Below are 131,402 nucleotides of genomic sequence, written 5' to 3' on the forward strand. Positions count from 1 at the left end.
TTTGATCCGAGTCCAGGAGGAGGGATCCCCGGCTCTATCCTGTTGTTAAGTTTGAATTTCAGTCCCCTAGGAGTATTCAGTTTGTGATTGGTAAGGAAGGGTTTTCAGAGGACTAAACTTTTGCTGCCTCTAAGCCGCCATCTTGACCAGAAGTCCCTCTTAAGTTAGGATGAGCAAATAGGTAAACACAGAATAGGATACATGTCAGATCTTTGGTAAAGGAAAGACTTTAAAACCAAGCAAGAGCTAAAAAAAATTACAAAATGTAAAATCAATAATTTTGATTACATCAAATTAAAAAGGTTTTGTACAAATAAAACTAATACATCCAAAATTAGAAGGAAAGCAACAAATTGGGAAATAATCTTCATTACAAAAACCTCTGACAAAGGCCTAATTACTCAAATTATGAAGAGCTAAATCAATTGTACAAAAAATCAAGCCATTCTCCAATTGATAAATGGGCAAGGGAAATGGATAGGCAGTTCTCAGATAAAGAAATCAAAACTATTAACAAGCACATGAAGAAGTGTTCTACATCTCTTATAATCAGAGAGATGCAAATCAAAAGAACTCTGAGGTATCACCTCACACCTAGCAGATTGGCTAAAATGACAGCAAAGGAGAGTAATGAATATTTGCAAAGTCGGGACATTAATTCATTGCTGGTAGAGTTGTGAATTGATCTAACCATTCTGGAGAGCAATTTGGAACTATGCCCAAAGGGCGATAAAAGACTGTCTACCCTTTGATCCAGCCATAGCACTGCTGGGTTTGTACCCCAAAGAGATAATAAGGAAAAAGACTTGTACAAAAATATTCATAACTGCACTCTTTGTGGTGGCAAAAAAATTGGAAAATGAGGGTATGCCCTTCGATTCAGGAATGACTGAACAAATTGTGGTATATGTTGGTGATGGAATACTATTGTGCTGAAAGGAATAATGAACTGGAGGAATTCCATGTGACCTGGAATGACCTCCAGGAATTGATGCAGAGTGAGAGGAGCAGAACCAGGAGAACATTGTACACAGAGACTGATTCACTGTGGTACAATCGAATGGAATGGACTTCTCCATTAGTGGCAGTGCAATGACCCTAAATAACTTGGAGGACTCTACGAGAAAAACCACTATCCACATCCAGAGGAGACACTGTGGTAGTAAAAACACAGAAGAAAAACAATTGCTTGAATACATGGATGGAATGGATATGGTTGAGGATGTAGACTCTAAGTGAACATCCTAGTGCAAACAACAACATGGAAATGGGTTCTAATCAAGGACACAAGTAATACCCAACAAAATTGAGCTTTGGCTGTAGGAAGGGTGGGTTGAGGGGAGGGAGGGAAGTAATGTGATTATTGTAACCAAGGAATAATAATTGACTAAATAAACTAATTCAAATGGAAAAAAATAAAAAACAAAAACAAAAACAACAAAAAAAGAATATTCATAGCTGTGCTAAAAGTGGGGTATTGGGAGGTGTCCATAGATTGGGAAATGGCTCAATAAATTGTGGTATATGTTGGTGATGGAATACTATTGTGCTGAAAGGAATAATGAACTGGAGGAATTCCATGTGACTTGGAATGACCTCCAGGAATTGATGCAGAGTGAGAGGAGCAGAACCAGGAGAACATTGTACACAGAGACAGATATATTATGGCATAATTGAATGTAATAAACTTCTCTACTAGCAGCAATGCAATGATCCAGGACAATCCAGAGGAACTTATGAGAAAGAACACTGTCCACATCCAGAGGCGGAACTGAGGGAAAAGAAACGCAGAAGAAAAACATATGATCTATCATGTAGTTTGATAGGGATATGTTTAGGGTTTTGATGTTAAAGAATCATTCTACTACAAATATGAATACCATGGAAATAGGTTTATAACAATGATACATGAATAACCCAGTAGAACTACTTGTCAACTCTGTGAGGGGGGAAGGAATGAGTGGTTAACCATGGAAAAATATTCTAAATTTTAAATAATTAAATTTTAAATATTATAAATTTAAAAAAATTTAATAAATAAATAAAATATACAAGATATACAATACAGCAATTACAAATTTAGGGAGAAATATTTTTAGAAAAGAAATTTAAGAATATTTCTGCTATCTATCTATGTATATATCTATCTCTATATATATGTACATATCTTTATTTCAACATGGATAGAGGTAAGAACCTGGAAATACTTTTACTTTTTAAATAGTTACCTTTCTTCAAAATGTCACTGAAAAAAACTGTAAAATAATTTTTATACTCATTTTACAGCATAAAATTTTCTTTTATTTGATTTTAACAGCTTCCTACTTTTGTCTTAGTCTCTTCCCCAGGAGACTTGGTATTTTGATTTTACTTCTGTTTTCAAGATTTCTTACTACTCTGTCCTTTGTTTTTAAGAAAATGTCACTGTGGGGGGTGGGTGGAGTTGTTTATATTAATATTTCACTAATTCATCATTTCCATGCTAATGATGATACCTAACTAAATCCTTGAAAATTCCTATAAGAAGCAGTTATTCTGCTGTTTTACCAAAATGTAAAATGAAAAATCTTGATGGGTATGACACGATGTTACCTGCACAAAAATTCCTGTATCTGCTATGCTAATATTTACAGATGTGTTAATGTAATAATGATCCATCTTCCTCTGCTCTCTATGAGGCACATTCTATCTATAGGGATGGAAATTAATGACAGAGTCTCTCTGTGCTGACTGATGTCAGAGCTGAGAAAGGTGTGAAGGGCATATAAAAGCAGAATTACTAGCTAGCAAAGGAATGGGGGGGATTACTCCAGAAGTGGATTCAAGCTTGGAATTATCTCATGTACCATTCTTGCCAGCAAAAAAAAAAAAGAGCTTTTCTGATTTCTTCAGTTCTTCATGCAGTAAAAGGTAAAGTGTTTCCTATTACTGATATAGTAAGTACTTGTTTGGGGGCAATGAAACAGACTGAGTGGTACTGGAAATTTTTGTAATTTTATTCATAGAGGCATAAAGGCAGAGAAACCATAATTCCAAATGCTTAAAGATATTTTGGAAAAACAAAAAAGGGAAATAAGAAAAAATTAATTCCATTTATGAAAAAAGAATATGAATTGAAGGAACATAGCAACTGGGATTGTAGTAATCCTTACCTACTAATAAAGTTTGATTCAATTTTTTTTTAATCTGCCTATTATTTGGGGAGTCAGAGCTGCAGAGGAATACTTAATTTCTGTTCTAAATTATTCTTTCCAGAAACTTAGGAAGAAGCAATGTACAACCTAAAGCTGCCAATTGTCTTTATTGTTCTCTCTGTTGCCTTAAGCTGTCTGGAGGCCACACCTATTGATAGGTTGGTAACTTTCTAGTACTTATTTTGTAAAGCTTGAGAAATAATCAATAATACTTTCATTGGATTCTAAATGATAAATCTCATCTAGGAACAATATCAAAAGCTGTTCAACTGTACTTTTTATTCTGTGTTCTTTAAAGACTGATGTCAGTGACTGGTGATATCTCGGATGGAAATTCTGAAAGACAAAAATGGATATTGCCAATTCTGTCAAGAAATAAACCTTTGGAACCTACTGGGACAGTGTCTGAACAAGAAGCAAAAAAAGTCAAAAGGTATTCTTTTAGTTTCTCTTATGTTATTGATTCAAAAAGTAAAGACTTGAGATGAAGAAATTGTGAACTGGGAAATAACCAAATATTACACATATTGTATGCCAGGTCTTTTACTTGTTATGTTCTGTTGATGAGACTGACAAAAATATTTAAATCTACTTCTGCAAAGCAAAATATGTAGACATGTACAAGGAACAAATTACATCTTAAGAAGTTAAATTTAAAAGACAAAGTTGAAAAAACAGTTGTTGGCACAAAATGAATTTTGTTGTGGGGGAGTTACTTTTTAATCAAAACTTAGTCTATATTATTGCTTTTAAAATAATCAAAACTCACATTAATACTACTTTAAAATATGAGCTAGATTTGTGATTTTCCTGATATAGGAACTCCCCAGGTAGTAAATACCTTCTACCAAACACAGATCAGACCCATCTCTACAATTTAGAATCTTAGAGTTGGATTCTAGATTTAAGGACTAATTGTAAATGACACATACTCCCATTATTTCATAGCATGACATATTTTTACAGATGTTATTACTTCAACAATATTTTCAAGATTGATACTAATGTTTAAATGATAGCTGCTAGTTATATTTTTTTCAAAGAGAACTTTTTATTTTTTTGAAAAATATAATTCTCCTTATAAATCTCTACTAGAGATATGAGAGCTTCAAGGTATCATAAAATAAATTTATGAATATTTATTTAGGTTTATATCAACTTTGTTTTTATACAATTTTACAGAATTGAACTTAACACACCTCAAAACAAGGAACAATCAAATTTACTTCTGTAATGAATTCAGTGATTTGAGAATAAATCACTAGCTATATGGAACTATATAACTTATGGAACTATAGAACTAGCACTTCTTTTTTTCTAACCTGTGTAAGCATTTCCACATCACTGATGTGCCATATCAGGAAAAAGTAACTGATGTATTCGGTTGTAATTCTGTAACTTACCTGGTTTACAGGGTTCTTTCAGAACTATGACGAGTTCTCAATTTTTTATTCCTACAGATAAAAATAACTATAAAACTAACATGAAGTTCCTCTTAAGTTGGCAACACAATGGCAGGATGACAGGAAAATTTAACAGTATTATCTAGTAGTTTAGTCTATATCTTGAATCATTTCTTTCACTAGATAGTAGACATTTACTGAATACATTTATGAAATATGTCTCTACATAAATTTATCTATTATATAGTTTTCACTTGAAGATGGGATGGTTGCCTAGTTCACTAAAATTCATTGTCCTCAACTAATCTGGATACTAGCTTTAGTATCTCTTGACTTTGAACTGTCACCTAATATTTAGGGTTTTTTAATCCTATAATTTTGTTTCTGAATAAAATACTTGAAACTATGCTTCTCTGGTTAAAGGAAGGATTTACTCACACTAACTTGTTTTTTTTAACTGTGCAATAATATATTAAAATCTAGACAAACAACACAAATACCATTTAACTTTTTGAAAACCCAATAGAAATTCATCAGCCTTCTTATGAAAGTCAACCATTTTCATTTTTATTAATTTTTCTATTTATTAAAATGCATAATTAAGGTCATTTGCATTGTTTGTCCATAAAGAAATAAACATAAACTGTATTGTTTTCAAGGCATGCAGGAACTCAAAAACTTGTACTGTTTCCCCAATCTATAGCTTACATTAGATTGGGAAGCAAAAGACTTGATTTCAAATCCCAACTCTTCTACTTCATAGTTTCACCTTGGTTGATTTTTTTTTTAAATAAAATGAGAATTTAGACTGGAGGATTCTTAAAGCTCTTCTAACCCTAATACTTTATGATTCATCTTGGGGGTGTTCCTGCTCAATTTTAATCTTCCAACAACAATTCAATTAAAACTTTGGGGGTGCCAAAGAACTTTATGGACCTTCTAGACACCATCTTTTAGCTTACTGACCTCAACATGTGAAATAATGTCTTAACTAGACTTACTCTTGGATACAAGTTGGATATAGAATACTAAACAGCAAAGAGAATGAATTCAACTTTTGAGATGAAATTTCAGAGTTCTTTATAATTAGATGGCAATAAATATTTCAAATTAAATATCCAACAGGATTTTGGGTTTTTTTTTCCAAGTCACTCATGACCTACAACATTATTTTATATGCCCCAGTGATAGTTCACAATTAGTGGGTGGCAGGTAGACAAAAAAAATCTAGCTGATTTATTTCTAGGTTATTAAAAATAGCAGTGAAATGAACTCTAGTAGGGCTTTTAGGCCATCTTCATGTTATGGCAGTGATTTATTTGTTCACCTTACTAAATCTGAAATGATATGCTCAGCTGAAATAAATGTCTTTACTGGCATAGCAGCTTTATTATCAAAGATTCAATGCTTACTAAACCAGATTGTTTCTTCCTAAGGTTAATCTTATCTTCTGTTAAATATGGTTTAAATGTTGATGAAAGTTGAAAATTAATAGGTTATATCCCTTCTTCCTAAATGTAATGTTAGCTCCTCTGGGGCAGGACTTATTTAATTTTTATCTTTGTATCCACAGCATCTAGCATGATACCCATCAAATAATAAGTACTTAATAAAGCTTGATAATTGATTATTTCTGAAGTTGATCCTGCTAATCAAAGTTAAATATTTTTAAAAGAATGTGTTTTTATCCATTTCCCCATTTGGCCAATTCTTGGATATTTTGCCAATAAAATAAATCCCTTTTCCTCCTCCAGACTTTGCCAACTTTATCTAAGGGAACATCTCCTTTGGAAGTTTTCTCACATGATTTAATCTATAGCTATCTAAGATACTTTGAAAATTGCCTGTATGGAATATTTATAACAAATTGCTCCTACTTCCAGTCCTCAAGACAAGATTTAAGCACGTTTCCACTAGAAGGGAAGGTCTTAGTGGCCTCAGAATTTAAAATATTTTCTGAGAGCTCAGTCCCCTGAAACAGTCTTTTAAGCTTATAAACTATACTACAGCTATATCTACACCAGGAAAGTGAAGTGGAGAATTATATTCATAATTTAATCAGCACTGGAAGGTGAATTAAGTAATTCCAGAATAGTCTGAATTATATGCTTTACATTAATCAAGGTGAATAGGTGAATGAATAAATGATAGTATTTATTAAGCATTTACTGTGTGCCAGGTACCATGCTAAGTACTAGAGATATAAATTTATATTCTAATGGAGAAAGACAACATACAGAGGGAAGTTATCAAACGGCTGAGCTACACACTGGGCATCATGGTTTGGAAATGATCTGGAAGTGAGGTAGAGGTCTGGTTTTGGCAAGATTCGTTGAAAGATCATAGATCAAAGCTCAACATTCTAGAAGTAATTATGCCTAAAATGCAGATGGAACTTCCCCTCCCACCAGAACTTTAGACTTTATCTCTTGGAGACTAGGCTCTGTTGGGTGAGCTTTGTCTTGATCTTGCCTAGAACCATGCCTATACATCACTTTAAAAAAAAAAAAAAAACCCTTACCTTCCATCTTGGAGTCAATACTCTGTATTGGCTCCAAGGCAGAAGAGTGGTAAGGGCTAGGCAATGGAGGTCAACCTATACATCACTTTCTGACCATTTTTAAACCCTGTCACCTGAACTTCAGCCATCATTATTGTTGAAGCCCCATAAAATCATCATTCTTCTGTGAGACGGTTAGATAAATAAAGAATGATGTAGGACAAGTTACTTTATTTTTAATAGTTTTATCAATGCCTTTCATTTTTATAACATGTCTATTTCCCGTTAAAACCATACCTACATATAACCTTAATTTGCCACTAAATGCAAAGTTGTAACCAAAACAAAACAAAACACATTTTTTAAAGTGTACTGCCAGAACAATTGGATCTGACATTCTGAATCTGTAGTCCCCATATGTCTCCTGAGAGGAGGAAGATATATTTCTTTATCAGTTCCCTAGAACCAGGATAGGCCAAGACACTGTACTTGAAAAAAAGCTTTCACATCCCATGGAAACATCCCAACTATCCCTACAAAAGAAGCGTGACTTATAGAAAAAAAATCAAATCTGCAAAACAGCTGTGCTTTCTATGACCAGTGGGAATTCCCAATGCCAACTGGTGAAGCTCCATATATCAGTGCAGATTGCCATCTCTCTGTGATTCAAGAGCTACACCTTAGAGAGGTGCCCGAGTTTCAAAGGGGTTAAGTGATTCACACACAATCTTATAGTTAGCTAGTAAATGTCTGAGTCAGAATTTGAACCCAGTTCTTCATGAATCCAATTCTAGCATTTGACAGAGAAAGGAATAAAGAGATAACTTACATGAAAATATCACTTCTAAAATAAAATCAACTTATTTGGTTAAAATTGCTCTTGCTGACTCCATGTACAAGTATAGAGTTTAATTCTCCATTTTATTCCAAAGATGGGGTGAAGTCAAAACATTTTCACATTTTTCTTATTAGTGAGTGGTGACTGACCTACAATCAAGTTTATGGGGCTTTTTTGAGGGGGAAGTGATTTTGTTTTACCCCTGTTTCTATTACAGTGACATTTTTAAAAGCATGTGAGAATTCCTAAAATACTACTTATGAGAGGTAAGGCAGAAGGAAACAAAAGTTCTTTTGCTAAGCAATTAATAATGGCTGGCATTGTCTGCCTAATCAATGATATTTTTCTATTACTTTTCCATGTTACTTGAGATGTTCTGCTGAATATTAATGTGACTGACATAAAAATATAACATTTAACCTAGTCCTATCATTAAAACTACTAAAAAGCATACTCTATAACATTTTTTTCAAAAGCCAAGATGGCAAAGATGATGTTAATGCTCATGTATTTAAGCTAACAGTAACATAACTCCTACATTACAAGTCAGAGTGCCTGAAAAAGTGGAATATTGATTCTTTGTGAGATTTTACGAGGATTTTGTATTTTTTTCTATTGTCCCATATCCAATGATCTCAAAGAAATTTATACAGTTCACTTCATATTCCATGTAGTACTTTAATTTGACATTTCATATTTATTTTATGAACTATTTTAAGCCATAAGATTAAAATGTTTTGGAGAATGTAAATCAAAGTCATTTTTTAAAATTTAGAAGTAATTCTTAATAACCATACAGAGAAAGTGTTAGGAAATGTGATCGCAATTTAATAAGTAACATGGAGAATACCAATGTCCATATTTTAGTAATGTCTTCACCAAGACAGTCTACCAGAAATACAAGAACATTACTGTGGCTACAAGATGCCATGCCACAAATTTTTTAAAAGTGTAAACTAAAATCATTTACAAATGGAAAATTTCTCAATTATTTGAGTAATTCTTTCATTTTCTGTCCACATGTATGATGCCCCCATAGTTAACCAGTTAGTAGCTGATCTTAAAACTAAACACAGAAACCCTGATTCTCTTGTTTAACCTTTAACTTTTGTTTTATGTTATTAGTCATCATCTGGAAAAAAGGAAATGCAACACAGCTACATGTGTAACACAGCGCTTGGCTGACTTTCTAATGCGATCCAGCAATAACATTGGAGCAGTTTTCTCCCCTACAAATGTGGGATCCAACACATATGGCAAGAGGGAAATAGCTGGGATATTAAGCAGAGAGCCTTTGAATCAGTTTCCACATTAGGGTGTCATATTGCTGTTGGAATTTTGATGAACTTTTCCTATTTCATGCATGAATGTTCTTAGTGATTTATGTACCACTGTTTTGCTTTCTTTTCTATGTGTTTGTCTACAATATGATTCTTATCTTTATAGTTTGTTTTTATACATGACCTAAAATGTAGCTGCTAATTTGCATTCAATATGAAGTTTCTTTAAGGAAATGAATTATATATATGCATATATGTGTAATTGCTGGTTGTTTTTAGTCAAAACACTTAAAGAAGACATATACCCATGTTAAGATCTTTTGGAAAACAAAAAATTGTAAAAAGTAGAGTTGTTTTGATTCTGAACAGGAATGAAACTAGCAATTGGAAGAACTAAGTCCTGGTACACTTTTGGAAGCAGTCTCTTTGTTCAGCTATCTGAAAAGAAGTAAGATGTTGGTTAAAAAGAAAATGAATAAAATTATCAAGCTGACTATCATTTTGTGTTGTTTTTTAAATCATGTCCTTGACTCAGTTAATTTTTTAAACTGAGTTCTTTGTTGGTGCTTGCTGGTTCTAAGTGGTAACTTTAAAATCCAAAAGCTGCCTGATTCCATGAGGGCTTTATTATAAATTAATATCACATTTGTTCCTCATTTGTTAAGTATTTGTGTCCCTTACTCTGTGTAAGAAGGCTTTCAGCCAACCTTTTTGACTTCTTCATGTAGGATACCATAATAATAGCTTGTGATTCTACTCATACCTTCCTCAGATAAAAAGGTCAGTGTCTTCTGGAAACCATGGGACATATGATGGCATCTTTTCTGTTTAACTGTTTAACTGGACTTTTCTTGTGGAAGTTAAATATGAAGCTCTCACTTATTGCATTGAAGGAAGAAGTCGGTGGTTTGTGACATAAAACTCAAATATCTGACTCTAAATCAAACTCTTCAAGGACCTATGACATGGCATGACTTGCTGGTTAGATATTCACTCATTTTTTCCAAATGAAAAGTATTCTTTAGGAACTGTACCATTTCTAGAGATGCCTACCTTATTCAAATCTTAAATGTCCATAGTGAAGTATGACTTAGATGACAAGTTTTCAGAGTTTGTGATAGTGGTTTCTCTTCTTTCTTCCTATATGATTGTGTACAAGTTGTATATAAGGTATATTTGTTGATTTTCTGTCTCATAAGAACTAAATTATAACAACTGAAATAAATACATTAGTGTAAACTTTAGTCATTGTCATGTTAAATTATTGAACATGATCTTTCTTGGTACTTAAAAAACTCACACTTGGACTTTTCATTCCCTCAAACTATACTCTACAATTTCTTTCTCTGTTTCACAATTAAAAGTGTTTGCTGTTGTTATTCAGTCATTTAAACATGCCCAACTCTTTGTGAGCCCCTTTGGGGTTTTCTTAGCAAAGATACTAGTGTGGTTTGCCATTTCCTTCCCTAGACCATTTTATAGATAAGGAAACAGATGAGGGAAACAAGGTTAAGTGACTTGCCCAGGGTCACATAGCGAGTGAGATCTTAGGCCAGATTTGAACTTAGAAAGACAAGTCTTCCTGACTAGACCCAACATTCTAACTACTGTGACACCTAGCTGTCCTACCAAAAATCTAGGGGTGGGAGGCATTGTTGATAATAATTACTATCCCAGGGCATAGCTGGGTGGCTCAGTGGATTGAGAGCTAGGCCCAGAGATAGGAGGTCCTAGATTCAAATCTGACCTCAAATACTTCCTAGCTGTGTGATGCTGGGCAAGTCACTTAACCCCCATTGCTTAGCCCTTACCATTCTTCTGCCTTGGAATCAATACACAATATTGATTCTAAGGTGGAAGGTATAGGTTTAAAAAAAGTCACCATTGCACCACCTAAACATGAGTTTCAGCCCAGTATTGAGCCCCCCATCTGGGAACAAAAATCCTCTGAGGTCATTGATTTCAACATGTTTTCAAGGCATACAAAGTCAATGGGTCTGAATACATTCCCAGTTTGGTCTGAGACCAGTGGATGATTTCATTGGTAAATTTACAGTGAAGCAGAAGAAATTACAGAGTGAGGGGAGGATTTACAAGGATTATTCTTGACATAAGTAACAGGAACTTAGAAGTCATGGAAAAGAAATAATAAGAGGTCTTTTTTAGACAAGACAGGTCACTTTGCCCACAGTGCTTCCTGAGACTTCTTACATGCAATGTTTCCATTATTATCAACTTTCAAAGTGTGGATTTATTAGAGGAACTTTGTGGTTTCAAGAATTTAATGCTGCTGAAAAATGGAAGACTGCCTTTAGCAACCAGCTATCAGAAAAAAAGAATTAAAGCCCATGAATTCTAACTTAAGCTAACCTCTATTCTTATTTATATTTATGTGTGTGTGCATTTATATATATATGCATATATATATATTTCTTCCTTTAATTTATCTGATACTAAAGGATTAGCTTACTAATAATCATAAATATTAAAGTTGATTCTATTCAGCTATTACATCTACTAAGATCTAAGACTCATCTCTTAGTAGAAAAATGAATCCAACAGTTACAGTTTCTTCTTAATAATTACATTTATCAATCAATGTTCCAAAGCAATAAAAAACTCATCATTACAGAAATGACTATCTTGAAGTAGAAGCACTGTAATATTTATTGGGAGAGATGGGGAGGATATGAAAAAATGGGGAATATAGGAGGTTAGTTTCTGGGTATGGAGGAGTTGAGGGTAGAGAGGGAATACTGCTCTGTGAGGCAAAGGAGAGAAATGCACCCTGCCAAGAGGAAGCAGCAGGGGTCCGATAAGGACTGTTTGTCCTTGAATGACTGAACTGATGTTCAGCTCCCTCTATGCACAGAAAAGATTGTCCACTTATCTGACTGCCAATTCAAATAATATAAAGTTTAATAACCAGTTGGGATTGGAGCTTTTTCCTCAGCTTCAGAGCTGAGGCCAGGCCTCATAGGCTGGTGGCAGGTTTCTCCCACTCCCATCTACTCTATATCAGTCCTCACTTTTTCTAATTCAGAATCTTAGCAGTAGACAGAAAGCAAACAAGAACAGGTCTAACCTTCAGAAGTGATTGGGCCTGAATCTTTGGGCTGAAGCAAGTAGAGGAACTCCACTCCAGACTGGGCTAAACAAGCTCCTTCTTCCTCCAACACCAGGAAGGAAGTAAAACCCGGCAGGAAGGAAGTGCTAGTCACATGACCCAACCGCCACTCCCAGTTGCCCTTTCCCCTACCAATTGTCAGTCTTGTTTCCTTTCTACAGCACATAGATAATAAGTAGGCTTTACTCCGTTTTCCCCCCCACTCAAGCTGGAGAAGAGTTACTGAAAGTAGATGTCAGCATGGAGGGAGCACAGGGAAGGAGCACATGTCTGTGCGGCTGAGGGGAGAGTTCATTGACAATGTTCCTTATCTGGCTGTGCTGACAAAATATTCCTTTATTTTATTTCCTAAATTGCATTTGTATTATTTCCTAAATTGTGCGATCCCAGAATTTAGCCTTCTAGCTAGAGAAAGAATATTTCTTATACAGCACCAGTTTTAAAGGCAGCCTCAAAGAAGAACCTCAAGTTGAAAAGTTTAGGTATCTTGACTTCCAGAGAGAAAAGGGAAGGTTCTGATTAATGTGTCTCTTGGAGAAAGATAGGAATCACTCACATGCTTCCCTCAATCTGAGAGCTAGTTGAAAGAACAAGAAACTAAAGCCACCATGTGGAGGAGCATAAAATTTGTACTTTCTTCTCCATTGGCATTGTGAATCATTTAAAGAATGGAAGGCAGAAAGGAAGGAAGTGGCATATTCAGAACCCTAAAATGTGTTTTTCCTTCCTGAGAAAGTCCAGAATAAATAGCAACAGTACAAATATGGAAGTGACTTTGAAAGATTTTGTGAAGGAATAAGAGTCACTCTAATGTCAGAGGGTTTCCCTGTTGCCAGCCCTAGATTGGGTTTCTCTTTCCCAGGAGTTTAGATGATGGGGAGGCACTGAGCTAGAATCGCTATAGGAATATGAAAGAAGAATGAGGGGCTGGTGGTGGAACAGGGAGGGGAGTAGAATTGTATTGATTGCATATGAGCTGCCATAAAGTCCATTCAGCAAGCATTTGTTAAGCTCCTACATGCTAGGCACTCACACTAGAGATATAAACAGAACCAAAAACAATTTTGATCTTCAAAGAACTCACAGTAAGATAGACCAGGAAAGGCTTCTGTAGATGGCAGGCTTTTAGTTGAGACTTCAAGAAAGCCAGGGGATCCTGGAATCAAGGATAAGGAAGACAAATATTCCAGGCATGAGGTACAACCAGTGAAAATGCCTAGAGTTTGTAGATGAAGTGCATTAGGAGAGTACCAGTAAAGAGGCCATAGTTAATGTGTCATAAGAATGCATGAAGGGGGTGTATGAAGACTGCATGGGAACTGGGAACTGGTCATTTACACTTGTGGACACTTGGATATGATCAAATTTATAGATTTTCCATAATAAAATCTGAGCAAGGACAGATGAGGCAAGATTTTTTGTTTTGGTCATATTTAGAAGATTAACATAGTTCCTTGAGTGCAGAGCATAGGGGAAGTGGAGATGGCAAGTCAGTCCATGGGTTACCTGCTTATGCAATGCATCTACTGTACATCCATCACCACCACCACCTGCCACAAATTAAATGAAAGTATCATAAGGAAATAGTAAGGCCTGCATCATTGTCACAATTGCTTCAGAAAGGATGCTTTTTCTTGGTCAACACCTTGTATAAATGATGCAACCACTTAACAATTCTTGGTATCATTAATGTATGATTTTACCTAGAAATAAGGCAAGTGAAAGGCCAAGCTTCTATGTGGGATTGAATCAATTTGTTATTATTTTATACTCTAATGACCAGTGTAACCTACTTAATTATGAATTAAGTTTTATTTTAAGGATGCCATCTTTTATGTAATTTTGCAAGAAGTCTTACCATAAAGGCTTATTCTAACCTCTCTCTAATATAAAGGTAGCTGCTTCTGAGGTAACTTTCAGGGTAATTACTGGAACCTGAACTGGGCAAGGCAATACCCTGAGCTAGTAGTTTTCTCTCAAGATTCCTGAATGTGACATTTTTATGCAAATTATGAGAAACTATAACATATGGACTTCTAACCTAGATGACAGCTCCCTATGTAGCATAAATCAAACTGTTTAAAAATTATGAATTTAAAAAGATTATCCATAATTTTAAGTATATGTACCCTGGACAAATAGCATTTCTCAAACCTTCCAGGCCAGATCACTAATAAGACTAGACTGATAACCTATGTCAAAAGCATATCTTTTTGTCTACATAAACAACAACAATTCAGCTTCAAACCATACTGTTACCAAAAAGCACTTGTGTAAAGCATATTCTTGGCAAAGAATACTGCTGCTAAAAATGCATTGCTATCCAACTTCCATGGTGCTGATGAAACATGAAAAGTTATCAAAGACCCAAGAGGAACACCAGAAGCATTAATTACTAAATGCCTTCTTAATCATCTAGGGACTCCTGAACTTGGATATATTCTTTGATAAGCCCCACTTAAATCACAAGTTGCACTTTTTATTCATTTTAGTGACATAATTCTAATACCATATAACCATCCATTTAGAAAACAATCACTGCTAAAGGTTTGGGATAGAACAGAAAAGGACAATCACCTCTCTAGTCTCTGAAGTTAACTCTTGAAATCAATAATTCAGCAATGATGGAATTTAATAATTAATTATCCCAGGAAATATCATCAGCCATTTTAGCAAACAATTAGAGGAGGAGGAGTATTGGTTGTCCAAACAATAACCAGTGGTACATAACAGCAATCAATAGAGTAGATAGAAATGCAAAGCTAGTAATTATATCATTGAGAGTAAATGGGATGAATTCACCCACAGGAAGAAAATGGATAGCAGAAAGGATAAAAAACCAGAACCTGACAGTATGTGGTTTACAAGAAATACATTGAAAATAAGAGACACACATAGAATGAAATTGAGGGGCTGGAGCAGAATATACAGTGCCTCAGTGAATGTAGAGAATGTAGAGAAGTCAGGGGTCTATGATTTATGATAGATTTGGGGCTAAAATGGATATAACAAGAAGGGATGACAATGTAACTATATTATGTTGGGAAAGTTACTATGGATAATTAGACCTATATGCAACCAACTATTAAAGCATCTAGGTTTTAAAAGGATAAATCAAATAAGATAAAGATGGAAATACAAAACAAAATAATAATAGCAAGTGACTTTAATTCCTCTCTCTCCAAACTATATAAATAGGACCAAAAAAATAAGAATGTCAAGAAGATAAATATAATTTTAGATACAGTAAATATGATAACTATCTGGATAGCCCACACACAACTGCATAAGGTTAGTAATAGATCTAAGTCTGAGCATATGCATACTCCAAATTTAATTTCCTGGTCTAAAGAACATAAATATTCTGCAAAAGTCTCACTTTAACATTCATTATACTATGAAGGTAATCTTGCATTTCTGATGGGTTATATCATTGGAACAAAAATTCTACTGGGTATGATCTAGGTGGAAAGACTTGGTTTTAAAAGAGTATGGTTCTAGCAACAGATTGTGTCTGCTGCCAAGGGACCAGTTTGGCAGATTAAGTTGATCAGATTAAATGCTGATAGAAACATGGAGAAACGGGTCTAATATTATATTGCTAGAGCAGCTTTGAATTGTTTCTTTTGTTTTTTAGAAAACAAGTTGGAAATGTACATTAAGAGTTGTAATGCTGTTTGTGCTCATTGATTTACCTAGGGATCCAATTTTCTACTATTGGGTCCTAAGGGCATTAATGAGAGGATAGAAAGCTGTGAATGTATGAAAATATTAATGGAAGCTCTAATTGTAATAGCAAAATAACTGGAACTAACATAAATGAAATACTGGAAGAAATGTCTGAATAGTTTGAGTTATTTTAATGTAATGAATTGTATTATATCATTAGAATCACCAAATGTTGGAAATATAAAAAAATAAGGGAAATAAACAAATGCATGAAAAAAAACAAGAAAGGAAAATAAGAATAATATATACTGAGACTACACTTTTTTAGATAGTCACAAAAATCAAGAAAAAAGTATCCAAGAAAACAATCTCAAGGGAACTCAAATGCAGAGGATGTTTAAATTAACACACACACACACACACACACACACACACACACACACACATATAATTTATACATTTTAAACAAAATGTAAACAAGGAGAGGATTTGGGGTTTTGCACATAATTTTTATGCATTTGTTTATTTAAATATTTTGTTAGTGATCAGATGGATATTAATATATATTTTTATAAATTAGAAACAATAAGTAATTACAGTTAGTGCCTTAGTAGCTTTCAAAATTTTTTACTTTACAACAGTAAAGTAGTTTCATGACTAGAAGAATCTAATGTAATATGTGTCATAGAATATTTCCAAAAACTCAAGTATTACCATACCTTTAAAAAATGATTCATAATATAAAAAAGTTTTCCAAGTGTCATTAATGACCCATGACACTATTACTGATGAACTGATTTTATGCTGTAATTCAACATAAACCTAAAGGGATATTATAAAGGTCTTCACATGTTTTGGTCTTGGGTATAATTTTCTATATCTTTCCACAGTAATCCATATACTTCTTTTGAAAAGATGATTTGGAATGTATGTTGAAGATAGATAGATAGATAAGATAGATAGATAGATAGATAGATAGATAGACAGACAGACAGATATAAATGAGATGACATATAGCCTATGTATCAAAATAAATATTGAAAGTTACAGTATCATTTCACATTTAAAAATTATAATGGTTCTTAGTTACTCCAAGATGTAATTCAGAGCCTATAACAATCTATTTTTTAAATTACCAGAAACTATCTTCTTTCATATCTATGAGAACAGTGTGGGAAAAGTCAATCTCTTGTCTCCGATTCTAATTTTCTACTTTCATCTGATTTTTAAATAAAGGTTTATCTGTTGACTGGCAACACATCATACTAGCAGTAAAAAGTAAATGGAAAATAAAATTCTCTGAACTCAAAGTTTACTGAAAGGTTTTGTGATTAGGGGGAATTCTGAGTGTAGGGATGCTACTCCTGTGACATGGACAAAAGAAGGATCAAAAACATTCCTTCTCCAGTACCACACAAAGGCATTAAGTGAAGTCTGTAAAATAGATTATTATCCATACTCTAGAAAGAGACAGACTTCTTGAGTAGTTTCCGTTTTCTATCCATGGTATTATGCTGGCACTGAGCACCTCACAGCATTTATCTTTTGAAAATGACTTGGCATTTACTGTAGTGATCTCTAAGTAGACAATGAATGATGCAATTATGCTGTCTAAAGTTATCATCTCATCAAAGAAGACATTTTACTTTGATTACCATTGTATGGAAGATTTAAAAATCTAAAGCTTGAAATGAAATTTTATTTTGCCATGTACCTAAAAAGTAATGCTTTATTTGCAATAAAGCACAATTTTCCATACCATATTGACAATTTTTATTCTGTTCACTCCACTAGTATTTCATTATATTAACATCTCATCAAAAAACCAAATTGTAGTGCCACTTTTTTGGGGGTCTCTGGTTGAAGTAATATATTGTAATTTCCCACATTATATCAATAAAGAAATAAAACTTACCCAAAATTAAATCTCCAAAAATAATAAAAAATATTTCAAGCTTTAAATACTTGAATTTAAGGTGTTATTACAATATAATTTAAATTTGGGGCAATAAAGAGAAAGAAAAATGATATATTTCATTACCTATAAACACAATTTAAATTACATTAAATGCTCATAGACATTTATTTAGATTATCTTTCTTAGTCATTTTAATTTCTTAAGATAATTTTCCATTAAAATAGCATTGGGAACAACATTTTAAAGATAAACAACTTTGAAAAACTGATGTTTGATCATTGCAAAGACCAATAGCAATTCCAAAGACTGATGCACATTGAGAGATAAGGTTTTTTTGACATAGACATTGTGGGGACTTATTTTACTTGACTATGCATATTTGATTCAAGACTTGTTTTGTTTCCTTTTGTTTTTTTTTTCCCAAGGGAGGAGTGAAAAAGAGATGTTTTCTTTAATTATTTTAATTGAAAAATTAAATATAAAAAAACCAAATGAAACAAAACTAGAGAAATCGGTATTATGAATATTATAAGGTTAATAGATCATTGACAGTCCAAGACATGGACTTATAAATTCAGCATGGAAATTAATAAAGTCTTGAGGCAGTTTCCTGAATAAGATGAATAAGTCAGTGTTTGGTGATTATCTAGTTAGGTGACTTTGAAAATAATTAGATTGATAGCAACCTGGTGGGAGGACTCTAGAAATATAACATAAAGTTAAATTCTAGTTGTTTTTTATTTCATGAAAAAACATATTTTTTCAAAGAATTGGGACATATAAGGGATATACTTATATTTTTCTTAATTGGGTTGCATATCTAGATGACACAGTGGATACTATAGGTCTAGAATCAGGAAGAACTGAGTTTAAATTCAGCTTTCAGATACTTACCAGTTTGTGACCCATGGTGAGTCACTTAAAATCTCTTTGCCCTGTTTCCCTGGAATTATTACTTAGCTTAAAAAACCCTAAATCATTATCATTAACATCAACCTCAACAAATATTTATCAAGAACCTACTATGTGCCAGTCACTGTGCTAAATGCTGGAGATGCTAAGAAGGACAGAAACAGAGGCTGCCCTCAAAGAGCTTGTATTTTAAATACATAATCTTAATTTGACAAACTATATTCTACCAGTCATGTTCAAAGTGATTAGATGGTTTTTACTACACAGCTGAAGGGTAGCTAGATGACACTGTGGATAGAATGCTAAACTTGGAGTCAGGAAGACTCATCTTTCTGAATTGAAATCTGGCCTCACTTACTAACTGTATAACCCTTGATGAGTCACTTAACCCTGTTTGCCTCCATTTCCTCACCTATAAAAATGAGCTGGAAAAGGGGATGTGAAAGCATTCCAATATCTTTGCCAAGAAAACCACTAATGGAGTCACAAAGGGTCAGACACAAAAGAAAAACAACTGGACTGAAAACTATATGGCCAAAGGTAATTTATTAATAGTGCATCACTGGAGTTCAAAGACCATAGTATGACATCAGTGTCTGGTGCTTTTCAGAGTAGAGAAGGCATGGATCAGCAATCCAATAAGTTTGTCTGAGGATCCCAAAATACATATTGATAATCAGGATAAGTATACTTGTTGACCTTAATTATATAAAATTTAAGACAGAAATGAACATGCATTTGGAAGTAAATTGAAAGCTAGGAATTTAGGGACTAACAAACATTGTTCCAATATGACTAAGTATTTGCTGGTAAGATTGTGATAAAATGCTGATTATAGTTCACATAACTGTAGAAGAATTCTGAGAAATCTCCCCCAAAATGTTAAAATTATAATGAATCACACTACAAAGTTTATTCATATAAGGAACTTATATTATCTTTTTGGCAACCTATAAAGATGATCTTTTCTGAGTGTTTCATGCTCTGCTCAATCAATGTGAGAGTAATTCTGGCAGGAGACAAGATAAGAAAGGTATAAAGGCACAATGTATGAAAGCATACAGTGTTCTCTAAGCAGCCCCAGGCCACCTTTGAATCACCAAGTTTTAGACCCCCAAGTAACTGCAATTTGTCTGTGCTATAAAAGGAAGTAATATGGACAGAAAAGCCTCTTTAACATAATATTCCTTCCATTGCTCATCAAGAAATTGCTGTGTAATGAGGTCCTGAGGAAAATTCCATGGTTCTCCAACAGTTTCTTGTTCCTGGTTGATCTGTGGCGTGAAATACGTCGTGGTTGTATAGAAGGCAACAATGGCAAGTTCTTTAAAAATTGCAGACAAAATCTTCACCTCTTTTTGGCTGTGTGGGAGGTGTCAATAGCATCGCTAGTGATTTCAAACCTGCTATTTCTCTATGATGACAGTGGAGAAATGCTTATGAGGTGAAAATAAATGAAGAGGAAAAGAAGATGATATTACAGTAATGAATCAGAGGCTTAAAAGTGGATATATTATTATTCTCCCTCCTTTGGCCATACTAGCACTACAACCTTCATGACTAAGCAGAGTAAAAGAAAATCCTCTTTCAGCCCAGTCTTTGTATTCTCAAAGGAAAGAGTGGCCTTCAGCTAGGTGATCTCAGTGGATTTGCCAACTTATTGTTCCAAGGCAAAACTCCCTTGGGAAGTATAGTCTTTTTTTTTGTAAAGATATTTTATTTTACCAATTACATGTAATAACAATTTTCTACACAAGTTTTGTGAAGTCATATGATCCAAATTGCCTCCTCCCTCCCTTCCTTCTCCCTTTCTGGAGATGCTAAGCAATTTGATTTGGGTTATACATGTATTATCATGAAAAACATATTTCCATATTGTTCTTATTGTAAGAGAATAATCATATAAAGCCAAAATCCCAAAATAAAAATCCAAATAAGTTAAAGTGAGAAATAATATGATTTGAACTTCATTCTAAGAAAATATTGTGAAGAATTATACACACACACACACACACACATATACCCATATATGTAAATATACAGATATGTGTGCTTATATTTCTAGAATTTCATCCAACTTCATTGCCAGTAATGGACATTTTATCATGATGCCTAAGTGCAGCAGGATTGCTTAGAGGCAACTAAATATCAGTAGTACAACGTATGGAATGCTGAACTTTGATGGAGTCAGGAAGACCTAATTGAATCATGTCTCAGACCCTATGCCTGGAATACTGCTATCCTTCATCATCACCACCTCCTGGGTTCCCTGGTTTTCTTCAAGTTCCATCTAAAATCTTACCTTCTACAGTAAGCCTTTTTGGATTCCTAATTCTAATGCCTTCCTTTTGCCAGTTAAAACCTCTCATGCATAGGTTGTTTGTACATAGTTTTCATTTTGTCTTCCCCATTAGATTGGAAGCTCCTTGAAAGTAAGAACTATCTTTTGTATTTCTTGCATCCCTAGCAATTAACATATGAAACATATTAAGAGATTAACAAATCTTTATTGATCAAATGAATGATTGATTAATACTAACTATGTGACTCTCAGAATCTATTTCTCATTGATAAAATGAGGGTAATAATAGCAACTATCCCATAAGGCTATGTGTTTATTAAATAAAATTTAAAGTGCTTTGGAAATCTTAAAAGTGTCATATAAATACCAGTTATCAGTAATATCCTGTTTGGAAATATACTTGGATATGTGGACAATTTCCTATTCTATCTACCCCAGGTTAAAGACACAAATCAGCACCTGAAAGTAAATTAGACTCTACTCTGAGCCTTAGAAGAGGTACCTAAATGTCTAAATTCACTGCAAGTTGTGAATTAAGAACCAAGAGAAATAGAACTTGTAGTTTGTTGAGAACCCATAGTCCTTAACTAAAGATTTTTTAAAGCTTAATATACTCATTTCATAGTTTGAGAAACTAAAGCTTTTTTTTTAAATCACCCAACTAAACAGCAAAACAGGGAAAGAGTTAGGTAAAAGTTAGGTGATCATTTAAATCCTTGAGTTTGTTATATGCATGACTGAGGAAATTACCTGGATATTTTAATGTAACCAAAAAACCACAAATTAATTAATAAATTTAAATTAAAAGAATTGGTCAAATAAGGCAAGAAGTTGTCTTCCATCTTAATGACTTGGTCTTTATAATTGCCTCATATTTCAGTCCCTTGGATTGTACTAAAGAGTACTAAAGATTGTACTAAAGAAAGCTTCACAACTGCTTTTTGGAATCTCTAGTTTTCTTCAAAGTTCATCATGTGAATCATCTCCTATATAAGACTTTTCCTTCTTTTTCTCCTGGAAAAAAAAGGCCTTTTTTCTTTAACTAACCAGGAAGAATTAAAAAATGCATTGGTTAGTCAAGATGAATTTTAATTCATTCTAATATGCCAGTCACCTACTAATTTGTTTGGGGATTTTTTTTTTTGCTATAATCCCTAAATCTTGATTATCCATTCACACAAGCACACACAGGTAAAAGATGTATACCAATATTATGTTACTCCAAGAATCCTAGGAACCAATTCAGAGGATTGGAGCCCAGAGGATTGGAATCACCCAAAGTTTCAGCAAGTTCCAGGAGTCACCACAAGAATCAACTTTAAAACTGAATAGTTGGGAAGGCAGCTAAGTGGCTCAGTAGACTGTGTGCCAAGCCCAGAGATGAGAGGTTCTCCATTCAAATGTGGCCTCAGAGATTTCTGAGTTGTGTGACCCTGGGCAAATTACTTATTCCCTCTTGTCTAGCTTTTACCACTCTTCTGCTTTGGAATCAGTACATAGTAATAATTCCAAGAAAGAAGGTAAAGATTAAAAAAACAAACTGCAGTCAGAGCAAGTCATGGTCCCACTCTCCTAAACTGAGCTCTCATTGCATAACACAGGGCAATTCAGCCATAACCACTCTTATTTTAGTTGGAACTTTATTCTTAAAATTTCCAGCACTGTTGTACAACAATAATCCTAATTCTACCTTCCTCAAAATGAGTAGGCCTTTCTGGTTAATCTTTAGGGGGAATGTCTATGCTACTCAGGGGGAAAAGTTGGAAGGGAATGATGAATGTCACAAAAACAAATTATAAATGGATTCGTCTTACCAAATACCTAATCTGCTCCAATATTCATTGTTCAGATACAAGGGCATTGTTACTATGCAAGCTCGATCTAGAATTACTAAATGGCATTCAAAACATAAGGCCCTGGAACAGAAACTGAAGGGGGTAAATTTATCTGTCACAAAGAAATACATGGTGGAAGAGGGGAGAACATCAATACACTGGAAGGGTAAAGAGGCTGGAGACAGGAAATACTCAACTTATATGTGCATTGAAATTGACCAAAAGAAGGAAGAACAATCTGATGCATTAGGGCAGAGAATTGATTTGCGCCCTTATAGGGAAGTAGAAGGGTAAAAAATGGACTGGTGGGGAGGGAAGCAGTACAAGGGAGGGAGAGGCTGGTGGGGTAGTTTAAAAGGATTGTAAAGAAAATAAGAGGAGAATAAGAAGGGAGGGGTAGAAAGGGAAGTAAAATAAGGGTGGGAATTAGGGGAACTGATTAAAAAACAAAACAATGGTGTAGAAGGAAATAGTGAAAGAAGAAAAGGCAGGACCAGGAGTAGAAACCAAAATGCTGGAAAATACACAACTAGTAATCATAACTCTGAATGTGAATGGAATGAACTCACCCATAAAAATGAAAGTGAATAGCAGAGTGGATTAGAATCCAAAACCCTATCATATACTTTCTACAAGAAACACATATGAGAAAGGTAGATAAGCATAAGGTGAAAGTAAGAGGATGGAGGCAAATCCATTGGGCATCAACTGATAAAAAGAAGGCAGGAGTTGCAATCATAATATCTGACAAAGCCAAAGTAAAAATAGATCTAGTCAAAAGAGATAGAGAATTTAATTACATCCTGATAAAAGGCAGTATAGACAGTGAGGAAATATCAGTACTCAACATGTATGCACCAAATGGCACAGCATCCAAATTTCTAATGGAGAAACTAGTGGAGCTCAAGGATGAAATAGATAGAAAAACTATATTAGTGGGAGACCTGGACCTTCCTGTATCAGAACTAGATAAATCAAACCTAAAAATAAATAAGAAAGAAGTAAGAGAAGTGAATGAAATCTTAGAAAAATTGCAGTTAGTAGGAATGTGGAGAAAAATAAATAGGGACAAAAAGGAATAAACCTTCTTTTCAGCAGCACATGGTACATTCACAAAAATTGACCAAGTATTAGGGCATAAAAACATTGCAAACAAGAGCAAAAGAGCAGAAATAATAAATGCAACCTTCTCAGATCACAATGCAATAAAAATAAAAATTAGTAAGGGTACATGGAGAGGCAAATTAAAATTAATTGGAAATTAAAAATACGATTCTCTAAAACCAGTTAGTTAAATAACAAATCATAGAAACAATTAATAATTTCATTGAAGAAAATGACAATGATGAGACATCCTTTCAAAACTTATGGGATGCAGCCAAAGCAGTACTCAGGGGGAAATTTATATCCTTGAGTTCATATATTAACAAACTAGAGAGGACAGAGGTCAATGAATTGGGCATGCAATTAAAAAACTAGAAAGTGAACAAATTAAAAATCCTCAGATGAAGACCAAATTAGAGATCCTAAAAATCAAAGGAGAAATTAATAAAATTGAAAGTCAAATAACTATTGATTTAATAAATAAGACTAGAAGCTGCTACTTTGAAAAAATAAATAAAATAGACAAAGTACTGGTCAATCTAATTTAAAAAAGGAAAGAAGAAAACCAAATTGACAGTAGTAGTAGTAGTAGTAGTAGTAGTAGTAGTAGTAGTAGTAGTAGTAGTAGTAGTAGTAGTAGTAGTAGTCTCTCGGTAACCGAGGATGATGATCGTCTTTGTGTGCTTTCATCTGTGAAGTAGATGAGTGTGCACAAAAACACTTGTGCATGAAGGAGATTTAAGTGGAAAAGTCGATGCACAAAGACAGTCCCACTCTCTTGGTGTTGGAAGCCTGGGTCCAGTGGCACGAAAAGTCATTACACCTGGAGACTTCCTCAGCTGCATTGGATGGCCGTGTTGTCTTTTGTGCTCCAACACGCCCTAAGCACTCCACAGTGCTTTGTTTCCTCACCCTCTAAGCCTTTGAACCTTCTTATTGGTTTCTTCCATCTGTTTGGCCGAAGCAGTCTTCACATGCTGGTGAGCAAAGCCTTAGTTCACCAGGGGTCTACGACCCGCTGGCTACCCTCACAAGATTTAACCAGCCTGTCATAGCCATTGCCCGGGGTGTGGCCGCTGCCACATGCTAGCAGCTACTAGGAGCTACAAGTGAGAGCTGGGTGTCAGGTGAGGGTCAGAGGCTGGAGAGCTGCCCTAGGAGGGCATGACAAGCCCTCCATACCAGAAATAATACTCCTCCCTGAGCACCCCATACACCCCAATTTCGATTACATCAAATTAAAAAGATTTTGTACAAACAAAACCAATACAATCAAAATTAAAAGGGAAGCAACCAATTGGGAAATAATCTTCATAACAAAAACTTCTGACAAAGATCTAATTACTCAAATTTATAAAGAGATAAACCAATTGTACAAAAAATCAAGCCATTCTCCAATTTATAAATGGGCAAGGGACATAAATAGGCAATTTTCAGTTAAAGAAATCAAAACTATTAATAAGCACATGAAAAAGTATTCTAAATCTCTTATAATCAGAGAGATGCAAATCAAAACAACTCTGAGGTATCACCTCACACCTAGCAGATTGGCTAAAATGACAGCAAAGGAAAGTAATGAATCCTGGAGTCAAAGTCAGGACATTAATGCATTGCTGGTGGAGTTGTGAATTAATCTAACCATTCTGGATGGCAATTTGGAACTATGCCCAAAGGGCGCTAAAAAACTGTCTGCCTTTTGATCCAGTCATACCACTGCTGGGTTTGTACCCCAAAGAGATAATAAGGAAAAAGATGTGTACAAGAATATTCATAACTGCGTTCTTTGTGGTGGCAAAAAAATTGGAAAATGAGGGGATGCCCTTCAATTGGGGAATGTCTGAACAAATTGTGGTATATGTTGGTGATGGAATAATATTATGTTCAAAGGAATAATAAAGTGGAGGAATTCCATGGGAACTGGAACAACCTCCAGGAATTGATGCAGAGTGACAGTGGCAGAACCAGGAGAACATTGTACACAGAGACTGATATACTGTGGTAACAATCTAATGTAATGGACTGCTCCATTAGTGGCAATGCAGTGTTCCTGAACAACTTGGAGGGATCTACGAAAAAAACCACTATCCATATTCAGAGGAAAAACTGTGGAAGTAGAAACACTGAAGATAAACAACTGCTTGAATATATGGGTTGAGGGGATATGGTTGGGGATGTAGACTCTAAATGAACATCCTAGTGCAAACATCAACAGCATGGAAATAGGATCTGATCAAGGACACAGGTAATACCCAATGAAATTGCATGTTGGCTGCGGGAAGGGTGGGTAAAGGGGAGGGAGGGAAATAATGTGATTATTGTAACCAAGGAATAATATTTGAAATTGACCAAATAAAATTTAAAAAAATAAAAAATAAAAAAATAAATTAAATAAAAAAAAAAACATAAGGCTCTGAAGTAATTTGCCTTAATTGTCCTCCTCATATTAGGCTAATCCCCTCCCTGTGAGGTCATTCTTTCCATGACTTGGAACACAAATATGATAGAAAATTCTACTTTTTTGTGTGTGTACTTCAAAAAGAATCCAAGGAAAGGAGGATGTTAGCACTGTATAGGCAATACCTCAACTAAAGTATAGCAGGTTAATAGAGTTTACCCAGATTTAAGAGGAAGTAATAGAAGGCAGAATTTAAGTTTCCAGTTATTATGTTTCCCTAGATATAGTAAATGGCACAATTTTCTTTAATATACTATCAAGCCTGGAATCAAGAAAATGAACCATATGAAGACTATAAATTCTAATTCTGAATATCTGTAATCTCTATTTTTATTCTGATTCAATATTAATGGAGATTAATAATAAGGGCTCCTAAATTTTTTTGAAACAAGCACTACTTCAGCAGTGTGGTCATTTCCGCAGATGATTGTTTTTAAATGCATAAAATAATATCTATAAGAACACAAAGGAAACCAATTAATTGAAATGTTACCAATTTTTTAAAAAGGTTCACAGACCTCAAGTTAAGAACCCCTGGTTTAAATTTATTTGGTGTACAAGTCTCAACTAAAAATTATCATTTTCTACAAGAAGTCTTTCCTGGTTCTGGTTAATGTCAGTGTTCTTTCCCTCTGGAGATAATGACCAATTTCTCTAGTCTGTCTTGCTTGTACATAACTTTTTGTATAATGTAATCCCTATTAGATTGTCAATTATTCAAAGGTATAGATTGATTGTGCTTTTCTTTGTATCTCCAGATCTAAGCACAGTGGCTGATATTTAGTTTTTGTTGTTGTTCAATTGTTTCAGTCATGCCCAATTCCACATTATCCCATTTCATTTTTTTTTTGCAGGAGTAATTTACCATTTCTGTCTCTAGCTCATTTAACAGATAAGAAAGCTGAGGCAAACAGGGTTAAATGATTTATCTAGGATCACACATCTAGTAAGGGGCTGAGGCTAGATTTGAACTGAGAAAGATGAGTCTTCCCAATATCCACTGTGCCACCTGGCAGCCTATATAAGGGCCTATATCGTAGGCACTTAATAAATTCACATTAGCCTGACTGTTTTTCTTCTATGAATATGGGCAAATAGTTCAGATTAACTAAAATACTGAAACAGACAATATGCAGTTGTACAAAGGAAAGAAGGGAAGTACTCCCCCCCACCCCAAAGGACTGCAGTACTAGATGTCACAATAACTCTAACAATCCCAAGCAGGAGTTGAACTCTTCATTTTCTCCCATTGGTTAAATATCTTTCAGTAAGAAAAGTCATACAAGCAAGGAGAATAAGTAGCCACTTGTATGTAGGGATGTTAAGGGCCATGGGCAAAGCTTCTTGTCCAAAATAATCTGTCCTGTGGCATTCCACCACCAGAGATTCATTCCTCTATGTCTCAAAGTATTTGGAGCCTTCTATTGAAGTGGAAGTATTTTTGAAAGAGAAAACAGCCCAAGCTGCTTTTGCACAATACCTTAGCAAAGACTAGATAATAGCAAGCTGACAATAAAGTTGTAAAAATTCACCACAATTCTGGAATAAGCAATAGGTTGAAAACTACTATATTCAATGGCTAGCATTACTTTCATATTTGGCCCCACTTTAGTCCAAAGACTCCTAATCTTAAAATCAACTTCTCTCCTGGTGAAACAGGAAGGAAGGAATGTAAGAGTACAGGTCAGATTATTTAAGGAATGGTAGAAATAGAGGCTAGTGAAATACTGCAACCATTGGCTTTCAAATACATTGAATTGTAAAAAACCCACTTTTCTCCTTTATTATTTTAAACAATAACACATGACTAACAAAAGAACCTCTTTAACATAACTATTTTAAGAGTGAATTCACTGTCAGATCCTCAATTACATATAAATTTCATATGTTCCTAGTACATGTTGCCCTTTTATTATAGGTGATTCATTATCTAAAATGGATAATGTGTTTAAAAATTAACTTGGTCACTGTGACCAGATATCTGAGGCAAAATTTTTCTCCATTTGAAATAAAAAAGGAAAGGAAAAGATTTGTTATAGGGACTTATGAAAAGTTATTGTTTGTAATTATTATTGACATCATCATCATTGCAATTATTATGTATGTATCAGGAACTTTGTCCTATAGGAGTTCAAGACACATAAGACATATTTGATTATATCTTTGTCAAGACATTGAAAAAAGGATGAACTATAGTCATTATTACTAGTTTGGTCTCCAAGGAATATGTGCTAAATAAAAATGTCTTCATTAAGTGTTAATCATATGAAATAGCTTATAATTATGACTATCATCATCATTTAGGGGTAATGTTCAACTATGTAAAAATGTCCAACATTAGCCAGAAGAACAAGTGGTCAACATAGACAAAAGAGAAGAAAATTTCTTACAGAATGTATACTTCTAGAGGAAGAAATTATTTCCTTTTTATCTTTGTATCCTCAATGCCTATCACAGAATTAATAACAAGTAGACATTAATAAAAAATTTGTTTAATTGTTGCTGGGTGTGAACAGTTTCAGTTACCATTGTCACAACTTAAAGTGACCGTTTTCTAGCTATGAATTCAGTATTTGCAATACAATCATTAAAATATTAAAAAGAAAATCCTACAAGCAATCAATGGCAAAAACAATCACCAGCAACATAGAGAAAGGGTAAATAAAATGAAGAAATATTTTTGGTATATATTGTGGCATCCCTTAAATTAGTGGGGCATAAAGACCATATACAGGGAAGAACTAAAATCAGGAATTGAGATCATGAAGGCCTTGAACATACTACTGTACTGGCAGCCTCCTGAAGAAAGGAAAACAACATATCTAGACATCATATCTCCCCAGAGGAACTGTCATTAGGGACTTATCATTAGGGAAATCACTGGGTTTGAGACGGGGCGGGTTTCCACCAAGCTACGTTCCTTTGGACTTCTTCATGTAAACCTCAAAATTTCTCAGACTTATGAATGTTAGGGGTTTCCCCGATTGGGGAATCTTCTACTTTAAAAAATTCCCTAGCAGATAGTGAGAATTCTACTTGAATGTGAGGGCTCCTTGCCTTGGGAATATCCCTACTCCACCCTACTTAGGACTGCTTTAGGACAGAGAGCTCCTTGAGAACAATGAAAAGTGCTTTGACCCATGCTTATGGAAAGGACAGGAAGTTCTTTGAGTCATGACTATTTTAGAATTGATACAATGGGATACTAAGTACCTATAAAGGTGGGGCAACTTGTAAACTACTTAAACCTAAAAGGGTGATAACGTATTCAGAGGTTTTTTCTTAATGAAATTTGTCGACACAGTAGCATTTTTTTTCTGACTTACTGAAGAGATTAAAACTACTCAGCTGTGAATTCAAAATGGGTGGTCCTTTAGAAACATCTACAGTGATTGGTAGATGTAAGGACTTAGGGGAGGTGACATAGGAGATTTTGCCCTTAAAAATAAGAGCTCAGAGAAGAGCTGGATCTGATTCTGAGGGAGCTCATTTTGAGGAGATCTCGATCTCGATTTCTGATTCTCATTCTGGAGGAGAGCTCCTTGAGGAGTTCCTCTGAGGGGCTCTGTCCCTCTGGGGTAGGAGCTCTGGAGACTCTTGAGAGAGGCCCTTTGAAACAATCTCTGGCTGGAAGACTCTTTGAGGAAGGACGCTGGCCTGGTATCCTTGTTTAGTCAGACCTTGTGGTGAGTGTTAAAAAACTGATTCTTTTCTTACTCTCTCTCTCCTTCTTTGATTACTCATTGTATTGTTAATTAAAAATCTCTATAAAACCCAATTGAGACTTCCGGTTAAGATGGCGGCTTAGAGAAAGCTCAAGTTCAGATCTCCGGAAAAACCTTCCCGACCGATCTCAAACTATAAGCTCCTAAGGTGCCGAAATTCAAAACGATCAACAGCACAGACCCTGGGAACCCTCCTCCTGGACCTGGACCCGGTTCAAAAGGTACGGCTCCCCTCAAAAGCCAGAACCCGAGATCACTCGGACCGCAGGGGTAGGAGCGCAGAGTCCAAGGCTCCTGGAAGCCGCAGCCCTGCCGGCTGGGCTCAGAGAGCAGAACCCTCAGGGCCTTCTACCCGAGTCCCAGTGAAAGTTACTGCCTGGGGCTCCCGCTACAGAGAGCTGGTCGAAACAACAGCAACCCTCAGGGCGGGCAAGACAGCCTCACGGGCTGAATCCTGCTATCCAAGTCTCAGTGAAAGTCCTTGCTCTCGGAGCTTGGGTTAGCTGCAGCCCATCCCCCCGCAGGCCAACGAAACAGCCTCACGGCCAGCGATTCTGAAGGCAACTTCCGGAAATCGAGCCAGGGGGAGAGTGTGGCCTCGTGGTCCGACCCTTCCACTCCAGTTCCAGTGAGGCATATTCAGTTTAACCCAGGGAAAGTCATAGAACCATCTGCCCAGGACTAAAGCCTCTGAACACCAGACAGAGACAAGAAAAGCCAATCCTCCACATTCAGAGATGGAAAACTCCACAGAAGCACAGAAGCCCCAAAATACCAAGAAAAATAAGAAGAAAGGGGCGACTTTGGACACATTCTATGGAGCCAAAATACAAAATACAGAGCAGATAGAAGATAATATAAAAGAAAATGCTCCAAAAACTTCCAAAGGAAATGGAAACTCTCCACAAACCTATGAAGAATTTGAATCAGAAATGACTAAAAAGATGGAAGCCTTCTGGGAGGAAAAGTGGGAAATAATGCAAAAGAAATTCACGCATCTACAAAACCGGTATGATGAAACTGAAAAGGAAAACCAGGCTTTAAAGGCCAGAATCAGGCAGCTGGAAGACAACAATCGTGTAAAAGAGCAAGAATTAATAAAGCAAAGCCAAAATACCAAGAAATTAGAAGAGAACATAAAATATCTCACCGACAAGGTGATAGATCTGGAAAATAGGGGGAGAAGGGATAATTTAAGAATAATTGGACTCCCAGAAAAGCCAGAAATAAACACCAAACTGGACATGGTGATACAAGATATAATCAAAGAAAATTGCCCAGAGATTCTAGAACAAGGGGGCAATACAGCCACTGACAGAGCTCACAGAACACCTTCTACACTAAACCCCCAAAAGACAACTCCCAGGAATGTAATTGCCAAATTCCAAAGCTATCACACAAAAGAAAAAATCCTACAGGAAGCCAGAAAAAGACAATTTAGATATAAAGGAATGCCAATCAGGGTCACACAAGACCTTGCAAGTTCTACTCTGAATGATCGTAAGGCATGGAACATGATCTTCAGAAAGGCAAGAGAGCTGGGTCTCCAACCAAGAATCAGCTACCCAGCAAAACTGACTATATACTTCCAAGGGAAAGTATGGGCATTCAACAAAATAGAAGACTTCCAACTTTTTGCAAAGAAAAGACCAGAGCTCTGTGGAAAGTTTGATACCGAAAATCAAAGAGCAAGGAATACCTGAAAAGGTAAATATTAAGGAAAGGGGAAAATGTTATCTTCTTCTTTTACTCAAACTCTCTTCTATAAGGACTACATTTATATCAACCTATGTATACTAATATGTGGGGAAAATGTAATGTATAAATAGGGGGTAAAGAAAGACCAAACAGAATAATCATTCTCACACAAAGATTCATATGGGAAGGGGAGGGGAAGAAAACTCCTATAAGAAGGAGAGGAAGAGAGGGGGGGGGGTTACTTAAACCTCAATCTCAGGGAAATCAACTCTGAGAGGGAAAAACATCCAGATCCATTGGGATCTTGAATTCTATCTTACCCAACAAGGGTAAGGAGAAGGGAAAACCAAGGGGGGGCGGGGGAGAGGGAGAACAAAAAGGGAGGGAAAGAGAGGGGGGAAGGGGAGGGAACAAAAAGGGAGGGACTAAAAAGGGAAACATCAAGGGAGGGGACAAGGGGGACTGTTTCAAAGTAAATCACTGGACTAAAAGGTAGAGCCGAAGAAGAATAGGTTAGAATTAGGGAAGGCAATCAAAATGCCAGGGAGTCCACAAATGACAATCATAACTTTGAACGTGAATGGGATGAACTCACCCATAAAACGTAGACGAATAGCAGAATGGATTAGAATCCAAAACCCTACCATATGTTGTCTTCAAGAAACACACATGAGGCGGGTTGACACCCACAAGGTCAGAATTAAAGGATGGAGTAAGACCTTCTGGGCTTCAACTGATAGAAAGAAGGCAGGAGTGGTAATCATGATATCTGATAAAGCCAATGCAAAAATAGACCTGATCAAAAGGGATAGGGAAGGTAATTATATTTTGTTAAAAGGGACTATAGACAATGAGGAAATATCATTAATCAATATGTATGCACCAAATAATATAGCACCCAAATTTCTAATGGAGAAACTAGGAGAATTGAAGGAAGAAATAGACAATAAAACCATACTAGTGGGAGACTTAAACCAACCATTATCAAATTTAGATAAATCAAATCAAAAAATAAATAAGAAAGAGGTAAAAGAAGTGAATGAAATCTTAGAAAAATTAGAATTAATAGACATATGGAGAAAAATAAATAGGGATAAAGAGGAATACACCTTCTTCTCAGCACCACATGGCACATTCACAAAAATTGACCATACATTAGGTCACAGAAACATAGCACACAAATGCAGAAAAGCAGAAATAATGAATGCAGCCTTCTCAGATCACAAGGCAATAAAAATAATGATTAGTAATGGTACATGGAAAACCAAATCTAAAACCAATTGGAAATTAAACAATATGATACTCCAAAACCGTTTAGTTAAAGAAGAAATCATAGAAACAATTAATAATTTCATCGAGGAAAATGACAATGGCGAAACATCCTTTCAAACCTTTTGGGATGCAGCCAAAGCAGTAATCAGAGGTAAATTCATATCCCTGAATGCTTATATTAACAAACAAGGGAGAGCAGAGATCAATCAATTGGAAATGCAAATGAAAAAACTGGAAAGAGATCAAATTAAAAACCCCCAGCAGAAAACCAAATTAGAAATCCTAAAAATTAAGGGAGAAATTAATAAAATCGAAAGCGATAGAACTATTGATTTAATAAATGAGACAAGAAGCTGGTACTTTGAAAAAACAAACAAAATAGACAAGGTACTGGTCAATCTAATTAAAAAAAGGAAGGAAGAAAAGCAAATTCACAGCATTAAAGATGAAAAGGGGGACAGCACCTCTGATGAAGAGGAAATTAAGGCAATCATTAGAAATTACTTTGCCCAATTATATGGCAATAAATACACCAATTTAGGAGAAATGGATGAATATATACAAAAATACAAACTGCCTAGACTAACAGAAGAGGAAATAGAATTCCTAAATAATCCCATATCAGAAATTGAAATCCAACAAGCCATCAAAGAACTTCCTAAGAAAAAGTCCCCAGGGCCTGATGGATTCACCTGTGAATTCTATCAAACATTCAGAGAACAGTTAATCCCAATACTATACAAACTATTTGACATAATAAGCAAAGAGGGAGTTCTACCAAACTCCTTTTACGACACAAACATGGTACTGATTCCAAAACCAGGCAGGTCAAAAACAGAGAAAGAAAACTATAGGCCAATCTCCCTAATGAATATAGATGCAAAAATCTTAAATAGGATACTAGCAAAAAGACTCCAGCAAGTGATCAGAAGGATCATTCACCATGATCAAGTAGGATTCATACCAGGGATGCAGGGCTGGTTCAACATTAGGAAAACCATCCACATAATTGACCACATCAACAAGCAAACTAGCAAGAACCACATGATTATCTCAATAGATGCAGAAAAAGCCTTTGATAAAATACAACACCCATTCCTATTAAAAACACTAGAAAGCATAGGAATAGAAGGGTCATTCCTAAAAATAATAAACAGTATATATCTAAAACCAACAGCTAATATCATCTGCAATGGGGATAAACTAGATGCATTCCCAATAATATCAGGAGTGAAACAAGGATGCCCATTATCACCTCTACTATTTGACATTGTACTAGAAACACTAGCAGTAGCAATTAGAGAAGATAAAGGAATTGAAGGCATCAAAATAGGCAAGGAGGAGACCAAGTTATCACTCTTTGCGGATGACATGATGGTCTACTTAAAGAATCCTAGAGATTCAACCAAAAAGCTAATTGAAATAATCAACAACTTTAGCAAAGTTGCAGGATACAAAATAAACCCACATAAATCATCAGCTTTTCTATATATCTCCAACACAGCTCAGCAGCAAGAACTAGAAAGAGAAATCCCATTCAAAATCACCTTAGACAAAATAAAATACCTAGGAATCTATCTCCCAAGACAAACACAGGAACTATATGAACACAACTACAAAACACTCGCCACACAACTAAAACTAGACTTGAACAAATGGAAAAACATTAACTGCTCATGGATAGGACGAGCCAATATAATAAAAATGACCATCCTACCCAAACTTATTTATCTATTTAGTGCCATACCCATTGAACTACCAAAATACTTCTTCACTGATTTAGAAAAAACTATAACAAAGTTCATTTGGAAGAACAAAAGATCAAGGATATCCAGGGAAATAATGAAAAAAAACACACATGATGGGGGCCTTGCAGTCCCTGACCTAAAACTATATTACAAAGCAGCAGTCATCAAAACAATTTGGTACTGGCTAAGAAACAGAAAGGAAGATCAGTGGAATAGACTGGGGGAAAGCGACCTCAGCAAGACAGTATACGATAAACCCAAAGATCCCAGCTTTTGGGACAAAAATCCACTATTCGATAAAAACTGCTGGGAAAATTGGAAGACAGTGTGGGAGAGACTAGGAATAGATCAACACCTCACACTCTACACCAAGATAAATTCAAAATGGGTGAGTGACTTAAACATAAAGAAGGAAACCATAAGTAAATTGGGTAAACACAGAATAGTATACATGTCAGACCTTTGGGAGGGGAAAGGCTTTAAAACCAAGCAAGATATAGAAAGAATCACAAAATGTAAAATAAATAATTTTGACTACATCAAACTAAAAAGCTTTTGTACAAACAAAACCAATATAACTAAAATCAGAAGGGAAACAACAAATTGGGAAAAAATCTTCATAGAAACCTCTGACAAAGGTTTAATTACTCATATTTATAATGAGCTAAATCAATTGTACAAAAAATCAAGCCATTCTCCAATTGATAAATGGGCAAGGGAAATGGATAGGCAGTTCTCAGATAAAGAAATCAAAACTATTAACAAGCACATGAAGAAGTGTTCTACATCTCTTATAATCAGAGAGATGCAAATCAAAACAACTCTGAGGTATCACCTCACACCTAGCAGATTGGCTAACATAACAGCAAAGGAAAGTAATGAATGCTGGAAGGGATGTGGCAAAATAGGGACATTAATTCATTGCTGGTGGAGCTGTGAAATGATCCAACCATTCTGGAGGGCAATTTGGAACTATGCCCAAAGAGCGACAAAAGAATATCTACCCTTTGACCCAGCCATAGCACTGCTGGGTCTGTACCCCAAAGAGATAATGGACACAAAGACTTGTACAAAAATATTCATAGCTGCGCTCTTTGTGGTGGCCCAAAACTGGAAAACGAGGGGATGCCCATCAATTGGGGAATGGCTGAACAAACTGTGGTATATGTTGGTGATGGAATACTATTGTGCTAAAAGGAATAATAAAGTGGAGAAGTTCCATGGAGACTGGAACAACCTCCAGGAAGTGATGCAGAGCGAGAGGAGCAGAACCAGGAGAACATTGTACACAGAGACTGATACACTGTGGTACAATCGAACGTAATGGACTTCTCCATTAGTGGCGGTGGAATGTCCCTGAACAACTTGCAGGGATCCAGGAGAAAAAAACACCATTCATAAGCAAAGGATAAACTATGGGAGTGGAAACACCGAGGAAAAGCAACTGCCTGAATACAGAGGTTGAGGGGACATGACAGAGGATAGACTCTAAATGAACACTCTAATGCAAATACTATCAACAAAGCAATGGGTTCAAATCAAGAAAACATCTAATGCCCAGTGGACTTACGCGTTGGCTATGGGGGGTGGGGGGGGGGGAGGAAAAGAAAATTATCTATGTCTTTAACGAATAATGCTTGGAAATGATCAAATAAAATATATTTTAAAAAAAATGATGAAGATAAAAAAAAAACCCAATTGACTTGGGTATTTGAATAATTGGGAATATTTCCCTGGTGACCACCTTATATTTGATTTTAAAACCCAAGACACTGTAGTGAAACATATTTCTGCGGTCAAATTTGCTCACCCTCTCTTATATCTATCACAATTTATATCTTCCACTATTTTAATCACTACAGTTTAAGACCTCAACCATTTTAAATCTCACATTCATCATGACCCCAAGAACCTTATTGTTCTAATAATTATTTTATCATCCTGCAAAATCATATCAGCCTTTAGAGCAAAGTCAAAACTAAACCAAGGGTCTAAACTAGTTGAATGCAAAAGTATAGATTTGAACTGTCCCCTTCAGTTCAAGGCAGATGGGAAAGATCCCAACAGAGGATCTAATGAGACCACAGATCAAGTGACATATTAAAGTACCCACAACTGGGGATGGTAGGTGTCATTAGGAAGGTGCCATTCAAGATCTAAATTAGCAAGTCATAATAAATGCCAGAGGGATATAGGATGCATAGTGAATGAAGAGATAATTCCCAGCCTATTGGCTCAGTGATAAGAAAAAGCAGCCTTGGGAACAGCTGGGTAGCACACTAGATTGAGATCCAGGCCTAGAGACAGGCAGTCTTAGGTTCAAATATGGCCTCAGACACTTCCTAGCTGTGTGTCCCTGGGCAAGTCACTTAACCCCCATTGTCTACCCCTTACCACTCACCAATACTTACATAGTATTGATTCTAAGGCAAAAGGTAAGTGTTTAAAAAAAGAAAGAAAGAAAAGGTGTCCTTTCTGTGAGTTTCTTAAAATGTCTGCTGGTACAGAGGTTATGGGAGAATGGCCAGATGTGTTTCCATATCCCCACAGGCCCCCCTGAGTTACAATGGTAATCATCCCTCTGTTTATATGTTGTTGTGGTTATTTGAAAGGGTACATTACAAGTTATTCTGGGTTCTCTCAATTCCCCAAATAGTAAATGATTGTGGAAACTATGAAGTATAATTAGTGCTAGGGGACAAAAATAACTACAAACAGGAGTTATAGTTCACAAAAATAAAAAGAACATGTTATAAGTGAAGACCAAATTAAAGCAAAAGTTATAACAAATTATAACAAGATTTCCAGCAGGTAATAAGGTAGTTAAGTCATTTTTGCCAATTGAAGGCACAATATCAGGAATTAGCATCTCAATCAAAAGGTGAATCTTTTCTAAATTATATCCAGAAATGTAAAATAAACTAGAGACTTCAATTTGACATCAGAGAATCATAATTTCAAAGAAAGGGACCTCAGCTGTCTAGCCCAAGTCAAACATAAAAAGGATCTCCTTTAACACCTACCAAGAATGGTTTTTGTAAAGATCAAATGAGATAATATTTGTAAAATTTGAGTAGCACAGTGCCTGGCACATATTAGGTGCTATGTGCTTTATTTTCTATCTACTCCCTTCCCCCTAAATTTCCTCTTGGCAACTTTCATCCACAGTTCTTGGTTTTGCTCTCTCAAACCAAGCAGAAAAAGCCTAATCTTTCTTCCATCTCTGCTAGCATTTCAAGTATTTGAAGATAATCATCATTTCCCCACCAAGTTTTCTCTTTATAAGAACTCAAAGTTCTTCACTATCCTGGTTTCCCTCCTCAAGATTCATTCTAGTCTATCAGTGTCTTTCCTAAACTATAGCACCCAGAATTGAAAATAATATTCCGGATCAGGTCTAATTAGGGAATACAACAACTACTACTATGAACAATCTATCAGTACTGTTATTGCCTTGCTTTTGATTGTTTTGTTAACCAGTCATCTAAAAGTCATCTCTTTTCCTAGGTTGCCATATCACCTTATTGAGCATGCTAAGTCTTTCATTCCATTTTCAAACAAACTGCTGTCTAGCTCTCTTCATCATAGTAAGAGTCACAGGGTCATATGATCAGAGATTTAGAGTCAGAAGAGACTTGGGAATTCATCTAGTCCAACCCCCTCATTTTGTACTTGTGAAAATGATTTGTTTAATCAACAAAGTGTGATGGGAGAGAAAATGTGTGATGAGATAAGGAAAGTGTAAGTATAAATGGAAAGAGAAGACTATGGAGTCAGAAATGTTTCTTCAGTAATAGACTAGTAGCTTCAGTGTGATATGAGATCCCTGAGAAAAAAGGAATTAAGCCCAGTAATTCATTAATTCAATGAACATTTGTATTAAGAGCCTACTATGTGCAAGGTACCCTGGTAGATGCACAAAAATTAAATAGTCCCTCACCTCAAGGAAAATACACACACGTGTGTAGCTTCAGTTTATCTTTCCACACTGATTTCACATTACTTGTCTTCATGAACTCGATGTTCTAGCCAAATTAGCATATTTGCTATTCCCTGTGTAATGAGGATTATTTAGGAAGATTCTGCCTCCCCTCTGACCTGAATATACAACACACACACACACACACACACACACAAGTATATAGAAATACATAAATATGTGAATAAATATGAGATAGGGGCAATTCCCAATGAGCCCAGTTTTAGGAGCATGCATAGGGTATTTCCACTGCAATCCTAATGTGGATTTTAGAGCATGAAGAGACATTCTAGAGCTGGTTCTGGTCTGCTAGCTCTGTGGGAAATACGAGTGCCTTGGACTGGTTGCAGCTACATAGCTAGACCTGGGAGTGCATTCACATGCCACTGGTTGATCTAATCCTTCCTCTCTTGGTTTGATTTCTCCTAGTCTGGTGGGGGTATTAATGAAAAATGTGGCTTTAAGAGGAGAGACCTTGGGTCCCGGCCATCCCAGACCACTATGTGGCTCCTGATTATGGACCTTAGTCTCTGTTTATTTTTCTTCACATTTGTTTCTAATTTTAGGTGGAGAATAGCCTTATAAACTTTGAGAGGTCAGGAGAATGAGCCACAATGTTCAGGAATTAAGTCCAGGTTTTATAGACACCTGAATCTATCTGACAAAAAGAGAGACAGACAGAAAATGAGAGCAATAGAGACAGGCAGAGAGACAGAGATAGTTAAATGTATCATTTATGACTTTAAGTTATGTAATGGATCCCTAATTAATTAATTAACTAATCTATGAATTAAATAATCACTGTTCTGAAGAAGATATCATTTTTCATGGGTTAAATACCTTAAGGAAATGATTATAGACCAGGTACATATCTTTTTTTTTTTAATCCTTAGTTTCCATCTTGGAATCAATACTATGTATTGGTTCCAAAGCAGAAGAGTGGTAAGGGCTAGGCAATGGGAGTTAAATGACTTGCCCTAGGTTACAGGGATAGGAAGTGTCTGAGGCCAGATTTGAACCCAGGACCTCCCATCCCTGGGCTTGGTTCTCAATCCACTGAGCCATCTAGCTGCCCCCCACACAGGCATACTATTTCACATCTTATATTTTACCCATTTCCTATTCTTGGCACCAGTAGTTTATTTGAAAAGGTCAAGTTGTAACTCCTGCAACTAAATTCCATACCATCTTTTCACCTTTATTCTTCTTTTGACTTTGATGTTTTCTCTTATAAGTCTCTTACAAGTCCAGAGAGAAAAGAGTTTGAAATTTTTCTGGAAAATAGAATATGGAATCAGTTAAAGATGGTTTAGTTACAGTTCAGTTTAAGTTAAATATTCAGCATAATTTTTTACTTCATCCAGTAGTGTTAGATGGTTTATAAATAAGAGTGGAAAAGATAGATAATAGACATGGTTCAAGAATGGAGATCATCAGTGTAGAAACAAGAAAAACAAGAGGCCAAGATATTCAAGGCTAATGGATAGTGCCCAGTATAAGGGTCAGTCCTGTGAAAAGAGAGAAATTAATTTAAAACAAGGAAGCTAAAACACGGAAGACTGGGACTGGCGAAGGAAATAGGGGTCATGATGAATATAAAGCAGGACTTCATGAAATTAGGAGATAGGAGAAGTGGATGTGGATATGATAGAGAATTTAAAATTACCCATTTCCTCTCTTCATAACTATGAAAGATTGAAATAGAAATCACTGATGAGTAAAATGCACCAGGGTGGAAATGGGGCATAAATGGAGCAGCATCTTAAGGCAGGCCCCACTCCTGCAACACACCTTTAGGACAGCTAAATCAATAGCAAAAGTTTCTGGAGTTCTCAGTCACACCCTGTAAGTGGGAAAGGAGCATAAAATTGCTCAGAAGGAGATTACAAAGATCCCTTTGCTGGGTCTGAGTGCAAGACTCTTGTCATATTGCCCACACACACAACCACAGTCACAATTCAGGAGCACAGTTTCACAGTAAGGAGGAGCACTAACACACCAGCACTTCCAGCCACAGGGAAACAGGGAAATTTGGTCACAGTTACAAGGCAGAAAAAAGTATTGTGGTTACTCACAGACCAGAGCACAAGCTGAGAGAGTATTAAATACAACTCTCCTTTTATCATACCACCTTGGAAGAACTAGAAACTTATAGATCACCAGAGCTAGCTCTGCAGGCAATTGCACAAAGAACCTAAAGCTTGGAACAGTGCTTCCTTCACCACAGGTACAGTGCCCAATATAAATGGTTTTTTAAAATTAAAATAAAAGAAAAAGACAGGAAGATGAACAAACAACAAAAAGGAAACAGCATAGAAAGTGATTTTGGTAACAGAGAACAAAAAAACATAAACTCAGAAGAAAATAAAGTTAGTTCTGCTACATCCCAAGCCTCCATGAAAAAATATGAATTGCTCTCAGGCCCAAAAGGAATGAATCAAGGAGCTCAAAAAGGCCTTTTAAAACAAAATATGAGAGGTGGAAGAAAAACTGGGAAAAGAAATGAGAGTGATAGAGTAAATCATGAAAAAGAGTCAATAGCCTGGCAAAAGAGGCCCCTCAAAACACTGAAAAACTTAATACCTTAAAAAACAGAACAGGACAATTGGTAAAAGAGGCACAAAAATCCAATGAAAAGAATAACTTCCTAAAAGGCAGAATTGATCACTTGGAAAAAGAGATTCAAAAATTCCCTGAGGAAAGAATTTTTTTAAAAAGTAGAATTAGCTCCATTGGAAAAAGAGGAACAAAAGTTCACTCAAGAAAGTAATCTTTTAAAAATTAGAATTGGGCAAGTAGAAGTTAATGATTCCTTGAGACAGAAAGAAACAATTAAAAAGATTGAGAAAATAGAACAAAATGTGAAATATCTCAATGGAAAAAACAAGTCACTTGGAAAATAAATCCAGGAGAGATAATACAAGAATTATTGGATTACCTGAAAGCCATGACCAAAAAATAAAAGAACTTAGACATCATTGTTTAATAAATTATTAAGGAAAATTGTCCTTATATTCTAGAACCAGAGGTGAAAAGATGAAATTGTATTTATTTCTTTTATATCATTTATTGTAAAATCATCTTATATAAACTTTTAGGTTACATCTGTAACTAGGATTTAGAAAGCTGAGCACCAGTTGTTAATTAACAATGTATAAGCAGTAATAGATAAGGAGAAGAATTAGCTTAAGAGTTCCTGATATCAGTCTTGAAATGTTAAATACACAGCTTGATTAAATTCTAATTCTGGATGAAGACAACAGAAATGATCATAGAGTCAGTTGTAAAAGTAAGAATTTATTAATCACATTTGCTTTTCTAGGAATCTATGTCAATAACAGGGTCTTCAGATTTTATGACTCAGAGATGACTATATTTCTCTTCTTAAGGGATATTGCTGGGGATATTAGATCAATAAAATGCTTCGATCTTGTACTAGAATTTATCAATAATTAGCTAATATGCTTTGAGTATGTGGATTTTGTTCATCAATTTTTTGAATTAACTGTCAAAAGCCTATAAAAACAACTGTGAACATCCACAAGATGTCTTTTTATCACACATTGGGTATGATGAGACCACTAACTGTATTTATCCATAGTAAAGTCAGTTCCATCTCTGAATTATGGGCCAGAGATTTTCATTACAGAGTAAAAAACAGACATTGAAGAATCTATGGATCATCTGCTAAAAAATATCTCAAAAAGATAACACCCAGGTCAAGGAGAAAATATGGCAAGCAGCCCCCCAAAAAAACCAACAATTCAAATATTGTGGAGGCAGTCAGGAAAACAAAAAATTTAACAACTTCTACATTAAAGGATTCAAGGTCCTGGAATATGATATTCCAAGGGCAAAAGCAGCTAGCCTTTCAACCAAGAACCATTTACCCAGCACAATTGAGCATATTGCTTCAGGGGAAAAATGGGTGTTCAGTGACATAGAAGACTTTAAAATATTCCTGATGAAAATGGTAGAGCTGAATGAAAAATTAGGACTCAAGGGAAGAATGAAAAAGTAAAAAGAAAAGAGAAATCAAAGACATACAATAAGGTTCAACTGTTTACATACCTACATCAGGAGCTGATTCTTATAGCTCCTAAGAATTTTATAATTATTAGAGTGATTAGAAGGAGTTACATACATAGACAGAGGGCAAGGGTGTCAGTTGAATATGATGAGATAATATAAAAAATAAAATGAGGTATGAAAAAGAAATGTATTGGGAGGAGGGGAAAGGGGAAAATAGAATGGGGTAAATTATCACATAAAGAAGAGTCATGGAAGAGCTTTTACAGTGGAGCAGAATATGGTAGAGGTAAGGAATTCTACTCTCATTAGAATTAGTTCAATGAGGGAAGAACATACATAGTCAATTGTGTATAAAAATCCATCTTACCCTGCAGGAAAGTAGGAGGGAAAGGAATAAGATAAATGGGGTGGGACTGAGAGAAAAGAGGGCATTGGAGGTGTGGTGGTCATAAAACAAACAGGGGGAATAGGATGAGTAGTACACAGTAATCATAATGGTGCAAATTAGGCCTCATTTCTGAAATACATAGACAAATGAGTTGAATGTATGAGAATACAAGTCATTTCCCCACCTATAAATGGTTAAAAGGTAGGAACAGGCAGTTCTCAGACAAAGTAATTAAAGCTCTATAATCATCAAAAAGTGCTCTAAATCACTGTTAGATAACTGCAAATTATAACAACTATAAGGTACCACCTCATACCTATCATATTGGCTAATAAGACAGAAAAGTGACAAAACTTGGAGGACATATGGAAAGTTTGAGATACTATGCACTGTCAGGGAAATTCCGAACTGATTTGGTCATTCTGGAGAGGCCAAAGGGCTATAAAACAATTATACAGCCTTTGACACAGCCAATACCATTTACTAGGTTTATATCCTGAAGAGATTTTTTAAAAGGCAGGGGAAGGACCTATAAATACAAAAATACTTAAAGCAGCTCTTTTTGTTGGGGCAAAGAATTGGAAAGTGAGGGGATGTCCATCAATTGGCTAAATTATAATGTGTGATTGTAATGAAATACTATTATGCTGTAAGAAATGTCAACTTGGAAGAGCTCAGAAAAACCTAGAAAGAGACTTAGACAAAATGAAACAGGGTGACATGAACAGAACCAGGAGACCATTGTAAACAGTGACAGGAATACTGTACAATGGACAACTATGAATGACTTATCTAATCTCAGCAATACAATGATTCAAGACAGTCCCAAAGGACTCATGATAAAAAATGCTATTTGCTTCCAGAGAAAGAACTAATGGAATATGAATCCAGACCAAAGCAAACCTTTTCCATTTTCTTTCTTAATTTTTTTATTCATTTCCTTCCACAAAAGGATTAAAATGGAAAAATATTTTACATGATTGCATATATAAAATCTACATGAAATCGCTTATCTATGAGAAGAAGAGAATTCAAGACTCAAAATTATTTTTTAAATGTTGGAAACTGTTTTTACATGTAATTGGGGAAAAACTGAATTAAATTTTAAAATGGTGATTGACCTTTAAGTTGGTAAATTTAATGATCACATATCTTGAAATCTGAATTATGGGGATTTTCATGATTATAAAGAATTCTCTAGATCTTTGTTTTGTTGACTACATTTTAAACTTCTGGTGATTTTTCTTGCATCATTTCTAACATCACAAAATTAAGATTTTTTGATTCATCATATTCTTTTGGGGGACCTATGATCATTGTTATCGCTGTGCATACTATCTTCAGTTATTTTATCTTATATAAAATTTATATACTATTTTAAAGGTAATATTTATTGCCGTTTTTTTGTTTTCTGCTGCCACATTTTTTAATTCTTCAGTATTTTTGGCTTTTAAATATATTCTCTCTGTGTCTGTTTCTATGTGTGTGCATGTATCTCTGTTGCCTATCTCTTTGTGAGTTTTTACTTTGGAAAGATTCTTTAATATGTATTCTAAGTTCTTATTCTCCTACAGGTTTTTTTTTTAATTATTGAGTTTAAAGCTTTGATTCCAGACCCAAATACATTCCTAATTCCTTCTTTTATGATTTTGCTTCATTTGAACCCTTATAGAATTTTGTATTATTTTTTTCATAATCCCTAGGAACTATATATGCATCTGGCTTTCATCAGATAACACTGATTTATATACTTTCACACCAGAATATTTATGTTCTATATACTTTGGTTTCTTTTTGAGACATTACTGTTTTTCTTTTTTTTCTGTATGATCTTCTCTAATGATCTGTTTTCTTGGATAGCTTGGTGGCACAGTGGCTAGAATACGGACCTAGCAGAAGGAAGACTTGAATTCAAAACTATTCAAAACTAGGCTCAACCACTTACTAGCTGTATGACCTTGACCAAATCATTTTATTTCTGTCTGCTTCCATTTTTTCATCTATAAAACAGAGAAAATAATAGAGGCTTCGATTTGTTGTTGTGATGATAAAATGAAATAATATTTTAAAGTGCTTATCATCCAGTAGGTGCTTAATAATGCTTATACTTTTCCCTTTTCCTTTTGGTTGTAAGAATTTATTCAAACTTCCTCTCTTGTTATTTTGGAATTTTAGCTTTTCTTTTGTATTTTCTACCAATCATTTGTTGCTCCCTCACCTTTTCACTTATATAATCTTCAAGGAGCCTCAGGTTGCCTGGGATGAGACACACAGGATTTCTGGGCTTAGGTCCCTGCCCTCAGTAATCTCTAGTAGTACTGAGGAAAATTTATCCCAGCTGAGTTTCTAGTACCCTTTTTCATAGGTTCAATTCTTTTTTATTAATGTTTATCCACTTTCTTTTTCAGTAAAATCACAGGTTGAGATCTTATCACACTTTCTTTTCTAATCAACTGTTCATTTGTGAACTATTAATGAATTTCTCCTTTACTACCTTATTTTTATTACTATCTTTATTTCCATCCACTTTTTCCCAATCCCATTTATCTACATCATCCAAAATTCTTGACTTGCCTACAGTTATTCATTTATCTTATTTAATTAGTATTTTTTTCCTTCTCTTATCTTGTTTGGCTAAATATTTCAAAATATCATCCTCAACACTAGTTCATTTCAGCTTCTTCACTTACTTCAGTGACATTTTTTGAGGCTCCTTTCCCCAAGTTTTTCTTCTTTTTCTTTCTTTGTTTTCTTTCTTTCCAGACTATTTTGAATTCTAATCCCTAGTTTATGAATTATGCCCATATTTGTTGCTTCTTTGTTCTCTCTGGATTCTTCTTAAGTGTATTGCTGGGGGCTGTCGAGCCACAATGTCTTGACACGGTCACATGTGGAGGCCAAGAAGTCACAAAGTGGCTCCTTAGAAGGATGGAGACATCCACTCAGCCCCTCTCAGTGTGATTTCTCTCATTAACATCCCTTACTAACGGAATTGCTATGATTATTTTTCTCTCCCTAGCTTTAGGACAAATAATAGGAGAGCAAAATACTTGCACATTATCCCCCCCTCCCCCTAGAATAACACCAAAAGATCATACTTACAAAACCAAACCCAAAAGACTATCATGGGTTAACTTCTACTTATGCATATAACTTCTAACAAAGCTGTGCTCAGAATTTCCCCACTCCTATGCCCAGAATAAATTCTCCTAAGCCAGTACACCAAGTATCCTAGGGAGAGGCTTGTACACCATGCCTCAGTAACTTGATTTACCAAACAAAATTCACCTTGGAAACTCCCCATGAAACACTGAGACAAGATTAGCTTAATATTAAGACCGAGTTGTGTTTTTATTATCCCTTTGATCCCTCAACTTGGCTGCAGTGTTTGTCGATTGTCTCTAGAACTTCTGATTATCTATTTTTATTAAAAGTAATAAATGACTTTCTTTGATTGTCCACAAGTTCAAGTACCTCACAGGTTAATGAAAAAAACTGACCTCTAGCTACACCACTTGTGATGAAATAATTTATCATTTACAAAAGCTTTGTGTACGCTGTCAGAATCAACAGTAACAATATAAGTATATAGAATGACCACAGAATGTTAATCAAATGATTTATCAAAAGTTAATGTATCAATTATCCAATTATATGCCTTGAACATGTATGTTGACTAATGTAGCTCTGTGCCAAAAAAATATGTATTCATTGGGGCATAAAAATAAAAGCTAATCCTGGGCCTGGTGGAGCAGTTCCATGCAAAGCTTGGCCTCAGGCTGACACACATAGCTGTCTTCCATCACTCATTTACACCTTTGCCGCAATACCTAAGGACCCTTGAAGCCGTGAGCAAGGTTGGCCCTGAACTCTCAGCAGGGTATAACTTCTGTAATGCAAATTTTAAACTCCTTCCTCTATTCCACTGCTATGACACTGGATTTGTGTCCAGTGTCCAGGATTCAGAAAGCAATACTAGGAATCCCAACCTTAAATATGAATGGATTGAACAATACAATAAAATGCAATAGTGGTGGACTGGATAAGAAAAAATATCCAGCATTTTGATATATTAATGAAAAATACAGAACAAAAATAAGAGGGCATGGATAAATTAACTACATAACAGGAGATTTTTAAAAGTAAGAGCTGCAATTTTGGTAACAAAACAAAAGTAAAAGGTCACAGTGTCAAAAAAAGATACAAAAAAGATAAATTGTAAAAAATACCTTTCCCTTAAAGTTAACAATGAAAAAATATCCATACTAATTGTATATGTGCCAAATGGCCAATGTAGATAGAACTCAACAAACTGTTGGAAAAGTTGTATCTGAAAATGAATAGTAACTGTCGGATTAGGAATATAAAAGAACATGCATATTTTTCAGCATCATGTAACTTTTAATAGAGCTCCAAGAGGTGAGTTGCATATAATTTCTGTGTTCTAGCACATGACAGATACAATTGTGCACCAATATGCACGTAGATTCTTTTATGTTCCCATTTAGAGAGATAAATTTTTTACATATCTTTTATAGACTGTGATAAAATAAAAATAGTCATAATGCATAGATTACAAACAATGGAAAGAAAATGAATATTTAGTCCAAGATAAATCATAGAAGCGATAACTATGTGAAATAAAAAATAATCTTGAAACAACAAATAAGAATTTGAGAATACTGCTATTCCTAAAGAAATTATAGAATAAATGGTAGAGTTCAAATTATGAACCCAAGACCTCTGACTCCAAGTTCAGTACCCTTTTTATTGCATAATGCTGCCATTTATTTGTTGTTCATCATGTCTAGTATCCCTAATTCTTTTTTTAATGAAAATATTTATGGTGAATCTTCTGTGTAGCTTACAAATCTTTGTCTTTTCTCATTTATTCCTTTCTTTATTCCAATCCCATATGTTCTAACATCTTTTCAATAAGCTTGTCTATTAACTACCATCATATTATTGAAAGTATTGAGTTTCAAAGTACATGGTGATTTATTTTGGAAGCCCTTTTTGAATCTTTGTTGTTTAAGAATTAAAATTAATATACAATAACTAAAGTATGTTTACTGAATAATAACTAAAGTAAAAGAACTACATAAACCCAGACTGCTGGCAAAAGAAGAGTGCGAGGGCATGGCTTACAATAAACTATATATAAATGTGACCACACAAAAATGGTAAAGAAAGGAGAGGAATTCTGGGAAATCCTGAAGAAGTTCTGGGAACTAAGTCCAAGGGTTCAAGATTATAATTAATACATTTCAATGTTTCTGTCGCTTTATCTTCTGGAACAAATGTATGTAAGCCACAATTATTTTTATGGCAATTATTTTGTAAATATTTATCATAAGCATTATTAAAGAAGATATCTAAATGTTCTATGAAATATTTATTTGTTCCTTTGGCTACTCCTTTATTTGCCTTTTTAAAGAAAAATCTTTATGCCATTCTTCCACTTAGGTACAACTTCCTTTTGACTTCTGGTTTATTTTATAGTTGGAAAGACTTTGAGTGCTATTTTGGCAGTCTCATTACAAATAAACTAATCACTTGTTAATGATTTCCTTGGCCATGACAATCCATGGAATAAAGAAAAATGATTAAGGATACTCAGCGTTGTTTAGCACCTTCTGTTGTTGCAGTGAGGATTGGTACAGAGAGAAGGCTGCTAAGAATCATAAACTTTTAATACCACTTATAGATACTGTCTTAGCTGTTGAGGTAATAAAGATTACAGTTACCTTTCAGAGATAGAACCTAGGAGCTCCACTTGATGAGACTCATAAAAGATCATCGATTTATCTTTTTCTTTTAAAACATTATGCTAATATTGTTAAAGAATTAATAATGATAAAAATTATCAATTATCCTTACTCATAATCAGGGATTGAGTCTATTGCCACTGTTCTTAGTTGAGAAAATTATTAAGTAATGTATATCCAGATAAAAATAACTGTTTCCTTTGAAGTAACAAAATATTGGAATTACAAATGTATTATATCTCTGGAAGCATCTTTACTTTCAAAGCCAACACAATCTATGATTATTTACTCAGATATTTAATTTTACCCATTTTTAATTCACAAAAGTATGGCATATTATATATTTAAGCATATTGCTACTAATTTTTTCACTTTGAGAAATTAATATTTACAGATTTATATGTTTTCATGGTTTTAGTTGAATTCTTTTTAAAGAGTAAAATATGCATTTTCTCAGCTTATTCAGTGTAGGGGTGACTGATCAAATATGTATCTAAAAATAAAAGAAATTTTTTCATTTATTTTTTTCTGACTTGGCAAAATAATAAAAATACCTGAAATATATATTAAACCTTATGATGCAAATCTGTCCAATTTCTTGCACTGTCCAGGTTGATCATTTATTGGAGTAGCTTTTGTTATAGAATAGCTATGTTAGAAGAAAAATATTCACTTTACAATTAAGATGGGCAGCAGGTGTCATAGTTGCAAAATTATATTCAGAGAGTAAAAGGTATTCCTTAAGAAGATAAAATATTTCTTATTAAGAGAGGTTTCCAGCACTTCCTGACCTCACAGTAGACATGTGAAATTTTATCAGTGATACAGTAACCTTCACACCAATCCTTCCTCCCTTGTTCTTTAATCTATCCTTAGGAAAGCTGCCAGAATAATCTTCTTTATGCACATATCTCATCTTTTTCTTCTGCTCAAATCCTTTCAATAGTTACCTGTTGTCTAACAAGGTAGAGTTTAAATCTCTATAACCTGTACCTCTCAATCTTTCTCCAGCTTTATGCCATTCTGTTCTCTGCTCCCACCCCAAGGTTCAAATAAAATATAGAGATAATATTTATATTGTGCTTTAAGTTTTGCAAAGTGTTTTATATATCCTATCTTATTTGACTCATTATCTCCTATAAGTGAAGGAACTAAGACTCAGAAAATGTTAGGCTCACATGCCCAGTTAATATCTAAGGTAGGATATGAACTCAGGTCTTCCTTCTAAGACATCAACCTATCTACTATAATACAATTTTCAGACCAGTTCCTCCTATATTCAACATTCTGCCCAACTTGGAGAATTGTCTTCCTTCTTTCATGTTTCTTTTTCCTTCCTTTCTCCCTCCCTCCTTCCTTTCTCACTTCCCATCTTTCACTTTTCTTTCTTCCTCCTTTCCCTCCATTCTCCTTCCTTTTCTTCCCTTCCCTTTTTTCTTCCCTTCTTTCCATCTTTCATCCTCTTTTTCTCTCCCTTCCTTTTTTCTTTTTCTTTCCCAAATATGTTTCCTTTCCTAATTACTAGTCTTTACTCATACAGTTTCCAGTACTGAGGATTCCCTTTATACACACTGAATTATCATTATCATCATCAAGATTTGTAATTTCCTCTGGAAACTATCTCCAGAAATAGGCAATCGATCTTTAATTTATGCTTGTATAGAGTTGATTGGAGACAGTGATGTGCTGGTAAACAATTAACAATTCTCTCTCCCCCCCAAAAAATGTGTTTGATGCACTGCTAAATTTAATCTACATTATTTTTAAATGTATTTTATCTGTATGGTTTATTTTATCTATATTAAATCTAGATAATCAACAAAACAATAAATTAAGCACCGATTTGTAGCATTTTCTGATTTCTGAGCTATAAATATTCACAGTGAAAATTTAAGTCAATGACCTAAGTTGATTGCACATTGACTGAGTTTTGATTTTTAATTTTCTTATTAGTAATGATTTGGTGCATTCTTTCAGGTGATTAAGTTTGTAATTCTTTTGAGAAGTATGTATTCATATTGTAAGCGTAAATTTAGGGTTGAGATTGAATATAAATTTAATTGGTCACCAGGGATATTGAGTAAGAAAATTTTTCCATGGTTACTTGATTCTTTTTCTTTCCCTCCCCTACTCCTATCCCCCTCCCGTTGCCCACTGGGTTTTACATATAGATCAAGAAATCAAGACCTATTTCCACATTATTGAGATTTGCACTAGGGTGATCGTTTACACCCCCCATTTGGGGTTTTCTTGACAAAGATGCTAGAGTGGTTTACCATTTCCTTCTTTAGCTCATTTTATAGACAGGAACTGAGTGAGGCAAATAGTGTTAAGTGACTTGCCCAAAGTCACTGAGCTTAGTAGGGTTTGAAGCCAGATTTGACCTCAAAAATGAGTCTTTTAGGCACAGAGCTCTATTCATTACAATATCTAGTTGCCCCTAAAATATCTTGGATACTAAATTTTGAGTTACTTGATCCTAAGATTATTTTCCCCATCCAACTGTTTCCTTTCTTTTCCTAGATGAATTAATTTTATTTATACATAAATTTTACAACTTCATGCAACCAAAATTATCCTTCTTACCTTTTGTAATTACTTCCTTTTCTTTTTTGGTTAGGAATAGTTTCTACCCATAAACTATATATGCATAAAATATATATGATTTACTAGTCTTCCAAATATCTTATGTTGTGATTTTTATTATTCAGAAAATGCTTCTATTTGGAATTGATTGAAGAATGTGGGATAAAAATGTTGGTCTAAGCCTAATTTCTGCCAGAGTGCTTTCTAGTTTTCAAGTCAAGTCCAAATACAGTTAAGAAGTGTTTACGAGCCAAAAAAGAAAGACAATTCTTGTCCTCAAAGAGTTTGTATTGTAATGAGGGATGTTTAAAAAGTACTTGAAAATCTTTGGTGAGGAGAGAGAAGATATTTATGTAAGGACATGGAAAAGTTCAGAGTATTAGAAGGGGAACTAGGAGAGACTGGAAGGAGAAAGTATGTTTGACTTGGGACAGATGCATCTTCCAGAATTCCACTTTAATCCCCCAACCAAAAAAGGCAAGTAATGTGAAATGGTGATTTATTATTTCATATATAAAGCTCTTTTTATGTTTCTGTGATATGAAAATATATATACACATATATATATTTGTATTTAAGTTAAAAATACTTTTAAAATAAAAAAAATTGAATAAAATCTTACCGGTGGGGGGGAGGGGAAGAAGGGGGACAGGGACTGGGTGAAGGCCTTTAATAGAATAAATGGCTATCAAGAATTCCTGAGGAAAATCCCCGATCTTAGTAGCTACTCTAAAATGCAAGCACAGGAATTAATAAAAAAATTTCGGAAAGTGAATTCATTTGAGCAACAAGAAGATAGAAACCTGTCACCTCCCGAACTTCACCGAACCAGTTCAACCCGCCTCCAGTCTCTCTACTCCTCTCAGCAAAAGGCAAAGGGAAAAGAGTAAGTTTGAGTGCTCTTGCGCTCCGTAAGAGGGCTTCTATCGCCCTGGCACCGGAAGTGTCCTGGGCGGAAGCGGCTAATTCCCCTCGAGTTGGGAAGTAGCAACAGTTTCTGTCTTTCCTTCAAGATAGGGATGGCCCTTGCTTTCCCATCTTCGCCAATAGCGGCGGCAAAGTTCGTGGTTGTTGGCGGGGGCATCGCAGGCGTCACCTGTGCTGAGCAGGTGAGAGACCAGAGCCGGACCAGCCACGGCCGAGCTCTCTTTACGAACCTCTAATCTCCCGAGTCTCCAGGGTTGCTGCCTTCCTGCAGCTCCCAGGCACTGTGTACTAAGACTGATTGTGTTTGTTTCATTCTCTGATTAGACAGGAAGTTCCAGGAAGCAGAAGACCGTGTCTTATATAAAATCTTAACCACCCCGCTTTGCTTTTTCTGTAATGCTTTTTATACATTTGACACTTCATGAATGTTTTATTGTTGACGATTGTCCCCCCTCGCTGCTGGTAACTTCCTTACCCAGAGATCGTATACTGGAGAAGAAAGGACCGGCTCATTCTGTGTTAGTTTCAACTCCTCTGTTCTACGGGTACCTCTTTAGGAACGGAACTGTGGGGGAAACCAGACTTGTGGCTACCTCGTTAGACCTGGTCCCGGAGGTCTGTAGGGAAGAGAACATATTTATAATCCGTAGGAAGAACTTTCCAGCCTCTCCATAGTTGCTTTCCCTGAATTAAACAAGTTTCCTCATCCGGGAATTTTCCAAACCAGTAAAATTGCAGATCTACCCCTTCTCAGCCAGATCCTCTTCCTGCCTATCATTCTATGCCCATGTAAAATTGTACAAATTAGAGAAGTCATGTAATATGACTTTTTAAAGTGTACAGTACATATAGAAAGAAGAGGGCCAAAGGCAGAATATTAGGTGTATCCACACTGAGTGGTCGGGAAAGGGATTAAGTGCCAGTGAAGGAACCTGAAAAGGAAAGTCAGCAGGGAAAACCAGGATAGTGTTATGTCTCTGAAGCCAAGATATGAAAGAAGTTGGGTGGTCATCAATGTTACATGATGCTAAAGGAGACCAAAAAAAAAAGTTACTGGGTTTTATAGGTAATTGTAAACTATTGATCTTGTTAACTGTCCCCCAGAAGCTATATTCCCTCTCCAAAATCTGCCTTTGCAGGAATGGTCTCCAGTCTCTGAAATGCACTCCCTCCTCATTTCCACCTCATAGAATTCCTGTTTACCTTCAAAGTACAGCTCAAGTGCCATTCTGATTGCTTACCCCAATTCCACCAGGCACTTTTCCAAGCACAATTCCACTAGCACTTTTCTTCCTGAAATTATCATCTCTTGCCTCTTTTCTTCTCTTCCCCTGTAAAATGTAAGTTCCTTGAATGCTTTCATTTTTGTTTTTGATTACCCACTGACTAGCAGAGTGATTGAAACAGGAATTGTTTATTGAATGTTGAGTTAAATTGAATTTCTCCTTTCATGTAGTTTATATTTTAGAAATGTTAAATGTGGAGGGAAGTAAAATTTTAGTTTATTAGGTAAACATTAACTATATTTGAAGCAGCTGATGGCCAAGGATTTAGAGTTTTGAACCCAGAGTCAGGAAGTTCAGAGTTCAAATGGGACCTCAGACACTTACAAGTTGTGTGACCTTGGACAAAACACTTAACCTCTGTTTGCCTCAGTTTTTTCAGTTGTAAAATGGGGATAATAACAGGAAGTACCTAAGAGTTATTTTGAGAATCGCATGAGACTATTTGTATAACTGTTTAGCATAGTGCCTGGCACATAGTAAGTACCTAATAAGTGCTTATTCCCTTCTCAGTTTCCTTGCTTATACTTAAATTCCACAGATGTCAATATACTATTTTTTTTCTCTGCTTTCATTGCAAGTTGGCTATTCATTTTCCATCAGAAGACATTCTCTTGGTAACAGCTTCTCCCGTTATTAAAGCAGTTACAAATTTTAAGCAGGTAAGACTGGTATAAATTTTCTTAATATTACTCAAAAGAAAATGCTAGAATTTAAGTTGTCAGTTAAGACAATTTTAATGGTATATTTTATAAATAATGGTTACTTTATTTACTTATATTTTTCTGTACTTAAGCTATGTTAATTTTTTTTCAGGAAGGTTCCTTAGATCAATGTATGAAGGGTATATAAATGCAAATGTGAATATATGAATTATCGTATTTATCCATTCATTTAAGGGAAGAAAAATTTTATTTTTCTTGATCTTTGTAAGACAGATAATAAAATTTCCAGTGACCACTTAGTGGTGTATGCTATTACCATTCAGCTTGACTTTTTGTCTTGCCACTGGACTTTGATAACACTGGAAGTGAGAGTGAGGCTGATGACTTTATGAAACTCTACCTCACTTAAATCCAAATTATGCTAGATTCAAAAAAAACATCACCTAGTGATGTCCTTTTGTTTATTTTTTAGTATAAAGGACAACAGCCAACCAATCAGAGTTTTATATAACTGCATGAGAGCCACATATGAATGTCCTGGTTCCCAAACATCTCGAAAAGAAGTGCTCTAGCAATTAACTTTTCTATAAAATCTTTTATTTTCTTTGTATATATTTTGTAGTTTTCTTGCATATTGTGTCTCATTCTTCCTACCTCTTTCAGTAAAATGTCAAGTTCTTTCAGGGGAGGAATTATTTCATCTTTGTCATTGTAGCCTCAGCTTCTTGCTGCCTACCTTTTCTTTCCTCCCGGTGAAGATGAGAGCACAGGGCACTTCTGGGTCAGATTTTATTTTCCAAATAACAGAGGTATCCTGTAACAATGTAATTTTAGAATTACATTTAGAATGTAGAATTAGAATTTAGAAATTAGAATTTAGAATTACATTACATTAGAATTTAAAATACTCATGCATCATATGGAAAGAACCCTTGGTTCAAATGCAACTTCTCAGATTTTTCTAGAGTACTTTTTTTCCTATCTTTCTCTTTTGTCCCCATCACTCTACATTGTATATTGCATTACATATTGTATTCCCAGGAGATTTAGTTTCTTGGATTAGAGGGATTGTATCATTTTTCATACTTTGTATATTAGTTTTCTAAGCACTGTCTTATACCAAGAGTAATTCCTTAATAAATGCTTGAATTGAAAATAATTTGCCAAAAATTAATTTAATTATTATAATACAGGTTTCTAAAACATTGGAAGAATTTGATGTTGAAGAACAACCAAGTACTATTTTAGAAAAGCGCTTCCCCAACATTAAGGTTTTAGAGTCTGGAGTAAGGCAACTCAAGACAACAGAAAATGTAAGAGAACTTTTCCAAAGATTTAATATAGAAAGTTTTATTTTTGTTCTACCTGTTATATTTCTACTTCTCAATCCATTTGATCCTTCTATTTCACTGAGTGGGGAAAAAATCTTATAAGAATATAATGGAAGATAATTATGTTGTAAGAAATGACAAATGGGAATTCAGAGAAATGGGAAGATTTTGTGAACTGATGACAAATGAAATAAGCAAAACCAAGAGAAAAAATATATATCATCAATACAACCATGTAAATTAAGTATCATTAAAAGTGAGTTGAACTCTGAGTAACCAAAAAACAATGAACATCTTGGGAAACAGATAATGAAATGTACTTCTTTCTTCTTGGCTTAGGACTGGGGGACTAATAGGAAACAATATTAAATAGTTATAAAATGTGATGATTGAATTGAGTCTACTTATTGCTTCTTTGTCAAAAGAAAGGGATGTACAGTGAAAAATAACAGTGCTATCAAGAAAAAAGACATTAAAAATTCAGGTTAACTAAAAAAATTTAAATACATAATAGAAGAAAACTTTTTTCAGAAATCCCTTTACTTTAATCTAAAGTGAGACACAAAACAGGGAAACTTATGCTTTCCTATGCTATTTGCCAACATTAAGGAGGATATTCAGTTGGAATATCAGAGGAATAGAGAGTTCTGTATGGTTGATGAAGTTTTTCAGATATTCCCACTTGGATATGATTTGTAGAGGCTTAAACTCTAGCATGTTGTAGTTTCCTGAATGAGATCTGTATTCAAGAGTTCAACCTAAATATCCATAGGAAAAAAGCTAATAAATGCCGAAGAATGAACTTGGACTAAGATTCAACAGGATGAGCAGAGCAGTCTGAATTGCTTTGGAAAATTACATAGTGCTTTTAATGACCCATGGCTCCTCTCTATAACAAGGCTAGGCTTTTTAAGATTAACATTTTTATTATGATGCTAAATAATTGTAAGCCATGGAATACCACAGACTTCAAAGAATTAAAGTTGAGAGTTACTGAAAAGGTGATAAAAAAAATGGACACAAGTGAACTCTGATATATTATTAGCAAGAATTATGTTGGAAAAGTGGCATAAACGTGTCAAAAGAACAATATGATCAGAAAAGAAAGCAACTGTGTCATGAAAGGAGAGTAAAGGCAGGAAGCCTACATATTATATTGGTATCCACATAATGTCAGCAAATCTAAAAGATCCCTACCACATTGGTTACTCCTAGGTCTTTCCTCTTTCTCTCCTCCCTTCTTAAAGGAAAAGTTAACTCTCCTTGCAAATTTGAACTCTACTTTTGTTCCTTGGGTTCTATCTAATCATATCACAAATCTACTATTAACCCCTTTTATCTAGTCTATTGCAGAAGTGTCCTCTTTGGTCTCCTTGCATTGCTTTAAAGTGCTTTCCAATCCATATTCCATCCAGTTAGCATAGATGTAGTCCAAAAGTTCAGGTTTTAGCATATCGGTTTTGTGCTCAATAAGGTTTAGTAGCTCACTATTACCTTCAGTTTAAAATATAGAGTTTGCATATCCATTACATATTACTCTCTCTCATCATTAAGCCAAACTATCCTGTTTGCTATTCTCCATACATCCTAGTCAATCTCCCACTTCTGTGTCTTAGCATCAGCTATCCTCCCCACCTGGAGTGTTTCTCATTGCTATATCTTATAACCCCTTAATCCCCTTATTTCTTTGTGAATATGTTGTATTCTTATAGTAGATGACAGGAAATGTCTCCCTTTTATATATTTAGTCCTTGTACCTAGCAATTAAAAGTTACATAATAAATGCTTATTGATTGATGGTTGCAGGCTACAATATGTTAGTCAGTTCCCCTGATTAGATGGCAGTTCCTTTGAGGTTTTCAGTCTTATTCAGTAAGTCTGACTTGGTTCTTTAGATATGATATTTTAAAAATTAACACAAAGTTATGGGGTCATTTGGGAGACCCAACAGATGAAAAGAGTTCAAACATTCTTTTGAGCTAAGATAATTAGGGACAGGGAAAGAGAGGCCAATATGTTGTCTCATTTATTATAACTCTATTAGGGAAAAATAAGAAACTTTAGCTTAAAATACAGAATATGATGGCTAAATAGAATTGCTACTATTAAAACTAGACTTAAACTTGGTATTGTCTCCGTACTGGTGACTGATTTCACTACTAAAATTTCTCAATATTCCTCAGTGAATTTGAAAATACTTTTAACTTTTGTGGGTATTTATATTCTAATATCAGTAGCTTAACAGAATGAAAAGACTTTTTTGTTCAACACTTAAATGTGAATCATCATTTTGTAAAACCTCTTGAGGTTTCAAACTTTTGTTTTTCACCACTTAAAGTACCTAATATTAATGTTTTATGTTTAAAAAACCAACCATCCAAAACTTTATAGCCATGTTACATTTGAGATTATTGATTTTATGGCATTATTAAATAACTTTTTTATTGAATTCAAAATAATATCATAAATTGAGTGATATATAACAGTGTTATTGAGTCCCACTTCTGGCACATACTGCCTTGTGATACTTGGCAAATTATGTAGGCTATCAATGCTATAAGCTACTTTCTGATGCTATTCAAGGTATAGAGGAGTTGTTGACCTGAGTTAGTAAAGTTCTCTATAACAATGAAATCATAGAATTAGCCCTTCCTCTGAATTTTTAAAAATATTTTGTTATCCTTTCCCAAGTTTATCTGGTATCCTTTAAATTATTCTAATCATCCCTAGGATTTCCTAAGACAACATGTGCTCCTATTTATCCATTTCATTTCTTCCCTAATTTCATTTTGGTAACTATTTCCAGTGGTATGATTAAGCAGAGCATCCCTCCATCCATTTGGGGGAGTCTCAGTCCATGTTACTGAAATTAACATAATAAAATAGAAACTGTCTTTGAAACATGATTGAATTACAGATTGGGGGGGGGGTTTTCTTTTGTCAATGAAGGTATAGTAGTTTAATACTATTCTTGAGTTTAGCAAGTTATCCCTAAATCTTATGATTTCTAATTTTCATAGAATATTTTAATATCACCCTATTTACTAATAATAAAAAATATGAAAACCTAAAGAAGAAAAAAAACAATCTAAATATTGCCAAAATATTTGTATATATTATCTGTGCTAGAGAATAGCAGCAAGTGCTGGTTAGAAAAACCTTTATATTTTTGACTATTACAAAATTAAATTTTCTAGTATGAGATTCTACTTTTTTGCCACTAGCTGAATCTAAATTTCCCCCTTCCCCACTCACTGCAAATATTTTGATTTCAGAGTAATCTTTTTTCTTTATTAATTTATAATTTCACAGTGCATTTTAACAGAAGATGGCAATCAATATAAATATGAAAAACTCTGTCTCTGTGCTGGAGCTAAACCAAAGTTAATATCTGAAGGAAATCCATATGTATTAGGAATCCGTGATACAGACAGCGCTCAGGTAATGGTTTAAGATTGTACTATTCTAGAATAATTTGGGTGAACATCAGTAAGGAATAGAAAATATGATCATTTACAAAATGTTTCCATAGTGAATATTTTACTCAATAGTAAAATTCATGTAATTTTTCCCATAAAATATTTTAGATGCAGTTAAATTGGTTACATTTTTCTTTAAGCATCAAAGCTATATATTTTCATAATCAACAGATACTTGTTAAATGCATATTCAGTGCAAAAGGAAGAGGCAAGTAATAGACAATTTAGAAGCCTTACTAATATATTAATACTTTCTTCAAAAAAGAAAGTTGGAGGGACTTCTGAATATAAGGAATAAAAAAAAAAGTGATATTAAATAAATAGGAAATGACTTGTTATTCAAGTGGGAATCATAGCTAAATAAATTATCCATATACATACAGACCATCATCTTGCTAACAGGAAGATCAAATGTGAGTTTTTAAAAACTGTTAAAACAAGAAAATATGGCAGTTTCAACCTGGCTTAATAAAACAAGTTATTGATCCCCCCTCCCATAGGAAATTAGAAAGGAACAAATGACAACACAAACTCCCACCATTTCTTATGTAAATTTAAGTAATATAAAGTAGTTGCCAAAATGAGAAAGCCAGTATGGTTTAGAATTCCTCAATCAGCAAATATGTAATCTCCTTTTCAAGTGCAAAAACATGGCACCAAAAGGCAACACTAGTTTAGGATATAGTCATTTACTATACTTTTATCAAGGGTGTCAGGCATAAAGCAAATATTCCAAGAGATTTTTAAATCATTATTTTAGGGAGGGAATTTAAAAATTAAGTTCTTCAAGACTATTCATTTCAGTTCTATATTTTATTAAATTTCTTCTTCAAAAATAAAAATCCTAAAATATGATCATTTTCTAACATCAACAACTCCTACCTAAATCATATGATTAATTTAATGTGTTTCTCTTGACCTTTCAGAATTCTTAAAATATCTAAGGAGTCATCCAGTTTCTTTAGGTAAAGTTGAAATGGCAGAGTTAAAATGGTCTTGAATTAACCTATATGAAACATTATTTTCAGCCCTGTAATCATCTATTAGACTAACTCTGAATTGCCCAAAGGACTGATTCAAACAGTTTTAGTTTCATAACGTAAATAACAGTCGTAATGGGCTTTCTGGAGTTGTTATAATCAGCATTTCTGATTTTGATCAATCAAACAGTAATGTTATTTCCCTTAACAGGGATGTGCAGGTTATGGTTAATGCATTTCTAATTATGGAGCAAGGAGGATGCCCTGTTTGTCCTTTCAGGACCACAAAATTAAAAAAAAAAGTTGGAACTACTAGTTCATTCTAAATTATAGCTATGTCTCCTATTAGATTAGCATGTGACAAGTCCACCATTCTGAAAATATTTAACTTTTAAGTGATTTACTAGGATAAGGAAGGCAATGCTGATTAGTATGGAAAAAATGAAGGGGAAAATGTCATAAGTGGTGAACCACTTGCCTTTGTAGGAAAAACTGAGCAGTTTAAAACTTTCCTCAGTCAGTATTGACATGGGGCTCACATATGGACACTATACATCCAGATTAGGTAAGAGAGGGAGGTCCTTTAAAAATAAAAAGCCTTTTTAAAAAGAGAGTAGAAAATATAGACCAATTAGGAGGTCCATAAGAAGAAACTGTACTATATATGGTATAGTAAAAAGGTATAATAAGTGTGGCAGAAGAGATCAAAGCATAGCATAAGATAATATTAGCTATGATTTATGTAATGCTTTAAGTTTTATAGAGCTATTCATAAATTAACTTGTTTGAGCCTCACAACTATCCTGTGAGATCAGCTTGACAATAAGAGGAGAACTAAAAGAAAAGATGAACGCATGCATTTGGGACTTTACAAAATGGAAAGGTGGGGTAGTACTAGGCTCCTCTACAAGTTAAACAAAACGCGTGGCTATAAAATTCCTATTGTTGCCCATTGCTTCAATTTTGCCAACTGCAAGATTTCTGATTGTTCTCTCTTCAATATAGGAATTTCAGAAACAACTCACTAAAGCTAAAAGAATAACAATCATTGGAAATGGAGGTATTGCTCTTGAGTTAGTGTAAGTATACTTTATGATTCTTAATAAGTTGCTCTGGGGGGACAGCTAGGTGGTTCAGTGGATAGAACCAGGCCTAGAGACAGGAGGGCATGGGTTCAAATCTAGCCTCAGACGCTACCTATCTGTTGTGACCCTAGGCAAGTCATTTAACCCCAGTTGCCAAACCCTTATCACTCTTCTGCCTTAGAACCCATTCTTGTAGAATATTATATGTTCTATATTAATTATATATTATATGCCTTCTTCTAACTCTATAAATTCTGTGACTTTTTGTATTACACCATAATGTTTCTGGGAAATAGATTTGTTACATAGAAATTTCTTTGTAGCAATATTCACTGTAATAGAAATTTTCCTGTATTTATTATAAAGTGGTCATTTATGGGTTCTTTTGTCTTGGGTAAGTTCATTTTATAAAGCTACAGTAAGCTTTTTCTTCTAAAGATCTGTTACCTGTTACACATTTTTTTTTCCAACTTGACTCAGGATATTTTCTAAGATTTTTGTACAATAAAATCAATTGTTGTTTAATAATCCTAATATTCCTTTTGGCAAATCACTTATAATTATCCTGATTATGTTTAATATCCTCTTCAGGTATGAAATTGAAGGCTGTGAAGTGATATGGGCTATTAAAGACAAAGCAATTGGGAATGCTTTCTTTGATGCTGGAGCAGCAGAATTCCTGACCTCAGAGCTCACTTCCAAAAAATCTGATGTTATAATTACATGTAAAAGAACCAGATATACAATAGAAGGTAAATTTTTTTTTATTATTTTCCTTTCCTTAATATCAGGAACAATTTAGTTACTTTAAGTAAGGGAACATTTAGTAATATTTAGAATCTGAAAATAGCAATAACAAAGAATATATCTTCTCCTAGCTCAGTGTGGTGGGGGCATAGAGAAGGTATGACTAACACTTAAAGCAGCAAACTATATTTGCTCCCAGAGTTCATGAAATCAGGAGCATCAATTCAAGGGTTGCCCTGGGCGGTTGGGGGGGATCCTTTTCTTCCTCTGAAGCTAGAACAAAAGAGGAGAGAATGAGAGGAGAGGTTGATATTGAGGGGTTCAAAGACATATAAAAGAGAGAACTTCTGTTTAGATGGGCTCTTATGCTCAAAGTAGGTACTGGGGCTGAAGCAAGAGCAAGTGGAATGGTAATGGTAAAGTGGTATAAGAAACTTAAGAAAAGCTAAGATTTAGAAAAGTTACTGTGGGAAGTTTGATAAAGAGTTGATTGGGGGTACAGCTAGGTGACTCAGTTGACTGAAAGCCAGGCATGGAGATGGGAGCCTAAGACACTTCCTACATTTAACCCCCATTGCTTACTCTTCTGCCTTGGAACCAATATACAGTATTGTATACAAAAGGTAAGGATTAAAAAAAAAAAGAGTTGATTAGGGAAGAATGAGTGGAAAGAGTCACAACAGTTAATAGTTCAGGTGAAATTAGATTAAAATTTGTAGCTAGCAATATTGACATGGTTGTGTGACTAAGGTACATTAGGCAGCATACAAATATAAATATAGTGTATAGTTGAGGAAACCCAGTAGTTATAGTTTACAAAGCATGACTTAGAAACAAAGTAGGTCAGGTAGGGAAGGGAAACCAAAGGGGAAGACACCATTGTGAAATGCTTGAAATAGCTTAGAAGAATGGTGAGAGAAACAGTACCTAAAAATCACAATAAACTGAAAGAAGAATTGTAAAAGGAGTGAGGCACAGGGAGAGATGGAAGGATAGAAATTTATGGTAAGAATAGAAAACTTCGTGGTTATTGATCATTGAGATATTTGATATTGGTTGTGAGGAAGAGTATGACTATCCATGTGTGGGTGAAATAGAATGTAGGGTACATGCCATAAAATTGAGAAAGTTGATGAATTGGGAAACATTTGAAACTTGGAGCTAAGAGAAACTGGGTCTGTATTACTCAGACCTGAGTTTCAGGACACATCAAGGGGTTCTTTAACTCATATATAATTTTTGATTTTTGACTCTGACTTCTTTGTTTTCAGAAAGTGAAAAGGAAGCAAGTGCCATAGCCAGTGCTGGCAATCTAGGCAGTGCCTTGGGACCTGATTGGCATGAAGGTTTAAATCTTAAAGGAACAAAAGAGGTATATATTTCCCTACCTAATTAATTTCTCTGAATGCAAATTTAAAATATTACCCCAACTTGAGAAAAACATGAAAAATAATTTTTTAAATACTGCACTCTCATTGTCTACTGATACTATCCAGGAAAGCATTTGATTTATCTCTCCGGCCTTGAGTAGCTGTGTCTCTATACTGTCTTATATCAATAGTTATTAATTTTCTTTTAAAAGTAGTCCAGATTCCATTGATAGTATATTCAAGTCTTTATTATGCAATTGCAAATTAAATTCCTCAATGTATTTAAGACCTTTTTTTTTACCAGATGTTTTATCTCTAGAAATAAGTAAAATATGCTCATTGTCCTTAATGTTTTCTTCAACTTAAGGATAACTAAAATGTTTAATAATCCGTTCAGTTGAACTGTTTTTTTTTTTAAAACTTAATCCTTAATCCTAACTAATCCTTAATCCTAATTTATTAAAAAAAACAAACACATTCATTAAGTGTCTGCTGTGTGTTAGAGCACTGTTCTTAGAGTTGAGAAATATATAACATTTAGCTTCAAAATGGTTCCTGGCTTAGAAAACTCATGTAGTAAAGTAAATCATGCTATATTACATAATAGCATGTTGAGTTATAATTTTTTAATGTCTGAGTGGAAGGAGTGTCTTTGGTTATATTTGAGTTGGATTTTAAGGGAAAGAGACTTGAGCAGGAAACTAAGGACATTCCAGATATACTAAATAATACAATTAAAATATTAAAAGATTTATAAATACTACAAATAAATTTTTGTTATTCCTAATAGTAATGTTTTAAAGTGACTAACAATTTCTTTTTTTTTTTAAGTTTTCTCACAAAGTTCACATTGAAACCATGTGTGAAATTAAAAAAATTTATCATCAAGAAGAATTTAAGCAAATGAAGAAAACATCCTTACCTTTTCCTAGAGATTGTCAGGATAAGTCAACTGATAAAGGTAAACATTGAAAGAAGTTCTAGCTGTTTATGATCTCTTTTGCTTTTTTTATATTTTGAGCATTTGAAAATCTCATAAATTTATGTATACATGTAGGTATTTTATAAATATGAATGCACTAAATTATTGCAGTTAATTTAATTTTTTAAAATTTGTACATCATTACTTCAATATTTGCTATTTAAACAGTTACACTCAGCCAATGCTAGGTTCAATTTCATTTTGCTCAGAAAGTTTTTCCTTTATAGGAAAAAGGACTTATTCAGAGAACTTGAATTTAAAGACATTGAAGAAAAAGTATGTTGTGAAATAGATGCTTTAATCCAACTGAAGTATGTGTAAAACAGAATTTAAAGATGTTTGAAAGTACCATAATTTTTTGGTTATGATTTACTTTTTGTTAATGGAGGCAGATATACATTGTATGCTTAGTGTTCTCCTCAAAGGCTTCTGAAACAAGACTAGTTGGGTTTGTGAATTAGATGCAGAATTATACCTAATTTATTTCTTAAATAACTAATCCGTAGCATTTTAAAAGCTTATCTGCCTTTTGGCTTATTGGTTACAGGGTTTTTTTTTATATTTTTATGTTCGTGTAGTGCTGTGCCCATTTAGTGCTAAGTAAATAACCTACTGAACTGCTGATACATTCTGAGTCTGAGGTTTTCACTGTTTTTAGATACGTGGCCTGTATATGTAGAATTGACCAATGAGAAGATATATGGCTGTGATTTTATTGTCAGTGCAACTGGGGTCATACCAAATATTAAACCTTTCCTCGATGGCAACAATGTAAGGAGATATTTTATATTTATCTTAAAATGTCAATTATGGGGATGTAGAAGAATGTTAGCAATATCTATGCAGAAGTCTAATTCAAATAACATGGAAAATTTGCCTCAAAACTGGGTTTTGAAATTTTATTAGCACCTACTTTGATGACTTTTGATTTGGCTATATTTATTTCTTAATTTAGAGCAACATTGATTTCTTGATTATCCTAAGTAGTTATTAATTCCAAGTAAAAATCCTTCTACTTTACTTCACTTTGGTATTTAAAATTAGGTTGTTAATATCAGGATTGACAAGAGCCTAAAGTGATGAATTTTGAAGGGTGTCTATACTGTGTTGACTGGGCCTACCTTACATTTGATTAACCCTTCAACCTTATGTATGCATAAGAAATACCCAGATCATTATTCAATTCAGAGTAAATGACAAAATCCTTAAAGGTACATGTATTTTCTTTTTAGAAAGAAATTAGGATGGCTAAAAGCTGGTCTAAAAGAATTCTCAATAGTTCTTTGGAGTTTTCTTCATATTGTTTTGGATTTGTGTATTTAGCCCTTTTCCTGTTTTCTTTTATTCAGTAAATTTAAGTCTACCAATGAATAAAATTGGACTTTTTCTAGCTTAGTATGGAAAAGGCCTTACTTTGCTATATTTTCTATTTTTGTGATTTTTTTTTGCATATATTCTTTCTTAGTTTATGCTAGGTGAAGATGGTGGCCTGAAAGTAGATGACCATATGCACACATCACTTCCCAATATCTATGCTGCAGGTGATATCTGTACTGCATCATGGCAACCTAGTCCAGTCTGGCAGCAGGTAGGCCAACCCATACTGTATAATATGCTTTTATATAACTTAAACTGTTGATCCTACTAATTTTTCTATGAATGATTAAAAGGAAGTCACCAAAGAGGATGATGTATCATTAAAAACTTAATGGAAATTATCCTTAATCTTAGTGATGTAATCCTAGTGTTAGCACAGACCAGTATGTCTTTTTGTCCAATTTTTTAAATATTGTGGAGGTTTTCCTTAGATTTATTTTTCCTTCAGAGTTTGAAAGTAAAAAATTGTCTTGTTTTGTCAGCATGGCCGAATGGATAGAGAACTGGTCTTGCAGTCAGTAAAGCATTAGTTCAAGTTCTACCTCTGAGTTGTATTGACCAAAAGTTCCTCACACTCGTGTAATTGTAAATCCAGACCAAAATGTAACTTGTTTCCAATGGTAGAAAGAAGAAATCAAATATTTTGGGCCTATCTTTTATTTTGTTCTACATGTAATGAATTGCCAGTTTTTTAAAAATTCATTCACATTATTCTCAGCGATTTGCTACAGACTCATTACAATCCAGGGTTTCCTGAGACCCTTTCAAGGGATCCAGGAGTTCAAAACTATTTTAGTAATAATATTAAGATGATAACATGTGAATAGGTAACATAACCCACATAAACAGTAGCTCTTTGGGAAGCCTTCATGGTTTTCAGGAATATAAAGGCTCTCTGAGACCAAAAAATTTGGCAAGTGCTAATCCAATGCAACCTAATCCTGAAAATAGGAATCCTTTCTACAAACTTGCAACAAGATGTCATGCATCCTTGAAGGTCTCAAGCGGCTAGGAATTTACCACTCCTAATTAATATGGCCCCTTCTACTCTTGTACTCTTTGATTGTTGAGAAATTTTTACTTTTTATCTAGCTGATCTCTGCAACTTTTACATTCTGCACCTAGTCCTACCCTCTAGGGCCAGGGAAAAACAAGCCTAACCCAATTTCTTTTTAGAATCCCCTCACATACTTAAAATAGCTATCATTTCCTTACTAATCATCTCCTCTAGCCTAAATATTCTAATTTTCTTTAGCCAAACTTCAATATAAAATTACACACAAATAAAAGCAATTGATAATTTAACAAGAAAAAAAAGAGCAAAGTGTGGGGTAGTCTATCTAGTGAAAAGATTCTACCTTATAGCTGAAATTTTTATGGTGTGACAAAATGGCAGAAAATCCCAGAATTGGGAAAAGTACTAAAAGTTTTGCTGAGGATTTTAATTTCTATGAAATTTGTCATTTCTATAATCCTTTATGAAACCAAATTTTCCACAGATTCTTGTTGGGAATTTTTTTTTTTACTGGAGAATACAGCTTTGGCTTTATAATCAGAAAAGCTACAGAGAGACACTTTGTTCAAACATACCTTTTCCATAAAGGTTACTCGTACTGAGTTAAGCAAAATTATAAAGTTTAATATATAGCACTCTACAGTTAAAATAATTTCACATTTGATCCATTTACAAAATTCATCACTTTAGACTCTTGTCAATCCTGATATTAACCAATTTTAAATACCAAAGTGAAGTAAAGTAGAAGGATTTTTACTTGGAATTAATAACTACTTAGGATAATCAAGAAATCGATGGTGCTCTAAATTAAGAAATAAATATAGCCAAACTGAAAGTCATCAAAGTAGATGCTAATGAAATTTCAAAACCCAGTTTTGAGGCACATTTTGCATGTTTTTTTAATTAGACTTCTGCATAAATATTGCTAACATTCTTCTACATCCCCATAATTGACATTTTAAGATAAATGTAAAATATCTCCTTACATTATTGCCATCAGTTGCACTAACAATAAAATCACAGCCATATATCTTCTCATTGGTCAATTCTACATATACAGGCCACATATCTAAAAACAGTAAAAACCTCAGACTCAGAATGTATCAGCAGTTCAGTAAGTCATTTACTTAGCACTAAATGGGCACAGGACCACACGAACATAAAAATATAAAAAATCACATCTATTCAGGCTGATCTTTCCTTAAAGGAAATCAATCTCTCTCTCCCCTCCCTCTCCCTCCCGTCTCTCTCCCTCTCCCTTCCTCTCTCTCACCCTCTCCTTCTGTCTGTGTCTTGTCTCTGTCTGTCTGTCTGTCTCTGTCTCTCTGTCTCTCTCTCTCCCCCCCACCTTTCACTCCCCCTCATTCCTTCCCCTGTGGTTCCCTCTCACCCTCTCTCCCTTCCTCTCTCTCATACTTTCATACTTACATAGATGATAATCAACATATCAACTAGTATTCATTTTAGAGGAAGGAGTTAATTTCCAAAAGGTCTTTCCCCTCTCAGAGAAAATGAACATACATTGTTTTAAAAGCTTTATTGTTACAAAGAAAACACAAAAATATCTGATGTGTTGTAACTATATTTACCAATATATATATATATATATATATATATATATATATATATATATTCCCATCTGTTAATTCCCAGCCCCTCTAAAGTAGTTTATATAGATCATTCTGAATTTATCTGAATTCTTTATATTTTTCATTTCCAACTATACATTAATAAGCCCACTTTTTTTCAGTCATTCTGGAGATTGCATTTTTCAGAAGAAATAATACTATAAATGTGGATTAGGTTTTGTAATATTAAGGTGTTATGTATGCAGCTATTTAGCTATTTGTGGTTCAGGATTTGTTCCTATAATAGGACACATTTCTCCACAGCATTTTTAAATAAAAAGGTAAAAATAAATAGGTTTTTTATTATTATTATGCAAAGGTCCAACAACTTAGCTTACAATAGAAAGCATAAATGAATGTAATAGCATCAGCAATAAGAAGACAGAAAAGAAAGCTACATCACCAAATAGGATATACTCCAACACCTGAATATTCTTAGCTGTGGGAGTCCAGATTACAGCCATCCATGGTCCCATTCAGGAAAGTGGTTCAGGAAGGGTGACCCCTCCATGGACAAACTTCGAAGTCTACTTTCTAGAAGGGGATTTTTATTGACCTCAAAACAAAGAAGGCATTTTGACAACTGTAATTTGCATCACTGCTTCTAACCTGGCCAAGCCTCCAGAAGCAGCCAGGCAAAACCTATCTCAAAATTTTATCAAGTCATGAAGACAACACATTGTGTGAGACAAGGTTTAATCTCACAGACGTATGTTTATATTCCAAATAATCAGAGACCTTGGGAAGCTGTCATGAACTCTGCCCAAAGTTCAAAGCAGTCCCAGTCTCTGCCAGTAAATATGAGGCTTATGATATACAATAGGGAAGATTTACTAAAATTTTACTTTAACTCTTTAGGTTTTCAGGACAGTTTCACAAATACCTATTTAATGACCATTGGTGTGCCAGAACCGATTCCTTTTAATACTTCAAGGTTCTGTGATTTCTTTGATATGTGTGTTCACTTGATGGATACAGATCTCAATCCCTCTGTGCTTTACATAGCTGTGTGTTTGAGAGTTGTAATGGCTAAAATCCTTATCGTCCTTCAGCTAACCTGTTATTGACCCTTCCCATTTCCCTATCACAAGGTGCATCCTTGAAACTTTTTAGCATCCACCATAAGACCTTCCAGGACTTATGGTATAAGCCCATGTTGGCGAAGACGTGGCACATACACCCCGGCGTGCCAGAGGGAGCTACTCTTTCCCCCTCTCCACAGTGTCCAAGGACATTTTTTTGCATGCCCCACCCCTCTGCCCAACAGCCACAATGTGAGCACTTCTCTCCACTCTGTGGGGTTATGGGAGGAAGGGGGCCTCACAGGAAATTTGAAGGCACAGTTTAAGCAGGTGATCTCTAAAAGGTTGCTAATGCTGGTATAAGCTATGAGAACAAGGTATTGAAGTTAGACTTAGAGTAGTTACTTTACAAATAATGCTAAAGCTAACATCATGTGAAACAACATTTTTATGGGCCTATTAATAAGAATTATAATTTTAAGGCTCCAGAAACCTATTTCCTTTTACTTCATGGAGAACCCCCTCCCCCAAAATCTGGATAGTGGTGATGGTTCTAAAGACCCTCCACAGAGGCTTAAGTAAGGTGAGCATATGTAATATATGGCTATATATCAGTTGGGGATAAGCTCCTTGAATAATCTCCCTTTTTTTTTCTTTTGTGAGCTTTAGAGATCTATTTCACTTCCCACTACTACCACCTGTTATTTCTAAGAATGGCATCTTTACTTCCTTGGTCAGTCTAGAAGAGAACAGTCTCACATTTTCTCTTTACATTCCTCTTTATGAAATATACATCCTTTTCAAAGTGTTAGGATATTTACGTCTATAATAAAGAATAAAAAAGTTACTTATATGTTAAATCTTTTTCACTTAGACTTTATCAGATAATATTGTTTTGTTTAAAGGCCTGAAATTAAGCTGTATTTTTTTAAAACCCTAGACCTAGGCTAAAGCAATTTTTCAAAGTCTCTTAAGTTGGAGACTCTAGAAATGTCACTGTGACAAATGATTGGCAGAATTGGTTTATCCTCATTCTCTTTGCCCTCACCAGTCTGGTGTTGCCATTGCAGACCCTCATAGAAATATCAAATATTAGCAATGGGGAAAGAAGTCCCCACAGCCAGCATTATTTAGAGCATGGTTATATTTTTAAGTATGATGTTAGTATTATATAAAGAATAAATTTTGTGCCTTTTTTTTCCCTCTCTGTAGGAGTTGGGGAGAGGAGTGTCAGGTTTTGGATCTGTGTTTTTTCTTCAGTGTAGAGAACTCCTGGTGTGGAATTCTTACTATTGATGATAAAGATCAACACTAATATGACTTGCATCACTGAGAGGTTAAGAGATTTGTTCATGGTCACACAATTAGTGTCAGGATTAGGATCTGAAACTCAGGACTTCTTAAGTTCAAAGCTAGTTCTTTATCCACTATACCATAGTGCCTCTTATAACAAAAGCAGTGTATTTCAATATTTAATTTTCTTATATTCTAAAATTCTCCCCAATTTGAAGTGAAGTAAAATGTATTGAAATCAGTTTGTTTTTTAATTCATAAAAGCAATTTAGTTTAATTTTAGCAAATGATCTGTGCTATGTAAGGATAATGTAACCTGATAATGTAATAAGCATTATCATAAACTGTATTATAACCCATGAAAAAATTGTAAAATATAATTATATCACTTTCAGATGAGGCTATGGACTCAAGCTAGACAAATGGGAAACTATGCAGCAAAATGCATGGCTGCAGATACTTTGGGAGAGTCTATTGACATGGACTTCAGTTTTGAACTTTTTGCACATGTCACAAAATTTTTTAACTTTAAGGTAAGATATCTTGTTATAATCTGTTATCAAATGGAGCATTTTGTTGTACACAAAATGTTGATACCTGTCTTTTGGCTCATTTAAATAATGTTAATCTACCAGTTCTAAATTTAATCTGAAATTAACTTCAAACTCTTAAATTGGAATGGACATCAACATTCATCTGTACACCGACCTCTCTTCCTGAATGCCATAAGAATTCCCCATATAACATCCCTGAGAAGTGGTATTTGCCCTCTTCTTGTAGATTTAGTATGATTAGGAACTTACATTTTCAAAACTGTCCTATTTCATTTTTGGAATGTTCTAATCTAATTGTTAAACTAACTTTAATGCAAAAACTTCTATTTTTCCTAGTCTGCTCCTTTGGATTCAAATAGAGCAAATTTACCCTCTTTTACACAATAGCCCTTCAAATACTTGAAAAGATCATCACATTCCCCTTAAACTTCCTCTGCTTTAGGTCAAATAACCAGTTCCTTCAACTGATCCCTCTCATTTACCATCCCACATTCCCAGGTCTGACCAACTTACTAGCACTTTCCTTAAACTCTGATGCCCTGAATACAGTTTTCCATGTGTGGTCTAAGTATCACCCCTCTTTCAAGACACTATGCTTCTATTGATGCAGCATGAGATCATATTAAGTTTTTATTTTTAAATTAATTTTATTTTCTTGTCTTTTTCATAAGCTATTTTTGGATCTACCACTTCCTCCACTCCCCTCCTCAGAATTAGAACCTCCTTTGTGATGAATTAAAAACAATTCAATGAAAATATGCAATACAGAAACCATTACTGATGGTTTAATAATAATAATAACAATAATACACTATTCTGTGTTCCTATTAGGGCACATACTGCTCTTTCTATGAGGAGAGAGCTGTGTTTCATTTTCTTCATTGGTCTTTTTTTTTAACTTCATATTTTCATCATTAATGATTGCTACCTCTTTCTAAATTCTCAGAAACTTTGTCTTTAAATAACATTCTAGAATTCCTCAGAATTTAAAATTCACCCCCTCCCTTTTTATAAATTGTCATTTGTACAATTTTACATCTCCTGTCCTTTAGCACTTACTTCTCTTATACTTCATTTTTCAAAGACAGGTGGGTATATTACCCTTTACAGTAGAAAGAACCCCAGCTTAGGAGTCAAAAGACTGGATTCAAATCCCACTTCAGATACTTACTGCCTGTGTGACTTAACTTCCCTAGACCTCAGATCTTCATTTGTAAAGTGAGAGAGTTGGACCAGATAGTTTCTTGGATCTTTACAGGATATATTATTTTTTTCTCTAAAGTCAAAGGCATAATATTGTTATTTGGAAACATCCTTAGATACCAACCTAATCTTAGTCTACTTCTATCTTCAGTCTGCCCTATTGTCCATCCCCAGGTATTTGTATACTTATAAATACATTTATATTTATTCATTTATGTAAATTTGAAAATTTTTCTCCAAGTCTGTTTTAAGGTCTTTCAATTCTATGTGAAGTCTGTTTCTAATACTTTATAACTATGGCTTTTATTCAAGCCATAATAATATCAAGTTAGCCTGCAGACATTTTATATCCAATATATTTGTATTGACTGTTAAGATGAAGAATAGACTATTTTCAGACACATGAACTACTGGAAAAGGAAACTTTATAACATTTTTTTTCTTTTGAGACTGGATTTTCAATGAATTTCATTTATTTTTTTCTAATTTTTGGTAATAATATAGTTGTTTCAACTTGAGATTATTTTTTAAAATTAAATATGCATTGAAATATTATTGTTACTTCTGTTTTCAGGTTGTATTATTGGGAAAATACAATGCCCAAGGCTTGGGTTTAGATCATGAATTAATGTTGAGATGTACCAAAGGACAGGAATATGTTAAAGTGGTCATGCAAAATGGACGGATGATGGGAGCCATTCTAATTGGTGAAACAAACTTGGAAGAAACATTTGAAAATTTGATTTTAAACCAGATGAATCTTTCGGCATATGGAGAGGATTTGCTAGATCCAAGTATTGATATAGAAGACTATTTTGACTAAAAAAAAATTATTTTAAGCCACTGGAAATAAGAATCAAGGCAGAAAAGTTGAATCCTCATAGCAACGTAGATGATAAACATTATGCTGAAGTGAAATATGCAAGGGTCTTAATGATGAACATTTTCATTGAAAAGGTATAAAATGAATTTAAACTATCAATAAGTATTCCCAACTAATTTTTGTGTTTTAATACTGTATCAATTTGAACATATAATATAGTTTGGAAACTTGTATTTAACACTTCATAGAATCTTAGGATTCCTTAAAGAAATGACAGTAGAGGCAATTTAGGTAGACCTCTACTAGAACAAGAATCCTTCTCTACATTCATATTCAACAATTGGTCATCTGGCCTTGGCATGAAGACTTGGGGGTGCATTGAGGTGAGGGGAAAGAGGAGGAACCCTACTTCACAAGATAGCCTATTTCACTTTAGAACAGCTTTGTTAGGAAGTTTTTTCCTTACAGTGAACATAAACTTGCCACTTCTTGGCATTTGTTCCTAGTCCTGTCTCTTGGTTCCAGCAAAATAAGTCTAATGCCATAGCTATCATGTTTCCCCCTAAATCTAATCTTACTACAATCTCAAGGCTTTAGTCACTTTTTAGCTGAATACAGAGCAGATATTTCAGGTAGGATTTGACCCAACTTCTCCTAATGTACTCCTTTTCACATCCTCTATAGTTCAATCTCTTGATATTCACATCTCCATCTCTATGCATTTACCCATTGTTTTCCCCCATCCCCATTCCCATCCCTGGAATGCATTCTCTCAGAAGCCCTTCTTAGAATCCTTAGTTTCATTCAAAACTTAACTCTATTTTACTTGAAGCCGTTCCTAATTCTACAGCTGCTCATAGCTTCATCTCCTACCCCATTATCTTGTATTCATTTTGAATAATTTGTTTATGCATATGTTGGTTCCCCTAGTTAAAATCTAAGCACCTTAAAGGCCAGGGGGTTTAACCCCAGTGCCTGATGCATATTAAGTATTTAATAAATGCTTGATGACTGGCTAATTGACCAAGACAAGAGTACAGCATAACTTACCTCCCTAAACCTGCACTTTCTGTCAGTGTAGCCAAAGATTACATTAGTGTTTTCAGCTAATGTCAGGCTGCTGTTGACTCATTGAATTACCAGCCCACTATAACATGCAGCTCTTTTTCATTTGAACTTTGATATACTGTACATGTGAAATTGATTTTTTTAACCCATGTATTTATTCTTGTTCAATTTGTAGCCTAATGGAATGATAAAAGTACAGTACAATCTGTGCCTTTATTCAGGTCTGATTAAACTGTTGAATATAAGTCCAAGCGAACTGCTGGGGCAGGCACTTCAATGGATATTTTTTTGTAAGCTGATATGGAACTCTGGCTCTAGTCATTCAAGCAGTCACCTCATTTGAACCATTATCTATTCTATAGCTCTCTGCCTCATCCCTAAGAATAAGACTTTTCCACATATGTTGCAAAAAAATCTAAACAGTTTATGCATTTGCAGTTTCTCTACCATTATAGTAATTCCATGAAAACCGAAAATGGGAATAGCTGGCATAACCTATTCTTGATGAAGCCTTGTTGGTCATTGGTGATAATTTGCTTCCTTTCCTAGCTCACTAATCTCTTAATATACTCGAGATTTTTGCCAGGAATTAAAGTCTAGTTCGTTGGCTTATTTGTAAACTGTTCTCTTCCCTTCTTTGGAAATCAGGATATCTGCCCTATTCCATTTCAGCAATGGAAATTCACTATCTTTCAGAAATCATTGACTTAATATAGCAATCATATATTCCAGTTCTTTCAGGAATTGATCACTCTTTACTTTTGGATTTTTTAACAAATTCATAATATTTAGAACTTGTGGCCACCCTTTTTAGAGAAATAAATTATGCAAGGTCCATTTCCAGCTGACCTAAAACAATTTCTAGTAGACTAGTTCTATTCTTGCTAATATTTGGTCACCTATGAAATCCCACCTACATTTAACATTTTAAAATGCATACGCTGTAAGCTATTACTTACATATAGCTAAATAATCTATTTGTTTAACTGCCATTAAGCTAGAAGCCCTTATGTTACTGTTAGTTCCTTTATACATGGATACTTTGAATATCATGACTTCTCAAATATTTGTCAACAACTTAGTTTATTGATGATATATTTTCCACTTTCAAATCAATACTGTGAATTGGTTCCAAGGCAGAAGAGCATTGCGCCTTAGGCAATAGAGGTTAATTGACTTGCCCAGGATCACACAGCTAGTTAGTGGCTGAGGCCACATTTGAAACCAGGACCTCCCTTTTCTAGACCTGGCTCTCAATCCACTGAGCCACCCAGTTGCCCCCAGTGGCATAGTTTGATACCTTGGGCAGCATGACCATTCAAATCTTTGTCAGCCAATCAGATTACTGGATAATGTCTTCAAAGAACTGTTGTAAAGGAGTTGCTTTTTAAAAAAATCTATAAAAGTCTCACTCTTGTTTTTCTTGTTTGTTTTTTGTCAAATATGTGAAAACAATCTTCAGAACCTAATTAGGAAGAAATATTTCAAATAGTGCCATTTTAAAGTTTTTAAACAAATAACATTTTTATTGAAGCTGTTCTAGACCATAAATAATGGAGCTCTTTTATGTTTTTCATCTCTACCTGAATAACAACAAAAACCAGGTACCTCTTGATTTTATAATGCATATTTATTATCTTAGAATTTAAGAATAGTAAAAAAGTGCATGGTTCAAACCAAATAAAATTGTAATTAGTAAATGTTTAACAAAATAAATAAAAATTTGTTAAAGCATAATAGTACATGTGGTTTTCTAACTCAGTATCTATCTCCAAGGTTTAATCCCCGTTTCTGCTTGAGTTTGACCCCACTGATCTAGCCTAACTTCATTTTATAGATGAGGGAACTGAAAGACCAACAGAAGCTTAATTAAATAACTTGCCCAAATTTATATAGGTAGTAAGCATAAGGAGTGAGATTTATGTCCTTGCTCTCTAAATGCAAAGTCAGTGTTTCTTCTGCCTCTATACTGATTTTAATCCACCTTTTTACTATGTTACTAAAACTATAGAAAGGGAAGAGGCAGGTAGATGCATTAGTGGATAGAAAACCAGGCCTGGAGATGGGAAGTCTTGGGTTCAAATGTGGCTTCAGACACTTCCTAGTTGTGTGAACCTGGGTAAATCACTTAACCTGTTGCCTAGCCCTTACCATTCTTCTGCCTTGGAACTAATACTTGGAAAGTAACAGTTTAAAAAACAATTATATGAATATAGGCAGTTATAGCAGTTAAGTAAACATTTTCAGGGCATTAACAATGTTCTAAAAAGCTTACTTTTGGGGGGTCATTTTGTTGAATAGTTTTGATTTCTAAATCAAGTGGTTCATAATCTTGCGTCTTCAGTATTGTAGGAATAAGCTTGGCAGAGGTCAGGACAGGTCTTCGGGGTGACCCCCCCAACTAGGTTTTGGGGTTGAACGCCCCTTAGCGGCAGATGGTCACTCCACTCCTTTGGTCTGGAACATTTTGTGGAACTAATCTTTCATAGAGATGTATTTTTTGATGTTTATCAGTTATTTATCATTTCTCAGCACTATCTTTTCTATTCACTTTTTTTCCTTCACCTATATCTTTTGCATTGGTGTAAGATTTCTCAGGTTTTACATGTGAACAGTGGAACCATTACTCTTTTCCTGCAATTTTTATGGAACTTAGTGTGGTTAGCAAAACTTCATATTCTCCAACCCATTTTATGTCTGTAGCTGTTTTTCTGCTAAAGTTTTTGATGTAAACTTTATCTCCTAGTTTGATGTTATTTGCCTCTTTGAGCTACTGTTTGAGATCTTTGATTATTTCAACTTTCTCCTTAGCATGTTCCTTATCCCCTGAGTAAATGTAAGTAGATGTTTTCCTTAAATCCTTTAGACTGAGTTCCTCCCATCCCAGACAATGTAACCAAAAATGTGTTTATGGGCAGGCTGCTTCCCTTAACAAATTGTCTCCTGATATGCTGGAGATTGTCTTCGTTTAGGTTTTGAAATCTGAGAATGTTCTTGGCAGCCTTGACTACCCTATCGAGATACACTGATGGGTGTTGTCCTACTTCCTGCCTCATTTGCTCAAATCTTCCCCAACTATCAGGTTTTTTTTTTTGCAAAAGTTTTCATGGCCTCTACAAGATCTTCATGTGCCCTTCTTAAGATAAATTTCGATTATTAGAAAGTTCTAAGTCTCTCCATTGTTCTGGCCATGAAATAAGGTTAGGGTTATTTTACAATTCCTGGATAAACTGATCTTTCTCCCTAGGGGTAAAAAGTTCTGCTAAAAGAATTTCCACATTCTCAAACATTGGAACAAACAAGCAAAGGGCACATTTGAACTCCTTAATTGCCTTGAAAGGATCTACAAAAAATGTTGCCATTCTTGTCTTTAAACTATCCAGGTCCTCTGTTGTGAATGGTTTGTGCAATTTAAGATGGACTATCCTCAAGTCAGCTTGTTGTTTTCTAAATCAAGTGGTTCATAATCTTACATCATCAGTAAATATTTCAAAAAAGTACAATTTTTTTTTTAACCAAAAGACTGCTTACAGTTCTAAAAAGTTCCATGTACATATAATGAATTCAAAAATAAAACTTTTGAAGTGAGTGCTATCTTTTTATAAATTGTGCCCTTCTCTTAAAAAATTTATTCAATGATTAAGTTATCCAATTTCCTTTTCTTTGCCTTTGTTGTCTCAGAATGGAGTTCTTTAAGCTGATTTCCATGTTTTTTTACATTGGTATTCTGGAAGTTGCCCAAATATTTTTCTTCCATCTTTCTCTCTGCTTCAGAATTCGAAACCTGCGATGATTCAACCTATAGATCCAGAAAACAATACTGTTAAAATTCAACTGTTTAACAAAAATTGTAGTTACATATAATTAATCCTTTTGCATCATTAGTTTATTGAGATTTTACTATTCTCAAAATAGACTGGCATATGAAAAAGCCTTTGTTATTAAGCATCACAGTTAAATAGGCGCCATTCAGCTATGCTGACCTTATTAATAGTATGTTTTGGGAATTATCCATAGATAGCAACAGACTCTAAACATACAAAGGCCAATGACTGGCAATAGGGAGTTAGCTCTATAAGAAAAGTCAAATATTTTCCCCTCCAAACATACATGTAACCTTAAGCAAAAACAATGGGCTGTTATCTCTTCCAAATGAAATTTTGTCTTTTAAGCTTAAAATAGTACTAGTTAATAAACAAGAATTTTAAGTTTGTTTACAGTACCTTGGAAGAACCCTTTGTATTTTTCTTTACTTTCATGGTAATTATATGTTCCTCGTTGTTCAGAAGATGAGCTTTAGGGCCTACTTTCAAATATGAAATAGTAGCATATGCTGTAAAACTGAAGTCTTCTCTGTGGAAGAAAAAGTCCACAATCATGTCATTTCGGTGAGTTACAAAAATATAAATGAAGGGATTATGTGATGACAAATTTTAAATAATGTTTTAAATAACTTTTAATATGATTTTTTTTAATTTTCAGAGAAAATTAAGTTGCCATAAATATTTTAAGTTTGTTCTTCAAGTAAACTTTAATAACATCTTAACTTTTAAAAAACCTATGCAAAAAATAAATGAATTTGTTTTATACTTAAGATACTGTTGTAGGATGAAGTGAGCAATAATTTTCTCCAATTCATCACGTGGAAGTTTCGGGGGTACAACATCAGATACTCTCAATTTTGCTGGACCCTTTCCCAACCAAGCATCAATAAGTTTCAGTGGCGTTAGTTTTTCATTCAATTTTTCTGCTTGTTTCAGTATCTTAATTAGATCTTGGCAGTGGTCAGTTACATTCTTCTTTTCAAATGCTACAAAAGAAGAGACATTCTGTGAAACTGATATCTGATTTATTAGTTATTAAGAGTTTTTAGCTAAAGCACTAAAACTACTATCTGTGGTTCAGATTTTGATTTAATTGCATAGGCCTCAGCAGCAGAGTTTGTAAGAATCTAGGTACTTAAATTGTAAGGGCTACAAGGTGGTGCTGTCTCATGAGGGAGATGAGTTAGATGAGTGGTAGATGACTCAACCTGGTCAGGAGATGTTTTGCCCAGTACTGGGCCTCTCTGTTATTGAGTGGTATCAGCCCAGAATTTTCCAAAGGATGGTATTCAACTCTTGTTTTCCCTGTTGCTATGGATTCTGGAGATCCTTCTTGCCAATTCAGCCCATTGTTTGCCCTTCACAGTCTTAGTTTGGATTACATTCCTAGACCATATGTAACCACTAAACTATATAAAAAGCTGCTCTGACAGCTCTCACTGGTTACTGAGTCATCACCAAAAAAAGCTTTTGAATATATTGTTAATTGACTGAATTACAGATTTTATCTATTTTTGTCCTTCCTGTTCAATGACTACAGATGATTAGTGATAATCACCACACTTATTTGTTAGTCCCATTCTTCACATAAGTTTCCTTAATTGTTAACTAGAGGAATCAATGTTCTAAAAATCAATCAATTGCACCCCTTTTTCAACTATATTTAAAACCTTGTTTTTGATCTGTTAAAAAATTTTCCAGTCCAAAACTACTCCTTTGATTTATTAGATCATACACTAAGGTCCTCATGTTCTAGAAATGTTTTTCTATATGCAGTTTCATGCTCAATCACATTAGTTTAAAAAAGAAAAATCCAAAATGAACTCACAAATATCTTTACAGCAGTTATCACACATTTTATTGCAAGCTGCAGAATTCCACACTTCATCAAAATGTTGTGCTATCAACATACGGCGACATCTGAAAACATTCAGAGTAGAAATAATATTGATAAACAGATTAGCAAATAGTTTAGTGAGGATATCTACGCAAAACTTTCAAAGTGTAAAGTGAAAAATGTTAAAGCATCTATACTTTGTTTTGATTTAAATTATAATAAAAGAAATATTCAAAAGGCATGTATTAAGTGTGTACTATACACTAGGCACTGCGGATACAAAAACAGAAATGAAACAGTATTTGACTTAAGAAGTTTATGTTCTGTCTGGCAAAATGTATATATAGAGTACTTTCCTAGAAAACTGAGGCACAGAAAAGTGTGGAGATAGGATTAAGTCTTCCATTGCCTATTTTTAAATTAATTAACAAAAACTGAAAACACCCCTACTTAACACTAAGTAGGAGAGGTTCACAAGCCACTTACTAAAAGTGGGTGAAAACCCAGAGATGACTGACTACCTCCTGGGCAATGCTAAGCAAATTTAAAGACTGCAATTGGATCCCTTTATATTATATATATATATATATATATATATTTTATCCCACTTTATAGTGGAGGTAGGGACAAGAAGTGACGTGGAAAAAAGGACTATAAAGAGTCCTGAACTTCCTGTCTGAGAGGTCTTCGGCCTAAATCTGGGGCTTGGAGGATCTTGGACTAGGACTTCAACCTGAGACTCTGGCTCTTGGACTGTTTCTGGTAAGATTGGCTCTTGCTCCTATATTTAAATATAGTTGAAAAAAGGGTGCAATTGATTGATAGAAGCTCCTTTGGAGCTTCAGCTTGGATGAGTGAAAAGCTGACCTTCCTTTCCTAGCTTCTGAAGTGATTAGTTCCAGATAGGCCCCCCTTCTTGGAGGAGGTTGCATGGGTTGCTTCCTTGTTTAATTCATCACCAAATCCTCCGGCTGAGGGTTTAAGGAGTCCTGCCTGGGTTGAACCAGGGACTGGAGCAATGTTTAGGGTGATAAGCTAGACTTCTTACTCTACATTTTCACATTTCTCTACTTTCACTTGTTCCACATCTTTGTAAATAAAGCTACTGAAAGTCAATTTGACTTGAGCTATAATATTTTTAAATTGGTGACCAGAGTACTATCTTAGAATTCTCATATATTTAAGTCAAATCCTTAATTTTAATTCCTTAGAAAAGTAAAGTGATGACCAGCAGGAAAAAATTATTTATTTTTTGCTAAGTCTTAATACAAGAAATTGAGTTTTAAAATTTCAGGTATGATTTATTGGAACCACTTAAGTTCTAAAGAAAAATTTCCTCTATCTTTCTCAGATTATTATATGTATCAGGAAAAAAGCCGCCTATGGAACACCAAAAATTCTATCACTGTTTAATCCTATATATCAGATACATATTTATTTGGTTCAGGAGTTGGTTTGGTTGTTTACATACACATCTGCAATTGTGACAAGGGAAAAAATTTGTTTTATATGAAGAAAACAGAAAAGTAACCATATATCTTTAGATCTTTTTCAGCTTATTTATAATTTTCATGTGGTTAAACTGAAAACAGGGTTTCTGTATTAATACAACTGAGAATAAATGTGATGAGCTCAGCAACAAAGTGGGAGCTAATTTTCTGCATGTGCTATATAGCCCAGGACAAGCTTCTCTGAATAAAATTAATCAAGTTATTTGAAATTATATACCTTAGTTTGGCCATCCTTCAATCCTATACCAGCATTCTTAGCCCTGAATTATAATGAAACCTGAAGTAGATTTTGAGGCAGCAAAAAACTAAGGCTAGGTAGGGAAAATATTTTAGAGAAAGGCACTGCCTTTATTTCCTTATAGACAACATTACTGATCACAGTTGCCTTAGTGTACAATAGGGGAGCCAGGTGGCACAGTGGAAAAAGTACCAGGCTTGGAGTCAGGAAGACTTAAGTACAAATATCATAGGACAAGTAAGTTAACTTTGTTTGTCTCAGTTCCCTCAGCTGTAAAGTGAGCTGGAGGAGATGGAAAACCACTCTAGTATCTTTGTCAAGAAAATCCTAAACGGGATCACAAAGATGAACACTACTGAAATGACTGGAGTGAAATATAGAGAAAGATGAGCTGTAAGACAGATAATAAAGGCCCAAATCATTTTTGCTTTATAGTTCACATGGAAATGGGCAAACAGATACATAAGTAGAGCCACCTGAAATACAGATATGACATAATTCATATAGTTGATAAGCAGCACACATAAAAGGCAAAATATTAACTACTTTTAAATCTCCATTAACTTGTTCTTTTTAAATGTGTAGAATTTTAAATTGTATACTTTTATAATCTACCTCATTTGACTATCTCATTCATAAATACATATTTCTTTTTTAAAACTTTCATGAGAACATTTTAAATTAAGAATTTTTGATGGTTTGTAAGCTCCTAAAGACAAGAAAAATTTCACTTTTATCTTTGCATTCCTAAAGCCTAACAAAGGCCCAATACAGAGAAACTACTTATTAAATGATAATTAAGCAAATGATTATTTTTATATGCCAATTCAAAAATATAAAAATAAAACTTACTTGTGTATATTATGACAGTATGACACCATTTCATAAAGTTTCTGTTGACCTACATTTTCCATTACCACCATGGAACTTATTCTGAATATATCTCCAAAACCAGAGTATAAAATACAGTCAGCTTTCAGGTCATCTCGACCTATGATATATTAAATAAAAATGTTATTCTTAATATCAAAATAATTAGCAACCTTTTATGGAATAAAGAATATGGAATAACTAAACATCTCATAATATGTGGGACAGGTTATCTAAGCATGATCAGATGATAAGCAACAAATAAATGAAACTTCTATTTTAATACAGTGGCACTATTAAATCTGAAATCTAAACTAATCTAGTTTAGTGACACATTAAGAAAATAGCTAAAAGTAGTCCAGGGAAAGGATGGTAAAACAAATTTTCCAAGTGAAGGATACAAGATTTAATAAATACAAAAAATGTAACATTAACTGAATACAAATGCTGAAATTTTCTGCATATGTAAATAACCATGGATATAAAACTACCAAAAATATTTTTAATTCCCTCTTGAATTAAGAATTAAAGATGAACAATAAAAATATTTGGCTATAGACTATATCTACATTAAGTACAATGTTCTGTACATAACACGTTTAGGTCTTAGATATATACATATTTTATGATACCTGCACGTCCACTCTCTTGGTAATAATTCTCCATAGACTTGCTCATTGAATGATGAATAACAAATCTCACATCTGGTTTATCAATTCCCATACCAAATGCAACTGTTGCCACTACTACCTGAAATATTCCCAACAATTTAATTATTAGGTTAAATTGTAGTTATTTCCAAAGTCTACATATATTTCTATTTATAAATATATACTTAACCTGAATTTTATTTGCTGACCAATTTTTATGAACTTTGGTTTTGTCTTTTGGTTCCATATTTGCATGGTAAGCACCTGCTTGAATTCCCAGCTTCTGTAAACTAATTGTGACTTGCTCAGAGTCCTTTTGAGAAAAACAGTATATAATTCCTGTATAAAAATGTAAAATTTTTTTATTATGAATACCCGTTTGCCTGGGGCGGAGGGGGGTAGAAGCAACTTCAAGAAAAGGAAATTTACAAAATAATCTTAACAAATTAAAACTATACATCAGCTAAAGGAAAACTGGAGAGACTCCCAAAGCTTTATTGTTTTAATGTCTGAAAATAAGCTCTCAATTTCACTTATCCACTCATCCAAAAAATGAAAATTAAGTTTGTTCTATCTACCTTATTCTCATTCCTAATCCCCTAAAAAGCTAAAAGATCAGCCATACCACTAGTATAATTTTATCAGGGGACAAGTATAAAGTATAAAGTATATTTTGGACCATATGTAAATGATGTATTTAGAATAAGAAGTAATAAACTTTTAATTCCTGGCATTAAAAAGGCATATTAATAATACATAATAATTAAAGTTATGAAAAACTGAACAACAAATTATAAAATACAATGCTATGGTTCCTAATCATTCTCCTTTGAAAATCAACATTCCCTTTACTGGCCCCACCCAGACTCATTTTCCTCTTCAGTCTCTCCCTACCACCACTTCAATCCAGGCTTATATCTTCATACTACAACTATTATAGTAATATTCTAGTCTTTATTTCAGTTCCAGGGCAAGGCTCACATCTGTGAAGCTTTCCTTAAACATCTCAGCCTTTAAACATACATCATCTCCTTCTCAGTAGGAGATAAAGTCTAAAATTTCCTCTTATTTCTGCTATATTCATTTTACAATGTAATTAAGGTTATGCTGCATCAAGTTTACTAAGAGGGAGTTGAGGACCATAAAACAATTAACATTTCTATAGTCAAAGAGGGCATTATCATCCACACATGAAGGTCAACTCATTTTATGCAACAGCAGCTAATTATAAGGCTTACCAACTACCCCAATTTCCTCCCTGCCCCTTTTTGTGTCACAATTAAAATGGTCTTTTCTATTCCATGGGGTGGCCAGAGTGATCCTCATTATTAACAGCTATATGTATCACTGTTAATAAACTGTAACCTTGTCCAGAAAACTTGTCTCTGTCATTTTACTCACCACATCAGAATTGTTGAGTACTCATCAATACAGTTCATTTGGCAATCAAAAAAAACTACCCTGTATTGCTTTTTATGGTTACATACTGCTTCTGAAATTTGACTAAGACCTCTAAGAAAGTGGACTATCTTAAACATTTTTGGGGATATATATATATATATATATATATATATATATATATATATATATATATATATATATATATATATATATATATGATACATGTTCAATAATTGTTCACTATAATTCACCCAAGGAAAACAGATGAACTTGATGAAACTAATTTTACTACAAACAAAAGATACATCCAAACAGTCCTGTATGATTTTTTTAAAAATCTATGACTAAGCTGGATAAAAATATACAATCGTACTCCACGTTTGCAAAAAATGTCAAAAATTTTTATGTTACACTTCCAATTAGTAAAAAACCAATTTCTGTTACCACTTTTTACAGGGAAGGCATTTCTAAGTCTTCAAAGTTGTTATTTTTCCTATATTACCAGACTGTCCTTTGTATCTCCCATTAATGAGCTTCACAACATCCTCAATGAAATCCTCAGTGTTGGAGGGCTTTTGACGAACCTAGAAAAAACACATTAACTTTAAAACATAAAACTAGTAACAATCATCACCTTGAATATATCTTACCAAACTTTAATAAGTATAGTGCAATAGTGACAGCATTAGTTATCCTCAGCAATACAGTGATCCAAGTCAATCCAGACTCATGATGAAAAATGCCATTTGCCCGCTAAGAAAAAATTGGAGTCTGAATGCAGACTGAAACATAGTATATTTCATCTTATATCTATGTTATATATTTTCTTCTTTTCCATTTAAGATCTCTTCCACAAAATGACAAATATGGAAAAATGTTTTACATAACTACAGATTATTATCAGAATTCTTGCCATCTCGGGGAGTGGGGAGGATAGGAAAGGAGTGAGAGAGGGAAGGCCAGAAGAAGGGAGAGTTAAAACTTAACTTAAAAAACTTAAACTTAAAACTTAAAAAAAACTTAAACTTAAAAAAACTTAAACTTAAAAAATTTTTTTAAACTTAAAAAAACAATGTTTAAAAATTGGCTTTATGTGTAAAAAAGGAAAAAATAAAATACATGTTTTCAAAAGTATAGCCATTTAGTTCTCGCCTTTATTCACTTCATTGGCTCTCTTCCGCCACCTCTTGGATTTTGCTTTTAAACGTGATTTTTACAATTTACCACAAGACCAGTTCTAAAGTTTAGTCTGTCACATTCATTACATCATGATGTTATATAAAAAAATATAGTACCCCTAGAGGGCATTTTAAGATGTCGAAATTTTAAGTATAATGCATACCTAAAGGCCAAACTGGGAACTATTAACAAATCCATATTCATGCCTTGGCCAACATTATTTCCAGCATTATATCACCTGAGGTCTCACTGCAGAGTGCTTACTAATCTCTCCAAGAGATTTTGTATAAATTCCACTGACTTGAATTTCTCCTTTTTCAGCATTTCCTAAGAGGCTGGTCTCAAACTGATAATCCTTAGCAAAGCACAAGGTCTGATTTATTGTAATAAAGGATTATAATTCACAAGAGATATACACACTTATGGCCTATAACTTAAAATATAGGAATAATTAGAGCTTGACAAGGAATAAAGTTCACCTAACAAGGTCTGGTATTTGCATGAATCTTACAAATCTTAACCAAAAGAGCTTTAAACCAGAAAAAAGGATAAGAAGAAAACTGCCTGTCTTTATCCAGCAACCTACAACTACCACAAGGGCAGCAAGGTGGTTATGTAACAATCTTTTCATTCTTACCTAAGGAATATTTTCCATAAACACTATTCCAAACCTTCTCTTTAAATTTCATATACAAACCACCTACTCCTTGATCCTTTTCAGGCAAAAATGTTAATACTTTACTGAGAAAAGAGGCTTTTAGTAATAGTATATTTCTTCTTCCTCATACCATACCTCAAACTCCTTCTATTCTCCATTCTCTTTTCCTTTGCTTTTAGATGTATTGAACAGTTAATACCTATTCATATGCTTTTACTCTAATTGCCTTCCCTGTCTTTTAGGAACTTGCACCCTTAATCATTTCTTGTCTCCTCTCATTTTTAAACTTTTCTCAACACTAACTCCTTCCCAGCTATTACAAAAATGTCCAGGTGTCCTCCAAACCTTAAAACGCACCAAACACTCTTCATTTGACCCTCTATTCCATCAGTCATCTCTGATCTCTCTCAGAGTCAAATGTCCAAAATTAGCTGCCTACGTTCACTACCCCCATTATTTCTTATATTCCTCACAAATCCCATAAGTCAACTCCATTTCTGTTCATTATGCCATATCCTTATGCCTGTGACCCAGGTTTGCAACCTGTCATCTTTGACTCTTCTCTCTTTAACCCACCCAACGCTCCCACCCCAACACACACCCAAAGGAATAGTAATAAATACTTCAATATCATCTTGGAAGGTCTCCAGTTGAGCACCCTGGACATCTTAGATTGTCCCTAAGCTTGTTTAAAATTATCAGTGATTTGGATAAAGGGATAAATAGCATATTAATAAAATCAGCAAATGCCAAAATGAGGCTAGAGAGCTAACCTACTGGATGACAAGGTTAGAATTCAGAAAGATTTCAACAGGCTAGAAAGTTAGGCTGAATCTAGTAAGATTATACTTATGACTATTAAATTTCAAGTCATATCATTTCAGAAATTGAACCTTATAAGTACAAGATGAGGAAAATATAGTTAGATAATAATAGTTTATGTGGAAAAAGATTGATGTGTTTTAAAGGACTGTAATCTAAATGAGTCAAAATGAAGTCAATGTTAAACTGACTAACACATTCATATTTTAGGAAGGACATTATTAAGATGGAAAACATCCCAAAGGAGGTAAACCAGAATCATTAAGGGGCTTGAGGTCACAAGAGATTCGTTAAAGGACCTGGAAATGTTTAGCCTAGAGAAGATTTAGGGGTGAGAGAATGGAGTGAAAGATAAAGAAAACCACTTCACAGGTTGGTAAAATCAAAAGTCTGTTGCCTCTGGTTCTCTCAGGCTTTGAAGGCAAGATGGTTACCCTCAGGCCTGTAGCTCTTAAAAACGCAATCTGACTGATATATAAATGTTGAAAACATGTTTAATGAAGTAAACAATAAGGACTGCTGGGTGAGGTAGAGGGCCAAGGAAATCCCTAGGCTAATAAAATTATGCTTAGCCTCTATGAGACTTTCACAAGTCTCTCTATATTTGCTTCCAAGCTATCTAACAACAACAACCTTCCTGACTATGCTGTGACCCCTCCCTCCCCAAATTCCCTATCCTAGCTTCCCTAATCTTCAGCCTCTCTAAACAGTTTTTGGTAAAGGTATTAGATCACTTTGGCTGGATCAGCGTTGGTGACCAAAATGGCCTGATCCCCAAGGATGCAGGCTAGGTATATGAAGGTCTAGAAACAGTTCAGGTCAGTCAAGCTGAGTTTCTCTCTTCCAAGTTTCACAGATAGAATTCAATCAGATTAGGAAATGGCTGGCAGGAATATCTCAGGAATGGACAGGAACCAAACGTAGGATTACACAGGGAAATCACAAGCAGGGTCCAAGAAGACCAAAGTCTAGAAGCTGTGAACTCTCTCACTGCTCCCAAACTTCTCCCCAGTGCTGGCACTTCACCCCTCAGAAGATTCTCTCTCAGAATTCCAAGAGAGCCAGGAACATTTTTTCCCTTGCACTCCAGCAAAGATTTTATAGTTTTCACCTGCCACTCATTGCACTTTTTTTGGTCTTTCACTCCATACTCTCAGGGGAATAAGATAACTATTTACACATATCTAAAAGGGCTTAGGAACAAAAGGTGAAACATACAAAGATGACTTTCACTTAATCTAAGGAATTTCTTAATAATTAGAGCCATCCAAAAGTATAATGAGATGCCTGAGTAAGAGGAGTGTAGCGATCTTCACAAAAGTTCTGGCAAAGTCTAGACACTATCCATTGGGTATGCTCTAGAGGGCATACTTTATTTAGCTATGTGTATGACTAGAGAGCCTCTTGGGTTCCATGTTAGACTATCTGAAATATCTGTTCATTCCATAGTTATAACAATCATATACATACAATTGTAAAAAAAAATACAAAGGTAAGTCTACTCCACTGAAATTTCATGTAGAATATACAATTAACATAAAAGCTACATGCCTCATAATAAAGATTTGGCCGATTAAATGATGCAGTAAATGTAAAGCACTTCTCAATACACAGAATTTTCTGGGCATCCTTCAAAACATGATTGGTAGCAGTTGCTGTCAACCCAATTAGTGATGTATTGGGGAATTGTCGTTTTAAGATACCAAGTGCCTTATAATCTAGAAAAAAATGAAAAAAAATGTTAAAGTTATCCTTTCCCACCTGTAAAAATTAAAGTATGTCACAAATTGCAACAATATATGCTGTTCAAATCTGGGCTATTTCCAAGATGTGTGACCCCAGACAAGTCACTTAACTCCCACTGCCTAGTCCATGCCAATCTTCTGCTTTGGAACCAATACAAAGCATTAATTTTTTTTTTAAACCCTTACCTTCCATCTTGGAATCACTAGTGTGTATTGGTTCTAAGGCAGAAGAGTGGCAAGGGCTAGGCAATGGGGATTAAGTGACTTGCCCAGGGTCACACAGCTGGGAAGTGTCTGAGGCCAGATTTTAATCTAGGACCTCCTTTCTCTAGTTCTGACTCTCAATCCACAGAGCTACCCAGCTGCCCCCAAACCATTAATTCTAAGACAGAAGATAAGAGTTAAAAAAAAATAGTCAAAAATAATTTTATAGCTGAGTCTGGTGGTAATAAGGAATACACCAGTTTACTCACTAGGGCGTGAAATGGTTAGCCTTCTGCTTTAGAAAGATCAATTTGACAAATGAGTGAAAGATGAATTAGAATGCAGAAACACTTGAATCAGGGTGACCAACTAGAAGGGTATTAAAAGGGTCTATTTTTCTGGTATATATTTAGTAACAAACTATAATTAATATTAAACATGGGTAGATAAAACATACCAGGCCTGAAATCATGTCCCCACTGACTACAGCAATGAACTTCATCCACAGCTATTCTGGTGAATCTTCCTGCTTCATAGGCTTTCTCCAATCTTGACATAAACATTTTGCTTTTAGCAATTTTCTCTGGGGTAACATAAATGAGCTTCAGCTTAGAGTTTTTATTTACCATTTCAGCATGAACCCATTTCACATGTTCCTAGTAAAAAGTAAAAACAAATAAGAATAGTAAAATTAACTTACTTATCCATTTTGCTAAAATAAAGGCATTCATTATTATACTTTATTACTACCACCACCACCATACATTATAAATTACTGTTGTAAAAACATTACTTATTATATAGTTCAGGGTATGTGAATTTTAGATTTACTCCATACTGCTTAGTCTTTAGAATTTTAGCAATCAGGAATGTATACACCCCCACTAAAGTATTAAGTGTGAGGGAGGAATATCTATGATCATGTGTGCTAGCAAGTGACAAATCAGAAACAACTGACTGAACCCCTGGGCTGTCCAAAGCCAAGTTTAAGCCACCATTGATACATGTGAGGCACAGGAAGTGGCGTAAAGAATTGCCTTTATATTTCACGTCACTTCCTGTGAGAGAAAGTTGGCAGTGGAACTTGACTGTGGTGGAGCTCCAGTATGAGACCTCAGACTGCTTCCCTTAGACTCTCACCTGTTGAGTGCAAGGCTTAGCCCCATTTCCTTGGCTTTTTTCTGGAGGCAAGTCACTGGAAAGGCCCCTTGGCTGAGGCCTCTGAACTCCTACAGGGTTCAAACCAGGCTGGAGCAGCTATCCTTCCCTTTTTCCTCTCTCATTCTTAAGTTCTTCCTTCTATTGTAAATAAACTACCATAAAATTCCATTCTGACTTGAGAATTTCATTGGGATTTAGATTTAATTTAATTATTAGAATTTAATTAATAAATTAGAATTTAAATCCCTGGTGACCAATTAAAAAGATATATATTCAGTCCAACCATAAGTTTTACCCCTAACACAACATATCCTCAGCTGAATTTCAGTTGATAAAATCTCATTCATTCAAGATACTTTAATAAAAACAGGTATCCCATCTATATCTCAACTTTCCCCATCATTATTTCGATATAGAATTAGTTGGCATAAAAAATAAAATGCAATTTTGGGGCGTGGGGGGGGTGTTGTTTCTGAGGAATGATACACAATGATATACAATGATATGCAGAAGATACACAAAGGCCAGCAGATGGCATGGAACAAGTTTAGAAACTCAGAAATGTATAATATCAACAGATTTCATCTTTTAATAGCGTAAATATATACAATTTCTTTTTAAAAATTAAAATGAGCAAATTAAAGAACACAAAAACCAGCTGATGACACACAGATGTTAGAAATGTCGGGGATATCTTTAAAAGTTTAGTGACTTGTAAATGCATAAAAAGTACTGTAAACACCTCAGACTTCGTTTCTGATAGGAGAGGATAGGACAAGGTCGGAAGGGAGGGCCAAAAATTTTTATTTGGATTTTCCAGACTGTGGGCATGCCATGGCCCTAACCCCCAAGATGTGGAAGGGATAACTGGATTCTTAAAATGTGTATAACATGCAGAACTTTTTGCTGGATATTGAGAGAAATACAAAGACTGAATTAAGACAGGTTCCATGGCCTGGTGCTCAGTCTAATTAATATGATATAAACATGTGTTAAAAAATAATATATAACAACTGAGAAAAGAATAATACACAAAGGACATGGGGAGATGGCTTTTTAAAGAAATTAAATTTAAAAAGCAGGTCAAAAACCTCAGAATCAGAATACCACTTCCATCTCCTTTCCTCTTCATGTGGCTTGCTTCAGCAGCACAGCAGTAGCCAGATTCTAGATCTCTCAAGGAAAACCTCTAGTACAGGGGTTCTTAACCTGAGTTCTGTGACCTTTTCCCCCTATCCTATGCATTTTATATTATGCATTTAAAAATACTATTCTGAAAAAGCATCTGGCTTCACCAGACACAAAGTTAAAGTTAAAGAACTCCTATTTTAGAAGCACTGACAGAGGAATGAACTAATAAGCAAGGTCTAGAATAGGGGTTCTTAACTTTGGATCTACAGGCTACCAAGGGGTCAGTGGACAGGTTTTAGGGGGTCTGTGAACTTAGAAGGGGAAAAAAATTACATCTTGATTTTTACTAACCTCTAAGTGAAATTTTATATTCTTTCAATTATTTAAGAATGTTACTGAAACAGGGCATACACTGGGCTTCATCAAACTGCCAAAGTGGTCAATGATATAAAAAAGGTTAACAACCTCTGATCCAGAGGATATTTTTAATCCATGCCTCCTAACTAGGTTTTGGATCAACTAAAGCATCATTCCCATCAAACCTCTTATAAGAGATGAATAGGCATACGTAGTTAGCAAAAAGAATAAGTGGAGCATGTTTTATGATACATAGGAATTTTGTACCAAAACAGAAGAAACTACATGAGAGTAAACTAGTTTGCCTATGAAATATTTTTCATTTGTTTACTGCATAACTATATATCCCTAATTACTATAGTATTCTAGTAAAAAGTTAACATTTATAGCTTTAGAAAAGAGATGAAGAAATTTTTATGATTATGTCATATTATAGTGTTATATTATGTATCATATTATAATCAAATTTATAATATAATTATTATTATATATTTAGGATTATGAATCCACCTTTTATATATATATCTGAAACATACCTTAGTGCTGGAAGCATTTAGCAAAGTAGCTGAAATCCCCAGTTGTTCTAAAACCATTAACTGATCTTCCATAAGAGAAATCAGAGGGCAGATCACAAGTGTGAAACCTGAAAAATAACATTTCTCCTTTAAACTTCACAATTTCTTTGGTGTCCTATTGGAATGTTAGGGCCAAAAGGCAAAAATTTGAAAACTATACAAAAGTCTCAATATTTGTTCATTTCTCCTGTTTTGTCCATTTTCCAATGTATTCTGATATTCCAAATACTAGTAATTTAATGGTAATATTGGTTGTGCCAATAACCTTTAAGGTAATGTGGATAGGCATCCATGAGGAGCCTATAACTTAAGCAAAAAAGAAAACCCAACTTATAAATTTATAAATGTTAGTTTCATAGTGGCATTTAATAACTTCTGGATCTAAGTCCAAGTGAAAATATTATTAAATTAATGACTTTTTCTGAAAACTTTAGCCCTTCTTTATTTTGTGCTAGTTCCTGTAGCTGGGATTTGACATAGCTCGAAAAACTCAATAATATTAACACTAATACTTATTATTATACTTCAAGATTCCAAGATTTAATCAGTGTGTATACTCTTTATTTATTGATGCAGAATATAACCTTCCTAAGTTGTTGTAACCAAATAAAAATTATCTACTGCTCAGTCCTTAATAATGAGCCTCTCCAAAATAGCTCAGTTGGTCCTTGAACAACACAAAGAAAGCCCTTCCTGGTTGATAAGATTTACCAGAGCTTGTACTTGATTGGCACCCTTTCAAAAATCAGGGTTACTCCATTGTGAGGTAGCAGAATAGGACTTCAGTGGAAGAATAATAATGATTACTTAACTTACCCTACACTTTAGTTATTTACAGTTTTCAAAGTGTTCTCTTATTTCATTTGTTTCTCATAACAATCTTATAAGATAATTGTGAAAGATATTCCAAATTTATAGGTAATAAATTTTGGAAAAGTTTTGTGACTTGTTCAGTGTTACACAATGGCAACCAAACTCTTAAGTTTTCAAAGACCTGGTCCAATACTCCTTCCATTGTACTTTGCAGTGTTCTCCTAGTTATCTTTCAAGGCCTACATGAAAACACCTTCATGAAGGGGAAAAAATCGCTAAAATTAATTTTTTTAAAAGCCTAAGTAACTAGGTAAATTTCTACAGATAGCCACTCAATAATATATTCTTCAAAGATAGTATGTTATTTAGAAATTGTGTTAAACTATATATAAACTAATATGAAAGAAAACTGTACTTTCCCCCATTTTAGTAGTTAGCATTTCTTTCACATACCATCAGAACATACTGCTGGTAGCTGGTAGCACAAGCTCTTTCCACCTCCAGTAGGCATAACAAGAAATACCTCCTTTCCAGCCATTGTCACATTAATAGTTTCAAGTTGTAAAGGTCTAAACTTTTGCAGTTTAAAGACATTCTGCATAGCATCTTTAACTTTCTCAGACCATGGAAAATCTAGGATAAGAAAGACATAAAATAAATTCTATGCACTGAAACACTTAAAATATTATATGAGTGTTTTCTGGAATAGATGTTTATATACAGTATTCATTAACAAAATACAGATGGACTAAATTAAATTAATTCTTTTTAACGGCATTACTTTTTTAATATTGATTGATTTTTATGACTAGCTTGCCTTTCAGGAATTCAAATTAGTTCAATGAAATAGAGAAGAAAAGTTTTTCTTAATTCAGAAGAGGCTAACAATATTGGCAACTGTCAGTTAACATGCTAATTAATTAATCATAGTAACCATGATTAATCTTTTTTATTTTACTTTGGAATGTTTTAATGATTATATTTCAAAACAGATTGTAGATTGCACTGAGAAAATAACAAAAGTCCAGAGTACCTAGCATATTTTACTCATAGAAGGCTTATAAAAATGTTTATTAATTTTTTAACCTAAACTAACAGGAACCCAATTAAAAAAGATTCTTAATGGCTACACTTTTATTTGCACAGTTCACTTATAAGAAATGAATCACAAGAAAAAAAGCTATTTTAAATTAAATAACAATAATAAATAATTTAGGGTATGACCTAAAATCTTTATGTAGTAATTACAATCCTTTCTATACCTTTAATATTCTATAAAATTATCAGTGATGCTCCTAATGGCATTGCTGAAATACTAAAACATTCTAAATCATCAAATTCAATCAAAAAACTCTAGGTAAATATATTTTAGAAAAGCTTTCAACAATTTGAAGCAAGCTTAGTAAACAATAAGTAAATTCATGTAATTAGAACTACATTCTGCACCCATCCAAGTTAATCTAAATTTTTATTATGTCTTTAAAAAAAATAACAAAATCTAAACTATGAAAACTAAATCAATGTGTTCAACACCCACATCCATTTCTCCCTTCTCCCTGAAAGGGAATTTCTTTATAAGACTGATGCAAAATATTATACTAGAATTAGAGCAAGTTAAATTACAATTAATTTGTTTCAAGAAAACACTAGCAAGATAAAAAGTGTAACCTTGTTTATTCCAGCTCTCAGGTGAAGAATCAAATTCTGAGCTTGCTCCAGCACCTGGATCTTCTAGAGACTGCTTTATTCTCTTCTTTAGGGCAGTCTTTTTCTGAATAAGCTCTTGTTGTCTTTCCAGAAGTTCTTGTATCTGAATTTCTACTGCCTGTAGCTCACTGGTGACGGAATCTAATTCCTCACTTAGCTCTATAGGAAACAGAAGTCCATAAGGAACACAATGAGTTTATCAAACCTCAAACTGTATTGGGGATTTTATTACATGTTGCTCAGCATCCAAGCTATAGATATACCACAAAATAAAAGTAGATTTATTCAAATGAGGCTAGAATAGGGCAATCAAGAGTTCCTACACCATTTATATGTTAATGACCAGGACTTAGAACATAGGGAACTTTTTAAAATATTCAATATCTAACTACTATAATAATAAATTTAGGGACACAGCAATGTGTTGATTTACTTATTTATTAACCTAGTAACAAATAGATGATAATATGATAATAACTTTGGGCTAGAGGCACAAGGAGAAAAATCATAGCAACACTAAGGTTTTATTAATTCTTCATTAAAAAATTATACTGCATAGTTCTAATCAATATGAACACTGAAGTTATCAAGAAGTAGCAAAGCAAGGGATTTCCTCCCATAATAGTTCATGAATTGACAGCTTGAAAGCTATTAAAAGATATCCCTAATGTTTTTCCAAAAGGAATATGAAGGAATAGCTTTAATCTCAACTTACTGTTATTTACTGATACCACAGATACAACATAACATTAATGATAGCTACATTACAAAGTAAATACAACATTGCCTTGGATGACCTTTTATAATACCAGTGTCAAGCTCTGTGCCTACATTTCTCCTCCCTTTCAGGCAACTCCAAGAAAAAGCTGTCAGTACTTCTCCCACTCTTAGCACTCATGTGAAACTGTTCTCTCCAAAGTAATTAATAATCTCTTAATTGCCAAATATAACTTCTCTGGCCTCGTCTTTTTTTTTTTTAATTTTCTGAAGCATTGGATACTGTCAACAACCTCATCCTACTGGGCACTCTCTTCCCTGGGTTTTCATGACAATGATTTCTCCTGTTTCTATTCCTTCTTGTTTAATTACTCTTCCGTCTTCTTTGCTGGATCATTAGCCATATCTTGGGAAGAGCAAGTTGATAGAGCACTAGGCCTGGTGTCAGGAAGACTTGAGTTCAAATCTAGCCTTAAACATGTACTAGTTTTGTGACCTTTGGTAAGTTACTTAACTATTTGCCTCAGATTCTTCTTCTGTGTATGCTGGACAAGGAAATGGCAAACCACCCCAGCATCTTTGCTAGGAAAACTCCAAATGGGGTCATGGAGAGTTGAAAACAACTGAACTACTGAAGGATAACAACAATTCATATCTCAGCCCCTATATGAGTGCTACTTTAGCCATCTTCTCTCTATACTCTTTATGAGATCCCCTGGGTTCAACTATCATGTTTAAACAAATGACTCAAAAATTAAAATATCCATTCCTAAATTCTCTGCTGAGTTCCAATTCCACATTCGAAATATCTGTTTAATTAATGTAACACAAGTTATCTTAAACTCAACATGATCCAAAACAAGCACATTATCTGTAGTTATTTCTGGTGAGGGCACCACCATCATTCCAGCCATCCATGACATCCTTTGGAGTTATCCTTAAAATATTCATTCTCTTTCAACTCAAATAGCCAATCAGGTGCAATGTCTTATTCATTATATTTCTATAACATTTGTCATATTCTTCCCTTTTCCTCTATTCACCACCCCAGTTTGGGCCTGCACTATTGCAATAGCTTCCTAATTAGTAGTCTTCCTTCAAGTCTCTTTCCTCTCCAATGTACTTTACATGGAGTTTACAAACTGATTGCCCTAATGCAGGTGTGACCTTGTCATTATTCTGCACAAAAAATTCCAGTGGCTCCTAATGCCTCTAGAATAACATGACATATTCAGTCTGGCTTCAGTCTACCTTTCCTGAGTTACTGTATATTCATAGACTCTCTGTTCCATAAACACTAAACAAATCTACCTACTCATTCCCCATATATACTATTCCATAGCCCCATTTCCATACCTTTGTATAGATTGTCCTTCATGACTATAAGATACTCTCTTCTTACGTCTACCTCACAAAATGCCCAGCTTCCATCAAGACTCAGCTCAAATGATACGCTCTACATGAGACCAGTCCTATACTCTCAGTTGTTATTGGTGCTCTCCACTCCTGGGAACTTACTTAATATCCATTTTGTATTTACTTAACTGTATTAATGTTTTCCTCCCAACAGAATATAAGTTCCTTGAAGGAAGAGACTGTTACTTTTTTGTCTTTGTATCCCTAGTGCCTAACATAATTCAGGCAACTTAATTAACATCTATTGATTAAAACACATGAAGTCAACAAGTTGGGCTATTCAAAAGAAGACAGATAATTCTGGGGGCAGTTATTCATTAAAATTTAACTGTCGGCCTAACTTATTTTTCAGGAATACTTTATAAGATTAGAGAATCTAGATTAATATCTAGTGATAACGTGAACTGAGAAAAGGATATGAAAAACAAGGCCTACATTCCTAAAACTTCCCTTTTTTAAAAAGTCACTACCTCCAGTCTAGTCATCAGGACAGCAGAATGGACTTGGAGGCAAGGCTTGGATGTATCATTTCAAAATATCTGTATTATGTATTTTCACTGAGAGTTCAGGTTCATACAGAATTTTCACATTTCCAAGTCTGTGGCCAAATTCATATTCACTATACTCTCCAGATAGTTTTTACAATGCCTATTACTTGTGTGTTTCTGTATGTCTAAATTTGAAGCAAGCAGAATTAGAAATAAAATGGAACTAAAAAAAATAATTAGTTCAACTCACCTGAAACTGATTCCATTTTCAAACTTTTTTATAATCCCTGAAGTTCCTTCTCAAAAAGAAAGACTGATCATTAGTAAATATTTTAAATCTGATGTTCTATGTATTAAACTATGTAAAAATATTTTTACTGATTAGAATTAGAATCAGAAAATTAATAATATGTAGACTGTTCCTAACTTACAAACAGTTCTTAATTAAGAAATGCTACTCCAGCTGAGGATCCATCTCCCAATTGGTAAAGCTGTAAAAAAATCCTCTTCCCTAGGGGCACTTGGGTAGCTTAGTTGCTTGAAAGCCAGACCCAGAGATTGGAGTTCCTTAGTTCAAATCTGGCCTCAGATACTTCCTAGCTATGTAACACTGGGCAAGTCACTTAACCACCACTTCCAAGTCCTTACTGCTCTTCTGCCTTAGAACCAATACACAATATTGATTCTAAGACAGAAGGTAAGGGTTTTATTAAAAAAAGAAGAAAGAAAATCCTCTTCATTGATCAAGAACTATCCTCTCCCAGTTGTTTCATCTACATGAGATTCCTGTTCTCTCCTCCCACTAAAGACATAACCTACAGTTGCCTACCAATAATTAAAAATCTTAGCATACTTGTCTGGGCAGAGTCAAGATTGGTGCTATTATTATCACATATCAATATTATCCCAATGAAAAACAGAAAAGGCAACAAACCTTTTTAGGACAATGAAGGTACTTTGTGGCGGAGATGGTAAATCAGCCTATAATAAAAGATATTTCCATAGGTAGATAAAAGCTTGTACTGCACACAAAAACCATATTTTGTTAAAAATAAAATATACAAATACATAAATTATTTTTAAAGCAAGAAATTTTACATTAAAATAAGTATTTCACAAACTCGCTAGCCACCCAGCAATGTATTCTTTGGCCATAGTAATGTATAAAACACAGAAAAATATAAAAAAGGTCCCCAATTTTTTGTGATAAAATTTGCAGTTATGGTAGCCATGTAGCCAAAAAATGGGACAAAGGGTGCCAAGAAGAATACAAATGAACATATTACCTGAGGGATTGAATCCTTTCAATTTTGACATTCTTGCTACAAATGAAACCAAAAGAGTTTCAACTAAATGTAAGGGTGGTTCACAGGTTGTCCCTGAAAGGACAAATAAAGGAATTAGCAGTGCGATTTAATCATAATCATGCTTGAAGGACAAGAAAAATTATTTCATGGGATATTTGGTCATCTCATATTGTGGTAGTCATGGGAAGCATTTGCAAAATAACCAGCATAAACACAACTGCAATTTACATCCAAAATCTGTTGCAGTGGATAAAAAGGTAGAGAAATTCTACAAAGAATTTGGTAAAACTATCCAAATTCAATCAGCATATGCTTTAAAATTGCGTGACTGCAATGCAAAATCAAACATAAGGAAGAAAAGCAAAAAAAAATACTGAAACAAGAATAAGAAGTGGGGAAGAGTTAAAGGCCTATAGACTATTCTAAGGCTTCATATCTGTATGTCACAGATATCCCAGCTCTCGTCCACTAACAAAGATCAGAATTCAATGTCTTTCTATTTCCTTCTCTTGGAGTCAATATTGTATAAGCTAGTTTTGTTGTTTGTTTTTTAAAAGCTAGAAGGGCAACAAGAATAATGGACACTTCTGGATTCCAAGTCAGGAAGACTAGTGTGTAACAATGGGCAAGTCACTTAACTTCCTATAATGAAAAGCTACAGATGAGTTATGATCACTATCAAGAAGCAAAAAAATTACAAGTCACTGACATACTGAGGGAAATACATGGATCAAAGATAGTACAGGACTATTGCTTAAGGTAGAATGCATAACAGTAAATGAGGATAGAAAAAAATAGCACTACTCTTTTCTAATTTTGCTACCATTTTATCTGCCACACAGAACACTCTCTGAACTGGAAGGATAGAATAAATGTTATTAATAGGATACTCAATATGCAAGGAGATAAGAGAACAACTACATATCCTTGATTTCAAACTACAAGGTCTAGATGAATATGCTTTAGTACTGAATAATGAGCAAGTTTTCATGCTGAGCACTACTAGTGATCTTGGAAAGAAGATACAGAACAGGAAAAATACCAGAAGTTCAAGGAAAAAAAAGGCTCTATTTTTTTTTTCTTAAAGATGAAGAAAATGTAGCCTATAAATAAAAGCCAATGATCTTGACTTTGCTGCCCGGGGAAATAAGTATTCACAAAGAATCAAAATGGCTTCACCAAAAAACAAAAGGAAATGTCAAAATATGCTAAGTTTAGTTCTTTAACAGGCTAAAGGAATTGAGTCTCCCTATTTCTCCCAGGCTGACAAAGCAAAAGTTATTCACAATCCTAATTCAATTGCTGATCAGCATTGAAACTTTGATCTACACTACCTTCAACCTGGGCCAGTTCACCCTCCCTTAAGCATGCTCCTTCCCCTCTGCCTCTGCACTACCACCACTAATACAACTCAATTTACCAAATTGGTGCTAAGCATAATGTTGGACACATTCAAATAGTGTTAGTTAAGCCCTCTGGAGCTTAGAACTCCCATGCTCAAGCAACCCTCCAGCAGCAGGGATTTCTGTTAGTTGTCACAATGCCTGGCCAAATAGTATTCAAAAAAATAGCAAATTATCAAAGACAAATGAAATTATGCCCCAAAACACTAATAAGAGAAATGCAAATTAAAATTAACTGCAACTGGCAAAGTAGTCGAAAACTTGAAATGGATCTAAGACCATAGAAAAGACTGGAGTTAGAATGGGTCCCACTATAATGGAAAGAGACACAAAGACAAAAACAAACAGTCCCTTTCTCGAGAAGCTCTAACTCCACAGATGAAAAACTGATGGAAATTCCTCATATAGAATGATCTGGAGAAGGAAATGGCAAACCACTCCAGTATCTTTGTCACAGATACCCCAAATGGGGTATTGGAGAATTGGACAAGACTGAAAGGAATGATTGATTGAATTTGGGATGCCTATGGGAGACACATCCATGTGGATCTGTCTAGAAGGCAATTAAGAAATGTGGGACTAAAAACTCGGAAGGGACAATAGGGCTGGATATGTAGATTTGGGATTATTTGCATATGCTAATAGACAGCAGACTAAAGACAATACTGTAAATGTCAGAGAAAAGAAAAAGAAACAGATTGTCCTCCTACGGGAAAACTAGAGATTGAGGATAGAATGCTGCAAACATCACAGACTAGAGTTTGCTTTTGCTTAAGGAAAGAGGGGAGGTTTACATACAGATGTGTGCCTAAGGTTACATTTTCAGTGTGAGCATTTACACATTGTAAACCAGCAAAGACTACAAATGAGGCCTTGTTTAGTTGGTTGTCTAGACTTGGGGGAAAAATGGAGATATTTTTAATAATGCAGATTAAACTTAACTGTGTACTCAGAATACTTTCTCCTCCGGAAAGCCGGTTGTTAATCATTTACCTAGACAATTATGGCTATATCCAAAATGGCTATGATCTAGAAACAAGGCTTCAATAAAATATCCAAATAAAAATCAACTTCACAAGTATAAAAAACAAGAAGCCGGCTGGCCAGCGGTTCATCTGCAAACCATTCCCTATAAGCTATGTATGCATCAATAGCAGCTGGATAAAAACACAATTTGACAGGTCTCACAAACTGCATCAGAGCTTTCTAAAATAGTGCCTGACAGGGGAAAAAAAAACAAACTCAACTTTCCCTCCCAAACAAGCCAACAGAGAACACAAAAATCTGTCCTAAGAAGCTTTCCTAGATGATTTGGGTGGCCCAAACGCACCTTCTTCCACCAATACTGTGGCTTCCCTAATCTTAGTCCAAACCCACGACTGCCTGGTCAATGAAGCCGGGCCCTCCCAGCCGCCCACAGAGAGGAAGGCATGACTGGAAAGGGAGGGTACCGCGGCCCCTCAAGGCTCCGCGGTCGCTAACAGAGGGCGCATCTCCCCAAGAGCCCAACACAGCGACCTCATTGAGGCCTTTTTCTATGCAAGACCACCACCAGCCTCCGAACCCAGACCTGATCCAGATGCCAGCATCCCCACCACAAACCAGTAACTCACCCTCAGCAGTGAAGGAGAGCTTCCCACCGCCGGAAGTCTACTTCTTCTCAGACAAACGCGCCGGCGTAGGATCATTGGCTCGACCCTCACAGCCAATCAGAAGAAACATCCTTCCCAGATTGGTCGTAGGGGGAGGACCAAAACATACGAAATGAAACAAGACCCTCCGCAATTGGCTCGCTGCAGGAGCGGGTTTAGCCATCAGGAAGACGTTTTAGAATCGAGGTACCGCCGGCTGCGTGTTTCCGGAAGACGTGGCGGCTGCTGCCCGGGTTGTTCTCCCTTACATCCTCCCAGGCACTATTCGCGTTCCCTAAAGTCGCTGCTGCCTCCGGCACTACGACCACCGCAGCCATGATCTCCTTAACGGATACACAGAGTAAGCACCACCCCGGGTCCCCACTTTCCCCCTTTCCTCAGGCGCACGCCCCTCCCTCACATCCAGCCTCTGCCTCCCAACCCCGCCCCGCCTACCCCAGTCCAGTCAATGAATGAAGCCCCTATGGAGGAGGTCGACGGGGGATCCTGGGGACACGGGGCGGGGTGGGGCTCTGCTCTGGGACTAGGCCAGATCGCGACGAGGGAGAGAAGGGGTAATGGCATCAGAAAAAATATCCAAGGCTCGTAGGAATTGAAGACCCCCACAGCCCACCCGCTCCCGTCACCTACCCTGCCGACTAAGTCCTTTGGGGTCCACAGCCGCCTTTGTTCTCCCAGGGGGCCCTGGAAAAGAAAGTTGGAGTAACTAAGGAAGGCCTTCGGGGTCTGACAAGAAATTTTGGTGCAAAAGGGACTGGGGACTCTCACGTAGCACAACCCATGGACTCCTTTGAGGGGGTGTTTTTTGTTTTATTTTAAAGTGTTGTATCTTAGTTTCGGTTAAAATGTGCCCTGGTATTCAGGGTTTTTAAATATGTGTGCACCTACTTTTCGATTCTTACCACTATCCTCGTTTCTCCCCAACAGTACAACACTGGAGAGTATTCCAGGCTCTCTAGTTAATGATTTTTTTTTTTAAAGAAGAAATGGCATGCTAAACAATACACTCACTAGTTAAAGACTCAGTCAAATAGTGTTTACTAAGCACCTACTATTTGTCAGATACTGTGCCACAGGTACTGGGGATACAAAGAAAGGCTAACAATCTGTGCTTCGAAGGACCTCACAATCTAATGAATCCGAAGGCGAGTATTAGTATACCCTGTGGTATGTTGTCTATTTTCATTTTTAGCATCCACCTGCCACTAAGTTCTCAAGTCTTAATCTATAACTACAGAAGAGTTCTTAGTTGACTTTTTTTTATCCAAACTCATGTTTTCATTTACATGTCCAGATATTACATATACTTCTGTAAGTGCTTTTTGATTATATGATTCTATTTATTTTAACTATTTTGACCCAGCATCTTCCCCAGTAAAGTATCTGTAACCCTTTCTTTGTCAATCCATGCTTTGCCTTTTCTACCAGTTTTGCCCTTTTGGGTAGGCAGATCTTCAGTATCAAATAACTGATTAAAAATGGAGCCCTGATGGAGTCTTGAAACGCTGATATTTTAGATTAAGTTCAGTGATGACATTTCTTTCATTGCAAAAAATAAATAAGATTATGCCATTAATGAATGTCATCTGGTTTTTTTGAGGCAGTTGTACCATAATTAGTGTGAGCTGTTCGAACCTGTTATTTGTGGTGTAATAACTAGCATTTATATAGAACATTAAGGTTTGCAAAGCACATTACAAATGTTTATTTTATCTGTTACAGTCTTGTGATGTAAGTGCCAGTATAATCCCCACTTTATAGAAAAGGAAACATGCTTAGAGGGAATCTGTGATTTGTTCAGGGTTAAACATATCTGAGGTAGGATCTGAACCCAGGCCTTTCTGTGCTCAAGTCCAGGGTTTCGTTCATTATACCATCTCAAAGGTACATATGATATTTTCCTTCTCCTACTTGAGACATTAAGTATGAGGAAAATTAAGACTTTTCCAAATGATTTGATAGCATAAATATGTGAAGTTTTGAAACTTGGGCTTTAGTCTTCATTCTCTTAACTTTTGAAGCCTCTATGCCAGAAAAATTACCTATTCTGTCACTGGCTTTATCCATTCCATTCATGTAAAATATCATCATTAGTGACTCCTCATGAAGTTTTGTTTTGATGTTTTAGGTGCTAAAATTTAATTGTATCCAGTTTGGTTTATATGTTAGCCATCCACAGGACCTTTTTGTTGTGATGAAATTTTTTTGCCTAACATACTTGCCATTTCAGGAGAAGCAATGTATCATATTATAAGTTCAAAATCAATTTTAGAAGTATTTACTATGCAAGTGATTATATTCAAAATCCTTTGCTAGGCTGTGGAGAGATAGTGCCTTTCCTCACAGTGTTTACCTTCTTTGGGGGAAATATCACAAGTGTACAAATATCTAACTACAAAATTACTTTAAGAAGAAAAGAGTGCTAATAATTGGGATAATCAGGAAAGGCTTTGTTTAGGAGATAGGATGCTAGGGACTTTATAAGAAAGGTGAGGAGGACCATTTGTACAAAACATAGAAGTGAGATATGGAATGTTAAGTACTAGAAACAGCCAGCATGCCAGTTTGACTGGAACAGAATATTCAGGTAGAGTAATATGAAACAAGACTAGAATGTTAGCTGGAAGCCAGATTGAGGTTGCCTTTAATTAAAAAAAAATTTTTTTTGTATTTTTTCTTAGATGCAATAGAGAACTATTGAACATATAGGCATAGGGAACAGGCATGACCCCCTCTGTGTTTAGGAATATTGATTTGGCAATTCTATGGAAAGTAGAATGAAGATGAGAGATACCTGAATCATGGAGAACAATTTGGGAGGCTGTTGCAGCAGTGCAGGTGAAAGGTGATGAGGGCCTAAACTCATGGTGGTGAACCTATGGTATGTGTGCCAGAAAAAGTATGCAGAACCCTCTCTGTGGGCATACAAGCCAACACCTGCCAGAGTTCATTACTAGAAAGGCAGAGGGATTTGGGGGAGCTACTCCCTTCCCTTTCTCCACCACACTGAGGACATTTTTTCATTTCATATACCCCTCTGCCCAGCAGTCCAATGGGATTCCTTCCTCCCTCCCCTGTCTGGGGTAAGGGGTAGGGATGGTGGGGGGTGGGGTAACAGAGTGAGGCACAAGATCTCTAGAACATTTGCCATCACTGGCATAGACTTAGATAGAGTCTGGTTGAGTAGAGATTATGGGACTTATATAAGAGGTGTAAAGGACTAATTAACAGAATTTAGCAACTAACTAAATACTTTGAAGAACATGGAAAAGTCAAGGAATATGCTTACCAATGAACTTGGAGTCAAAGGACCTGGATTTGAATCCCATTGCTATTACTGTTTCCCTTTGTAACCTTAGCCAAGTCACTTCTCTATACCTCAGTTTGTTCGTCTATAAAATGAAGGCATTGGACCAGAGATGACAGACTTCTGAGAGTCCTTCCAGCTTTAAATTATAATCCTTCTGATCCATCATTCCTAAGCCAATAAACAATAACAGTTTTGTTCTTTTAAAAATAAATATGTGATGTATATATAATTGGAAAAATTAACAGGGCAGAAAGGACTCCTGTACTCCTCTAAAGTTGCCCCAAGGGGAAAAAGTTAATTTTTCAGTGACTTGTAAAAATTAGTGAAATCATACTGCTTTCCATTACATTGAGCACAAAAGAATAGAAGTTTTAATGGAGATCAGGGCAGGTAGAAGAGAAAGAGAAAACAGGAAGGTGCACTGATAAGTTGATTGGAAAGTGAGAGTGAGCCCATTTACATATAGCACTGCTAACAGCCTACCAGCCATGTTTGCCACCTGTGCCATAATTGCCTACTATATTGTATCCTGGAAGCCTGGAATTAGGTGTTAACATCGGGCCTAGGACACTTTTGCTACTTGTGTGACTCTGGACAAGTCACTTAACTTCTGAAAACCTCAGTTTCCTCATCTGTAAAATACAGATAATAATAGCACCTACCTTCCTGAGTTGTTTTGACCTCTCAATTCCCCTATACAACTCTTAAGACTAAAAGTTAAAGAACTGTTGCAGATCTACATCAATACAGGATGATATTTCCTCACTGGAAGTTCCTATACAATAAAACAAGATGTCTGGACCAAAAAATTTGTCATCAGCAAATAAAATATGCAAAAATGTATCTCATAGCCTATTGGGAACAGATGATATACTTTTTATCCCAGACTTTGGTTATGTAATATTAACATTTTTCTAATTTTTATCTCAATAACCAAATGTTTATAAAATTATGGAAAATTATTTTCATTCTTGTTAACTGAATAAGAGCTTTGGAGTCAGAGGGCATGAGTTTTAGGTCCCTCTCTAATGACAACCCTGTGACCATGGGCTTAAGTGATTCTTAACTTTTCTGTTCTCTAGTTTCCCATCTGTAGAAGTTCAGTTTAGATTAAATGGCTTCTGACGTCCCTTCTAGATTTAGCTCTGTGGTCCTATAAACTGTATCTTGTTATTATAAATCCAAAATACAGAAGTCATATGGAATTTTGCTGCAATTTCTTTATTTTTTCCTCCATGAAATCACTTCTAGTTCATTAAGAATGACTTGTTTTTGTATTTTTCATATTATAGTACTCATATAATCACTGTGAAAATTATCATGAGTCAATGAAGGAGGGATAGATAAAAAAAGTTCTGGGAAATAAAAGGGAACCAATCTATGATAAAACTCAGATCATAAGTGAATTGTAAATCAGTTAACCTGCACAAAAATAGTACAAAATGGGAAGCAACTATAAATTCATAGATGATACATGTATGACAAGTCATTAAAATATTGTTTTAAAACAAAATGTTTTACCCTAATCATGAGCTTAGAGTTAAAAGGTACATCAGATATCATTGCATTTAAGTGCCTAATTTTATAGATGAAAGAACAAGTGCCGTGAGGTTAAGTGGTCAGACAGGTAACTTTCTGAGATCAACATATAGAATCAATGACTATCATTCTTCTTATGGATTGTTGAGTCAGCAAGCACAAATGCACTTAACCCACTATATCTAGCTGGCCTTAGACCATGCTTCACATCCCAGCCAATCATTTACCCTGACCTTCTTTTTGCCATCTTACCTGCTGCCCACCACTTTCTCTGGACCTCCTGAGGCCAAATCTCTACCCACTTAACTTCTTATTCTGAAAGTAGCAGCCTATTATTTACCATCATTACTTCTGAAAAGGACATGTCAGTTAACTGCCCTATTGATCCACTCACTGTCCCTGTAACTTCGTAAACCCAAACACCCTTCCCTGGCCATTATTTTCTTTTGTTGTCTCCCCCACTATAATTGAAGTTCTATGGCTTGCTTTTTAAATTTTTACCCTTAGTACTTTGTCACATTGTTTGACCTATATCAAGCACTTAATAAAAGCTTTCCATTAATTCATTCATTGGTGCCACTTTTAGAGAAATTAATATTGGGCTCTGCAGAGTGACTCTATCTTACAGAATACAAGTGAACATAAGTGTCTATAAATGTGAAAAGTGAGGAAATGTTCATGTGTATGTAAGGATGTGTGGGTATATATGTGTATGTGTGTATGCCTGTGTATGTATTATAATAGTATTATTTTGTAGTAAATTGTATACAAGTTGTTAAAGGGAAACAGTTCAAGAAGATCATAAAATTGTTAAATGCCAAAGAGAGTTATTAAAATTAAGTTTAGAACCTATGGCTTAAACAACCATAAGTCTTATCTCTTTCAACTGTGCTTCCTGTGTCCTAAAAGAAGCACTGTCTCTCATAAGGATGGGAAATTTCCATTCAAATTTCATGTTTTGAAGGAATTAACTGGAGTTAATTTATGCCATTCTTTTGCTTCTTCACTTATAAAGCTATTCTTTAATAATGTTTGAGAGCCTGTTTTCTAGCATAACCACAGAAAAACACCCAATGAGTTTTGTAAATCAAGATTTTTACTCTTTATTACCTTAACCCTATAATTTTTATTACAGAAATTGGAATGGGATTAACAGGATTTGGCGTATTTTTCCTATTTTTTGGAATGATTCTCTTTTTCGACAAAGCACTACTGGCTATTGGAAATGTGAGTTTTAAAAATATATTTTAACTAATATTTTTTAACCAAATTCATAAATAATTTTTATAGCACGTGAAATATAATTATTTTGTGAAGCTTTGGGCAAAGAATTCACTATTATGTTAAAAATTGTAGATTGAGGTTTCTCAATCGGGAGTAAGGTTCACCAGTTTTAATTATTAATATGAAAGTTGATGAGATTGTCTAGGTCCAGAACTAGCTTTAATTTAAAGTGTTTAGTGGCTAAATGATGACTGAAGTTTTTTCCAACTGATCATATTTGATTATCCAAAAGCAAAAGATTGGACTATATAACCTCTGAATGCCTCAAATTTCAGTGATTCATTTAAGATATTTTTATCTCAGTCTAACAATAAGCATTTCATGTTTTCTTCTTTGATATCAACAAAGGTGCTTAAGTTTTTCAATGCATCTATTCCTACAATAACATTCATAGCATATGGAGCTTATCCTGACTAAACATTTGTGCTATCATTTGGATGGAATAGAAGAGAACCCAAAGGACAAATTCCTGATAACTACTCATTATAAGGCAGTGAGGAGGAAAAGTAATAGAAAATCAAAGGCACGCAAACATTTTTTTAAGTTAAACATTAATAAAATATGAACACTACATATGATCTCTTGAATCAGAAAAAGGAAAAGGTAAAAGTAGTTAAAAACTATTTTTTGTTTGTCTTTTAATTAAGGGATGTTCACAGGTCTAGTAACTGATAGTATTTGAATAGTGGTGAGAGTTGTGATGTTCAATGTACATTTTTATGAATTTTTTCTCAAAAGAAACTCACATTTTGGCAATTAACATAAATTAATATATAGATAATATATTTTTGTTAAGAAAAATGCTTTTAGAAAACAGACTTGTTTCACATTTCTGACAGACAATGTGTTCTGGGAAGGTAAAAGTAAGTAATTCTTCCCACAGCCACTTGTCTGTTCTTTAACTCTGTATTTTTAAACATGTGCACAAAAGGGTATATTTATTTCTGCTGCCACCACATTCTCTGAATTTAACAAACCTTAAAGTTCCCTATACAAGTTAGTTATTATTAATAATCTCCTTCATGGAAGAGAGCTTGGGAGCCATTTAATTCAATTCATACCTAAAAAATAATTTCTTCTGCAGCATAACTGCCAAGCTTCCAAGAATCCACGGCCTCAGCTTATTCCACTTTTCAGTAGTTCCATCAAGTTTGTCCTCTTATCACGCCTAAATGTAACTCTTTGAAACTTCCAAACATTGTTCCTATTTCTGCTGCTTAGACAGCAATTCTAATACCTTTTCAAAGTGAAATCCTTAATATATTTGAAGAGAGCTATTCCCCATCTCTCTCCCCATTATTTTTTCTATAAACTAAACATCTTCAGATATTCAACAGATGCTTATACAACCTAAACTTAAGTTCCCTCACCATCTTAGTGATCCTCTCTTAGCTATTCTCCAATTTATCAATGTCATTCCTAGACTGTGATGCCCAGAATAGAACACAGGAGTCAGAGGACCTAGGTTCAAATCTCTCCTCTGCTGTTTACTACCTACATTACCTTGGGCAAGTCACTTAAACTATTTCTCAGTTTTCTCTTGAAGATGGAATGGATGATTTTTGAGGTCCCTTTAAGCTCTCGTTCTATGTTCTATGCATGCAGTAAATATAATACTCCAGATGTAGCTGACTTGTGCAGAACAGCAGGGCTCTCACCTCCTTATTTTTGGAAATTGGGTGTCTCTTAAAACCCAATATCATTAAGTTTTTGGCTACATATCACATCTTTGACTTAAGCTACTCCATCTCCTGACTATAAATTTTCACTGACTGTCCCCTAGTCCTGGAATTTTTTCCACATTTCTGACTCCTGGCTTCCCTGGCATCCTTCAAATCTCATCTTCCACCAATAGCCTTTCCAAAACCTTTTATGGCTTTGCTGATTATCTCCAGTTTATTCTGTCTACATCTTGTTTTACGTGGCTGCTTGTTGTCTCCCCATTAGACTGTGAGCTTTTTGAGAGCAGGAATAATCCTTACCTTTCTTTGTATCCCTGGCACTTAGTACAGTGCCTGTCCCAAAGTAGATGTTTAATGAATGCTTCCTGACTTGACTTGGCAAGTTTTCATAGATTTCATGGTCATATTGATCATATTAGCCTCTCATATTTCAGAGGAAGCCCAGCAAATTCCCCTTAAAATAAAAGGATATCTTACAGGTTCCACTTCCATAAGCCCATTATTTATTTTTGTGCACTGCAGTAAAATACTTTTCTTTATTCTAAGGTAAATTTTCTTTGTCTTCCAGGTACTATTTGTGGCTGGATTGGCTTTCGTAATTGGTTTGGAAAGAACATTTAGATTCTTCTTTCAGAAACACAAAGTTAAAGCTACAGGGTTTTTCCTGGGTGGTGTATTTGTAGTTCTTGTTGGTTGGCCTTTGATAGGCATGATCCTTGAAATTTATGGATTCTTTCTTCTATTCAGGTAAGATAATCACCTAAGTGGGATTTGGTTTTTTATTATTTATGAGTCTTTTGTTTCCATTTCTACAAATTTCCATTTCAAATATAAAAATTTTTATCAGAATATCAAATACCAAATGTGCTAATTATATAAAAATGAAGAAATATCGATAATGAGTAATTTCACAGAACTTTTTATAAAAGTAAAAACATCTTTTCAAATGTGCCTCCATTTTTTAATAGATTAAAGAATTTTATTTCTTAATTTCATAATTTTTTTCATTTAAAGGATATGTTCTACACGTAGATGATAATTTAATTTTTCAGCATAATCATACTTGACAATTACCACTTTTTGACTACACTTTTGGTAACAGACTTTTTAATCAGGTGATATTTTGTAAGTGCAAATGATGTGTGAATAAACAATAGTGTCCTGTTTATAAAAAGTCCTAGTTAAGCTAAGCTAAACACCTACAACCATGATTATATCAAGACTGAAAGAATGCATGTAAAGTCCTAGATATAGTTATTTGTTACAGAAATGTTATTGTCTTTATCTGCCATTATAAGCTGGATTGAAGGTGATTCAATAGAAAAAAATGCTGTTTCCTTTTTTGAAAAACTTAGTGGTATTGGATTCTAACAATATTTTCAAAAATTCCAAAAGTTCTCAAGGTGTTCTATCAATTGTACTTCCTTGATTTGTGGTATAGCACTGCAGACTTGAGGCATTTACTTAACTGTTTACATTAATAAGTAGTAGAATTTAAAATCTGATTTTGTATTTGCAATAAACCATTTAAATTTAGTGTAACTTGAGAAAGATTATGATTTTATTTTGTGTTTAAATATATATTTTTCAGAGCATAAACAACTTAGTAAAACTTAAAAATTACTTCTACTAACTTCTACTCATTTAGATGGAACTGCTTTGACAAGATTTAATTTCTATAAAGTTCATTATCACTTTTTCCTTAAATCTAAAGTTGAATTCTAGCTGAAAACAATTATCAAAAATTGTTTTTCTATACATCATTAAAATTTGATTCAAAGGCACAGGCAGACCTTGAAAATCTTATTAGCTATATTTTGTGTAGAAAGGTCATATCTTGGATTCTTTATTTAGGCCATAGCCTATGAATTCTATCTGTATCTCACCAATTGCATATATGCTTTCTGGACAACTGACCAGAGCTTGAATTCAAATTTAAAGCCACAGAAGAGAAAGTCCATTTAGCCCATATGGCTATCAGTCCATATCTCTAACCTCATTATACTATTATTGCCTTCTCAGTTTTTCATTATTTCCAATTTTCTTCATTAACAGGCCAATACCAAAACAGATAATGTTGAGTAATTTTGCTCTAATTTCAAGTTGTAAAGTTATTAATTTTTGGTATTCTGAATGTTAATTTATCGTTATTATTCTTTTTTAGGGGATTCTTTCCTGTAGTGGTTGGCTTTATTAGAAGAGTGCCAGTCCTTGGATCCCTCTTGAATTTACCAGGAATAAGATCAGTATGTTATCATTTATTTATTATTATGCTTTCTTAAAAGTAAAAAGATGTTCAATACTTCTTAAAAGTATAATTACTAGTAATACAATAACAAGTGTGTATGTATACATATATGTATATATATATGAATATAACTGTGATAATAAGTAATTAGGTCATTTTAAGTATAGCTTTTGCATCTTCTCGGTTTAATACCTTCTAATATAATCAGCAACAAAACTAGTAAAGTGGGAAATTGATACTAGGTTTCATTGCATCCATTTTTCAAATCTCTCTAAATTGTATTTAATTCTATTTCTATTGCTGGGTCACCATAGACACTTAAAGGCACTGTACAATTAACTTCTATATGAGCTATACTTTTAAAAACTAGATATGGGGAGATTGTGCATAAGGAAAAGTAATCAGTCTCACTTTTAAATGTTAACTGGCAATCATTATGCAGTCTAGGTTGCTTTCCTAGTGAAATCATAGAACCAGCATTGGGAAGGAATTGAACTTCTATTTCATCTGACTCCTTTCCTTCAACAAATGGGCATCTGCTTTCACACCTCCAAGGATAAGGAACACATTATTACCTCTTGAGATGACCTTTTCACAAGTAACTCCCCTCTGTCCTACTCTCCCTTAGTAACAAAAAGAATAATTTTTTTAAAAATCCCTATTATTGATGTCAAAGTGTTTTCCCCTTTGGGTTACACTGTTAACTAATGTCATTTTAGGACCTCTTTTTGGGAGTCAACATGGTGTCTCTGCTACTAGCTAGCTAGGTAATGGTGGACAAATCACTTCACCTTGATGGGCAGCAGTTTCCTCATCTGTAAAGTGAGAAGTTTTAGATAGTGATTTTGTAGGTTTTTCCCTGCTTTGATTCATTTCTGCAAGCATTAGGTATCTACACTGTTTCACCTTTGGAGATTCTAAAAGGCCCTGCTCCCTCGGAGCTTACAGTCGAATGAAGGAATAAATCACACAAATTGAGATTTTACTCTTTTTTTCTGAACCTATTATTTTGTTGGAGCAATGAGTGGTGACCTCTTAGTAAAGAGACTTCCCCTACAAATGTGGATTGGCTTTTGTTCTGACATTTGTATATATAATCTTAGAGAGCTAAACGGAGCAATGAGAAGTTAATTTACTTGCCTGTGCTCACTCAGACTATTTCAGAGAAGTTTGTCAAGCCCAGATCCTGTTTATTCCATTGTCAACTCTAAAGACAGGGAAAGGTTAGCAGCATTATGCTACCTCTTGCAAAGTAGGTAGAAGTCAGATTAGTATAACAAGTTCAAGAAGGGAAGAATCATCTAGCTGGGAGTAATCAGGGAAGGCTTTGTTGAAACAGGTGTTAGCTTAGTTGGTCCTTGAAGTTAGAATGAGAGCCAAGTTTTAGAGGTCAGATAAATTCAGATTTGGATATATTAAAAGGGTAATGTCAGTGGGGCTTACACAGGGAGAGCTTTCCAGGAGATGTTTGATAATACAAGACTGCATCTCAGGGTATAGAATGAAGTTAAAAATATAGATTTCAGGGGCATCTACATAGAAATGATCATTGAAACCAATCAGTCAGCAAACATAAGTTCTTCCTATGTCCCAAGCAGGCTAAGTGTTTAGAATACAAAAGAAGGGAAAACCATAGCCTGTGCCCATAAGTAGCTCACATTCTAAAGGTTACAGTGTACAATTAACTATCCATACAAGTATATGCCATCTAAATGGAAGATAATCCCAGAGGGAAGACCCTGGATTCCAGGGAAGGAGGCTGGGTGGTAGAATGGGTAGTTTGGGAAAGGTTTCATATAGGAAGAGAAATTTGAACCAAATCTTAAAGGAATCCAGCAAAGCCAAACCACCAGAGGAGATAATAGTTTCAAGGCAGAGATCTTAGTAAGAGCCAAAACAGATGGCACCGGTAGAAATGTGAAGAATTCCCTCACTTGATAATAGCTATGTTAAATAGCACTTTTAAGGTTTACGAAGCACTGTGCATGTGATCTCATTTGATCCTCATAGCAAATCAGTGAGATACATGCTATTATTATCTGAAATATACAAGTAAGAAAAAATAAGGCTGGGAAAAGTTTAAGTAACTTACCCAAGGTTATATAGCTAGTAAGTCAAATCTTGAATCAAGATTTAAATTCAGGTCTCTTATATTCTGAGCCCAGTACCCTTGCTCAATGTGCTACCAAAAGAAGTATCTGAGACTATCTCCATAAAGCATTAACAAGATTCTTGAATGAATGAATGAATGAATAAGTTATTTTTTCAAGTGATTCTGCTAAATAAAGCAATTCACTTTATGCTCTCCTGAAAAGGGAGGGCTGGGACTCATTTGGGTTATTAGGAGAATAGTTCTGAGGTTTCAAACAAGCAGATCCTTAAAATGCTTATTTTTTCAATTGACCATTAATATTTTTTTCCTGTGGATGCAAAAAGCACTCTGAATCTATAAATAGGGATCTATTTGTGCCTGTCCTGATGACTTTTTAGTACTCTGTCAACTCCAGAATTAGGGCCACTTTACCTACATTTGCCCTGAGTTCTGCTGGATAATGTATCCTTGCAACTTAAAATAGGCAAGATAAACTAGAACTCAATGGTTTGGATTCTCTTGTCTCTAGACCTGGCTCAGGTCAGGACCTAGGCAAATCCCTTCCTTTGAGGCCTCTTCATTCCCTTTAGGTCTAGTTGCTCATTGCCTAGCAGTGAAGTCAGGTTGTCCTGAAAGCATTTAATAAAAGCCTCTATGTTCAGCCTACCTCATTTCTGTCTCAAGAAATCTTTTTAAAGCCACAACCTTTGGGCTGGGATTTTGGGGACTTAAATTTCTTCAAGTATACAGTCACTTTAATGGAAATCCAAATAAGAATTCTTATTGTCATAGAACTGAACAAAGCATCTTTCAAATTATTTCACCTCAGTCCTTAATTTCATTATTATATAATCACAGGCTTTTGATCCACTCATTTTATAGATGAGGAAACTTAGTCCCAAAGTTGTAAAGTGATTTACCCCAGATTACACAGAAATTAAGTAGGAGAATTAAGAACTTGGAATCTGGCTTTAACACCAGTACTCTTACATGCTGATCAATGTTTAATCCTAAAAATATTCATTCAGCTTCCAAACACATACTTTTGCCAATATTATATAAACTCAAGGCCATTGTCTTTGAATTTTACCACAGTTTTAGTTAAGCATATTTCATAAAATAAAAGTTGTCTTCCTATCTAGCAAAGATATAGCAAATAAGAATTCTATTGTGTTTGTCTGACTTGAAGCATAATTGCTCTGGTCCTGTACTTTCATTGGTGTAAGGAACTTCCAGTGAGGAAACTTCCTCTACCAATATCAATCAGTAATAGATTAAATAAAAGATTAAATGACCTACCCAGTATCACATAGCTGATGTGTGCTGAGAGGCAGTTCTGATTCAACCTAGATGTTCCTTTACTCCAAAATCTGCTCTATTCATTGCTTCATATGTATTTAATTCTTGTTATCACTACATTATATTATTTGTTGAAATAAAAATTTAGTGAATAGTGAATTATAATATGCCTATTTAGAATTATTCAAACTTAAAACATCTACATTAATTACAGTGTTCTAAGGTGAGAGCTCACTGTCTGAATACCCTTTCTAGAGTATAGAAGAAAAGTAAACTACTTTATATATTTAGATGTAAATAACTTTATGTTTAAAATTAAATGCAGAATTTTATCATATAAACCTATAACTTTTGCTTGCTTCATTCAGTCTGTTTTTAACATTGTTATCAAACATTCTAAGTTTAAGGTATGGAAAATACAGTTTTAGTTAAATTTTTAATCAGTAGTTGATCTTCACTATTGATCGATCTTAATGGAGTTAAATCTGTTTGTTCAAAGACTACATAGGCTCAGAAGAGAATCCACACTAATGGTCAGTTGAAACCTCTTACTGGGTTTATTAATGCATGAATGGCGCATTTTTTTGCTTTTTTTCTCTTTTGTTTAAGCTAATAGTGATTCCCTCATTTTTCAAATTTATTTATTCATTGTATTACATTTTCATGTTGCACCTCCAAATTTCAATGCAGAACATGTCATGCAAGCACACTATTGTAAGAAATTTCTTTTGCAACCTTTAAAAATGTCAGAAGACCTCAGTGAATATAATTTAACCCGTTTTTATTAGTCATTCCTTGGATTTCCTAAGTATCTTTCTGAGTTTGTGTTTTGAATAAATATATATGTTTATGGACACTGTGCTTTTATTAATTGCCTTCTTTGTCTTCTTCCCTACAGCTTGTAGATAAAGTTGGAGAAAGCAACAATATGGTATAACAGCAAGTGGACTAAAGATTACGTTAAAATTGCATTATTTACAAAAGCCCCTTTGAAGAATATTCAGCACAAAATTAAATTACACAAATGGCTTGTAACACCTTTTACATAAGTTTATAACTTGTAGTCTGTGAAGTACCTACAGTAATTAGCAATGAAGCAATGAAAAGGTGCTTGATTCCAAGACAAGTGACTAAGAATTCAGCAAGTGAACTGAAAAAGGGGAATGCCATGTTACAATCTATGTTGAAACTGTTGAGAGCTATTTTTATTGTTGTTTTTTTCACAATATGCTAAATACAGCCATCCCTATAGAACTGTGGTGCCTGATCTCTGCTCCTTATTTTGAAGGTGCAGGAGAACCACCAGGCATTTGGTTTTTTAAGAAGTGCTCATTGCAATGGCAAAAACATTTCCTGTTGTTTAACAAGAATTGTAGCTCCAAAAGTGATGCATGAGTTAGGTTGGATTATGTCATTTTAATGTATTAAAAACAAAGGAAAATCCAAACAACTTTGTTGTATGAATCAAACTCTTTTGTTGTTTGTAAATACATAGTTTAAATAAAACTTTTGCTGTTCTTAGGAAACAAAGCCAGACGTAAATGCTAACTGGATTTACCTTCTGGGCTGGAATATGCAAAGGTCACTGATTTTTTAACTTGGACCCTAAATTATAGGTGACTAAAGCTTTCTTCAGTCAGTAGAGTACTTTGGATATACTACACTCCACGCCTTGGGGGATTTAATCTCCAAGATACCTGCATGTATAATTACATGTGAGCAGAAGAAGACATACCCTTTGTCTGCTAAGTAACCTGTCATATATCCTGTCTCATGGGATAGTCTTTTATTTAAGATATTACATGATGGTAACTCATATTTTTCTTATTCAAAATATAGTTTGTTTTGAAAGTTTGAAAGGGCTGTCTGGCATGATGGTGATTTCCTTAGGGAGACAGAAAACCCTACGAGGTTCAGATCTTATTTTGCTATTGTTCATAAATGTAAAACTCCCTAAATAGTTTGCCTGTTGTTTACCTTGAGACATGTGAAGTGTTGAAAAATGGAAACGTCTGATTGTATCTTAAAGGGCTATTCATATAAACTGAAATGTTTTTCTTATTTAAACATGTCTTGTGTTTGATATGAAGATTTTCCTCAAAAGGGTCACCTGAAAAAATACTTGAGTGATATAAGCAGGTTATTCTAGAATATTTAGTGATTAGAGTCTTTCAAAGGTAAGAGAGCTAGGAAAAATGTATTACTTCTATTTTACCATCACCATTTACTATGTGATAAGAAATTAAATTTTCTTCTTTACTAGTCTTCCCCAGTTGGCATACTTTTTTAAGATTGTAGAAACATTTGAAACACATTTTTTTTACAACCTTAGTACTACTTATTCTACTCCTTGTGATCATATTCACTTTTTTTTTACATTTTGCAATGCTTCTTGATCCAAAAAAATCATAATTGTAGAGATTGGTTTTTGTTTTTAAAATGATGTGCTACTTCTGTTACATCTCAAGTTTATTCTGTTGGAAGAGTTGACACTGAGAAAAAGGGGGTTGGGAAAGACTCCCAACCTCATTCAAAACAGAAGAAAAAGATTTAAATGTACAGTGAAATGGTTCCATCTTGTAGAATCAATGCAGAGGCCTTTGATGCATGATATAACTTATGAAGCTGATAAGACATTTTAAAATGGAGACTCCTACCTCAACAGCTGTCAGAATCTTAAAAGATTTGGTGTTTTATGTCTGTGTAATTTTCAAATAGTTATCCATTGGAGAATGTAAAAACTATACTTTAGGTTCTGAGTGTTCTAGGCCTTTGTTCTACCTATTTTTTAACAGATGATCATTACTTACAGTAGATTGTGAAATCTGCCTTTTTTTAAAAGCAAGAACAAAATCTACTTAAACAAATAGCTGCATTGTAATTGGTATGACTCCTTTGTAGATGTGAATTTCTATCAACTTATTTCTTGCACTGTGATAAATACTCCTTTCCCAAGAACTTTCTTTTAGTAAATAATGTTGGGCAGAAACTTGGAAGAGATCTAACAGTAACCTCTCAGTCAATAAAATTGAGAGGCGGTGCAATTTTCAGTTTAAGTGAGTCCACTGTTAAGATCAGTCTTGATGTCCAAGCTGCTTGGAAGCATTGTATATTTTATAGAGGTACCGCTCTTCTGACAGAAAGCAATGTAAATACCACTGTCTCTTAAGTTAGCTTTCTGTCTTTGCTACTAAAGTGTAATTTGATTTCTATAGAGGTGGAGGAAAAGGTCAAATGCTACCTAGCCTTAAGTGTTTCTGTCATTGCTCAAGTGTATTTTCTGTAACAGAAACATAATTGGAATGTTTTTCTTTCCCCTAATAAATTGTAATTCTTAAAATATTGCTGCTTTAAAAGTCTCACAAACAGGTTATATGATCTAAGCAATTGAATAATGTAAATACACTTGTCTTACCTCTCAATAAAAAGATACTTTTGTATTAATTGGTGGTCAAGTGTATCTTTATCCTAAAATTCAGAAACTAAAGGCAAGCATGATAAAATAAACCACCTCACTTTCTAATGCACTTTATAATGTGCTTTTTACAAATTTTATCATACTTAGTACTTCTTTAAAATCCTTAGCATAATTCATTCAATAAATCATGGCATTCATGTAAAGTAAATATTTTAAAGTAACATGAATTTTGTGTTACAAAGCACTTGTATCCCAAGGGCAGTTTACTTGATTTAGGTCATCCGACTGTTGGGAAACTTCAAAGACCAGAACTTTTATAACATTGTACATTTGAATTCTATAGGAAAAAGTTAGCCATTTTGAGTTATATACTAGTCAGATAAAAAAAGTTACTAATCTAGATAGTTTAGCTTATGTCCCTTTCTTTTCAGGCAAGTGTTCTTAGTTGAGTAATTCCCTTTAGTCTTGAAACTGTACAATTTTAAAGGATTTTTGCAGAATGAAAAATGACACTTGACCAAAAACTGTAGTAATTTTCCAATATGTAATATCTGTAGCAACTATGTGCTTTCTGAGAGCTAGATTTATTATCAGGTAGGGGTAAAGTAATTTGAGATTGCTACTGCTCTGTTGACAAATCATCTCACTTTCCTGGGTCTCAGTTTTCCATGTTATCAAATGGAAGTTATGACCTAGAAATCTCTAGATTTCTTAGACCCTGTTTGGTGTACTATGCTGCATCCAGGAGTTTACTACTGAAGGCAGCCATTGCAGATTGTAGTGGTTGCTACAAACCATTGCAAAACAGATGAAAGGGGAATTTGGAAACTATTGATGGGGATTAAAAGTACTTTTTTTTTTTTTGGCCAGTATCTTGTGAGACTGCTGCAGTCCGCGTCTCACAATTCAAGATGCTATTGATAAATGCTTCTACTGGGAGGAATAAGGTTAAATAATGGACTACTTCTGTCACATTCCCATGATCAACGATTTGATCCTTACCTTATTTCATTCCACTAGCTCTCTGTCTTGTACCCTTGATCTCCATCCCTAGACCCTTCATTTCTTTTCCAGTCCTGTACTGACTGCACTTTTTTCCCTTTCTCATCTTGACCCCTTGGTGAAGCAATTCAACTCTGTGCTGTGCTGTGACCCCTCATTGTCTTGCAGATCTTACCCTCCCAAGCCTCAGCCTTGAATCACTTCCACTATTTGCCTTCTTACATGAACAAAACTGGAGAAGATCACTTAACCAGAATGACTGGGTTCAACACAAATTTGTTTCATGATTTCTACCAAGTCCATATTGCAGCAAGCCAATCTATACCTCCCTAACTTGATCTACTTAGAATGTGTAGGGTATTCTAGGACTAGCTCTTCTAGTGTGAGGGCTTGCTGAGCCCTTTTCAGGGCTGTTCATCCCCCTTTGGTGTCCATCTATTATTGCTCAACTCGCCTGTGGCTACAAAGATATGTATGTGCAACAGCCACCCCCCAGCAAAGCAATCATCACACTTGGGCTGAACCAGGTTGAGAGCAATCAACCAGCCTCAAACCAATTGATGATTTGGGAGATGTCTACCCCAAGCATATAAAGACTTCCCCTGGCAGAATAAGCAGATGAGAATAATTTGTTCCAAGAACCATGAAGGCAGCTGTAGCTAGTGCAGTGGAGTGCTTAGAGTTTGGGCAGACATCAAAGATACCAAGGTCATCCATGCATCCTGGGCCATCATTAAGTGTCCTGACTTGCCTTGCCGCTGGATTTGGCTGACTGAAAGAATGAAGCGCATGACTTTGCAATTCTTGTTGAACTTAAATTCAGAAGTTAAATTCAATTAGTTCCCAAATCAAGATATCACCCCTGAGGTCATTGGTCCTCTTCAAAAAATGAAAGGATGAACAACTTGACCTACTATTTCATCACAGTGGGCTTTTCCAAATCTTTATCTTTCCTCAAAACTCCCATAACTTCCCTTCCCCAATCCTTTCAACTGAGATCATTCCCTCATATTTCACTGGAAAAAAAAAAAAGCATGCTCTTTGCCAAAAGCAAGGTCTTTCCTCATTTCACTTCACTCACATGCATTTACTCATATTCCACATTGAGAGGTGGTCCATCTGCTTGCTAAGGCCTCCCTTCCTGCCTAAGTGATCATATTCTAACCAGCCTTCTCCAGTAGAGTCCTATCATTCCTTCTTTCTCAAATCTTTATGTTTATGTCCCTTCCCCTCTCCCCAACACAATCCAAAAAAGAAAAAAAGACATTCGACCTGTCCATTCTCAGTAGCTATTATCCCATACCTCTCTTGCCTTTTGGGGCTATATTAAGAAGGCCATCTACCACCATTTACAATCCTACAAGCAATCATTACTACTTCTCTTCCTCTCCTTAACTCTTTACAGTCTGGCATTTACCTCATCATTCAACTGAAACTGCTCTTCAAAGTTACCAGTGATCTCAATTGCCCAGTCTAAGGACCTTTTCTTTCTTCATCCTCTACAGTCTTTGACCCTGTTGAGCGCCATCATCTCTATGATTTCTTCTCTAGATTTTCCCAATACTACTATCTCCTAGTTCTCCCATCTGTCTTCATTCTCCTTTGACTGGATCTTCATCCTAGTCAAACCTACTAATCATGTATTTGTCTCAAGGCCCTGTCCTAGGGCTCCATCTCTTCTATATTTTCATTTGGTGATCTCATCAGCTTCCATGGATTCAATGATCTCCATAGAGATAATTCTCAGATCTCTTTATCGAGTCTTAATTTCTCTGGACCTCGGGTTTCACGTCTCCAGCCGTTGGCCATCTCAAACTAGCTGTCCTATAAACTTCAACTTCAACCTGCCCCAAACTAAATTCATTAGCTATAGTAGAACTTACCATCTATCCATTTAGCAATAGTGTTGCTGAGTTTGGGGAAAGAGCAGGTAAGACTTTGGCTTCCATTTTTTTTTATTTTTTTTTCTCAAAAGAGTGAGCAAAAAGGAAGGAAACAATATATTTAAGATATATACTTTACATTATATGTTGTATCTATACTGTCAACATGGACTCTAGAAACCCCAAACTTGTGGCCTAGTGGGATCTGGTGAAGCCCAAACAGCATGGCTGTGATCCCAAAAGGGAGGTGGGGGCAGCCTGCAGCCCGAGGAACCACCTCATGGTAGGGCCATTTTCAAAGTTTGGGCCTAATGCAGGTGAAGGTTTAGAGAAGATGGCAGAGTGGCCCCAATGCAAACTGGACAACATGGAGTCTACTTCAACCTGGCTACAATCTCAGAGTTTAATTAGATTTGGGGGTGGGGGTGGGGGGTTGGTGCCTGTGTATGTGAGTGCAGCCCTGTCTGTGCTAGAGGTGAGGCCTGAAAGGTTGGCTGAAAGCTTTGAATGGGAAGCTTGAGTTGAAGTGTGAGAGCCTGAGTGTTCCATTGAGACTCTGGGTAACTGCTTTAAGTTGATTAAAATAGAGGAAGTTTCTTCATGACTTGAAACGCCATGGATTCAGGTTTAAATGGTTATAATATTTTATAAGTTTAAGAACTTAAGTTCTGGGTTTCTTCTCCATTTTCTGTGAGGTTTTGCTTATATTGTATGTCTAATGTATTTTTTTAGGCAGAGACTTTGCTAATAACTTCAAATGCTTGTGATTTAAACATTAGCAAATAATGTCTGAAAGTTCTTTTAACAATGAATTCCTCCCAAAAGCTAAATTGGTGAGACTGGAGCTGGTGATCTGGAGATGGGAATATCCAGCAGGAGGCAAAAGGAGACCCAGAAATTCATAACCTAAAATTCTAATCTTTTCTTCCCAAGGTTTTGTATGGTTAATGTGGGAAATATTGTATATCAAGTGCAGTTAATTTTCAGTGTTGTCAATAAGATGCATTTTATTCTAGGTATCAAATTTGTTATTTGAGTGCTGTCACTTCACATTTTTGTCAAGCTATTGTTTTCAAAGAGCAAGGTTTTTTTTTTTCTGATTCGTGTGTGTGTGTGTGTGTGTGTGTGTGTGTGTGTGTGTGAGAGAGAGAGAGAGAGAGAGAGAGAGAGAGAGAGAGAGAGAGAGAGAGAGAGAGAGAGAGAGAGTTCTGTAAACCTCAAAATTTCTTAGACTTATAAATGTTGGAAATTTCACCATTGGGAAATTTCATACTTGAAAAATTCCCTATTGATAGTGGGTCTTGGCTATTGGAATGTGAACCCCATTGGCATGAGTTTCCTCCTCTTCCCTTCTTAAGATTACTTTAGGACAGAAACCTTTTGCTGAACAAAGGAAAGGACTTTGACCTATGCTTAAGCATAGAACAGGAATTTCTTTGAGTCATGATTGATTTTAGAATTGATACAATGGAGATACTTGGAATCAATCTCCACCCTATTCAGTCCTAACAGGATTGAGTAAGGGCTGCAGCCTAGATCAAAATTTAATTATTCCAATCTCTACCCTACTCAGGTTAACAGGATTTAGAAAGGGCTGTAGCAAAGGATCAAAGATTTAATTATTTGAAAATATGACCTTCAACAGACATGTGCAAAGCCAGAGACCTCTGGGCGGTCCTGGGTTAAGCTAGAGCCTCCATTGGCACAGGGAAATTGATGGACAGTGATTGGTAGATGTGAGGACTGAGGGGAGGGAACTTGGATGGTTTCCTTAAGGATAGGGGGGTCTGAAGACTCGAGGTGGTGGTGGAGTTGGTCTGAGTGGTTGGTGTGTGCTCTGAGAAGCTTGCTCTGAAGGAAGCTGAAGGTGGGGGCCTCTGAGACTGTTTCTCCATTTTGGTCACATGAGTAATAGGGACTGATCTCTTTTCTTTGCCCCAGCTATCTAAGGGCTTGGGCCTTTTGGCCCAGCCTAAACAGAAGGGGTATTTAAGCCCTATTCCTTTCTCTCTCCCTCTATCTCTCTATCTCTAATTCCTTTCTTCCTCCTGTTTGTAATTAAAACTCCATAAAAGGTTGACGGCTGACTTGAGTTTTCATTAAGGAATTACATAGCTGAATTCCTTGGCGACCTTAAATTAATATATATCAGTCTTTTAAAAGTGATTTCCTTGTCACAGTTCTGGAGTAAAGAAAGTTCATTTTAGGATGGTCAACTACAGACCTGACTGGTCATTAAATTGTTGTAAATGGACAAGAAATATTTGAGAAAAAGCTTTGCTTTAAATGGTAAGGAAACCCTGAACATTCTTAAACTGACCAACAAATTTCATCTCAAGGAGCAGCTTTCGATTTAGACCAAAGGGGTCTGAGGCAAAACTCAGAGAAAGGCAAATTTGGAGCCAAAAGTAAATTAGAGTTAAAAAAAAAAGATAAAAAGAGAAGGGAATAGTATAGGTGTTCTGAGTTAAAGGTAATTTTGAAACTCTTCCTTCGTAACCCTACATTTTGTTTTAAAAGAAAAAATGTGATGAGTTTTAGTTTTTGAAAAAGTAAAAGGATCATGAACTATAGCCTGATTTTTGGCATTTTTAAGGTAAATTTCCAGAGTGCAACCATTACAAGAGGTAAGTTTTTGCTTTAAAAGACCAGTAAATACTGATCACTAATTTTCCTTTTTAAGTGGAGAGAACTAATGATTTGGGGAGCATTCTTTCTGATGATCAATTGGCACATGACCGCTAATAGAGAAAGGAATTCCCCACCTGGGAAACTCCTAAGAAATTTCTAGGAGTGCCCTGTATTTTACCACCCCAGTTCTGGAGTATGAGTGAAGTGATTAAAACCTATTAAAGTTAAGTTTTACCTCAGGACATTTTTAGGAACCAAAAGCCTGGACAAGATTTCCCTGTAGCCTAGAATCTGAAGAAGACATCTGTAATCTGAAGGAGCCCTCAAGATACTGAATCCGGATAAGTGTTGGTTCTCATCATTTTCATTGACTTCAGGAATATTTCTGTAGCAGGCATAAAACTGGCCATTTTATTTCCCCTGGAAATTCAATTTACCCTGAGCAAAGTCCATTTTAGGTAGAGAACCTAGAAAGAAGAGAGTTTTATTCCCCAGATTTAGCTAAAGTAGGAAAAGTTTAAAATGGGAGCATTTTACCTGGTTAAGAGGTTTGAAAGTAACATCTGTTAATTTGAGAATTTGCAGCAAAGATTCCAGAGAGCTAGTTTGTCTCACAGTAGTATCAGAAAAAGTTAAAGAATGATAGAACCTAAAAATAATTGTTAATAACAGAAGGTAATTTTAAATCCTGAGCATGGTTAGAGAGAATTACCATCTTCAGGGTGAATTGTATGGGAAGATAATTGGGAAAAGAAATGCTATGGAGGAAATTGGTTATTTGTATCGTATCATCACAAGGGTGAATGGAAGGGCTAAGTTTCTGTCAAGTTCTACAGGTGATGGCTGATCATTACCAACTTATGCATGGCATTAATATTCCAAATTAGGGAGAATTTCTCTCTCATTTTAAGTTACTTCCCACTTTTCTCTGATTATAGCAATTTTTCTGTAATCGTATAATGGAGGAAACCTTAGAAAGGCATGGCCTAGAATATGGGAATTATTTTAACAGTGATTTTTATCTATGTAAAAAATAGACTCGAATACAGGACTACAATCCCCATGAGCCTTTGCTCCACTTCCCCAGGATGCCTTGTAATCTCACCTGGGCCGAAATTGAGAAGGCATTTAAGCTGATTCAAAGGCTTTTGAGAGTCGCTGGGCTCTTTTTGTACTTCCGTTTTGGAGCAGGCGGTCTCTTGCGTGATGTGAGGTTATTTTGTCTAGGCCTCTGGCCTAGGCACATGTTTCTTACTTATATATTCTTTAATCTTTAGCCTTTAATAAACCTCTAAAAAATATAATACTCCTTGCAGAGAGAAACTAATTTCTACCTGCCTCAGTCTCCCCGTTTCCCCTAAATTTTAATCTTTACAGTGATGGCAACCACTAGATTGGATGAGAACTTCTCAAAATTTTTTTTAGCCTAGAGAATTTTTTTTTAAAGCCAAGGTTCTCCGAGATGCTCTTTAGAAAACCATCTTGATCAGCTCCTGCCTGCGGCCCTCTCCAGCTCCTGCTTCTGCTCCTGGCCTCTCACCTGGTGCCCGAGCTGTGCTCCAGCTCCCAGCCCGACCCACCCTGGTGGTCTGTCTCTCACCCATCTGGCCTCCGAACCAGCCAGCTCATCACCCAGATCCTTGGAGCAGATTGCTGAGGACTCATTGCCACCAGCTGGTAACAGTATTGGCCACGTGGGCGGAGGGGAGAGAAGAGAGGGAAAGGAGACCGGGCAATTTTCCTTTAGGCTAAGCCTCCACGTGGATGGGGGTATTGGCCACAGGGGGATCATATCAGGGGAGAGAGAAAAGGGAGAGGAGAAGAAACAGATTTTTCAAACAGAAACTTAATAGCAATGGGCTGTTTAAAAGGATTTTTGACTCTTCTGGCAATTTCATTGATTTTACCTGCCTGTCAGGGAGCAGACTCAGCCCAAAGATTCAACTTTAACTTTGGGGAGGAAAATGGGTGGCCCAGCGAACTGGAAGCCAGGCCCAGGGACCGGAGGTCTCTAGTTAAAGTCTGGCCTCCGATGCTTCCCAGCTATGGGGCCCTGGACGGATCCCTTGAACCCCATAGCCTAGCCTTTACTACTCTACCTTCGGACAATAGACATTTAAATGGATAATTAAAAACAAACAAACAAACAAAAAAACGAAAAAACCCCAAGGAACTTTGAAGAGACTAAAGGCTATATTCTAAGGCATTTCAGACTCCAATGGTTTATAAAAATTGTTGTATTCTATTGCATTGTTTTGTTTAAGGTTTAACTTTGTGATTTTAAGTTCATATATTACTGGATTGAGTATTATTCTGCTTGAACTGAAGGTTGATTGAATTTATTTTGAATGTACTGAGTTTTAAAATTCTGTTGTTTTTCCCCTATAACTGTGTTGAACAAATATTATTGTGAATAAGCCCATATATGAAAAAAAACAGCTTTTTTCTATTTTGCCGAGGATAGATGGACTTCAGAACTGGTTATAATTGGATTAACAACCTTGGAAATTTTAATGTGCTAAATACCTCAAATGATTTGATTTTAAGGGTTTTTAAATATGATTTTTGGAATTTTTTTTAACAATCTGGTTATTTTTGTCTGCCTCTACCATGAGGTAAGGCCCATTACAGTAGCTGAAGTGAAATGTATTTTATAACCCCCAACCTTCCCACATGTGAATGGAAGTTGGGCAGTTAATCTCAGGGCATTTGTATCCCTATAAGCCTCCAAGAAAAAGGAGCACCCCTTTATTTATGCTCTTCAGCTCACTATTTTACTTCTACCAGAATGATATATAGATTTCTTGATTATGTTCTAAACCCAAGATGAGTTTTACTTTGTTTTAAAAAATATGTTTAAATACCAAGGTTGAAGGATTGCTATGTTTGTAAAAATTGTGACAAATGTCCATCAATTCATAGGTTTTAAAAATGTTATACAGCAACTTATATGAAATATGAAAGTGTGTTTGTTTGCTATTGTAATTAATTGGGCTATTGAGAATTTTGGGGATTTTGATATCTACATATTTGTACTACTGTATTTTTAAAGATGAAAAAATTGTTAACCTTGTTCAATTCATTTGCCTTCTACTCACAGTGATCATGGCCAGATACAAAGAGGAAATGGATCTCATTTTTGGTGAGAAAGCCTTGTATTTTATATTTTCTTAACTGACACAGAGTGTCAATGGTTATAAGCTATATTTTTGAATTTTTAAAGCTCTTTTATTATTATATTTTTCTTGCATGTGCAATATACTTTTTCAGTTTTTTTTTATTTTTTCTCTCCTTTTTATATTTGAAGCACATGTCACCAGTATTAAGATTTTCTTTAACCTTTTGATCTTCAGTGCTACAAGTTTAAGATACATTTGCTAATACATGCCCTAAAAAGCTTGTGACTATAAAAATGATGCCACTAATTATTTAAATAAATTATGGGACTTTGCTTAATGATTCTGTCTGATTCCAGGAGAAGATATACACACAAGAGCCATTTCATAGGGCCAAAGAAAGGCCAATCTAGGATGGATTGATGCACTTCTAGGCCAATACAAAGGTCTTGAACCTAGTGTGAAGACTCGAGGTTACTATGTTTAACATGTGTTAAGACATAGGCTTTCCTTGTATCTACACTCACTCTGAAGATACTCACAGACGAGTATCCCCAAACCTTGGCTCCTACTTGGCTCCTATAATCTGGTCCCTTTTTCTGCCTCTCATAGTGTGGTACCTTTCTGTAGTCCTGGCACTGACTGGGTAAATGCATCATTACTTAGATCATTTTGATTGGGCCCTGATTGAAGGACCTGTTATAGATTTATTTTTCTTCTACTTGGAATTTTTACACATAAGACTTTGATAGTCTATATTTTCATCCAGAAATTTTTCTTTTCTTTTGGATTTTCTGATGTCTTTTTAATATCTCTTGCCAATTGATTCATATACCTCATACCTCAGCCATGCATCCCTAACTGATTCTGAATCTTTCAATCACCCACAACACAGGGGAATGTAAAAAAAATCATTATTTAAATTGCAAAGTTTAAATTCCTTTTGAGAAGAATTTTAGGTAAAGAAGATGCTACCTCTCTGAATCCAGAACTGAACTGTTGGAGAAGCCACCATGAAGAAGCCTCCAGACCACAAGTTGCACAAAATTGAACTTTGGGTGTGGTTGATTGAACATTTATTTGTATGTATACTTTTATGCCAAAGGGGACTGCCCCCTAACGGCTTTTTGTCAATGTGTTCAGCAATTATTGGTTTTATTCCTTTTTCTCTTATCCTCACACTATTGTAATCATTTAAGTTTATTATGTTTTTATGATCCTTTTGGGGAAAAATTAATTTTTCCAAAAATGATCATGTGGAGGGATGTAAAAAATAGACTCGAATACAGGACTACAATCTCCACGAGCCTTTGCTCCACTTCCCCAGAATGCCTTGTAATCTCACCTGGGCCGAGATCGAGAAGGTATTTAAGCTGATTCAAAGGCTTTTGAGAGTCTCTCTCTTGGCTCTTTTTGGACTTCCGTTTTGGAGCAGGCGTGTCTCTTGCGTGATGTGAGGTTATTTTGTCTAGGCCTCTGGCCTAGGCACATGTTTCTTACTTGTATATTCTTTAATCTTTAGCCTTTAATAAACCTCTAAAAAATATAATACTCCTTGCAGAGAGAAACTAATTTCTACCTGCCTCAGTCTCCCCGTTTCCCCTAAATTTTAATCTTTACATCTATGAACCTTACATTGGCTGACTCAGTTGCAACATTTTTTTCATACAAAGTAATAGTTTGTAGAAGTAAAAGTAAGCTATTTAAGTATGATTATAGTTAAGTAGTTAAAGGTGAATGAAAACAGTTTTTAAATCTCTAGCGGGGGGTAAGAGGTCTTAAAATTAAGGAAAATTAGAAGCATTTTTGATCTTGAGAATTTGGGGATTTAATTTCAATATTGAAACTTAAACCTGACTTTTTGAAATTATTTTGAAGCTGAAATTGTCATACAGCTTTTAATATGATTTTGGGATTTGTGTAATAGAATATTCAATTAGAATTTTACTTTGTGCTAGACAGTATTTTAATTTTGGCCATGAAGGGGAAGGACCACTTTCAGATTTACAAGCCCTGAATAACCTGTGATGTGGATTTTGTTTTTGACTTTATACTTCTATAGTTTGTAGGGTTGCTTTTTATATGAGTATTTTGGCAGAGTAAGGCAATCTTTCTGATTAAGCTTGTAGCTTTACATAATTTATAATCAGTGTAGAATAGACATTAATAGAATTAATAATATGGGATTGCAGAGCAAGGTTAGCATCAGGGATAATCTTTATACTGACTAAGTATGTTGGGAGTTGATCAAGTCTTATTAAAAGAATGTGTTTATGAATTTCTCTTGTTCTCTCTTGCAGCAATGAGGCAATCTTATACAAAAGGAGAATTCTGCAGGAGAGAAGAGGTAGAAGGTCAGAGCCCACCAGATTTGAAGAACTTAAAAGACTTTGGGGAATGGGGTAGTGTTCTGATTGTTAGAATTTTTTCCAAAGGCAGACTGCCTGCCTTTATGGCTCAACTGTCAATGCACCTGGTATTGGGGAGTGCCTCCAAATGCCAATTGCCCATCCCTGCACCCCAAGGCTTTCCCACCATTAGTGATAGACTCCAACCCCAAATACCATTACCCATTTGTCCATTTGTTTGGTCAGAGACATCAAAAGGGGGGGGGTATCAACATGGAATCTAGGAACCCCAAACTTATGACCTCATGGGATCTGGTGAACCCCAGGTTTCAGGACTAGCTTATAGGTTGGAGACACCAAAGTTTTTACTTATTCCCTGTTCCCCCTGGGAATCCACCCTGAAGGGAATCCTAGGCTAGCAGTTTCAGACTGAGTGGGGGACCCTCAGGTGAAGGACAATCCTACTTAGGTGGGACTAAGCATATGCTAAGGACCCTATTTTGTCTATTTTATTAGAACCTTTCCCAAGAAGACCCACGCCTGGGCAGGAACCATCCTTTAGTATCCATTATAAATAGCCCCTTCTCTTACACCCCAGCCTCTAGCTGTGATTCCTTTTCCAGGCTTGATGACTCCTGTCAGTGTAGTTTGAACACTCCCATTTCCTTTGTAGCTATAGCAATGTCAATCATCTTTCCCTGTCCCTGGATTTCCCCCAAATGGTATATAGGTTCCCCAAATTCTTTTGTTCCTTGGAGTCATCATCTAGCGTGGTGAGTTTCCTCACCTTTGACCAACTGCACATGGAATTTTCTTGGCAAAGATACTGGAGTGGCTCACCACTTTCTTCTCCAGCTTGTTTTACAGATGAGGAAACTAAGACAAACAAGGTTAAGTGACTGGCCCAGGGTCACACATCTCATCAGTTTCTGAGACCAGATTTGTACTCAAGAAGATGAGTTTTTGTGATTCCAGATCTGGCACTTTATCCATTGTGCCACTTAGCTGTCCCATATCTGAATAAAGTTCCCCTTTAAAATGTACCTAACAAGGGAAGAAACCCATTCTACTTTTTTTTTTTGGTATTTGAATTTTTGAATTTTCTTTAGGATTTGTTTTAAGGGTTAAGGATTTTTCCACACACACACTTTTTAGGATTTTGGTTTTTTATTAATACTTTGTGTTGTTTACACCAGTAATTTCCAATTAAAAACATTATAGCATAGTGGATAAAACGAGACAGGAAAAACCTAGACCCACTTCCCACTTCTGTCACTGGTTGTGTAACTGAGAAAGCCTCCTGTCCTCTCAATACTCTA

At 35.0% G+C, this 131,402-nt stretch overlaps 4 protein-coding genes and 1 long non-coding RNA gene across 9 annotated transcripts; 3 read left to right on the forward strand and 2 right to left on the reverse strand.

Annotated features, from left to right (window-relative positions):
• The first annotated feature begins 3,259 nt into the window (after window positions 1-3,259).
• IAPP (islet amyloid polypeptide) lies at window positions 3,260-10,425 on the forward strand. Its single transcript, XM_056799352.1, has 2 exons — window positions 3,260-3,352; window positions 9,061-10,425. Exons 1-2 carry the CDS (start codon window positions 3,273-3,275, stop codon window positions 9,248-9,250), a joined length of 270 nt encoding a protein of 89 aa, XP_056655330.1. The 5' UTR covers window positions 3,260-3,272; the 3' UTR covers window positions 9,251-10,425.
• Window positions 10,426-52,664: 42,239 nt separating this feature from the next.
• On the forward strand, window positions 52,665-76,302 carry PYROXD1 (pyridine nucleotide-disulphide oxidoreductase domain 1). The gene is made up of 12 exons (XM_001365415.4): window positions 52,665-52,842; window positions 54,525-54,605; window positions 55,802-55,921; window positions 59,252-59,380; window positions 61,404-61,477; window positions 62,075-62,235; window positions 63,502-63,602; window positions 64,432-64,561; window positions 65,241-65,353; window positions 66,048-66,170; window positions 71,313-71,450; window positions 73,249-76,302. The coding sequence occupies exons 1-12, from the start codon at window positions 52,753-52,755 to the stop codon at window positions 73,495-73,497; spliced, it is 1,509 nt and encodes a 502-aa protein (XP_001365452.3). The 5' UTR covers window positions 52,665-52,752; the 3' UTR covers window positions 73,498-76,302.
• Window positions 53,071-55,449, reverse strand: LOC103105529 (uncharacterized). 2 transcript variants are annotated; one of them, XR_001624822.2, is made up of 2 exons: window positions 55,345-55,449; window positions 53,071-53,277 (listed from the first exon to the last, which is right to left on the reverse strand). It is a non-coding gene; the product is annotated as an uncharacterized LOC103105529 (long non-coding RNA). The 2 variants fall into 2 exon arrangements; XR_472632.3 differs by having other exon boundaries at window positions 55,263-55,441.
• On the reverse strand, window positions 76,177-102,296 carry RECQL (RecQ like helicase). 4 transcript variants are annotated; one of them, XM_007503535.3, is made up of 17 exons: window positions 102,193-102,296; window positions 99,156-99,248; window positions 98,804-98,850; window positions 98,120-98,165; window positions 95,210-95,407; window positions 93,995-94,174; window positions 92,690-92,796; window positions 89,962-90,160; window positions 89,107-89,273; window positions 85,399-85,480; window positions 83,686-83,834; window positions 83,478-83,595; window positions 82,828-82,966; window positions 80,218-80,309; window positions 79,156-79,375; window positions 78,789-78,918; window positions 76,177-78,364 (listed from the first exon to the last, which is right to left on the reverse strand). In XM_007503535.3, exons 4-17 carry the CDS (start codon window positions 98,133-98,135, stop codon window positions 78,194-78,196), a joined length of 1,968 nt encoding a protein of 655 aa, XP_007503597.2. In that variant the 5' UTR covers window positions 98,136-98,165; window positions 98,804-98,850; window positions 99,156-99,248; window positions 102,193-102,296; the 3' UTR covers window positions 76,177-78,193. The 4 variants fall into 4 exon arrangements, with proteins under 4 accessions (XP_007503597.2, XP_056655328.1, XP_007503598.2 ...); XM_056799350.1 differs by having other exon boundaries at window positions 101,910-102,202; XM_007503536.2 differs by having other exon boundaries at window positions 102,150-102,199.
• An 83-nt stretch (window positions 102,297-102,379) lies between these two features.
• GOLT1B (golgi transport 1B) lies at window positions 102,380-119,129 on the forward strand. The gene is made up of 5 exons (XM_001363456.5): window positions 102,380-102,571; window positions 108,216-108,307; window positions 110,615-110,793; window positions 112,211-112,292; window positions 116,584-119,129. The coding sequence occupies exons 1-5, from the start codon at window positions 102,547-102,549 to the stop codon at window positions 116,620-116,622; spliced, it is 417 nt and encodes a 138-aa protein (XP_001363493.1). The 5' UTR covers window positions 102,380-102,546; the 3' UTR covers window positions 116,623-119,129.
• The last annotated feature ends 12,273 nt before the right edge of the window (window positions 119,130-131,402 follow it).

The sequence above is a fragment of the Monodelphis domestica genome, chromosome 5 (assembly GCF_027887165.1).
Source record: "Monodelphis domestica isolate mMonDom1 chromosome 5, mMonDom1.pri, whole genome shotgun sequence".
Taxonomy (NCBI): Eukaryota; Metazoa; Chordata; class Mammalia; order Didelphimorphia; family Didelphidae; genus Monodelphis; species Monodelphis domestica.

What these genes read in the sequence shown, in the direction of transcription:
- GOLT1B (XM_001363456.5), top strand. Translation starts at nt 102,547, where the DNA reads ATGATCTCCTTAACGGATACACAGA. An exon ending in CACTACTGGCTATTGGAAAT is followed by an intron (nt 108,308 to 110,614) that starts GTGAGTTTTAAA and finishes TTTGTCTTCCAG; the next exon opens with GTACTATTTGTGGCTGGATT. An exon ending in GGATTCTTTCTTCTATTCAG is followed by an intron (nt 110,794 to 112,210) that starts GTAAGATAATCA and finishes ATTCTTTTTTAG; the next exon opens with GGGATTCTTTCCTGTAGTGG.
- RECQL (XM_007503535.3), bottom strand. An exon ending in TAAATGCTTCCAGCACTAAG is followed by an intron (nt 90,161 to 92,689) that starts GTATGTTTCAGA and finishes ACTTTTTACTAG; the next exon opens with GAACATGTGAAATGGGTTCA. An exon ending in GGCCAAATCTTTATTATGAG is followed by an intron (nt 85,481 to 89,106) that starts GCATGTAGCTTT and finishes TGTTTTTTCTAG; the next exon opens with GTTCGTCAAAAGCCCTCCAA.
- PYROXD1 (XM_001365415.4), top strand. Translation starts at nt 52,753, where the DNA reads ATGGCCCTTGCTTTCCCATCTTCGCCAATAGCGGCGGCAAAGTTCGTG. An exon ending in GCGTCACCTGTGCTGAGCAG is followed by an intron (nt 52,843 to 54,524) that starts GTGAGAGACCAG and finishes TTTCATTGCAAG; the next exon opens with TTGGCTATTCATTTTCCATC. An exon ending in AACCAGATATACAATAGAAG is followed by an intron (nt 62,236 to 63,501) that starts GTAAATTTTTTT and finishes CTTTGTTTTCAG; the next exon opens with AAAGTGAAAAGGAAGCAAGT.
- IAPP (XM_056799352.1), top strand. Translation starts at nt 3,273, where the DNA reads ATGTACAACCTAAAGCTGCCAATTGTCTTTATTGTTCTCTCTGTTGCC. An exon ending in GAGGCCACACCTATTGATAG is followed by an intron (nt 3,353 to 9,060) that starts GTTGGTAACTTT and finishes TTATGTTATTAG; the next exon opens with TCATCATCTGGAAAAAAGGA.